We start from the raw sequence: 144,179 nt of genomic DNA, 5'->3' as shown, positions 1-144,179 counted from the left end.
GTGACAGCGATTGTAACGATTGTTTTAAGAGGTATCTACACACGGTGACAGCAGTGGTAACGATTCCTTAAAGAGGTATCTACACACGGTGACAGCGATGGTAACCGTTGTTTAAAGAGGTATCGTCACATGGTGACAGCGATGGTAACTATTCTTTAAAGAAGTATCGACACGGGGTGACAGCGATGGTAACGATTGTTTAAAGAGGTATCGACACATGGTGATGGTGATGGTAACGATTGTTTAAAGAGGTATCGACACACGGTGACAGCTGTGGTAACTATTGTTTAAAGAGGTATCGACACAAGGTGACAGCGATGGAAACGATTGTTTAAAGAGGTATCGACACACGGTGACAGCGATGGTAACAATTGTTTAAAGAGGTATCGACACACGGTGACAGCGGTGGTTGCGATTGCTTAAGGATTTATCGACACACAGTGACAGTGATGGTAAATATTCTTTAAAGCGGTATCGACACACAGTGACAGCGATAGTAACGGTTGTTTAAAGAGGTATCGACACACTGTGACAGCGGTGGTAACTATTCTTTGAAGAGGTATCGACACACGGTGACAGCGATGGTAATGATGATTTAAAGAGGTATCGACACACGGTGACAGCGATGGTAACGATTTTTTAAAGAGGTATCGACACACGGTGACAGCGGTGGTTGCGATTGCTTAAGGAGTTGTCGAAAAACGGTGACAGCTGTGGTAACGATTGTTTAAAGAGATATCGACACACGTTGACAGCGGTGGTAACTTCTTTAAAGAGGTATCGACACACAGTGACAGCGATGGTAAAGATTGTTTAATGAGGTATCGACACACGGTGACAGCGATGGTAACAATTGTTTAAAGTATCGACACATGGTGACAGCGATGGTAATGATTGTTTAAAGAGGTATCGACACACGGTGACAGCAGTGGTTGCGATTGCTTAAGGATTTATCAACACACAGTGACAGTGATTGTAAATATTCTTTAAAGTGGTATCGACACATGGTGACAGCGGTGGTAACGATTTTTTAAAGAGGTATCCACACGGTGACAGTGGTGGTAACTATTCTTTAAAGAATTATCGACACACTATGACAGCGATGGTAAATATTCTTTAAAGAAGTATCGACACACGGTGACAGCGATGGTAACGGTTGTTTTAAGAGGTATCGACACACGGTGACAGCAGTGGTAGCTATTCTTTAAAGAAGTATCGACACACTATGACAGCGATGGTAAATATTCTTTGAAGAGGTATCGACACACGGTGACAGGGATAGTAAAGATTGTTTAAACAGGTATCAACATGCAGTGACAGTAATGGTAGCGATTGTTTAAAGAAGTATCAACACATGGTGACAGCGATGGTAATGATTGCTAGAGGTATCGACACGCGTTGACAGCGGTGGTACCGATTGATTAAAGAGGTATCGACACACGGTGACAGCGGTAGTAATGGTTGTTTAAAGATGTATCAACAAACGGTGATAGTAATGGTAACGATTGTTTAAAGAGATATCAACACACGGTGACAGAGATGGTAACAATTGTTTAATGAGGTATCGGCACGCGGTGACAGCAATGGTAACAATTGATTAAATAGGTATCGACACACGTTGACAGCGATGGTTATGATTGTTTAAAGAGGTATCGACACACGGTGACAGCGATTGTAACGATTGTTTTACGAGGTATCTACACACGGTAATAGCGATGGTACCGATTGTTTAAAGAGGTAGCGAAACACGGTGACAAAGATGGTAATGATTGTTTAAAGAGGTATCGACACATGGTAACAGCGATGGTAATGATTGCTTAAGGAGCTATCGACACACGGTGACATCGACGGTAATGATTTTTTGAACAGTTATCAACACACGGTGACAGCGGTGGTAACGATTGCTGATAGAGGAATCCACACACGGTGACAGCAGTGATAACTATTCTTTAAAGCGGTATGGACAGACGGTGACAATGATGGTAAATATTCTTTAAAGAGGTATCGACACACGGTGACTGCGATGGTAATGGTTGTTTAAACATGTATCGACACACGGTGACAGCGATCATAACGATTGCTTAAAGAGCTATCGACACATGGTGACAGCGACGTTAACGATTGTTTAAAGAGCTATTGACACACGGTGACAGCGATGGTAACAATTGTTTAAAGAGGTATCGACACATGGGGACAGTGATTGTCGCGATTGCTTAAGGAGTTATCGACAAATGGTGACAGTAGTGGTTCCGATTGTTTAAAGAGGTATCGACACATATTGACAGCGATGGTAAATATTCTTTAAAGAAGTATCGACACACGGTGACAGCGATGGTAACATTTCTTTAAAGGTGTATCGACAGTCGGTGACAGCGCTGGTAACGATTGTTTAAAGAGGTATCAGCACACGGTCATGGTGATGCTACTGATTGCTTAAAGAGGTATCGACACACGGTGAAAGCGATGGTAATGATTGTTTAAAGAGGTATCGACACATGGTGACAGGTGTTAAGTCTGTGTGTTATAGTGAGAATTACTACACAGACCACAAGTGTAAATTCAACAGGTCTTTACTGGTTGGAGGTCGGACTATACTGAATACAATATTATTACACTGTGCTTATATACCGGTGTGGTCACCACCGGTATTATGTATACAGCAGCCAAAGAAAGTAGTACCTTTCTTAAGGTGGACCAGGCTTAAGTTCTCTTAAGGTGGAACAGGTTACATACACCACAATCCTCCCTTTTTAGCTTAACAGTCATATCCCCAAATAAACATAACATATATACATATATAACTTCAGGTATAACAGTTCAAAGGTTCAGTCTCTCAGGAGGCTTTCTGATTCGGCTTGGATAACGCCTTTCAGTGGTCTCTGATTCTTGTTGTTGAGGTGCCTCCTCTAGTTGGTTGCCAATGTATTGGGTGTCATCATCATCAAATACATTCTCGGCCGAGGTAGATGCTTCAGGTTCATGAATGTCTTCCACAGCTGTCTCTGTCACAACCATGGGTTCGACCCTTGCTCTCGACTCTACCAGTTGATCCGCATGACGCCTTATCACATTATGACCAATATCTACGGTGTACCTCAGAGGTCCTTGTCTGGCCCGGATTGTTCCGGACTGCCATTTGTCGTTTCCATAGCCCCTTGCCATCACTGGTTGTCCTACATCGAAAGTTCGAGTGGTCTTGCTGTTAATATGCCGAAACTGTTTGTTTTCCACTTCCCTCCGCACATTTGGTTTTAACAAGTCCAACTTGGACCGCAACCTCCTGTTATAAAACATCATAGCAGGACTTTGGTTAGTTACGGCATGATCGGCGTTTCTATATGACATCAGGAACTTATCGACCTTGTGTTGCAGCGGAATCTGATCATCATTCATGGCCTTAATAGCCTTTTTGAATGTCTGGACAAATCTTTCAGCCAACCCGTTTGTCGCCGGATGATATGGGGCAGAGGTATAATGTTTAACTCCATTCTTCTTTAAGAATTGTTGGAATTCTTCCGATACAAACTGTGGTTCGTTGTCCGAACAGATCTGTTCTGGCAATCCGTTCCTTGCGAATATTGTTCTTAACACCGCAATTGTCTTTTCTGAAGTAGTGGTATTCATCTTGATGACTTCTGGCCATTTGGAATGCGCGTCCACCGCGATTAGGAACATGGAGTCCATGAATGGACCAGCAAAGTCAATGTGTACGCATTGCCATGGGGCTGAAGGCCATTCCCATGGGTGTAGCGGTGCTATCGGAGGTGCATTTTGCACTTTTTGACACCCAGCGCAGCTTTTCGTTAACTCCTCAATCTGTTGGTCAATACCCGGCCACCATACGTAAGCCCTAGCAAGACTTTTCATTTTAACTCCCCCCAGATGACCTTCATGTAGTTCTTTTAAAACTCTTTCCCTTAACTTGGGAGGAATAATCACTCTTGTCCCGTACATCAAAGTACCATGGCAGACGGACAGCTGGTCACGCCTTGCCGAGAATGCCGGTAACAGAGGATCACCCCGGGTTGGCCATCCTTTCACTGTCGCCTCGTAGACTCTGGACAGTGTCGGGTCATTCCTGGTTTCTCTTTCAATACTTGCGTTGGTGACAGGTAAACACTCGATAATGGTCGAATGAAATAACTCAACAGGGTCAACTTCCGTCGTGTCTTCATCTTCAGGTAGTGGCAGGCGCGACAGGCCATCAGCATTGCCATGCTGTTTCGTACCTTTGAATTCTATCTGATATTGATGTGCCCCTAAGAAAAGAGACCATCTCTGGAGATGCTGTGCTGTCATCACCGAAACACCCTTCTTAGGGTTAAAAATGGACACCAACGGTTGATGGTCCGTCAGAAGTGTGAATTTTTGGCCCTGTAGGTAATGATTAAACTTCTTCACTCCCCATACAAGGCTAAGGGCCTCCCTATCGATCTGCGCATAGTTGCGCTCAGCGGAGGTCAATGATCTGGATGTAAACGCGACTGGCCTTTCCGTGCCATTTGGCAATTTATGTGAGAGTACTGCCCCAATACCATATGGAGAAGCATCACAAGCCAACCGAATAGGCAGTGTCGGGTTGAAGTGAGCCAACACTTCCTCTGAGGTGATGAATTCTTTGCTTTTGCGAAATGCCTTCTTACAGTTTTCGCCCCAATCCCATGGTACCCCTTTCTGTAAAAGAGCGTTCAACGGATGCAGCACCGTGGATAGATTTGGCAGAAATTTATGGTAGTAGTTAATTAATCCTAGAAACGACCTCAACTGAGAGACATTCTCCGGAGCGGGAGCCTTTACAACTGCCGCTATCTTGTCAGGAGACTTATGAAGCCCCTCCCGGTCAATGACATGACCACAGTATGAGATCCGCTTCTGGAAGAACTCACATTTCTGCCGATTTACCCTAAGTCCATACTCTTTCAGTCTGTTGAGCACCAGTTCCAAGTTAGCGAGATGCTGTTCATCACCATCACCTGTGATCAGAATGTCGTCCAGGTAACATTGTGTGCCTGGAATTCCCTGTAATACCTGCTCCATGGCCCTCTGCCAAATTGCTGGAGCCGATGCCACACCAAAAACCAGCCTATTGTACTGGTACAACCCTCGATGCGTGTTGATCATGAGGTATTGGCGTGACTCTTCTTCAACCTCCATCTGCAAGTACGCCTGTGCCAGGTCTATCTTGGTGAGTGTTTCCCGCCAGACAGTGAAGCGAAAATATCCTCAATCCGTGGAAGCGGATACTGCACCGTGTGAAGCATCGGATTAACGGTGATCTTGAAATCTCCACAGATGCGAACCTTCCCTGGATCTCCTGGCTTATTGTTCGCAGGACGTTTCATAACGGGAACAATGGGCGTAGCCCACTCACTCCAATCTACTTTAGACAGTACCCCTGAACGTTCTAGTGCTTCCAGCTCCGCTTCAACCGCAGGTCGTATTGCATAGGGTACCGGTCTGGCTTTAAAAAATTTTGGTTGTGCATGTTCATCAATCTTGATGTTTGCCGTAATTCCTCTCAGTGTTCCCAGTCCCGGCTGGAACACCTCTTTAGCCTCATCCAATATTCTGGACAATCGTTTAGGTTTGACAGCTGTTTCCCCGGAATCTACCGTTAGTGCTTTCAAGGAGTGCCAGTCCATATTCATTTTCCTAATCCACTCCCGTCCTAGTAGTGGTGGACTTCCTTCACGTAGCACATATAAGTCCATTACTTGGCTTCCTTCACCCTTGTGGACCACTTCTACCTCTATTTTTCCGATGGGGTACACTCTTTGCCCCGTGTACGTTTTCAATATAATCTCCGTATCCTGTAAGGGAATATGTTGGAATAACCTTCTGTAATCTTTCTTATTCATGACCGTCAATGCCGATCCAGTGTCCAATTCCATTTTTACTTGGACTCCTGCTATCTTAAGAGTGACCCAAATTGTCTGGAGGTCTGTATCCTTACCAACGTTGTGTATTCTTAAGCTATCCAGTTCATTACTGCTAGCATCTGAATCTGACTTCTGTTCAGTCAAACTGTTCTTTGTCACCTTGTGTACCTTTGCATATTTTCCTTGCGGTGACTTTTTATTGCTGGTCTTCTTTCCTGACTGGCATACTTTAGCTATGTGGCCAAACCTGCCACATGTTCTGCATTCTTGGTTTTTAAACCAACACTGGTTCTGATCGTGCGTTGTCTTTCCACAATGATAACATTTGACAGAACTCAAACCCAATTTGTTTGTACCGAGTTCCAGTGGCCGTAGCTGCATTACTGCCGTGCCTCTCGCTGCGGCCTTGTGTGCTGCTGCCATAGTGATCGCCTTCTCGAGAGACAGCTCATTCTCCTCGAGCAGTCGCTTTTGTGTATCCTGTTTAAATAAACCACACACAAATCTATCTCGAAGTGCCTCTGTCAGTCCTGTTCCAAACTGACAATATTTTGCTAGCTTACGTAATTCCATCAAATATTCAGCATTGCTTTCATTTTGCCGCTGTCTTCTATCGTAAAATTTAAATCGTTCCGCTAGTATCAGCGGCGTGGGGCTAAGATGATTTTTTAGGACAGTAACAATCTGTTCGAACGTCTTATCCACCGGTTCATCTGGTGATAACAGGTGTTTCAATTGCCCGTATGTCTTCGCACCCATTAAGTTTAGTAATGTTAGTGCTTTATCTGTCTCAGGAATTTTATTTGCCTTACAATAGTGTTGTATGCGTTCTACATACATAACCCAGTCTTCTATATCACTGTCGAAGGCATTAATGTTCCCATGTTTAGGCATCGTAGCAATTTATCGTATTTTTAATGTTATCTAAGATGGCGGCTTCCCGCTCTTGCCGTCGTCCTCCGCCCACAAAATGGCGGTTTTCCCGCGCTTGGCGGTCTTCACCCGTCCCCCGACGCTGTCTCCGCTTCACCGCGGCTCTCGCGCCTTCAGTTTCCCCAGACGCTGCGCCTTTAGCCAGAATGCGGCCCAGCCCTTATCTCTGGTCGCGATCGACCTCACCACCCTTATTCCTCCGTCTTCCCAGCCCCGTCTGTACAGCCAATGCGGTTGAATTTCTGTTGCGTCGCTGCCCGGCTTACCCACCACGAGGTAGTAGAAGAAGCTGACAGTCGCTGATGGAGGCTTCGAGGTCAGGATGTCTTCTGCACTCCCGTTGCTCGATGCCTGCCGCTCAACATGTCTTCCCTTAGGTGATGAGGGTGGAAACCTCTCTTCGACGTCCTGTCTGTGGACGAAGTCGCCGTGGAAATTACTGCAGCAGGGTAAGAATCGGACTCGTCGCCACTGTTAAGTATGTGTGTTATAGTGAGAATTACTACACAGACCACAAGAGTAAATTCAACAGGTCTTTACTGGTTGGAGGTTGGACTATACTGAATACAATATTATTACACTGTGCTTATATACCGGTGTGGTCACCACCGGTATTACGTATACAGCAGCCAAAGAAAGTAGTACCTTTCTTAAGGTGGACCAGGCTTAAGTTCTCTTAAGGTGGAACAGGTTACATACACCACAACAGGGATGGTAATGATTGTTTAAACAGGTATAAACACGCAGTGACAGTGATGGTAGCGATTTTTTAAAGAGTTGTCGACACATGGTGACAGCGATGGTAACGATCGTTTAAAGAGGTATCGACACACGGTGATAGTGGTGGGAACGTTTGTTTAAGGAGATATCGACACACGGTGACAGCGGTGGTAATGATTGTTAAAAAGGTATCGAAACACGGTGAAAGCGATGGTAATGATTGTTTAAAGTGGTATCGACACACGGTGACAGCGATGGCAATGATTGTTTAAAGAGGTAACGACAAACGGTGACAGCGATGGTAACGATTGCTAAAAGAGGTATCGACACACGGTGACAGCGGTGGTAACTATTGTTTAAAGAAGTATCGACACACGGTGACAGCGATGGTAAGTATTCTTTAAAGAGGTATCGACAAACGGTGACAGCGATGGAAACGATTGTTTAATGAGCTATCGACACACGGTGACAGTGATTGCAATGATTGTTTAAAGAGGTATTGACACACGGTGACAGCAATGGTGATGATTGTTTAAAGAGGTATCGACACAGGTTGACATCGCTGGTAACAATTGTTTAAAGAGGTATCGACACATGCCGACAGCGGAGGTAACTATTCCTTAAAGAGGTATCAACACACGGTGACAGCGATGGGAAATATTCTTTAAACAGGTATCGACACACGGTGACAGCGATGGGAACGTTTGTTTAAAGAGGTATCGACACACGGTGACAGCGATGGGAACGTTTGTTTAAAGAGGTATCAACACAGGGTGACAGCGATCGTAACGATTGCTTAAAGGGCTGTCAACACACGGTGACAGCGATGGTAACGATTGTTTAAAGAGGTTTCGACACACGGTGACAGCGATGGTAACGATTGTTTAAAGAGGTATCGACACACGTTGACAGCGGTGGTAAGGATTGTTTAAAGAGGTATCGACACACTGTGACAGCGATGGTAACGATTGTTTAAAGAGGTATCGACACGCCGACAGCGGAGGTAACTTTTCTTTAAAAGGTATCGACACACAGTGACAGCGGTAGTAACGATTCTTTAAAGAGGTATCAACACACGGTGACAGCGGTAGTAACGATTCTTTAAAGAGGTATCAACACACGGTGACAGAGAAGGAAACGATTGTTTAAAGAGGTATGGACACACGGTGACAGCGATGGTAACGATTGTTTAATGTGGTTTCGACACATAGTGACAGCGATGGTAGCGATTGTTTAAAGATATCGACACACGGTGACAGCGATTGTACCGATTGTTTAAAGGAGGTAGCGAAACACAGTGACAAAGATGGTAACGATTGTTTAAAGAGGTATCAACACACGGTGACAGCGGTGGTAACGATTGCTTATAGATGTATCGACACACGGTGACAACAGTGGTAACTATTCTTTAAAGAGGTATGGACACACTTTGACAACGATGGTAAATATTCTTTAAAGGGGTATCGACACACGGTGACAGCTATGGTAACGATTGTTTAAAGATGTATCGAAACACGGTGTGGGCGATGGTAGTGATTGTTTAAAGAGGTATCGACACACGGTGACAGCGATGGAAACGATTGTTTAAAGAGGTATCGACACACGGTGACAGCGATGGTAACGATTGTTTAAAGAGACATCGACAAATGGTGACAGTGATGGTAAATATTCTTTAAAGAGGTATCGACACACGGTGACAGCGATGGTAACAGTTGTTTAAAGAGGTATCGACACAGTGGCAGCGATGGTAACATTTCTTTAAAGGTGTATCGACAGTCGGTGACAGCGCTGGTAACGATTGTTTAAAGAAGTATCAGCACACGGTCATGGTGATGCTACTGATTGCTTAAAGAGGTATCGAAACACGGTGACAGCGATTGTAACTATTCATTAAAGAGGTATCGACACACGGTGACAGCGATGGAAACGATTGTTCAAAGAGGTATCGACACACGGTGACAGCGGTGGTAACGATTGTTTAAAGAGATATCGACAAACGGAGACAGCGGTGGTAACAATTCTTTAAAGAGGTATTGACACACATTGACAGCGATGGTAGCGATTGTTTAAAGAGGTATCGACAAGTTGAAAGCGATGGTAACGATTCTTTAAACAGGTATCGAAACACGGTAACAGCGATGGAAGTGATTGTTTACGGAGGCATTGACACGGTGACAGCGGTGGTAACGATTGTTTAAGGAGGTATCGACACACGGGGACAGTGGTGGTTACGATTGTTTAAAGAGGTATCGACACACATTGACAGTGATGGTAACAGTTGTTTAAAGAGGTATCGACACAGTGGCAGCGATGGTAACATTCCTTTAAAGGTGTATCGACATATGGTGACAGCGATGGTAACGATTGTTTAAAGAGGTATCGACACATGGTGACAGTGGTGGGAACGTTTGTTTAAGGAGATATCGACACACGGTGACAGCGGTGGTAATGATTGTTAAAAAGGTATCGAAACACGGTGAAAGCGATGGTAATGATTGTTTAAAGTGGTATCGGCACACGGTGACAGCGATGGTAACAATTGTTTAAAGAGGTATCGACACACGTTGCAGCGATGGCAACGATTGTTTAAAGAGATAACGACACACAGTGACAGCGATGGCAATGATTGTTTAAAGAGGTAACGACACACGGTGACAGCGATGGTAACGATTGTTTTAAAGAGGTATCGACACACGGTGACAGCAGTGGTAACTATTGTTTAAAGAAGTATCGACACACGGTGACAGCGATGGTAAGTATTCTTTAAAGAGGTATGAACAAACGGTGACAGCGATGGAAACGACTGTATAATGAGCTATCGACACACGGTGACAGCGATGGCAATGATTGTTTAAAGAGGTATTGACACACGGTGACAGCAATGGTGATGATTGTTTAAAGAGGTATCGACACAGGTTGACATCGGTGGTAACAATTGTTTAAAGAGGTATCGACACACGCCGACAGCGGAGGTAACTATTCTTTAAAGAGGTATCGACACATGGTGACAGCGATGGGAAATATTCTTTAAACAGGTATCGACACACGGTGACAGCGATGGGAACGATTGTTTAAAGAGGTATCGACACAGGGTGACATCGGTGGTAATTTTTTAAAGAGGTATCGACACACGCCGAAAGCGGAGGTAACTATTCTTTAAAAGGTATCGACACACGTTGACGCTGGTGGTAAGGATTGTTTAAAGAGGTATCGACACACTGTGACAGCGGTAGTAACGATTGTTTAAAGATGTATCACCACGCGGTGACAGAGAAGGAAACGATTGTTTAAAGAGGTATAGACACACGGTGACAGCGGTGGTCACTATTGTTTAAAATGTTATTGACACAGGGTGACAGCGATGGTAACGATTGTTTAAAGAGCTTTCGACACACGGTGACAGCGATGGTAATGATTGTTTAAAGATGTATCGACATACGGTGACAGCGATGGTAACGATTGTTTAAAGAGGTATAGACACACGGTGACAGCGGTGGTAACTATTGTTTAAAGAAGTATCGGCACACGGTGACAGCGATGGCAATGATTGTTTAAACAGGTATTGACACACGGTGACAGCAATGGTAACGATTGTTTAAAGAGGTATCGACACAGGGTGACATCGTGGTAACAATTTTTTAAAGAGGTATCGACACACGCCAACAGCGGAGGTAACTATTCTTTAAAAGGTATCGACACACGTTGACAGCGGTGGTAAGGATTGTTTAAAGAGGTATCGACACACTGTGACAGCGGTAGTAACGATTATTTAAAGATGTATCAACACACGGTGACAGAGAAGGAAACGATTGTTTAAAGAGACATCGTCACACGGTGACAGCGATGGTAAGTATTGTTTAAAGAGCTATCGACAGACGGTGACAGCGATGGTAAGTATTCTTTAAAGAGGTATCGACACACGGCGACAGGGATGGAATCGATTGTTTAAAGAGCTATCGACACACGGTGACAGCGATGGTAACTATTCTTTAAAGATGTATCGACACAGGGTGACAGCGATGGTAACGATTGTTTAAAGAGGCATCAACACACGGTGACAGCGATGGTAAAGATTGTTTAAAGAGGTATCGACACATGGTGGCAGCAATGGTAATGATTGTTTAAAGACGTATCGACACACAGTGACGGCGGTGGTAACTATTGTTTAAAGAAGTATTGACACAAGGTGACAGCGATGGTAAGTATTCTTTAAAGACGGATCGACACGCGATGACCGCGATGGAAGCGATTGTCTAAAGAGGTATCGACACACGGTGACAGCGATGGTAACAATTGTTTAAAGAGGTATCGACACACGGTGACAGCGATGGTAACGATTGTTTACAGAGGTATCGACACACGTTAGCAGTGGTGGTTGCGATTGCTTAAGGAGTTATCCGCAAACGGTGACAGCGGTGGTAACGATTGTTTAAAATGTTATTGACACAGGGTGACAGCGATGGTAACGATTGTTTAACGAGCTTTCGACACACGGTGACAGCGATGGTGATGATTGTTTAAAGATGTATCGACATACGGTGACAGCGATGGTAACGATTGTTTAAAGAGGCATCGACACACGTTGACAGCGGTGGTAAGGATTGTTTAAAAAGGTATCGACACACTGTGACAGCGGTAGTAACGATTGTTTAAAGATGTATCAACACACGGTGACAGAAGGAAACGATTGTTTAAAGAGGTATAGACACACGGTGACAGTCGTGGTAACAATTGTTTAAAGAAGTATCGACACACGGTGACAGCGATGGCAATGATTGTTTAAACAGGTATTGACACACGGTGACAGCAATGGTAACGATTGTTTAAAGAGGTATCGACACAGGGTGACATCGGTGGTAACAATTTTTTAAAGAGAGATATCGACACACGCCGACAGCGGAGGTAACTATTCTTTAAAAGGTATCGACACACGTTGACAGCGGTGGTAAGGATTGTTTAAAGAGCTATCGACACACGGTGACAGCGGTGATAATGATTGTTTAATGAGGTATCGACATACGGTGACAGCGATGGAAACTATTCTTTGAAGATGTATCGACACAGGGTGACAGCGATGGTAACGATTGTTTAAAGAGGCATCAACACACGGTGACAGCGATGGTAAAGATTGTTTAAACAGGAATCGAAACACGGTGACAGGGCCGGTAACGATTGTTTGAAGAGGTATCGACACGCAGTGACAGTGATGGTACAGATTGTTTAAAGATGTATCGACACACGGTGACAGCGATGGTAACGATTGTTTAAAGATGTATCGACACGGTGACAGCGGTGGTTCTGATTGCTTAAGGAGTTATCGACAAATGGTGACAGCGGTGGTAACGATTGTTTAAATAGGTATCGACACACGGTGACAGCGGTGGAAACTATTCTTTAAAGAGTTATCGACACACAGTGACAGCGATGGTAACTATTGTTTAAAGAAGTATCGACACACGGTGACAGCGATGGCAATGATTGTTTAAACAGGTATTGACACACGGTGACAGCAATGGTAACGATTGTTTAAAGAGGTATCGACACAGGGTGACATCGTGGTAACAATTTTTTAAAGAGGTATCGACACACGCCGACAGCGGAGGTAACTATTCTTTAAAAGGTATCGACACACTGTGACAGTGGTGGTAAGGATTGTTTAAAGAGGTATCGACACACTGTGACAGCGGTAGTAACGATTGTTTAAAGAGGTATCAACACACGGTGACAGCGATGGTAATGATTGTTTAATGTGGTATCGACACATGGTGACAGCGATGGTAAATATTGTTTAAAGAGGTATCGACACACGGTGACAGCGATGGTAATGATTGTTTAATGAGGTATCGACACAGGGTGACAGCGATGGTAACGATTGTTTAAAGAGGCATCAACACACGGTGACAGCGATGGTAAAGATTGTTTAAAGAGGTATCGACACATGGTGGCAGCAATGGTAATGATTGTTTAAAGACGTATCGACACACAGTGACGGCGGTGGTAACTATTGTTTAAAGAAGTATTGACACAAGGTGACAGCGATGGTAAGTATTCTTTAAAGAGGGATCGACACGCGATGACCGCGATGGAAGCGATTGTTTAAAGAGGTACCGACACACGCTGACAGCGACGGTAACGATTGTTTAAAGAGGTATCGACACACGGTGACAGCGATGGTAACGATTGTTTAAAGAGGTATCGACACACGTTAGCAGTGGTGGTTGCGATTGCTTAAGGAGTTATCCGCAAACGGTGACAGCGGTGGTAACGATTGTTTAAAGAGGTATTGACACACAGTGACAGCGATGGTAATGGTTGTTTAAAGATGTATGGACACACGGTGACAGCGGTGGTAACGATCCTTTAAAGCGGTATGGGACACACGGTGACAGCGGTGGTTCTGATTGCTTAAGGAGTTATCGACACACAGTGACAGCGATGGTAACGGTTGTTTAAAGAGGTATCGACACATGGTGACAGCGATGGTAACTTTTCTTTAAAGAGGTATCGACACACGGTGACAGGGATAGTAACGATTGTTTAAACAGGTATCAACATGCAGCGACAGTGATGGTAGCGATTGTTTAAAGACGTATCGACATGTGGTGACAGCGATGGAATCGATTGTTTAAAGAGCTATCGACACACGGTGACAGCGGTGGTAATGATTGTTTAAAGAGCTATCGACACACGGTGACAGCGATGGTAACAATTGTTTAAAGAGGTATTGACACACGGTAGCAGTGGTGGTTGCGATTGCTTAAGGAGTTATCCGCAAACGGTGACAGCGGTGGTAACGATTGTTTAAAGAGATATTGACACACGGTGACAGCGATGGTAACGGTTGTTTTAAAATGTATGGACACACGGTGACAGCGGTTGTAACGATTCTTTAAAGAGGTATCGACACACAGTGACAGCGATGGTAAAGATTCTTTAAAGAGGTATCGACACAGTGATAGCGATGGTAGCAATTGTTTAAAGAGGTATCGAGACACGGTGACAGCGGTGGCAACTATTGCTTAAAGAGGTATCGGCACATGGTGACAGCGATGGTAAGTATTCTTTAAAGAGGTATCGACGCACGGCGACAGCGATGGAAACGATTGTTTAAAGAGCTGTCGACACACGGTGACAGCGGTGGTAGCAGTTGTTTAAAGAGGTATTGACACGGTGACAGCGATGGTGACGATTCTTTAAACTGGTATTGAAACACGGTAACAGCGATGGAAGCGATTTTTTACAGAGGCATCGACACGGTGACAGCAGTGGTTTAAAGAGGTATCGACACATGGTGACAGCGATTGTAACTGTACATTAAAGAGGTATCGACACACGGTGACAGCGATGGAAGCAATTGTTCAAAGATGTATCGACACACGGTGACAGCGGTGGTATCTACTGTTTAAAGTGATATTGACACACGGTGACAGCGATGGTAACGATTCCTTAAAGAAGTATCGACACATGGTGACAGCGGTGGTAACGATTGTTTAAATAGATATCGACACACGGTGACAGCGGTGGTAATGATTGTTTAAAGAGGTATCGACACATGGAGATAGCGGTGATAAATTTTCTTTAAAGAGGTATCGACACACGGTGACAGTGATGGTAACGATTGTTTAAAGAGGTATCGATACAAGGCGACAGCGATGGTAAGTATTCTTTAAAGAGGTATCGACACACAGTGACAGCGATGGAAACGATTGTTTAAACAGGTATCAACATACGGTGACAGCGACAGTAATGATTGTTTAATGAGGTATCGACACATGGTGACAGCGATGCTAACGATTGTTTAAAGTTGTATCGACACACGGTGACAGCGGTGGTTGTGATTGCTTAAGGAGTTATCGACAAATGGTGACAGCGGTGGTAACGATTGTTTAAATAGGTATCGAGACATGGTGACAGCGATGGTAACTATTCTTTAAAGAGGTATCGACCCACGGTGACAGGGATAGTAACGATTGTTTAAACAGGTATCAACACACAGCGACAGTGATGGTAGCGATTGTTTAAAGAGGTATCGACACATGGTGACAGCAGTGGTAACGATTTCTTAAAGAGGTATCTACACACGGTGACAGCGATGGTAAATATTCTCTAAAGAGATATCGACAAACGTTGACAGCGATGGTAACTTGTTTAAACAGGTATCGACACATGGTGACAGCGATCGTAACAATTGCTTAAAGAGCTATAAACACACGGTGACAGCGATGGTAACTATTCTTTAAAGATGTATCGACACAGGGTGGCAGCGATGGGAATGATTGTTTAAAGAGGCATCAACACACGGTGACAGCGATGGTAAAGATTGTTTTAAGAGGAATCGACACACAGTGACAGGGACGGTAACGATTGTTTAAAGAGGTATCGACACACAGTGACAGCGGTGGTAACTATTGTTTAAAGAGGTATCGACACACGATGACAGCGATGGAAGCGATTGTTTAAAGGGGTATTGACACACGGTGACATCGGTGGTAATAATTTTTTAAAGAGTTGTCGACACACGCCGACAGCGGAGGTAACTTTTCCTTAAAAGGTATCGCCACACAGTAACAGCGGTGGTAAGGATTGTTTAAAGAGGTATCGACACATGCTGACAGCGATGGTAATGATTGTTTAAAGATATCGACACACGGTGACAGTGATTGTACCGATTGTTTAAAGGAGGTAGCGAAACACAGTGACAAAGATGGTAACGATTGTTTAAAGAGGTATCAACACACGGTGACAGCGGTGGTAACGATTGCTTATAGATGTATCGACACACGGTGACAACAGTGGTAACTATTCTTTAAAGAGGTATGGACACACTTTGACAACGATGGTAAATATTCTTTAAAGAGGTATCGACACACGTGACAGCGATGGTAATGATTGTATAAAGAGGTATCGACATACGGTGACAGCGATGGTAACGATTGTTTAAAGAGGCATCGACACACGTTGACAGCGGTGGTAAGGATTGTTTAAAGAGGTATCGACACACTGTGACAGTGGTGGTAAGGATTGTTTAAAGAGGTATCGACACACTGTGACAGCGGTAGTAACGATTGTTTAAAGATGTATCAACACGCGGTGACAGAGAAGGAAACGATTGTTTAAAGAGGTATAGACACACGGTGACAGCGGTGGTCACTATTGTTTCAAATGTTATTGACACAGGGTGACAGCGATGGTAATGATTGTTTAAAGATGTATCGACATACGGTGACAGCGATGGTAACGATTGTTTAAAGAGGTATAGACACACGGCGACAGCGGTGGTAACTATTGTTTAAAGATGTATCGACACACGGTGACAGCGATGGCAATGATTGTTTAAACAGGTATTGACACGGTGACAGCAATGGTAACGATTGTTTAAAGAGGTATCGACACAGGGTGACATCGTGGTAACAATTTTTTAAAGAGGTATCGACACACGCCGACAGCGGAGGTAACTATTCTTTAAAAGGTATCGACACACGTTGACAGCGGTGGTAAGGATTGTTTAAAGAGGTATCGACACACGGCGACAGCGGTAGTAACGATTATTTAAAGATGTATCAACACACGGTGACAGAGAAGGAAACGATTGTTTAATGTGGTATCGACACATGGTGACAGCGATGGTAGCGATTGTTTAAAGAGGTATCGACACACGGTGACAGCGATGGTAAGTATTCTTTAAAGAGGTATCGACACATGGTGACAGGGATGGAATCGATTGTTTAAAGAGCTATCGACACACGGTGACAGCGGTGGTAATGATTGTTTAATGAGGTATCGACATACGGTGACAGCGATGGTAACTATTCTTTAAAGATGTATCGACACAGGGTGACAGCGATGGTAACGATTGTTTAAAGAGGCATCAACACACGGTGACAGCGATGGTAAAGCTTGTTTAAAGAGGAATCGACACACGGTGACAGGGACGGTAACGATTGTTTAAAGAGGTATCGACACATGGTGACAGCAATGGTAACGATTGTTTAAAGACGTATCGACACACAGTGACGGCGGTGGTAACTATTGTTTAAAGAAGTATTGACACAAGGTGACAGCGATGGTAAGTATTCTTTAAAGAGGGATCGACACGCGATGACCGCGATGGAAGCGATTGTTTAAAGAGGTACCGACACACGCTGACAGCGACAGTAACGATTGTTTAAAGAGGTATCGACAACGGTGACAGCGATGGTAACAATTGTTTAAAGAGGTATCGACACACGGTGACAGCGATGGTAACGATTGTTTAAAGAGGTATCGACACACGTTAGCAGTGGTGGTTGCGATTGCTTAAGGAGTTATCCGCAAACGGTGACAGCGGTGGTAACGATTGTTTAAAGAGGTATTGACACACAGTGACAGCGATGGTAATGGTTGTTTAAAGATGTATGGACACACGGTGACAGCGATGGTAACGATTGTTTAACGAGCTTTTGACACACGGTGACAGCGATGGTGATGATTGTTTAAAGAGGCATCGACACACGGTGACAGCGGTGGTAAGTATTCTTTAAAGAGGTATCGACACACGGCGACAGCGATGGAATCGATTGTTTAAAGAGCTATCGACACACGGTGACAGCGGTGATAATGATTGTTTAATGAGGTATCGAAATACGGTGACAGCGATGGTAACTATTCTTTGAAGATGTATCGACACAGGGTGACAGCGATGGTAACGATTGTTTAAAGAGGCATCAACACACGGTGACAGCGATGGTAAAGATTGTTTAAACAGGAATCGAAACACGGTGACAGGGCCGGTAACGATTGTTTGAAGAGGTATCGACACGCAGTGACAGTGATGGTACAGATTGTTTAAAGATGTATCAACACACAGTGACAGCGGTGGTAACTATTGTTTAAAGAGGTATCGACACACGGTGACAGCGATGGTAACGATTGTTTAAAGATGTATCGACACATGGTGACAGCGGTGGTTCTGATTGCTTAAGGAGTTATCGATAAACGGTGACAGCGGTGGTAACGATTTTTTAAATAGGTATCAACACACGGTGATAGCGGTGGTAACTATTCTTTAAAGAGTTATCGACACACAGTGACAGCGATGGTAACGGTTGTTTAAAGAGGTATCGACACATGGTGACAGCGATGGTAACTATTCTTTAAAGAGGTATCGACACACGGTGACAGGGATAGTAACGATTGTTTAAACAGGTATCAACATGCAGCGACAGTGATGGTAGCGATTGTTTAAAGACGTATCGACATGTGGTGACAGCGATGGTAACGATTGTTTGAAGAGGTATCGATACACGGTGACAGCGATTGTAACGATTGTTTAAAGAGGTATCGACACACGGTGACAGCGATGTTCACGATTGTTTTAAGAGGTATCGACACACGGTGACAGGGGTGGTAACTGTTGTTTAAACAGGTATCGACACATGGTGACAGCGATCGTAACGATTGCTTAAAGAGCTATAAACACACGGTGACAGCGATGGTACTGATTGTTTAAACAGGTATCGACACACGGTGACAGCGATGGTAATGGTTGTTTAAACAGGTATCGACACACGGTGACAGCGGTGGTAACTATTGTTTAAAGAGGTATCGACACGGTGTCAGCGATGGTAACAATTGTTTAAAGAGCTATCGACACACGGTGACAGGAACGGTAACAATTGTTTAAAGAGGTATCGACACACGGTGACAGCGATGGTAACGATTGTTTAATGAGGTATCGACACACGGTGACAGCGGTTGTAACGATTGTTTAAAGAGGTATCGACACACGGTGACAGCGGTTGTAACGATTGTTTAAAGAGGTATCGACACACGTTAGCAGTGGTGGTTGCGATTGCTTAAGGAGTTATCCGCACACGGTGACAGCGATGGTAACGGTTGTTTAAAAATGTATGGACACACGGTGACAGCGGTTGTAACGATTCTTTAAAGAGGTATTGACACACGGTGACAGCGATGGTAAAGATTCTTTAAAGACGTATCGACACACAGTGACAGCGATGGTAACAATTGTTTAAAGAGGTATCGAGACACGATGACAGCGGTGGCAACTATTGCTTAAAGAGGTATCGGCACATGGTGACAGCGATGGTAAGTATTCTTTAAAGAGGTATCGACGCACGGCGACAGCGATGGAAGCGATTGTTTAAAGAGTTATAGACACACGGTGACAGCGATGGTGACAATTGCTTAATGAGGTATTGAAATACGGTGACAGCAATGGTAACGATTGTTTAAAGAGGTATCGACACACAGTGACAGCGATGGTAGCGGTTGTTTAAAGAGGTATTGACACGGTGACAGCGATGGTGACGATTCTTTAAACTGGTATTGAAATACGTTAACAGCGATGGAAGCGATTGTTTACAGAGGCATCGACACGGTGACAGCAGTGGTTTAAAGAGGTATCGACACACGGTGACAGCGATTGTAACTGTACATTAAAGAGGTATTGACACACGGTGACAGCGATGGAAGCAATTGTTCAAAGATGTATCGACACACGGTGATAGCGGTGGTAACTACTGTTTAAAGTGATATTGACACACGGTGACAGCGATGGTAACGATTCTTTAAAGAAGTATCGACACATGGTGACAGCGGTGGTAACGATTGTTTAAGGAGGCATCGACACATGGTGACAGCGTTGGTAACGATTGTTTAAAGAGGTATCGAAACACGGTGACAGCGATGGTAACGATTGTTTAAAGAGGTATCGACACACTGTGACAGAGCTGGTAATGATTGTTTAAAGAGGTATCGACACAGATTGTAGGGTTGGCAACGATTGTTTAAAGAGGTATCGACACATGGAGATAGCGGTGATAAATTTTCTTTAAAGAGGTATCGACACACGGTGACAGTGATGGTAACGATTGTTTAAAGGGTTATCGACACACGGTGACAGCGGTGGTAACTATTGTTTAAAGAGGTATCGATACAAGGCGACAGCGATGGTAAGTATTCTTTAAAGAGGTATCGACACACAGTGACAGTGATGGAAACGATTGTTTAAACAGGTATCAACATACGGTGACAGCGATGGTTGTGATTGCTTAAGGAGTTATCGACAAATGGTGACAGCGGTGGTAACGATTGTTTAAATAGGTATCGACACACAGTGACAGCGATGGTAACGGTTGTTTAAAGAGGTATCGAGACATGGTGACAGCGATGGTAACTATTCTTTAAAGAGGTATCGACACACGGTGACAGGGATAGTAACGATTGTTTAAACAGGTATCAACACGCAGCGACAGTGATGGTAGCGATTGTTTAAAGAGGTATCGACATGTGGTGACAGCGATGGTAACGATTGTTTAAAGAGGTGTCGACACACGGTGACAACGATTGTAATGATTGTTTAAAGATGTATCGACACACGGTGACAGCAGTGGTAACGATTCCTTAAAGAGGTATCTACACACAGTGACAGCGGTGGCAACTATTCTTTAGAGAGGTAGCGACACACGGTGACAGCGATGGTAAATATTCTCTAAAGAGATATCGACAAACAGTGACAGCAATGGTAACTGTTGTTTAAACAGGTATCGACACATGGTGACAGCGATCGTAACGATTGCTTAAAGAGCTATAAACACACGATGACAGCGATGGTACTGATTGTTTAAAGAGGTATCGACACACGGTGACAGCGATGGTAAGTATTCTTTAAAGAGGTATCGACACGGTGACAGCGATGGTAAAGATTGTTTTAAGAGGAATCGACACACGGTGACAGGGACGGTAACGATTGTTTAAAGAGGTATCGACACACAGTGACAGCGGTGGTAACTTGTTTAAAGAGGTATCGACACAAGGTGACAGCGATGGTAAGTATTCTTTAAAGAGGGATCGACACACGATGGAAGCGATTGTTTAAAGAGGTATTGACACATGGTGACATCGGTGGTAACAATTTTTTAAAGAGTTGTCGACACACGCCGACAGCGGAGGTAACTTTTCCTTAAAAGGTATCGCCACACAGTAACAGCGGTGGTAAGGATTGTTTAAAGAGGTATCGACACATGGTGACAGCGATGGTAACGATTGTGTAAAGATATCGACACACGGTGACAGCGATTGTACCGATTGTTTAAAGGAGGTAGCGAAACACAGTGACAAAGATGGTAACGATTGTTTAAAGAGGTATCAACACACGGTGACAGCGGTGGTAACGATTGCTTATAGATGTATCGACACACGGTGACAACGGTGGTAACTATTCTTTAAAGAGGTATGGACACACTTTGACAACGATGGTAAATATTCTTTAAAGATGTATCGACACACGGTGACAGCGATGGTAATGGTTGTTTAAACATGTAACGACACACGGTGACAGCGACGGTATCGATTGTTTAAAGAGCTATTGACACACGGTGACAGCGACGGTATCGATTGTTTAAAGAGCTATTGACACACGGTGACAGCGATGGCAATGATTGTTTACAGAGGTATCAACACACGGTGACAGCAGTGGTAAATATTCTTTAAAGAGGTATCAACACACGGTGACAGCTATGGTAGCGATTGTTTAAAGAAGTATCGAAACACGGTGACAGCGATTGTAACTATTCATTAAAGAGTTATCGACACACGGTGACAGCGATGGAAACGATTGTTCAAAGAGGTATCGACACACGGTGACAGCGATGGTAACTATTGTTTAAAGAGGTATCGACACACGGTGACAGCAATGCCAATGATTCCTTAAAGAGGTATCAACACACGGTGACAGCGATGGTAACGATTGTTTAAAGAGATATCGACAAACGGAGACAGCGGTGATAACGATTCTTTAAAGAGGTATTGACACACATTGACAGCGATGGTAGCGATTGTTTAAAGAGGTATTGACATGGTGAAAGCAATGGTAAGGATTCTTTAAACAGGTATCGAAACACGGTAACAGCGATGGAAGCGATTGTTTACGGAGGCATCGACACACGGGGACAGCGATTGTCGCGATTGCTTAAGGAATTATCGACAAACGGTGACAGTGGTGGTTACGATTGTTTAAAGAGGTATCGACACACATTGACAGCAATGGTAAATATTCTTTAAAGAGGTATCGACACAGTGACAGCGAATGTAACATTTCTTTAAAGGTGTATCGACAGTCGGTGACAGCGCTGGTAATGATTGTTTAAAGAGGTATCAGCACACGGTCATGGTGATGCTACTGATTGCTTAAAGAGGTATCGACACACTGTGAAAGTGATGGTAACGATTGTTTAAAGAGGTATCAAAACATGGTGACAGCGATGGTAACGATCATTTAAAGAGGTATTGACACAAGTTGACAGTGGTGGGAACGTTTGTTTAAGGAGATATCGACACACGGTGACAGCGGTGGTAATGATTGTTAAAAAGGTATCGAAACACGGTGAAAGCGATGGTAATAATTGTTTAAAGTGGTATCGGCACACGGTGACAGCGATGGTAACAATTGTTTAAAGAGGTATCGACACACGGTGACGGCGATGGAAAAGATTGTTTAATGAGCTATCGACACACGGTGACAGCGATGGCAATGATTGTTTAAAGAGGCATTGACACACGGTGACAGCAATGGTGATGATTGTTTAAAGAGGTATCGACACAGGTTGACATCGGTGGTAACAATTGTTTAAAGAGGTATCGACACACGCCGACAGCGGAGATAACTATTCTTTAAAGAGGTATCGACACACGGTGACAGCGATGGGAAATATTCTTTAAACAGGTATCGACACACGGTGACAGCGATGGGAACGTTTGTTTAAGCAGGTATCAACACGGTGAAAGCGATGGTAACGATTCTTTAAACAGGTATCTAAACACAGTAACAGCGATGGAAGCGATTGTTTACGGAGGCATCGACACGTTGACAGCGGTGGTAACGATTGTTTAAGGAGGTATCGACAAACGGTGACAGCGATTGTAACTACATTAAAGAGGTATTGACACATGGTGACAGCGATGGAAGCAATTGTTCAAAGATGTATCGACACACGGTGACAGCGGTGGTAACTATTGTTTAAAGTGATATCGACACACAGTGACAGCGATGGTAACGATTCTTTAAAGAGGTGTCGACACATGGTGACAGCAATGGTAGCGATTGTTTAATGAGGCATCGACACACGGTGACAGCGTTGGTAACAATTGTTTACATAGGTTTCGACACACGGTGACAGCGGTGGCAACGATTGTTTAAGGAGATATCGACACACGGTGACAGCGGTGGTAATGATTGTTAAAAGAGGTATCGACACATATTGTAGGGATGGCAATGATTGTTTAAAGAGGTATCGACACACGGTGTCAGCGATAGTAAATATTTGTAAGGGGTTTTCCTCGAGAGGTTTCCCTGAGCTTTCTCTCTCTCGAGGCCTCTCTCTCTTGCACAGTAAACCTTGAGTGGTTCGACCCACTCGCCCCTTAGATTCTATACTCTGGACTTAGGCGCAGGAACTACAATGTAGAGAAAACTCTTGTAGACCAAGTTTGATGAAACAAAATGAAATTTTATTGCATAAGTAAAAATATCAAATTAAATGCAAGCAGATAAGGGAGTACATGGGAGGGAAAAACACACAAACAAATCATAACGACACAGTACTAACTAAAGCAAATACAGGCATCTTATACTCTACAAAGATCATCATGAAATAAGGAAACACACGGAACATCGAGGGACAACAACTCATGTTAATTGTACCCTTAAATCCACCCCCTTATTAAACCTATCTAGATCTGATTGTGAAGGGCCAGAAACATGCTCACCAATCCCACTAGGAAGTGCAAGGTTTTGAAATCGAGTCTGTGTTTTGGTCCTCTCAGGCGTTTCGTCTCCACGTGGATCGTGGCGCCCCTGCGAGCTGCGCCACACCTCTCTCCTGAGGTGGGGGTCGGGGGTGGCTGGACACCGGCGGGCCTGGATGTCGGCAGGGTCGAGGATCGTCGGCTTGACCCTGGTTAGAGGACCCTTGGGCTGGCTCCCATCGCTTCTTCAGGTTCCTTTCCTCTCTTCTCCCGAGCCGGGGTGGCTGGAAGGTTTCTTCGCTTGGGACCTTTATTTTTTTGTTTCTTCTCCCAAGCTGGGTCGATGGCCTCTCGTTCTGGCAATGGCCCAGGGCTGGTCGATGATCTCCCGATGTGCTTCCCCGGGGCGGAATGCTGGTTTCGAGACGGCCTTCTCGATGTTGGCTTTCTTCTTCCTCCTGTGATTGACTGCTCCTTCTTCTGGATGTCCGGATTCAAGCTGCGTGTTTCCAGCTCTCCAACCCGGCGTGTCTGTGTTCAAGCTCAAGCCAGCTCGTCCTCCAGCTGCCAGCTTGCTGTACCTCTCCCAGCTCGCTTTAACTGCCGAAAAGTCTCTCCAGATATACCTTTCTTCCAGAGGCTTCACTTCCCACCCAAAATCAGGTTAGTCTTTGTTTTATTTTTGGTCGGCTGGGAGCACAGTGGGGTAGTTATTATATTTAAAATGTCTTAAACGGCTGGTAACAGGCCCATCTCTGGTCTAGAATTACCTCCATTGTTTTTAATGGCCTGCTGATCTCATTATCTAGTCCTGGGTACTGTTCTCATGAATATGAAATTGTCCCCTTTTGTCTGGGGCAACATTTAGATGGCCTCTGTCTCCAGGCCGATCTTGACTGGATCTGCATCTAATCCATATGTATACCTGTGGGTCTGGTTTCGTTCTCTCAGAAATGGCTTCCAGAACTTACTGTGGGTTGAATCCACAAAGCTGTCTGAGGTTGCGGAGGAACCATTTTAAAGTGTCCCAATAAGCTGGTCACATGGTATGGTGGTCATTTTGTATGCCACTATTTCTGGGCTTCTTTTAAAACAGTCTTTAAAATCATGGCCTCTTCTGCCATTTGACACTTTATAATACAAAGTCCTATTTTGCGGATCCTACAGATTGTGTAAAGAGGTATCGACACACGGTGACAGTGGTGGGAACTACTGTTTAAAGAGGTATCGACACAAGGTGACAGCGATGGTCAGTATTCTTTAAAGAGGTACTGACACATGGTGACAGCGATGGAAACGATTATTTAAAGAGGTATCGACACACAGTGACAGCGATGGTAAATATTCTTTAAAGAGGTAACAACACACGGTGACAGCGATGGTAACGGTTGTTTAAAGAGGTATCGAAACATGGTGACTGCGATGGTAACGATTGTATAAAGAGGTATCAACACACGGTGACAGTGATGTTTAAGATTGTTTAAAGAGGTATCGAGACACAGTGACAGCAATTGTAATGATTGTTTAAAGTGGCATCGACACACGGTGACAGCGGTGATAGCGATTGTTGTAAGAGGTATCTACACACGGTGACAGCGGTGGCAACTATTCATTAAAGAGGTATCGACACAGGGTGACAGCGATCGTAACGATTGTTTAATGAGGTATCGAAACACGGTGACAGCGATGGTAACGATTGTTTAAATAGGTATCGACACACGGTGACAGAGATGGTAATGATTGTTTAAAGATGTATCGACACAAAGTGACAGCGATGGTAAATATTCTTTAAATAGGTATCGACACACAGCGACATCGATGGTAACGGTTGTTTAAAGAGGTATCGAGACATGGTGACAGCGATGGTAACTATTCTTTAAAGAGGTATCGACACACGGTGACAGGGATAGTAACGATTGTTTAAACAGGTATCAACACACAGCGACAGTGATGGTAGCGATTGTTTAAAGAGGTATCGACACACGGTGACAGCGATTGTAACGATTGTTTTAAGAGGTATCTACACACGGTGACAGCAGTGGTAACGATTCCTTAAAGATGTATCTACACACAGTGACAGCGGTGGCAACTATTCTTTAGAGAGGTATCGACACACGGTGACAGCGATGGTACTGATTGTTTAAAGACGCATCGTCACACGGTGACAGCGATGGTAAATATTCTCTGAAGAGATATCGACACACGGCGACAGCGATGGAATCGATTGTTTAAAGAGCTATCGACACACGGCGACAGCGATGGAATCGATTGTTTAAAGAGCTATCGACACACGGCGACAGCGGTGGTAATGATTGTTTAATGAGGTATCGACATACGGTGAAAGCGATGGTAAGTATTCTTTAAACTGGTATTGAAACACGGTAACAGCGATGGAAGCGATCGTTTACAGAGGCATCAACACACGGTGACAGCGATGGTAAAGATTGTTTAAAGAGGAATCGAAACACGGTGACAGGGACGGTAACGATTGTTTAAAGATGTATCGACACACAGTGACAGCGATGGTAACTATTGTTTAAAGAGGTATCGACACAAGGTGACAGCGATGGTAAGTATTCTTTAAAGAGGGATCGACACGCGATGACAGCGATGGAAGCGATTGTTTAAAGAGGTACTGACACACGCCGACAGCGACAGTAATGATTGTTTAATGAGGTATCGACACACGGTGACAGCGATGGAAACGATTGTTTAAAGAGGTATCGACACACGGTAGCAGTGGTGGTTGCGATTGCTTAAGGAGTTATCCGCAAACGGTGACAGCGGTGGTAACGATTCTTTAAAGAGGTATCGACACACAGTGACAGCGATGGTAGCGATTGTTTAAAGAGGTATCGACACACGGTGACAGCGATGGTAAAGATTCTTTAAAGAGGTATCGACACACAGTGACAGCGATGGTAGCGATTGTTTAAAGAGGTATCGACACGGTGACAGCAGTGGTAACGATTGTTTAAGGAGGTATCGACACACGGTGACAGCGATTGTAACTGTACATTAAAGAGGTATCGACACACGGTGACAGCGATGGAAGCAATTGTTCAAAGATGTTTCGACACGGTGACAGCTGTGGTAACGATTCTTTAAAGAGGTATCGACACACGGTGACAGCGTTGGTAACAATTGTTTAAATAGGTTTCGACACACGGTGACAGCGGTGGCAACGATTGTTTAAGGAGATATCGACACACAGTGACAGCGGTGGTAATGATTGTTAAAAGAAGTATTGAAACACGGTGACAGCGATGGTAATGATTGTTTAAAGAGGTATCGACACATATTGTAGGGATGGCAACGATTGTTTAAAGCGGTATCGACACACGGTGTCAGCGATAGTAAATATTTGTAAGGTGTTTTCCTTGAGAGATTTCCCTGAGCTTTCTCTCTCTAGAGGCCTCTCTCTCTTGCACAGTAAACCTTGAGTGGTTCGACCCACTCGCCCCTTAGATTCTGTACTCTGGTCTTAGGTGCAGGAACTACAATGTAGAGAAAACTCTTGTAGACCAAGTTTGATGAAACAAAATGAAATTTTATTGCATAAGTAAAAATATCAAATCAAATGCAAGCAGATAAGGGAGTACATGGGAGGGAAAAACACACAAACAAATCATAACGACACAGTACTAACTAAAGCAAATACAGGCATCTTATACTCTACAAAGATCATCATGAAATAAGGAAACACACGGAACATCGAGGGACAACAACTCATGTTAATTGTACCCTTAAATTCACCCCCTTATTAAACCTATTTAGATCTGATTGTGAAGGGCCAGAAACATGCTCACCAATCCCACTAGGAAGTGCAAGGTTTTGAAATCGAGTCTGTGTTTGGTCCTTTCAGGCGTTTCGTCTCCACGTGGATCGTGGAGCCCCTGCGAGCTGCGCCACACCTCTCTCCTGAGGTGGGAGTCGGGGGTGGCTGGACACCGGCGGGCCTGGATGTCAGCGGGGTCGAGGATCGTCAGCTCGACCCTGGTTAGAGGAGCCGTGGGCTGGCTCCCATTGCTTCTTCAGGTTCCCGAGCCGGGGTGGCTGGAAGGTTTCTTCGCATGGGACCTTTATTTTTTTGTTTCTTCTCCCAAGTTGGGTCGCTGGCCTCTCGTTCTGGCAACGGCCCGGGGCTGGTCGATGATCTCCCGATGTGCTTCCCCGGGGCGGAATGACGGTTTCGAGACGGCCTTATCGATGTTGGCTTTCTTCTTCCTCCTGCGATTGACTGCTCCTTCTTCTGGATGTTCGGATTCAAGCTGCGTGTTTCCAGCTCTCCAACCCGGCGTGTCTGTGTTCAAGCTCAAGCCAGCTCGTCCTCCAGCTGCCAGCTTGCTGTACCTCTCCCAGCTCGCTTTAACTGCCGAAAAGTCTCTCCAGATATACCTTTCTTCCAGAGGCTTCACTTCCCACCCAAAATCAGGTTAGTCTTTGTTTTATTTTTGGTGGGCTGGGAGCACAGTGGGGTAGTTAATATATTTTAAATATCTTAAACGGCTGGTAACAGGCCCATCTCTGGTCTAGAATTACCTCCATTGTTTTTAATGGCCTGCTGATCTCGTTATCTAGTCCTGGGTGCTGTTCTCATGAATATGAAATTATCCCCTTTTGTCTGGGGCAACATTTAGATGGCCTCTGTCTCCAGGCCGATCTTGACTGGATCTGCATCTAATCCATATGTATACCTGTGGGTCTGGTTTCGTTCTCTCAGAAACGGCTTCCAGAACTTACTGTGGGTTGAATCCACAAAGCTGTCTGAGGTTGCGCAGGAACCATTTTAAAGTGTCCCAATAAGCTGGTCACGTGGTATGGTGGCCATTTTGTATGCCACTATTTCTGGGCTACTTTTAAAACAGTCTTTAAAATCATGGCCTCTTCTGCCATTTGACACTTTATAATACAAAGTCCTATTTTCCGGATCCTACAGATTGTGTAAAGAGGTATCGACACACGGTGACAGTGGTGGGAACTACTGTTTAAAGAGGTATCGACACAAGGTGACAGCGAAGGTCAGTATTCTTTAAAGAGGTATCGACACACGGTGACAGTGGTGGGAACTATTGTGTAAAGAGGTATCGACACACGGTGACAGTGGTGGGAACTATTGTTTAAAGAGGTATCGACACATGGTGACAGCGATGGAAACGATTGATTAAAGAGCTACCGACATACGGTGACAGCGGAGGTTACTATTGTTTAAAGAGTTATAGACACACGGTGACAGTGATGGTGACGATTGTTTAATGATGTATCGACACACGGTGACAGCGATGGTAACGATTGATTAAAGAGGTATCGACAAACGGTGACAGCAGTGGTAACGGTTGTTAAAAGAGGTATCGTCACACGGTGACAGCGATGGTAACTCTTCTTTCAAGATATATCGACACACGGTGACGGTGATGGTAACGATTGTTTAAAGAGGTATCGACACATGGTGACAGCGATGATAACGATTCCTTAAAGAGGTATCGACACACGGTGACAGGGATGGTAACGATTGTTTACCTTGCATTCAGAAGCAGGGGAAGTTATAATGAGGAACAAAGAAATGGCAAACCAATTAAATGCATATTTTGGATCTGTCTTCACAAAGGAGGACACAAATAACCTCCCAGTGATGTTGGAGAGCATAGGGTCTGATGAGAGGGAGGAACTGAAAGAAATCAGTATTTGTAGGGAAATGGTGTTGGGGAAATTGAAGGGATTGAAGGCTGATAAATCCCCAGGGCCTGATAATCTACATCCTAGGGTACTTAAGGAAGTGGCCCTAGAAATAGTAGATGCATTGCTGATCATCTTCCAAAATTTGCTGGAATCTGGAACTGTACCCATGGATTGGAGGGTAGCTAATGTTACCCCACTATTCAAAAAGGGTGGTAGAGAGAAAGCGGGGAATTACAGACCGGTAAGCCTGACATCGGTAGTGGGGAAAATGCTAGAGTCCATTATAAAGGATGTAATAGCTGAGCACTTGGAAAACAGTGACAGGATCGGACAAAGTCAACATAGATTTACAAAAGGTAAATCGTGCTTGACTAATCTACTGGAATTTTTTGAGGATGTAACTGGGAAAATAGATAAGGGAGAACCAGTAGATGTGGTGTATTTGGACTTTAAGAAGGCTTTCGATAAAGTCCCGCATAAGAGATTAGCGTGTAAAGTTAAGGCACATGGGATTGAGGGCAAGGTATTGACTTGGATAGAGAACTGGTTGGCGGACAGAAATCAGAGAGTAGGAATTAACGGGTCTTTTTCCGAGTGGCAGGCAGTGACTAGTGGGTTACCACAGGGATTGGTCCTTGGACCCCAGCTATTCACAATATACATTAATGATCTAGATAAGGGAACTAGATGTAATATCTCCAAGTTTGCAGACGACACAAAGCTGGGTGGGCGTGTGTGCTGTGAGGAGGATACCGAGAAACTCCAGGATGATTTGGACAGGTTGGGTGATTGGGCAGAAGCGTGGCAGATGCAATATAACGTGGATAAATGCGAGGTTATCCACTTTGGTGTCAAAAACAGAAAGGCAGACTATTATCTGAATGGCAATAGATTGGGAGAAGGGGAAGTGCAACGAGACCTGGGTGTCCTTGTGCACCAGTCGCTGAAGGTAAGCATGCAGGTGCAGCAGGCGGTTAAGAAGGCAAATGGTATGTTGGCCTTCGTAGCGAGAGGGTTTGAGTACAGGAGCAAGGATGTCCTGCTGCAGTTGTACAGGGCCTTGGTGAGACCACACATTGAGTACTGTGTGCAGTTTTGGTCACCTTATCTGAAGAAGGATGTTCTTGCCATGGAAGGAGTTCAGCAAAGATTCACAAGGCTGATCCCTGGGATGGCAGGAATGACGTATGAGGAGAGATTGTGTCGATTGGGCTTATACTTGCTGGAGTTTAGAAGAATGAGAGGGGATCTCATCGAAATGTATAAAATTCTGACAGGTCTGGACAAACTAGATGCAGGTAGAATGTTCCCGATGGTCGGAGAGTCCAGAACCAGGGGTCATAGTCTAACGATAAGGGGTAAGCCATTTAGGACAGAGATGAGGAAGAATTTCTTCACCCAGAGAGTGGTGAACCTGTGGAATTCTCTACCACAGAAGGCGGTTGAGGCCAAGCCTTTAAAATATTCAAGAAGGAGTTAGATATATTTCTTAGAGCTAAAGGTATCAAGGGATATGGGGAGAAGGCAGGTACGGGGTACTGAGTTTGGATGATCAGCCATGATCTCATCGAATGGCGGAGCAGGCTAGAGGGGCCGAATGGCCTACTCCTGCTCCTATATTCTATGTTTCTATGTAAAGAGGTATCGACACGCAGTGACACTGATGGTAACGATTGTTTAAAGAGGTATCGACACATGGTGACAGCGATGGTAGCGATTGTTTAAAGAGGTATCGACACATGGTGACAGTGATAGTAGCGATTATTTAAAGAGGCTTTGACACACGGTGACAGCGTTGGTAGTGATTGTTTAAAGAGGTATCGACACACGGTGACAGTGGTGGTAACGATTGTTTAAGGAGATATCGACACACGGTGACAGCAGTGGTAATGATTGTATAAGATGTATCGAAACACGCTGATAGCGATGGTAGCGATTGTTTAAAGAGGTATCGACACATGGTGACAGTGATAGTAGCGATTATTTAAAGAGGCTTTGACACACGGTGACAGCGTTGGTAGTGATTGTTTAAAGAGGTATCGACACACGGTGACAGTGGTGGTAACGATTGTTTAAGGAGATATCGACACACGGTGACAGCAGTGGTAATGATTGTATAAGATGTATCGAAACACGCTGATAGCGATGGTAATGATTGTTTAAAGAGGTATCGACACACGGTGTCAGCGTTGGTAACAATTGTTTAAAGCGGTATCGATATATATTGCAGGGATGGCAACGATTGTTTAAAGAGGTATCGAAACACGGTTTCAGCGATGGTAATGATTGTTTAAAGATGTATCGACACATGGTGGCAGTGGTGATAAATTTTCCTTAAAGAGGTATCGACACATGGTGACAGCGATGGTAACGATTGTTTAAAGTGTTATCGACACACAGTGACAGCAGTGGTAACTATTCTTTAAAGAGGTATCGATACACGGTGACAGCGATGGTAAGTATTCTTCAAAGAGGTATCGACACACGGTGACAACGATGGAAACGATTGATTAAAGATATATCGACCCACGGTGACAGCGGTGGTATCAATTGTTTAAAGAGGTATCGACACACGGTGACAGCGGTGGTTGCGATTATTTAAGGAGTTATCGACAAATGGTGACAGCGGTTGTAACAATTGTTTAAAGAGGTATCGACACACAGTGACAGAGATGGTAACGATTGTTTAAAGAGGTATCGACACAGGGTAACAGCGGTGGTAGCAATTGTGTAAAGAATTATCGACACATGGTGACAGCGATGGTAATGATTGTTAAAGAGGTATCGACACACGGTGACAGCGATGGTAAGGATTGATTAAAGAGGTAACGACACACGGTGACAGCGGTGCTAGCGCTTGTTTAAGGAGGTATCGACAAATGGTGACAGCGGTGGTAACGGTTGTTTAAACAGGTATCGTCACATGGTGACAGCAATGGTAAATATTCTTTAAAGATGTATCGACACGGTGACAGCGATGGTAACGATTGTTTAAAGAGGTATCGACAAACGGTGATGATGATGGTAACAATTGTTTAAAGAGGTATTGGAACACGGTGACAGCAATGGTAACGATTTTTTAAACAGGAATCGACACATGGTGACAGGGATGGTAACGATTGTTTAAAGAGGTATCGACACGCAGTGATAGTGATGGTAACGATTGTTTAAAGAGATATCGACACACGGTGACAGCGATGGTATCGATTGTTTAAAGAGCTATCGACACACAGTGAAAGTGATAGTAGTGATTATTAAAAAGGCTTCGACACACGGTGACAGCGTTGGTAGCGATTGTTTAAAGATGTATCGAACACGCTGATAGCGATGGTAACGATTGCTTAAAGAGGTATCGACACACGGTGAGAGCGATGGTAACAAATGTTTAAAGAGGTATCGACACATATTGCAGGGATGGCAATGATTGTTTAAAGAGGTATTGACACACGGTGTCAGCGATGGTAATGATTGTTTAAAGATGTATCGAAACATGGTGACAGTGGTGATAAATTTCTTTAATGAGGTATCGACACGGTGACAGTGATGGTAACGATTGTTTAAAGAGGTATCGACACATGGTGACAGTGGTCGTAACTATTGTTTAAAGAATTATCAACACGGTGACAGCGAATGTAAGTATTCTTTAAAGAGGTATCGACAAACGGTGACAGCGATGGAAACGATTGTTTAATGAGGTATCGAAACACGGTGACAGCGATGGCAATGATTGTTTAAAGAGGTATTGACACACGGTGACAGCAATGGTAACGATTGTTTAAAGAGGTATCGACACAGGGTAACAGCGGTGGTAACAATTGTTTAAAGAGGTATCGACACACGCTGACAGCGAAGGTAACTATTCTTTAAAGAGGATTCGACACACGGTGACAGTGATGGGAAATATTCTTTAAAGAGGTATTGACACACGATGACAGCGATGGTAACATTTGTTTAAACAGGTATCGACACAGGGTAACTGCGATCGTAACGATTGCTTAAAGAGCTGTCAACACATGGTGACAGCGATGGTAATGATTGTTTAAAGAGGTATCGACACACGTTGACAGCGATGGTAAGGATTGTTAAAAGAGGTATCGACACACTGTGACAGCGGTAGTAACGATTGTTTAAAGATGTATCAACACACGGTGACAGAGAAGGAAACGATTGTTTAAAGAGGTATAGACACACGGTGACAGCGTTGGTAACGATTGTTTCAGGAGGTATAGACACATGGTGACAGCATTGGTAACGATTGTTTAAAGAGTTATTGACACAGGGTGACAGCGATGGTAGCGATTGTTTAAAGATATCGACACACGGTGACAGCGATTGTACCGATTGTTTAAAGAGGTAGCGAAACACGGTGACAAAGATGGTAACGATTGCTTAAAGAGGTATCAACACACATGTAAGGATTTCGGGGGCTTCGTTTAAACGGGTTTAAAGCAATTTTCCTGGTCTTGCAGCCTTTGCCTGCACATCAGACCAATTCCAATAAAACCAATTTACAAACAGCGGTTTCTAATCGCTACCCCTCCTTTAGTTCTGAGTGGAGGAACTTATAATTAATGATATTAAAACGGAACACGTGGTTTGGATGAGAGAAAATTATCAAGCTTTATTAACTAAAAGAAACTACAATCACAATATCAAACTATCCCACACGAACACAGTAAAATTGTAAAACACTATATCAAGGGGGTACACACGGCAAAAACGAGGGGTACAATGGCTACAATGTTGTTTAAACAATCTTAGCAATTCCCTTAAATCACCATCCCCCCTCAACTCCTGCTGGGTTGCCTTGTTGAGAGTCAGAAAATCTCTGCTCACATGGTCCAGCGAAGAGAGAGAGAGAGCTCACCTTATCATCCCAGGAAGTCAAGAGCCAAGAGCCAAGAGAGCGAGCTGGCTGCTCAGCCCTTTTTTATACCTGGTGAGCCCCTCACATCCTGCCTTACAAGGGCTGTGTGCAAAATTAACCCCAAAGCTGTGATAGGCTAACTCAAAGTGGTTAGATTGAGTGAATGTGATTTTCAGAGCTCCCTGTGCTGAAACAAAAGGGAGATACATCTGCTCTATAGTCCAGTACTGGGTGATTGGAAACCCATTTAAAGTTAACGCTTCCCATTCAAGGTGCAAAAGTCTCTTCTGCAGTTTCAGGTGTATCTAAACAAATGCTAATAGCATTCAGTTGCTTTGTAAACAAAGCATTGTCCTTTGTCTTCATCGAACCTTACTTCCAGACACAGAAAGCTGCATTCCAAGCCTTTTTGTCTCGGCCATGTGGTGACTGCCATTTTATCCCTGGAAATTTAAAAAGCACATTGCCCAGGGATACTTTAATCAAAAACATGAATCTTCAGAACTGTAAATCATTGCGAATTCTTACAGTCCGCCCTTGGATACTTCCAGCTTGCTTGTAGTATCCTCTTGAAGAAATGAGCAATGATTTCTGACCCCCCACAAACAACCATCCCCTGTATTTACCTAATAGCTATCTGCCACTGATCCCCGTCCCGTCTATTCCCCTTAAATTCAAGAATAAAACCATGGTAGCATCTTACAGATACTTCAGTTTTCAATAAGGGGTCTCATACCCCTACACGCTTGTAAAATTATACAGTGTAAACCAAATTTACAATCACCTTTTTTTTTTGCATCATAAGTTATTACAAAATGTTGCAATCTTAGTTACACAATGTACTCAAAAATTATCGCAAGCACGGAGAGGGTCCTACGCCTCTGCTCAACTTGGAGTTGTCACAAACTGGTCCCAAGCACGGAGAGGACCTCACGCCTCTGCTCAACTTGGGGCTGCAACACAAAATACAAAAAATCATTAAACAACATGCTTATGAACCCCGATCATCACGTGCCGATGATGGGTCGCGAAATTCGAGTGGGTATTGCTCCTCCCACTCGGGCAGTAAAAGTACCTTCCACCCCCCTTTGATCGGCTTAAACTTTAAAACAGGCAGAATGGATTTAGCGACTAGCCTGCTCCGCCAGCCCCGAGCCGTTCCCTTGTCCTTTTGTGGAGGCGGGGTACCCCTCACGTTTAAAATTACCTTCCACAGACCGAGACCGGGGAGTATGGGATCTCATGACTCCCAGTCCCTCCCCCTCCCGTCTATAAAATCATTCCCGGGCCATCACCACCCACCCCCGGGGAATGCGTCCCTATGACCAGGCGCCCGCGCTTCCCCATCGTGACTCCTCAACCGCGAGGTCTCCCGCACGTGAACTTCGGTCAGGATAGTGCTGGGTTGGGGGCCATGCCCCACCCAGCTGGGGCCATCTCCTCCCCGTAGGAGGAGTAGGCAAGTTCCTCCGGACTTGGTCCGGTTTTTCCCCGAAGATCGCTGCGGGGGTCTCCTGGATTCGTCCAGTGGCGAGGTGATCCCCAACCTTCCGTATCTTCATTCGATGTCCAGCTCGGGCTGGGCGAACATGGCTGCTTCATTTTCCCATCTCCTGTAAAAACTTAAAAGGGACATGCTGCCAGGTTTCACTGACCTGCTGCCTTAGGTGGAGACATGGTCGGGTCCCTCGACCTCGGGCCAAAATACAAACATTTGGCACACATGTGAACTTAAACTCTTTGCTTAAACTTAAAACGAGTTAAATCAACAACACTTAAAATACCTTAAAAGCACGCTATATACACACACATAGTTATAATACAAATGCCGCCCGTCTCCAGACGGCCAGTCTAATTTCTGGCACTGTCGCAGATTGCTGCTGGCTGCAGCGAAGCTGGACTGCCTCCTGTCTCTGGTCCCTCGCAGCTTATGGCTGTTGAGTGGGGGCCTCTGTTCTCTGGCTTTTCCCTGGCTCGGGAGACCGCCCTACTCCACTGTAAAGTGGGTGACCATGCTTTCTTAGGCTGGGGCACCCGCTGAGACCTTCTGAGGGGTGTCTCTACGGGGGAAACTTTGGCTGGCGGACCCTGAGCTTGGGCCACAGCCCCAGCTGGCTGGGAACCTGCTCCCCCATGTCCAAATAGCCCGCACTGTATAATGTATCTGGAAGCCTGCTGGTACAAATCTCTCTCTCCTGATCCAAAACCTGGTGTCAGCTCCCTCCCTATGTCTCCTACCACCCCATTGTCCACCCCTCCTCGCTGCCAGAGCTCCTCAAGACCCGGAGCTGTGGGCTGCTGTCTTGGGATCTCTAATTCCCAATCCAGCACCGTTCTGGGTGTTGCCTGTGGGATGGTTCTACTTGGGCTGCCAGTAAAATCCAGCTGACCTGCCTTCGGGCTGATCAGACAAATCATCCCCTTTGATGCATTTAAAGCCATGTTAAGGCTTTCTATCTCTGCACTACAGGGGCCATGATCTGCTTCCTCATACCTTAGGGCACAGGCCAGCTTATCAGCTGCCTTTGCTTCCCTAAACCTTTCCTCCTGCTCTCTCTTCACACCCTTCCTAACCCAGCCACCTATACCCCGATAGGTCAGCCTACACGCTGCTGCTAACGTCCGCAGGGCTACCCACATACTGAAAACAACGAGAGAAACAAGAGCTGATGCTTTCACCAGATCCAGACCACTTATTAAATCAAAAACTGCCTTCACTCCTGCCTGGCTCGCCATTGTAAGGATTTCGGGGGCTTCGTTTAAACTGGTTTAAAGCAATTTTCCTGGTCTTGCAGCCTTTGCCTGCACATCAGACCAATTCCAATAAAACCAATTTACAAACAGCGGTTTCTAATCGCTACCCCTCCTTTAGTTCTGAGTGGAGGAACTTATAATTAATGATATTAAAACGGAACACGTGGTTTGGATGAGAGAAAATTATCAAGCTTTATTAACTAAAAGAAACTACAATCACAATATCAAACTATCCCACACGAACACAGTAAAATTGTAAAACACTATATCAAGGGGGTACACACGGCAAAAACGAGGGGTACAATGGCTACAATGTTGTTTAAACAATCTTAGCAATTCCCTTAAATCACCATCCCCCCTCAACTCCTGCTAGGTTGCCTTGTTGAGAGTCAGAGAATCTCTGCTCACATGGTCCAGCGAAGAGAGAGCGAGAGAGAGCTCACCTTATCGTCCCAGGAAGTCAAGAGCCAAGAGAGCGAGCTGGCTGCTCAGCCCTTTTTTATACCTGGTGAGCCCCTCACATCCTGCCTTACAAGGGCTGTGTGCAAAATTAACCCCAAAGCTGTGATAGGCTAACTCAAAGTGGTTAGATTGAGTGAATGTGATTTTCAGAGCTCCCTGTGCTGAAACAAAAGGGAGATACATCTGCTCTATAGTCCAGTACTGGGTGATTGGAAACCCATTTAAAGTTAACGCTTCCCATTCAAGGTGCAAACATCTCTTCTGCAGTTTCAGGTGTATCTAAGCAAATGCTAATAGCATTCAGTTGCTTTGTAAACAAAGCATTGTCCTTTGTCTTCATCGAACCTTACTTCCAGACACAGAAAGCTGCATTCCAAGCCTTTTTGTCTCGGCCATGTGGTGACTGCCATTTTATCCGGAAATTTAAAAAGCACATTGCCCAGGGATACTTTAATCAAAAACATGAATCTTCAGAACTGTAAATCATTGTGAATTCTTACACACAGTGACAGCAGTGGTAACAATTGCTTATAGAGGTATCGACACATGGTGACAGCAATGGTAAAGGTTGTTTAAAGAGCTATTGACACACGGTGACAGCGATCATAACGATTGCTTAAAAAGCTATCGACACACGGTGACAACGATGGTATCGATTGTTTAAAGAGCTATTGACACACGGTGACAGCAATGGTAATGATTGTTCACAGAGGTATGAACACACGGTGACAGCAGTGGTAACTATTCTTTAAAGAGGTATTGACACACGGTGACAGCGATGGTAACTATTCTTTAAAGAGTTAGCGACACACGGTGACAGTGATGGAAACGATTGTTCAAAGTTCAAAGAGGTATCGACACACGGCGACAGCGGTGGTAACTATTGTTTAAAGAAGTATCGACACACGGTGACAGCGATGGTAAGTATTCTTTAAAGAGGTATTGACAAACGGTGACAGCGATGGAAACGATTGTTTAATGAGCTATCGACACACGGTGACAGCGTTGGCAATGATTGAAGAGGTAGTGACACACGGATCGGTCATGGCCCTGTGGGTAGCGGAGCGGGCCCAGGGGCCGTGTAGCCTGATCCTGCTCCTATTTCATGTGTCTAATTCTGTTAGATTCAGGAGATAGTTCTGTGATAGTAGATTGGCGGTTAGGATCAGATCAGCCATGATCTTATTGAATGGCGGAGCAGGCTCGAGGGGCCGATTGGCCTACTCCTGCTCCTATTTCTTATGTTCTTATGTTCTTATATTCTTTAAAGAGGTATCGACACGGTGACAGCAATGGTAAATATTCTTTAAAGAGGTATCGACACACGGTGACAGCGATGATAACGATTGTTCAAAGAGGTATCGACACACGGTGACAGCGGTGGTAACTATTGTTTAAAGAGGTATCGACACACGGTGACGGTGATGGTAACTATTGTTGAAAGAGTTATCGACACACGGTGACAGCGATGGTAACGATTGTTTAAAGAGGTATCGATACAAGGTGACAGCGATGGAAATGATTGTTTAAAGAGGTATCAGCACACGGTGACAGCAACGGTAACAATTGTTTAAATAGGTATCGACTCACGGTGACAGCGATGGTAACGATTGTTTAAAGAGATATCGACACACGGTGACAGCGGTGGTTGCGATTGCTTCAGGATTTATCGAGAGACGGTGACAGCGATGGTAACGGTTGTTTAAAGAGGTATCGACACAAGGTGACAGCGATGGTAACTTCTTTAAAGAGGTATCGACGCACGGTGACAGGGATAGTAACAATTGTTTAAAGAGGTATCGACACAGGGTAACAGCGGTGGTAGCGATTGTTTAAAGAGTTATAGACACACGGTGACAGTGATGGTGACGATTTTTTAATGCGGTATCGACACACGGTGACAGCGATGGTAACGATTGTTTTAAGAGGTATCGACACACGGTGACAGCAATGGTAATGATTGATTAAAGAGGTATCGACACACGGTGACAGCGGTGGTTGCGCTTGTTTAAGGAGGTATTGACAAACGGTGACAGCGGTGGTAATGATTGTTTAAAGCGGTATCGACACACGGTGACAGCGGTGGTAACTATTCTTTAAAGAGGTGTCGACACACATGAGAGCGGTGGTAAATATTCTTTAAAGTGGTATCGACACACGGTGACAGCGATGGTAACGGTTGTTTAAAGATGTATCATCACATGGTGACAGCGATGGTAACTATTCTTTAAAGATATATCGACACACGGTGACAGTGATGGTAATGATTGTTTAAAGAGGTATCGACACACGGTGACAGCTGTGGTAACTATTGTTTAAAGAGGTATTGACACACGGTGCCAGCGATGGCAATGATTGTTTAAAGAGGTATCGGCACACGGTGACAGCGATGGTAACAATTGTTTAAAGAGGCACCGACACACGTTGCAGCGATGGCAACGATTGTTTAATGAGGTAACGACACACGGTGTCAGCGATGGTAACGTTTGTTTAAGAGGAATCAACACATGTTGACAGCGGTGGTAACAATTGTATAAAGAGGTATCGACACACGCTGACAGCGGCGGTAACTATTCTTTAAAGAGGATTCGACACACGGTGACAGTGATGGGAAAAATTCTTTAAAGAGGTATGGACATGATGACAGCGATGGTAACATTTGTTTAAACAGGTATCGACACAGGGTGACAGCGATCATAACGATTGTTTAAACAGGTATCGACACAGGGTGACAGCGGTGATAACTATTCTTTAAAGAGGTATGGACACACTTTGACAACGATGGTAAATATTCTTTAAAGAGGTATCGACACACGGTGACAGCGATGGTAAAGTTTTTTTAAACGTAACGACACACGGTGACAGCGATCATAACGATTGCTTAAAGAGCTATCGACACATGGTGACAGCGATGGTATCGATTGTTTAAAGAGCTATTGACACTCGGTGACAGCGATGGTAATGATTGTTCACAGAGGTATCGACACACGGTGACAGCAGTGGTAACTATTCTTTATAGAGGTATCAACACACGGTGACAGCAGTGGTAACTATTCTTGAAAGAGGTATCGACACGGTGACAGCGGTGGTAACTATTCTTTAAAGAGGGTTCGACACACGGTGACAGCGATGGTAACGATTGTTTAAAGAGGTATCGACACAGGGTGTGGGCAATGGTAGTGATTGTTTAAAGAGGTATCGAAACACGGTGACAGCGATTGTAACTATTCCTTAAAGAGGTATCGACACACGGTGACAGCAATGCCAACGATTCCTTAAAGAACTATCGACACACGGTGACAGCGGTGGTAACGATTCTTTACAGAGGTATCGACACACAGTGACAGCGATGGTAGTGATTGTTTAAAGTGGTATCGACACGGTGACAGCGATGGAAGCGATTGTTTACAGAGGCATCGACACAGTGACAGCGATGGTAGTGATTGTTTAAAGTGGTATCGACACGGTGACAGCGATGGAAGCGATTGTTTACAGAGGCATCGACACGGTGACAGCGGTGGTAACGATTGTTTAAAGAGGTATCGACACACGCTGACATCGATTGTAACTGTACATTAAAGAGTTATCGACACACGGTGACAGCGATGGAAGCAATTGTTCAAAGATATATCGACACACGCTGACAGCGGTGGTAACTATTGTTTAAAGTGATATTGACACATGGTGACAGCAATTGTAACAATTCTTTAAAGAGGTATCGACACATGGTGACAGCGATGGTAGCGATTGTTTAATGAGGCATCGACACACGGTGACAGCGATGGAAATGATTGTTTAAAGAGGTATCAGCACACGGTGACAGCGGTGGTAATGATTGTTTAAAGAGGTATCGAAACACGGTAACAGCTGTTGTGTCCGTGTGTTAATAGAGATACTGAAGGCAGGAGTTGATTTCACAGGTGTTTGCTGAACAAAGTCTGGAGGTGCACTAACTGGTACAACACAATATACAGGCTTATATAGCCCGAGTGGTCATTACCGGCATTACAGTACACAGTGGGCTCTTAAAGGCACATACACTACAATTCCTCCCCTTTTAGCCAACCAGTACATAATATTTCGAGTAATCATTAATTACATGTTACAAGAACAATAATCTACACATTGCTGCATTTAATCAATTATAAGTCAGTCTCTCTGGAGGCTTCCTGACTCGGTCCGGATAACGCCTCAGTGGTGTAGTAGTTTTCGGTGGTGTAGGTTCTTTTGGCAAGGTCGATTCGGCTTGAATGCCAGTGTCGGGTTCATCGGGTTCCAGTATCACCGGATCGGAGGTAGATACTATGGATATCTCTACTTCATCATTAGGCGTATAGAGTTGTGGTGTAGGTTGTCCCTTTTCGGATGACTCTATGATTTGGTCAGCATGGCGCCTTATTATGCTTTCTCCAATGTCCACGGTATACATCAGTGGTCCTAGTCATGTGCAGATAGTTCCAGGCTGCCATTTCTCGGTACGGTAGCCTCGGGCCAAAACTTGTTGACCTATCTGGAAGGTTCTAGTTGGCCTTTCATTCATGCCTTGAAATTGCCGGTTCTCCACGTCCTTTCTGATGTTTGGCTTGATCAAATCCAGCCGGCATCTTAGGCTTCTATTGAAGAACATCATGGCGGGAGTTTGGTTTGTAACCATATGTGTTGCATTCCTGTATGCAAACAAGAAGTTATCCACCTTATGCTGAAGTTTTATGTCTTCATTACCCATGGCCTTTATGGCCGCCTTGAAGGTCTGGACAAACCTTTCAGCCAATCCATTGGTGGCGGGATGGTATGGGGCGGACGTGTAGTGCTTAACCCCATTGTTTTTTAAGAACTTCCTGAATTCTTCGGACACAAGTTGTGGTCCATTATCAGAACAGATCTGTTCAGGCAGCCCATTACTGGCAAATATGGTCCTTAATACTGTGATGGTTTTTTCCATGGTGGTGGAGGACACCTTTATTACCTCCGGCCACTTGGAGTGTGCATCAACCGCGATTAAGAACATTGAGTCCATAAATGGACCAGCAAAGTCGATGTGCACCCTTTGCCACGGAGATGAGGGCCACTCCCATGGATGTAGAGGGGCTTGTGGTGGAGCGTTTTGGACCTTCTGGCATCCTAGGCAGCTCTTGGTCATTTCTTCGATGTCTCCATCGATACCTGGCCACCATACAAACGCCCTGGCTAGGTTCTTCATTTTCACTCCACCCAGATGCCCCTCGTGAAGCTCCTTTAGCACTTTACCCTGGAGTTTGGGTGGAATCACCACTCTGGATCCACACATCAAGGTTCCTCAGCACACTGACAGCTGTTCTCTTCTTTGCGAAAATGCTGGCAACAGTGATTTGCCATGTGCTGGCCATCCCTTCACTGTTAAATTGTAGACTCGTGAGAGAGTTGGGTCATTTCTAGTTTCCCTTTCAATGGCAGAATTTGTTACTGGTAGACATTCGACTATGGTAGAGTGGAAAATCTCCACTGGGTCTACGGTAGGTGCCTCTTCTACCGTTGGCAACGGTAGGCGCGATAAACCGTCAGCATTCCCATGCTGTTTTGATCCTTTGTATTCTATGTTATATTGGTGTGCCCCTAGAAAAAGGGACCACCTCTGTAGCCTTTGCGCTGTCATAATGGGAACACTCTTTTTAGGGTTGAATATGGAGATGAGGAGTTGATGGTCAGCCAACAAGGTAAATTTTTGTCCGTGTAGGTAATGGTTGAATTTCTTCACTCCCCATACCAGGCTGAGTGCTTCCCTGTCGATTTGGGCATAGTTACGCTCAGCTGAGTTCAATGAGCGTGACGCAAAAGCTATTGGCCGTTCCGAGCCATCAGGGAATCTATGCGATAATACCGCTCCTACGCCATAAGGGGATGCATGGCACGCCAATCTGATTGGCAGTGATGGGTTGTAATGAGCCAAAACTTCTTTGGACATGATTAAGTCTTTGCATTTATGGAAGGCACGTTTACAGTCTTCGCTCCATTTCCAAATTACTCCTGTTTGTAGCAGTTCATTAAGAGGGTGCAGAAGAGTTGATAAGTTCGGTAAAAATTTATGATAGTAATTTATTAATCCCAGGAACGACTTTAATTGTGAAACATTTTCAGGTGCTGGGGCTTTTATGACCGCTTCAATTTTTTCAGGTGAGTTATGTAACCCTTCCTTATTAATTATGTGGCCACAATATGATACTTGATTCTGGAAAAATTCGCACTTGGGGCGATTTGCTCGTAGGCCCCTTTCTCTCAGCCTAGTGAGCACCTGCTCCAAATTGGTAAGGTGCTTGTTGTCGTTTTCTCCTGTTACAATGATGTCGTCTAGGTAGCATTGAGTCCCCGGAATCCCTTGGAGGACTTGCTCCATAGCTCTTTGCCAGATAGCTGGAGCGGATGCTATTCTGAAAACCAGTCAATTGTACTGGTACAGGCCTTTGTGTGTATTTATCGTGAGATACTTTTTAGAGGCCTCTTCAACCTCCATCTGTAGATATGCCTGTGCCAAGTCAATTTTGGTGAAACGTTTCCCTCCGGATAGTGAGGCGAAAATATCTTCTATCCTCGGAAGAGGATACTGTACCATGTGAAGGACCGGGTTTACAGTCACCTTGAAGTCTCCACAGATGCGAATTTTTCTCTGTTCTTCAGATTTATCATTATTCAACGTTTTCTTCATGACCGGGACGATGGGTGTTGCCCACTCGCTCCAATCTATTTTGGATAATATGCCTGCCTTTTCCAAATTCTCCAGCTCTGCCTCGACTGCTGGACGAATTGCGTATGGCACCAGTCTTGCCTTAAAAAACTTGAAAATTGCCGCATCTTCCACTTTTATTGAGGCAGTGATGCCTTTCAAGGTTCCTTGGCCAAGATGTCTTTTAATCGTTCAGGTATGACGTCATCATCATTTTTTTCCTTACTGGTCACCGTCAGTGCCTGAATGGAGTGCCAGTCTAAATGTATTTTCCTGATCCATTCACGTCCCAACAGCGGTGGACCACCATCTTGTAGAACGTATAAATACAACTTCTGTATTTCCTTGCCGTTGTATACAACAGGCACCCTTATTTTTCCTTTGGGGTATACTTTCTGCCCCGTATATGTTTTTAAGATAATGGATGTGTCTTTTAAAGGTATATGCGGAAATAGCCGCTCGTAATCCCGTCGATTTATGACGGTCAGAGCTGATCCTGTATCTAGCTCCATTTTAACTGGGGACCCTGCTATTGTGAGGGTAACCCAAATGGTCTGGTAATCTTCATTGGCAATTACATTATGTAATTTGAGACAGCTTAGTCTCTTGTTTTCGGAGTCGCTATCGCTCTTCTGGTCTTCGGAGCTACTCTCCGTCATCATTTGTACCTTTCTGTACTTTTCTTTATGGATTTTTTTTGTCCAGATCGGCATACCCGTGCAATGTGTCCAATCTTTCCGCATTGCCTGCATGCTTTGTCCTTGAACCAGCAGTCCCTCTGGTCATGGGTGGATCTGCCGCAGCGATAACATCTCTTGAAACCCTGTGTCATTTCATGGGTGCCAAAGTCCTGTGTCTTTTGTTGTATCTCTGCAGCTCCTCTTGCGGCTGCTTCGTATGATACAGCCATACTGAAAGCCTTGTCCAGTGTCAAATCTTTCTCAGAAAGCAGCCTTTTCTGTGTTCCTTCACTTAGGAGACCGCAGACGAATTTGTCTCGAAGATAATCTGCTAGTCCTGCCCCGAATTGGCAGTGCTTTGATAGCTTTCTTAATTCAGTGAGGTAATCAGCATTACTTTCATTCTTGTGTTGATTCCTCTTGAAGAATTTGAATCGTTCTGCTATCAGCAGCGCTGTTGGGTTTAAGTGCTCCTGTAGGGTATCAACAATTTCCTTAAAATTCTTGTCCTTTGGTTTGGCTGGAGTGATTAAGTTTCATAACAGCCCGCATGTCTTTGCGCCCATTAGATTTAGATGTACTGATGCTTTTTTTATCATCTTCTATTCCATTATGCGGTGCAATATACCTCCACTCTTTCCACATATGTGGTCCAATCCTCTATATTGTTATCAAAAGCATCAATATTGCCAGCCTTAGGCATCCTGGAAAAAAAATGGCGCTTCCCGCGCTTCCCCGCCACTGCTGCCGATGACAACGCTGTTTTTCCGCGTTTTTTTTTTTTCTTTATTATTTACAGGTGGAGACTCGTTCCCGCCGGACTCTTTCTGCTAGGTCTGAATGCCGACCTGCTTGCAGCGCCGGCCGTCTCCCGAGTGCTCCCTCCCCGTCTGTTACTGCTTGCCTCAACCTTCGCTGCTTGGCCTCGCTGCAGAGCCAGCCGATGGAGCCCCAGCCCGACGCCCAGGAAGGATTATTGCAGTACCTGCCACCAGCTCGGCTAGCTGGTGAAACCACAGCTTTTTCTTTTTCTTCCTTTTCTTCGACTTTGGACGTCTGAGGAATCGATGTCCTTGAGGTGCTGCCGAATTGCAGGTAAGTCCGTTTGCAATTCGTCGCCAACGTTGTGTCCGTGTGTTAATAGAGACACTGAAGGCAGGAGTTGATTTCACAGGTGTTTACTGAACAAAGTCTGGAGGTGCACTAACTGATACAACACAATATACAGGCTTATATAGCCCGAGTGGTCATTACCGGCATTACAGTATACAGGGGGCTCTTAAAGGCACATACACTACAACAGCGATGGTAACGATTGTTTAAAGAGGTATCGACACACGGTGACAGCGATGGTAATGATTGTTTAAAGAGGTATCGACACATATTGTAGGGTTGGCAATGATTGTTTAAAGAGGTATCGACACACGGTGTCAGCGATAGTAAAGATTGTTTAAAGAGGTATCAACACATGGAGATAGCAGTGATAAATTTTCTTTAAAGAGGTATCGACGCACGGTGACAGTGATGGTAACGATTGTTTAAAGGGTTATCGACACACGGTGACAGCGGTGGTAACTATTGTTTAAAGAGATATTGACACAAGGTGACAGCGATGGTAAGTATTCTTTAAAGAGATGTCAACACACGGTGCCAGCGATGGTAACAATTGTTTAAAGAGGTATCGGCACACGGTGACAGCAATGTTAGAGATTGTTTAAAGAGGTATCGACACACGGTGACAGCAGTGGTTGCGATTGCTTAAGGAGTTATCGACAAACGGTGACAGCGATGGTAACGTTTGTTTAAACATGTATCGTCACACGGTGACAGCGAGTGTAACGATTGCTTAAAGTGCTATCAACACACGGTGACATCGTTGGTAACAGTTGTTAAAGAGGTATCGACAAACGGTGACAGCGGTGGTAACTATTGTTTAAAGAGGTATCGACACACGGTGACAGCAATGGTAACGATTGTTTAAAGAGGTATCAACACAGGGTGACAGCAGTGGTAACAATTGTTTAAAGATGTATTGACACACGCTAGCGATGGCAATGATTGTTTAAAGAGGTATCGGTACACGGTGACAGCGATGGTAACAATTGTTTAAAGAGGTATCGACACACGTTGCAGCGATGGCAACGATTGTTTAAAGAGGTAACGACACATGGCGACAGTTATGGTAACGATTGTTTAAAGAGGATTCGACACACGGTGACAGTGATGGGAAATATTCTTTAAAGAGCTATCGACACACGATGACAGCGATGGTAACATTTGTTTAAACAGGTATCGACACAGGGTGACAGCGATCGTGACGATTGCTTAAAGAGCTGTCAACACATGGTGACAGCGATGGTAATGATTGTTTAAAGAGGTATCGACACACTGTGACAGCGGTGGTAACTATTGTTTAACGAGTTATAGACACACGGTGACAGTGATGGTGACAATTGCTTAAAGAGGTATCGACACACGGTGAGAGCGATGGTAAATATTCTTTAAAGAGGTATGGACACACTTTGACAACGATGGTAAATATTCTTTAAAGAGGTATCGACACACGGTGACAGCGATGGTAAAGGTTTTTTAAACATGTAACGACACACGGTGACAGCGATCATAACGATTGCTTAAAGAGCTATCGACACACGGTGACAGCGATGGTATCGATTGTTTAAAGAGCTATTGACACACGGTGACAGCGATGGTATCGATTGTTTAAAGAGCTATCGACACACGGTGACAGCGATGGTATCGATTGTTTAAAGAGCTATTGACACACGGTGACAGCGATGGTAATGATTGTTCACAGAGGTATCAACACACGGTGACAGCAGTGGTAACTCTTCTTTATAGAGGTATCGACACATGGTGACAGCGGTGGTAACTATTCTTTAAAGAGGTATCGACACAAGGTGACAGCGATGGTAAGTATTCTTTAAAGCGGTATCGACACACGGTGACAGCGACGGTAATGATTGTTTAATGAGGTATCGACACACGGTGACAGCGATGGTAACAATTGTTTAAAGAGGTATAGACTCACGGTGACAGCGATGGTATTTGTAAGGGAGGGCTTCTTTTAACTGGTTTATAGTAATTTACCTGGCCAACAGCCTTTTGCTGCTGCACTCTAAACCAATTTACAAACAGCGGTTTCGAATCACTACCCCTCCTTCAGTTGTGAGTGGAGGAACTTTTTATTAATTACATTAAAATGGACAAGTGGTTTGGATGATAGAAAAATCAAGTTTTATTACCTAAATAAACTACAATCAAAAGAATAAACTATACCACACGAACACAGTAATTACAGTAAAACTATATAACAGGGGGTTGCAGACGGCGAAAACAAGGAATACAATGGCTACAATGTTATTTAAACAATCTTAGCAATCCCCTTAAATCACCACCCCAAACTCCTGCTAGGTTGCCTTGTTGAGGAGTCAGAACACCCTGCTCACCTGTGGTCCAGCGAAGTAAGAGAGAGAGTGATAGCTTCTCAGCAGCTATCTTTTATACCTGGTGAAGTCCTGCCATTCTGCCCTGCAAGGGCTGTGTGCAAAATTCCCTGCCCAAAGGGTCCAATACACAAGAGAAAGCTGTGATTGGCTAACTCAGAGTGGTTGGACTGGGTTAATGTGTCTTCTGGAGCTCCCTGGGCTGAAACAAAAGGGACATTTTTCTGTGATAGTAGATTGACGGTTAGGATCAGATCAGCCATGATCTTATTGAATGGCGAAGCAGGCTCGAGGGGCCGATTGGCCTACTCCTGCTCCTATTTCTTATGTTCTTATGTAAATACAACTGCTCTATTATCCAGAATGCTAGGTGATTTACACCCATTCAATTCTTAAATGGATCCCATTCAAGATACAAAAGTCTCTTCTGCAGTTTAGATGTATCCACTTGATAGACAAACAAATGCTAAAAGCATTCAATTGCTTTGTAAACAAAGCATTGTCCTGTGGTAACGTTATGTAAACAGGCATCGATTGTCCTGCTGCAGGGGGGGTGGGGACACCCCTTTTATTGGCAGCTCCATTGAACCTTACTTCCAGACACAGAAAGCTGCTTTCCAAGCCCCTTTGTCTTCGGCCATGTGCTGCGACTGCCATTTTTATCCCTGGAAATTTAAAAGCACAACGCCCAGGGATTCTTTAAACAAAAAAATTAATCTTCAGAACTGTAAATTATTGCAAATTCTTACATGGTAATGATTGTTTAAAGAGGAATCGACACACGGTGACAGTGATGGTAGCGATTGTTTAAAGAGGTATCGACACATGGTGACAGAGATGGTAGCTATTCTTTAAAGAGGTATCGACACACGGTGACAGGGGTAGTAACGATTGTTTAAACAGGTATCAACACGCAGTGACAGTGATGGTAGCGATTGTTTAAAGAGGTATCGACACAGGGTAACAGCGGTGGTAGCGATTGTTTAAAGAGTTATAGACACACGGTGACAGCGATGGAAACAATTGTTTAAAGAGTTATCGCCAAACGGTGACAGCGGTGGTAACGATTGTTTAAAGAGGTATCGACACGGTGACAGCGATGGTAAATATTCTTTAAAGATATATGGACACACGGTGATGGTGATGGTAACGATTGTTTAAAGATGTATCGACACATGATGACAGCGATGTTAACGATTGTTTAAAGAGGTATCGACTCAAGGTGACAGCGATGGTAAAGATTGTTTAAAGAGGTATCAACACATGGTGACAGCGGTGGTTGCGATTGCTTCAGGATTTATCGAAAGACGGTGACAGCGATGGTAACGGTTGTTTAAAGAGGTATCGACACATGGTGACAGAGATGGTAGCTATTCTTTAAAGAGGTATCGACACACGGTGACAAGGATAGTAACGATTGTTTAAACAGGTATCAACACGCGGTGACAGCAATGGTAACAATTGTGTAAAGATGAATCGACACACGGTGACCGCGATGGAAACGATTGTTTAAAGAATTATCGACATACAGTGACAGCGGTGGTAACTATTGTTTAAAGAGTTATAGACACACGGTGACAGTGATGGTGACAATTCTTTAATGAGGTATCGACACACGGTGACAGCGATGGTAACGATTGCTTAAAGAGGTATCGACACACGGTGAAAGCGATGGTAAATATTCTTTAAAGAGGTATCGACACACGGTGACAGCGGTGGTAATGATTGTTTAAAGAGGTATCGACACACAGTGACAGTGATGGTAAATATTCTTTAAAGATCTATCGACACACGGTGACAGCGATGGCAATGATTGTGTAAAGCGGTATCGACACACGGTGACAGCGATGGTAACGATTGTTTAAAGAGGTATCGACACAGGGTAACAGCGGTGGTAGCGATTGTTTAAAGAGTTATTGACACACGGTGACAGCGATGGTGACGATTGTTTAATGAGGTATCGATACACGGTGACAGCGATGGTAACAATTGTTTAAAGAGGTATCGAGACACGGTGACAGCGATGGAAACGATTGTTTAAAGAGGTATCGAAACACGGTGACCGATTGTAACAGTTATTTAAAGAGGTATCAACACAGGGTAACAGCGGTGGTAGCGATTGTTTAAAGAGTTATAGACACATGGTGACAGCGATGGTGACGATTGTTTAATGAAGTATCGACACATGGTGACAGCGATGTTAACAATTGTTTAAAGAGGTATCGACACACGGTGACAGCGATGGTAACGATTGATTAAAGAGGTTTCGACACACGGTGACAGCAGTGGTTGCGCTTGTTTAAGGAGGTATCGACACATGGTGACAGCAATGGTAGCGATTGTTTAATGAGGCATCGACACACGGTGACAGCGGTGGTAACGATTCTTTAAGGAGATATTGACACACGGTGACAGCGGTGGTAACGATTCTTTAAGGAGATATTGACACACGGTGACAGTGGTGGTAATGATTGTTTAAAGATGTATCGAAACACGGTGACAGCGATGGTAACGATTGTTTAAAGAGGTATCGGCACACGGTGACAGCGATGGTAATGATTGTTTAAAGAGGTATCGACACATATTGTAGGGATGGCAATGATTGTTTAAAGAGGTATCGACGCACGGTGCCAGCGATAGTTAAGATTGTTTAAAGAGGTATCGACACATGGAGATAGCGGTGATAAATTTTCTTTAAAGAGGTATGGACACACGGTGACAGTGATGGTAACGATTGTTTAAAGGGTTATCGACACACGGTGACAGCAGTGGAAACTGTTGTGTATGTAATATGTATGTTGCTTTAGACCTATGGCCAGGGCAGCACTACTTTTTAGGGCGTAGTGATACCGTAGTACCACCCCTGGCCATAGGGGTATAAATAGTACTGTGGGCACTGATTTCCCCTCAGTTCCCGCCTGTTGGTATGAAGTAAAGACCTACGTTGAATCTTCCAAGCTGTCTCTTCATTATTGAATTAAGTATAGACACATACTTTACACTGGCGACGAGTAACGTTCGAACTCACCAGTACACGGTGCAACAAAGCAACGGCAGCAGTACGGAGAGAGAAGAGAGGCTTCTTACCAGCCAGCCTGCGCGGTCCAGCGGCGACCAAGTGAAATCGACCAACACTTGAGAGGTGCAGAGCCACCGGCGACCAAGAGAAATCGACCAGCACTACAGGTACTAAAAAGAGCAGCAGCAACAGAGAGGGGCGCTCCAGCCACGGGGCAAAAGTCCAGGTAACTGAAATCCTTCCCGGGGAACGGCTGCTGCAAGGAACGGGCAGCTCGGGAATAAACTGAGCCACGAAAAAAAGAAATAGCGCCATCTAGTGGACAAAAGGGAAAAAGTTTTTTTTCTCTTCAAAGTTTTTTTCTCGAGGACTAGCACTCCATCTAGTGGACAAAAGGGGAAAAGTTTTTTTTTCTCTTCAAAGTTTTTTTTCTCTTCACCAGTTAAAAATGTCTAAAGACGGGTGGTTGGCACCATTTGTGGAGGACACAGAAGAATGGGAGGCCTATATCGAAAGGCATGAACTTTATTGCATAGTGAACAAGGTGGAAGATGATCAAAAGGTAGCAACCTTATTAAATTTCATGGGGCCAAAAACATACGGGCTGCTGAGAAATCTTCTTACTCCAGAAAAGCCAGCGGACAAAACGTACACCCAAATTGTTGATACGTTAAGGGAACATTTAAACCCTAAGCCACCATTTATAGCGAAAAGGTACCGCTTCTACAGATGCGACCAAAGGAATGATGAGTCACAGGCAGCATATTTAGCTGAGCTCAGAAGGTTGTCCAAACATTGCCAGTTTGGAGCCATATTGACGGACGCGATCAGAGACAGATTTGTCTGTGGCATGTTAAATGAGAATACACGTAAACGGTTGCTAGCCAAGAAACAGCTCAGCCTAGATCAGGCGATTGAAATAGCATTGGCCCATGAAGCAGCAGCACAGGGTGCTGCTCAAATACGACAAAACACAACTGGCTATGACACCCATGAGGTGACACTTCACAAAGGTAAATGCTACCGTTGTGGCAAAACCACCCACGACCAAAGTAATTGTTGGTTTCGTGATAAAATATGCCGGCAGTGTGGGAAAAAGGGGCATATAGTGAAAGTTTGTCAGTCTGGTACGAAACCCAGTCGTGGGGGCAATCCGAGCAGTACCAAGGCAAGGACAACAATACATAAGCTGGCTGACAGTAGCTCAGACGAGTCACAGGAAGGCACAAAAGCAGAGCCTAAAGGTCTGGGATGTCTCAAGTTATATGGTGTAGACAAAACGGAGGACCACAGCACAATGTGGGTTAAAATGACGGTAGCAGGCGTCGAAGTTAATATGGAGCTAGACACGGGTTCAGCCCTATCAGTAATTAATGAACAAGATTATAACAGGCTGTTCAAAAGCATTCCCTTAAAGGATACGGAAATTAAATTAAAAACATATATTGGACAAAAAGTTTACCCGAAGGGAAAAATGCAAGTAACAGTTAAATACAACGGCAGAAAAGTGCCAGGACTTTATTTATATGTCCTACCAAACGGTGGACCACCACTTTTGGGTAGGGAATGGATAAGAAAAATCCACTTCGACTGGAAGTCGATACACGAGTTAAAAGTAGAGACCACCACGGATGATACAACCATTACAAGCAGGCTGTTGAAACTATTGGCAAAAATGCCAGAGGTGTTCCAACAAGGGCTGGGGACCTTAAAGGACATTAGAGCAAAAATAACTATTGCTCAAGACGCAAACCCCAAGTTTTGTAAGGCCAGACTTATGCCTTATGCCATTCGGCCAGCTGTGGAAGCAGAACTGGATGCCTTAGAGAGTGCAGGTGTCCTTACAAAGATTGAGTGGAGTGAGTGGGCCACGCCCATCGTCCCAGTTATAAAGAAATCTGCAAATAACACACCGGGGGAACCAAAGAAGGTTCACATTTGCGGGGATTTTAAGATAACTATTAACCCAGTCCTGCACACGGTACAGTATCCACTGCCGCGGATAGAAGACATATTTGCATCATTAGCTGGGGGTAGACACTTTACGAAGATTGACCTTTGTCAAGCTTATTTAAAGATGGAGGTGGAACAGGACTCGAAAAAGCTCCTAACGATTAACACACACAAGGGATTGTACCAGTACAATCGCCTGGTATTTGGTGTGGCGTCCGCCCTGGCAATATGGCAGAGGACCATGGAACAGGTCCTACAGGGCATTCCAGGAACGCAATGCTACCTGGATGACACCCTGGTGACAGGACAAACGGATAACGACCACCTCGCTAACCTGGAGCGAGTACTTCTGCGGTTACAACAATACGGACTCAGGGCGAACAAGCAGAAATGTGAGTTTTTCCAGGAACGTATCTCATACTGTGGTCACATTATAGATAAGGAAGGCCTGCATAAGTCCCCGGAAAAGATCGAGGCAGTAGTGAAGGCCCCGCCCCCTGAGAATGTATCTCAGTTACGATCATTCTTAGGCCTTATAAACTATTACCATAAGTTCCTCCCGAACTTATCGTCCATTTTACATCCACTAAATTCATTGCTACAAAAGGGAGTCTCCTGGAATTGGGACGAAACGTGTGAGGCTGCTTTTAAAAAGGGTAAACAACTCATCACATCAAAGGAAGTGCTCGCACACTTTGACCCAAAAATGCCAATGAGGTTGGCATGTGACGCCTCCCCGTACGGTATAGAGGCAGTGTTGTCACACAAATTTCCCAATGGGACGGAGAGGCCAATAGCATTTGCCTCAAGGTCGTTAACTACAGCCGAAAGGAACTATGTGCAAATCGACAGGGAGGCCCTCAGTCTGGTGTGGGGTGTAAAAAAATTCCACCACTACCTGCATGGGCAACGTTTCACACTACTGACGGATCATCAACCGTTGGTGTCGATATTTAATCCAACAAAAGGGGTGCCCCTGATGACGGCCCAAAGGCTACAGAGATGGTCACTGTTTTTAGGAGCACACCAGTACCTTAACAGCATGGCAATGCGGATGGCCTGTCGTGGCTACCCTTGCCTACCGAGATCGAAGAGATAGTACAGGACCCCGTTGAAATATATCATACGGCTGTTATGGAACACTTCACAGAAATCACAGAAACCCCACAGTGCAGATAGAGGCCATTTCAGCCCATCGAGCCTGCACCGACACTTATCCCACCCGATCCCCGTAACCCCTACACCAACACATATCCCACCCTATCCCCGTAACCCCACGTATTTAATCCCCCTAACACTAAGGGTCAATTTTTATCATAGCCAATCAACTTAACCCGCACATCTTTGGACTGTGGGAGGAAACCGGAGCACCCGGAGGAAACCCACTTGCCCATCACCAGCCAATGTATCGAGCGGGAAACACGGAATGACCCGACATTGGCAAGGGTTTACGAACTAACCATGAAAGGCTGGCCGGCGCAGGGTGACGCATCATTGCCGGCGTTTTCGGCAAGGAAGGACCAGTTGTCCGTCTGCCGGGGCACATTGATGTGCGGAGCCAGGGTAGTGGTCCCTCAAAAATTACAACATAAAGTGTTGCAGGACTTACACGAAGGTCATCTGGGGGGTGTCAAAATGAAAAGCCTCGCCAGAGCCTACGTCTGGTGGCCCGGCATTGACAGGGACATTGAGGAAGTAGCAAAAGCATGCCAAGGATGCCAGATGGTACAGAGCGTACCACCACAAGCCCCACTACATCCGTGGGAGTGGCCCTCAACGCCATGGCAAAGGATCCACGTGGACTTCGCTGGCCCCTTCCTGGATGCGATGTTCCTCATTGTAGTGGACGCCCATTCAAAATGGCCGGAAGTCATAAAGATGTCATCAACGACAGCCGAAAAGACGGTCGCAGTCTTAAGGACCATTTTTGCCCGAAACGGGGTGCCCGAGCAAGTCTGTTCAGACAATGGGCCACAATTTGTGGCAGAAGAATTTCAAGCATTCCTAAAAAGGAATGGAGTGCGACATTATACGTCCGCACCATATCATCCGGCTACAAATGGGCTGGCAGAGCAATTTGTACAGACTTTTAAAAAGGCCATCAAGGCGATGGGAGAGGAAAGGTTGTCACTACAACACAAGGTGGACAACTTCCTATTCGCATACCGTAATGCTGCACATACAGTGACCAACCAGGCCCCCGCCGTCATGTTCTTTAATAGAAGGTTAAGGTCTCGCCTTGAATTGCTCAAACCAAACATTCGGAGAGATGTGGAAAACTGAGTATTTCGTAGGGCCCCTGACAGACAGACACGGAGCTTCGAGGTGGGGCAGCAAGTGTTGGCCCGTGATTATAGGAAGGAAAAGTGGCGGTCTGGTACGATCAAGGCCCGCCAGGGTCCCTTGATGTACACAGTTGAGACAGGGGAAGGCATAATCAGACGACATGCTGATCAACTTGTGGAGTCCAGAAACCCAACTGATCCACTACCTCAAACGTCTCAGCACATTATTACAGCGGAATCACAGCCCAGCTCATCGTTACAGAGGTCTCAGGATTGCGAGGAGTTCAGCACTCCAGTGATCTCCACGGCACAGGATGTGCCATCAGACACCGACGAGTCCAGCGATGAAGGGGTGATGGAAGTACCGCCGCCTACACCGAGACCGACTAGAGAAAGACGTTATCCTAGTCGAGACAGGAGGCCTCCTCAGAGACTGAATCTATAACCTGTTTCTGCTTATTATATGTATATAAGTAGACAACTCTTGATGTAAATATGTTATGCAGATTGTGTTACCAAATGTTATTAGCCCTAATTATGGGGCATCCATTGACTTAATTGCACGGGTACATTTTAATTAAAAGGGGAGGAATGTTGTGTATGTAATATGAATGTTGCTTTAGACCTATGGCCAGGGCAGCACTACTTTGTAGGGCGTAGTGATACCGTAGTACCACCCCTGGCCATAGGGGTATAAATAGTACTGTGGGCACTGATTTCCCCTCAGTTCCCGCCTGTTGGTATGAAGTAAAGACCTACGTTAAACCCTTCCAAGCTGTCTCTTCATTATTGAATTAAGTATAGACACATACTTTACAGAAACTATTGTTTAAAGAAGTATCGACATAAGGTGACAGCGATGGTAAGTATTCTTTAAAGAGGTTTCGACACACGGTGACAGCGATGGAAACGATTGTTTAAAGAGGTATCAGCACACGGTGACAACGATGGTAATGATTGTTTAAAGAGGTATCGACACACAGTGACAGCGGTGGTTGCGATTTCTTCAGGATTTATCTACAGATGGTGACAGCGATGGTAACGGTTGTTTAAAGAGGTATCGACACATGGTGACAGCGATGGTAAATATTCTTTAAAGAGATATCGACACACGGTGACAGGGATAGTAACGATTGTTTTAACAGGCATCAACATGCCGTGACAGTGATGGTAGAGATTGTTTAAACAGGTATCGACACATGGTGACAGCGATGGTAACAATTGTTTAAAGAGGTATCGACACAGGGTAACAGCAGTGGTAGCGATTGTTTAAAGATTTATAGACACACGGTGACAGCGATGGTGACGATTGTTTAATGAGGTATCGACACACGGTGACAGCGATGGTAACAATTGTGTAAAGAGGAATCGATACACGGTGACCGCGATGGAAACGATTGTTTAAAGAGTTATCGACATATGGTGACAGCGGCGGTGACTATTGTTTAAAGAGTTATAGACACACGGTGACAGTGATGGTGACGATTTTTTAAAGAGGTATCGACACACGGTGAGAGCGATGGTAAATATTCTTTAAAGACGTATCGACACACTGTGACTGCGATCGTAACGGCTGTTTAAAGAGGTATCATCACATGGTGACAGCGATGATAACGATTGTTTAAAGAGGAATCGACACATGGTGACAGCGGTGGTAGCGATTGTTTTAAGAGGTTTCTACACACGGTGACAGCAGTGGTAACGATTCCTTAAAGTGGTATCTAGACACGGTGACAGCGGTGGTAACGATTGTTTAAAGAGGTATCGACACATGGTGACAACGATGGTAATTATTATTTAAAGAGGTATCGACACACGGTGACAGCGATCGTAACGGTTGTTTAAAGAGGTATCGACACAAGGTGACAGCGATGGTAATGATTGATTATAGAGGCATCGACAAACGGTGACAGCGGTAGTAACGATTGTTTAAAGAGGTATCGACACACGGTGACAGCGGTGGTAACTATTCTTTAAAGAGGTATCGACACACGGTGACAGCGGTGGTAACTATTCTTTAAAGAGGTATCGACACACTGTGACAGCGATCGTAACGGCTGTTTAAAGAGGTATCATCACATGGTGACAGCGGTGGTAGCGATTGTTTTAAGAGGTTTCTACACACGGTGACAGGGATGGTAACGATTGTTTGAAGAGGTATCGACACAAGGTGACAGCGATGGTAAGTATTCTTTAAAGAGGTATCGACACACGATGACAGCGATGGAAACGATTGTTTAAAGAGGTACCGACACACGGTGACAGCGATGGTGATGATTGTTTAATGAGGTATCGACACACGGTGACAGCGATGGTAACAATTGTTTAAAAAGGTATCGACACACGGTGACAGCGATGGTATCGATTGTTTAAAGAGGTATTGACACACGGTGACAGCGGTGGTTGCGATTGTTTAAAGAGATAGCGACACACGGTGACAGCGGTGGTGACTATTCTTTATAGAGGTTTCGACACACATTGACAGCGATGGTAAATATTCTTTAAAGAGGTATCGGCACATGGTGACAGCAATGGTAAAAGTTGTTTAAAGAGGTATCGACACACAGTGACAGCGATGGTAACATTTCTTTAAAGATGTATCGACACTCGGTGACAGCGCTAGTAACGATTGTTTAAAGATGCATCAGCACATGGTCAGGGTGATGGTAATGATTGTTTAAAGAGGTATCGACACACGGTGAAAGCGATGGTAACGATTGTTTAAAGAGGTATCGATGCATGGTGACAGGGATGGTAACGATTGCTTAAACAGGTATAAACACGCAGTGACAGTGATGGTAGCGATTGTTTAAAGAGGTATCCACACATGGTGACAGCAATGGTAATGATTGTTTAAAGAGGTATCGACACACGGTGAGATTGGTGGGAACGATTGTTTAAGGAGATATCGACACACGGTGACAGCGGTGCTAATGATTGTTAAGATGGTATCGAAACATGGTGAAAGCGAAGGTAATGATTGTTTAAAGAGGTAACGACACACGGTGACAGTGATGGTAACAATTGTTTAAGAGGTATCGACACATCGTGACAGCGGTGATGAAATTTCTTTAAAGAAGTATCAACACACTGTGAGAGCGATCGTAAGTATTCTTGAAAGAGGTATCGACAAACGGTGACAGCGATGGAAACGATTGTTTAAAGAGGATTTGACACACAGTGACAGTGATGGGAAATATTCTTTAAAAAGGTATCGACACACGGTGACAGTGATGGTAACGATTGCTTAAAGAGGTATCGACACACGGTGACAGCGATGGTAATGATTGTTCAAAGAGGAATCGACACACGGTGACAGAGAAGGAAACGATTGTTTAAAGAGGTATAGACACACGGTGACAGCGGTGGTAACTATTGTTTAAAGATTTATTGACACAGGGTGACAGCGATGGTAACGATTGTTTAAAGATATCGACACACGGTGACAGCGATTGTACCAATTGCTTAAAGAGGTAGCGAAACACGTGACAAAGAAGGTAACGATTGCTTAAAGAGGTATCAACACACGATGACAGCGGTGGTAATGATTGCTTATAGAGGTATCGACACACGGTGACAGCAGTGGTAACTATTCTTTAAAGAGGTATCGACACACGGTGACAGCGGTGGTAAACATTCTTTAACGAGGTATCGACACAGTCGCAGCAATGGTAAATATTCTTTAACGAGGTATCAACACACGGTGACAGCGATGGTAATGATTGTTTAAAGAGGTATCGACACACGGTGTGGGCAATGGTAGTGATTGTTTAAAGAGGTATCGACACACGGTGACAGCGATGGAAACGATTGTTCAAAGAGGTATCGACACATGGTGACAGCAGTGGTAACTATTGTTTAAAGAGGTATTGACACACGGTGACAGCAATGCCAACGATTCCTTAAAGATCTATCGACACAGAGTGACAGCAATGGTAGCGATTGTTTAAAGATGTATCGACACGGTGACAGCGATGCTAACGATTCTTTAAACAGGTATCGAAACACGGTAACAGCGATGGAAGCGATTGTTTACAGAGGCATCGACACGGTGACAGCGGTGGTAACGATTGTTTAAAGAGGTATCGACATGGTGACATCGATTGTAACTGTACATTAAAGAGGTATCGACACACGGTGACAGCGATGGAAGCAATTGTTCAAAGATGTATCGACACACGGTGACAGCGGTGGTAACTATTGTTTAAAGTGATATTGACACACGGTGACAGCGATGGTAATGATTGTTTAAAGAGGTATCGAAACATGGTGACAGCGTTGGTAACGATTGTTTAAATAGGTATCGACACACGGTGAAAGCGGTGGTAACGATTGTTTAAGGACATATCGACACACGGTGACAGCGGTGGTAACGATTGTTTAAAGAGGTATCGACACACGGTGACAGCGATGGTAATGATTGTTTAAAGAGGTATCGAAACACGGTGACAGCGATGGTAACGATTGTTTAAAGAGGTATCGACACACGGTGACAGCGATGGTAACGATTGTTTAAAGAGGTATCGACACACGGTGACAGCGATGGTAATGATTGTTTAAAGAGGTATCGACACATATTGTAGGGATGGTAACGATTGTTTAAAGAGGTATCGACTCACAGTGTCAGCGATAGTAAAGATTGTTTAAAGAGGTATCGACACATGGAGATAGCGGTGATAAATTTTCTTTAAAGAGGTATCGACACGGTGACAGTGATGGTAACGATTGTTTAAAGGGTTATCGACACACGGTGACAGCGGTGGTAACTATTCTTTAAAGAGATATCGACACAAGGTGACAGCGATGGTATGTATTCTTTAAAGAGGTATCGACACACGGTGACAGCGATGGAAGCAATTGTTCAAAGATGTATCAAAACACGGTGACAGCGGTGGTAACTATTGTTTAAACTAATATCGACACACGGTGACAGTGGTGGTAATGATCGTTTAAAGAGGTATCGAAACATGGTGACAGCGATGGTAGCGATTGTTTAATGAGGCATCGACACACGGTCACAGCGTTGGTAACTATCGTTTAAATAGGTATCGACACATGGTGACAGTGGTGGTAATGATTGTTTAAAGAATTATCGACATATTGTAGGGATGGCAACGATTGTTTAAAGAGGTATCGACACACGGTGTCAGCGATAGTAACGATTGTTTAAAGAGGTATCGACAGATGGAGATAGCGGTGATAAATTTTCTTTAAAGAGGTATCGACACACGGTGACAGTGATGGTAGCGATTTTTTAAAGGGTTATCGACACATGGTGACAGCGGTGGTAACTATTGTTTAAAGAGATATCGACACAAGTTGACAGCGATGGTATGTATTCTTTAAAGAGGTATCGACACGGTGGCAGCGATGGAAACGATTGTTTAAGGAGGTATCGACACACGGTGACAGCAATGGTAGCGATTGTTTAACGAGGTATCGACACACGGTGACAGCGGTGGTTGCGATTGCTTAACGAGTTATCGACAAACAGTGACAGCGGTGGTAACGATTGTTCAAAGAGGTATCGACACACAGTGAGAGCGATGGTAAATATTCTTTAAAGAGGTATCGACAAACGGTGACAGCGATGGAAACGATTGTTTAATGAGGTATCGACACACGGTGACAGCGATGGCAATGATTGTTTAAAGAGGTATTGACACACGGTGACAGCAATGGTAACGATTGTTTAAAGAGGTATCGACACAGGGTGACAGCGATGGTAACAATTGTTTAAAGAGGTATCGACACATGCTGACAGTGGAGGTAACTATTCTTTAAAGAGGATTCGACACACGGTGACACTGATGGGAAATATCCTTTAAAGAGGTATCGACACACGATGACAGCGATGGTAACATTTGTTTAAACAGGTATCGACACAGGGTGACAGCGATCGTAACAATTGCTTAAAGAGGTATCGACACACGGTGACAGCGATGGTAACGATTGTTTAAAGAGGTATCGACACACGTTGACAGCGGTGGTAAGGATTGTTTAAAGAGTTATCGACACTCTGTGACAGTGGTAGTAATGATTGTTTAAATATGTATCAACACACGGTGACAGAGAAGGAAACGATTATTTAAAGAGGTATAGACACACGGTGACAGCGATGGTAACGATTGTTTAAAGAGTTATTGACACAGGGTGACAGCGATGGTAATGTTTGTTTAAAGTGGTATCGACACATTGTGACAGCGATGGTAGCGATTGTTTAAAGATATCGACACACGGTGACAGCGATTGTACCGATTGTTTAAAGAGGTAGCGAAACACGGTGACTAAGATGGTAATGATTGCTTAAAAAGGTATCAACACACGGTGGCAGCGGTGGTAACGATTGCTTAAAGAGGTATCGACACACGGTGAGAGCAGTGGTAACTATTCTTTAAAGAGGTATGGACACACTATGACAACGATGGTAAATATTCTTTAAAGAGGTATCGACACACGGTGACAGCGATGGTAAAGGTTGTTTAAACATGTAACGACACACGGTGACAGCGATCATAATGATTGCTTAAAGAGCTATTGACACACGGTGACAGCGATGGTAATGTTTGTTCACAGAGGTATCAACACACGGTGACAGCAGTGGTAACTATTCTTTAAAGAGGTATCGACACACGGTGACAGCGATGGTAATGATTGTTTAAAGAGGTATCGACACATATTGTAGGGATGGCAACGATTGTTTAAAGAGGTATCGACACACGGTGTCAGCGATTGTAAAGATTGTTTAAAGAGGTTTCGACACATGGAGATAGCGGTGATAAATTTTCTTTAAAGAGGTATCGACACACGGTGACAGTGATGGTAACGATTGTTTAAAGATATATCGACACAAGGTGACAGCGATGGTAAGTATTCTTTAAAGAGGTATCGACACACGGTGACAGCAATGGTAACGTTTGTTTAAACATATATCGACACACGGTGACAGCGATCGTAACGATTTTTGAAAGAGCTATCAACACACGGTGACAGCATTGGTAATGATTGTTTAAAGAGGTATCGACACACGATGACAGCGATGGTAAGTATTCTTTAAAGAGGTATCGACACACGGCGACTGCGATGGAAACGATTGTTTAAAGCGCTATCGACACGGTGACAGCGGTGGTAACTGTTGTTGAAAGAGTTATAGACACACGGTGACAGCGATGGTGACGATTGTTTAATGAGGTATCGACATACGGTGATAGCGATGGGAACGATTGTATAAAGAGGTATCGACGCACAGTGCAAGCGATGGTAACGATTGTTTAAAGCGCTATCGACACACGGTGACAGCGGTGGTGACGATTGTTTAATGAGGTATCGACACACAGTGACAGCGATTGTAACTGTACATTAAAGAGGTATCGACACACGGTGACAGCGATGGAAGCAATTGTTCAAAGATGTATCGACACACGGTGACAGCGGTGGTAACTATTGTTTAAAGTGATATCGACACATGGTGACAGCGATGGTAGCGATTGTTTAAATAGGTATCGACACACGGTGACAGCGGTGGTAACGATTGTTTAAGGACATATCGACACACGGTGACAGCGGTGGTAATGATTGTTTATAGAGGTATCGAAACACGGTGACTGCGATGGTAACGATTGTTTAAAGAGGTATCGACACACGTGACAGCGATGGCAATGATTGTTTAAAGAGGTATCGACACCTATTGTAGGGATGGCAACGATTGTTCAAAGAGGTATCGACACATGGTGTCATCGATAGTAAAGATTGTTTAAAGAGGTATCGGCACATGGAGATAGCGGTGATAAATTTTCTTTAAAGAGGTATCGACACACGGTGACAGTGATGGTAACAATTGTTTAAAGGGTTATCGAAACACGGTGACAGCGGTGCTAACTATTGTTTAAAGAGGTATCGATACAAGGTGACAGCGATGGTAAGTATTCTTTAAAGAGGTATCGACACACGGTGACAGCGATGGTAATGATTGTTTAAAGAGGTATTGACACACGGTGACAGCGGTGGTTGCGATTGCTTCAGGATTTATCGACAGACGGTGGCAGCGATGGTAACGGTTGTTTAAACAGGTATCAACACGCAGTGACAGTGATGGAAGCGATTGTTTATAGAGGTATCGACACATGGTGACAGCGATGGTAACGATTGTTTAAAGTGGTATCGACACACGGTGACAGCGATGATAACGATTGTTTAAAGAGGTATCGACACATAGTGACGGCGGTCGTAGCGACTATTTTAAGAGGTAATTACACACGGTGACAGCGGTGGTATCGATTCCTTAATGAGGTATCTACACACAGTGACAGCGGTGGCGACTAATCTTTAAAGAGGTATCGACACACAGTGACAGCGATGGTAAATATTCTTCAAAGAGGTATCGACACACGGTGACAGCAATGGTAACGGTTGTTTAAACAGGTATCAACACACGGTGACAGCGATGGTAACGACACACGGTGACAGCGGTGGTTGCGATTGCTTAAGTAATTATACGCAAACGGTGACAGCGGTGGTAACGATTGTTTAAAGATGTATCGACACTCGGTGACAGCGATGGTAACGATTAACGATTGTTTAAAGAGGTATCGACACACGGTGACAGCGATGGAAACGATTGTTTAAAGAGCTATCAACACACGGTGACAACGGTGGTAACCATTGTTTGAAGAGCTATCGACACACGGTGACAGCGGTGATAACTATTCTTTAAAGAGGTATCGACACACGGTGAGAGCGATGATAAATATTCTCTAAGAGGTATCCACACACGGTGACAGCGATGGTAACTATTCTTTAAAGATATTTTGACACACGTTGACAGCGATGGTAACAATTGTTTGAAGAGGTATCGACACACGGTGACAGTGATGGTAACGATTGTTTAAAGAGGTATCGACACATGGTGACAGCGATGGTAACGATTGTTTAAAAGAGGAATCGACACACGGTGATGGTGACGATAATGATTGTTTAAAGAGGTATCGAAACATGGTGACAGCGATGGTAACGATTGTTTAAAGAGTAATCGACACACGGTGACAGGGATGGTAACGATTGTTTAAAGAGGTATCGACACACAGTGACAGGGATGGTAACGATTGTTTAAAGAGGTATCGACACACAGTGAGAGTGATGGTAACGATTGTTTAAAGAGGTATCGACACACGGTGACAGCGATGGTATAGATTGTTTAAAGAGGTATTGACACGGTGACAGCGGTGGTTGCGATTGCTTAAGGAGTTACGACAAACGGTGACAGCGGTTGTAATGATTGTTTAAAGAGCTATTGACACACGGTGACAGAGGTGGTGACTATTCTTTAAAGAGGTATCGACACACATTGACAGCGATGGTAAATATTCTTTATAGAGGTATCGGCACACGGTGACAGCGATGGTAAAAGTTGTTTAAAGAGGTATCGACACACAGTGACAGCGATGGTAACATTTCTTTAAAGATGTATCGACACTCGGTGACAGCGATAGTAACGATTGTTTAAAGATGTATCAGCACATGGTCACGGTGATGGTAATGATTGTTTAAAGAGGTATCGACACACGGTGAAAGCGATGGTAACGATTGTTTAAAGAGGTATCGACACATGGTGACAGGAATGGTAACGATTGTTTAAAGAGGTATCGACACACGGTGAGGTTGGTGGGAACGATTGTTTAAGGAGATATCGACACACGGTGACAGCGGTGCTAATGATTGTTAAGATGGTATCGAAACATGGTGAAAGCGATGGTAATGATTGTTTAAAGAGGTATCGGCACACGATGACAGCGATGGTAACAATTGTTTAAAGATGTAACGACACATCGTGACAGCGATCATAACGATTGCTTAAAAAGCTATCGACACACGGTGACAGCGATGGTATCGATTGTTTAAAGAGCTATTGACACACGGTGACAGCAATGGTAATGATTGTTCACAGAGGTATCAACACACGGTGACAGCAGTGGTAACTATTCTTTATAGAGGTATCGACACACGGCGACAGCGATGGTAACTATTCTTTAAAGAGGTATCGACACGGTGACAGCGGTGGTAACTATTCTTTAAAGAGGTATCGACACGGTGACAGCGGTGGTAACTATTCTTTAAAGAGGGTTCGACACACGGTGACAGCGGTGGTAAACATTCTTTAAAGAGGTATCAACACACTGTGACAGCGATGGTAACGATTGTTTATAGAGGTATCGACACACGGTGTGGGCAATGGTAGTGATTGTTTAAAGAGGTATCGACACACGGTGACAGCGATTGTAACTATTCATTAAAGAGGTATCGACACATGGTGACAGCAATGCCAACGATTCCTTAAAGATCTATCGACACAGAGTGACAGCAATGGTAGCGATTGTTTAAAGAGGTATCGACACATGGTGACAGCAATGCCAACGATTCCTTAAAGATCTATCGACACAGAGTGACAGCAATGGTAGCGATTGTTTAAAGAGGTATCGACACGGTGACAGCGATGCTAACGATTCTTTAAACAGGTATCGAAACACGGTAACAGCGATGGAAGCGATTGTTTACAGAGGCATCGACACGGTGACTGGTGGTAACGATTGTTTAAAGTGATATTGACACATGGCGATAGCGATGGTAGCGATTGTTTAATGAGGCATCGACACACGGTGACAGCGTTGGTAACTATTGTTTAAATAGGTATCGACACACGGTGAAAGCGGTGGTAACGATTGTTTAAGGACATATCGACACACGGTGACAGCGGTGGTAATGATTGTTTAAAGAGGTATCGAAACATGGTGACAGCGATGGTAACGATTTTTTAAAGAGGTATCGACACACGGTGACAGCGATGGTAATGATTGTTTAAAGAGGTAACGACACATATTGTAGGGATGGCAACGATTGTTTAAAGAGGTATTGACTCACGGTGTCAGCGATAGTAAAGATTGTTTAAAGAGGTATCGACAAATGGAGATAGTGGTGATAAATTTTCTTTAAAGAGGTATCGACACACGGTGACAGTGACGGTACCGATTGTTTAACGTGGTATCGACACACGGTGACAGCGATGGTAACAATTGTTTAAAGAGGTATCGACACACAGTGACAGCAATGGTAGCGATTGTTTAAAGAGGTATCGACACACGGTGACAGCGGTGGTTGCGATTGCTTAAGGAGTTATCGACAAACGGTGACAGTGGTGGTAGCGATTGTTTAAAGAGGTATCGACACACAGTGAGAGCGATGGTAAATACTCTTTAAAGAGGCATCGACAAACGGTGACAGCGATGGAAACCTTTGTTTAATGAGGTATTGACACACGGTGACAGCAATGGTAACAATTGTTTAAAGAGGTATCGACACACGGTGACAGCGATGGTAACGATTGTTTAAAGCGGTATCGACACACGTTTGACAGCGGTGGTAAGGATTGTTTAAAGTGTTATCGACACTCTGTGACAGCGGTAGCAATGATTGTTTAAATATGTATCAACACACGGTGACAGAGAAGGAAACGATTATTTAAAGAGGTATAGACACACGGTGACAGCGATGGTAACGATTGTTTAAAGTGGTATCGACACATGGTGACAGCGATGGTAGCGATTGTTTAAAGATATCGACACACGGTGACAGCGATTGTACCGATTGTTTAAAGAGGTCGCGAAACACTGTGACAAAGATGGTAACGATTGCTTAAAGAAGTATCAACACACGGTGACAGCAGTGGTAACTATTCTTTAAAGAGGTATGGACACACTTTGACAACGATGGTAAATATTCTTTAAAGAGGTATCGACAAACAGTGACAGCGATGGTAAAGGTTGTTTAAACATGTAACGACACACGGTGACAGCAATCATAATGATTGCTTAAAGAGCTATCGACACACGGTGACAGCAATCATAATGATTGCTTAAAGAGCTATCGACACACGGTGACAGCGATGGTAATGATTGTTCACAGAGGTATCAACACACGGTGACAGCAATGGTTAATATTCTTTAAAAAGGTATCGACACACGGTGACAGCGATGGTAACGATTGTTTAAAGAGGTATCGACACATGGTGTGGGCAATGGTAGTGATTGTTTAAAGAGGTATCGACACACGGTGACAGCGATGGAAACTATTGCTTAAAGAGGTATCGACACACGGTGACAGCAATGCCAACGATTCCTTAAAGAGCTATCGACACACAGTGACAGCGATGGTAGCGATTGTTTAAAGAGATATCGATACACGGTGACAGCGATGGTAATGATTGTTCACAGAGGTATCAACACACGCTGACAGCAGTGGTAACCATTCTTTAAAGAGGTATCAACACACGGTGACACCGGTGGTAACTCTTGTTTAAAGAGGTATCGACACACAGTGACAGCGGTGGTAACGATTCTTTACAGAGGTATCGACACGGCGACAGCGATGGTAACGATTCTTTACACAGGTATCGAAACACGGTAACAGCGATGGAAGCGATTGTTTACAGAGGCATCGACATGGTGACAGCGGTGGTAATGATTGTTTAAAGAGGTATCGACACACGGTGACAGCGATTGTAACTGTACATTAAAGATGTATCGACACACGGTGACAGTGATGGAAGCAATTGTTCAAATATGTATCGACACATGGTGACAGTAGTGGTAACTATTGTTTAAAGTGATATTGACACACGGTGACAGCGATGGTAACGATTCTTTAAAGAGGTATCGACACATGGTGACAGCGATGGTAGCGATTGTTTAATGAGGCATCGACACATGGTGACAGCATTGGTAACTATTGTTTAAATAGGTATCGACACACGGTGACAGTGGTGGTAACGATTGTTTAAGGAGATATCGACAAACGGTGCAGCGGTGTTAATGATTGTTTAAAAGAGGTCTCGAAACATGGTGACGGCGATGGTAACGATTGTTTAAAGAGGTATCGACACATGGAGATAGCGGTGATAAATTTTCTTTAAAGAGGTATCGACACACGGTGACAGTGATGGTAACGATTGTTTAAAGGGTTTTCGACACGGTGACAGCGGTGGTAACTATTGTTTAAAGAGATATCGACACAAGGTGACAGCGATGGTAAGTATTCTTTAAAGAGGTATCGACACACGGTGACAGCAAGGGTAACGTTTGTTTAAACATGTATCGACACACGGTGACAGCGATCGTAACGATTGTTAAAAGAGCTATCAACACACGTTGACAGCGTTGGTAATGATTGTTTAAAGAGGTATCGACACACGGTGACAGCGATGGTAATGATTGTTTAAAGAGGTATCGACACACGATGACAGCGATGGTAAGTATTCTTTAAAGAGGTATCGACACACGGCGACTGCGATGGAAACGATTGTTTAAAGCGCTATCGACACACGGTGACAGCGGTGGTAACTGTTGTTTAAAGAGTTATAGACACACGGTGACAGCGATGGTGACGATTGTTTAAAGAGGTATCGACACACGGTGACAGCGATGGAAGCAATTGTTCAAAGATGTATCGACACACGGTGACAGCGGTGGTAACTATTGTTTAAAGAGTTATAGACACATGGTGACAGCGATGGTGACGATTGTTTAATGAGGTATCGACATACGGTGAAAGCGATGGGAACGATTGTTTAATGAGGTATCAACACACAATGACAGCGATGGAAGCAATTGTTCAAAGATGTATCGACACATGGTGACAGCGGTGGTAAATATTGTTTAAAGTGATATCGACACACGGTGACAGCGATGGTAGCGATTGTTTAAAGAGGTATCGACACACGGTGTCAGCGATAGTAAAGATTGTTTAAAGAGGTATCGACACATGGAGATAGCGGTGATAAATTTTCTTTAAAGAGGTATCGACACACGGTGACAGTGATGGTAACGATTGTTTAAAGGGTTATCAACACACGGTGACAGCGGTGGTAACTATCGTTTAAAGAGGTATCGATACATGGTGACAGCGATGGTAAGTATTCTTTAAAGAGGTATCGACACACGGTGACAGCGGTGGTTGCGATTGCTTCAGGATTTATTGACAGACGGTGGCAGCGATGGTAACGGTTGTTTAAAGAGGTATCGACACACGGTGACAGGGATAGTAACGATTGTTTAAACCGGTATCGACACATGGTGACAGCGATGGTAACGATTGTTTAAAGAGGAATCGACACATGGTGACGGCGGTGGTAGCGACTATTTTAAGAGGTAATTACACACGGTGACAGCAGTGGTAATGATTCCTTAATGAGGTATCTACACACAATGACAGCGGTGGCGACTAATCTTTAAAGAGGTATCGACACACGGTGACAGCGATGGTAAATATGCTTCAAAGAGGTATTGACACACGGTGACAGCAATGGTAACGGTTGTTTAAACAGGTATCGACACACGGTGACAGCGATCGTAATGATTTCTTAAAGAGGCATCAACACACGGTGACAGCGATGGTAACGACACACGGTGACAGCGGTGGTTGCGATTGCTTAAGTAATTATACGCAAACGGTGACAGCGATGGTAACGGTTGTTTAAACAGGTATCGACACATGGTGACAGCGATCGTAATGATTGCTTAAAGAGGTATCAACACATGGTGACAGCGATGGTAACGACACATGGTGACAGCGGTGGTTGCGATTGCTTAAGTAGTTATCCGCAAACGGTGACAGCGGTGGTAACGATTGTTTAAAGATGTATCGACACTCGGTGACAGCGATGGTAATGATTGCTTAAAGAGCTATCGACACACGGTGACAGCGGTGGTAACCATTTTTTAAAGAGTTATAGACACACGGTGACAGCGATGGTGACGATTGTTTAATGAGGTATCGACAGACGGTGACAGCGATGGTAACGATTGTTTAAAGAGGTATCGACACACTGTGACAGTGATGGTAACGATTGATTAAAGATGTTTCGACACACGGTGACAGCGGTGATAACGGTTGTTTAAAGAGGTATCGTCACATGGTGACAGCGATGGTAACTATTCTTTAAGAGATATCCACACATGGTGACAGCGATGGTAACGGTTGTTTAAAGAGGTATCGACACATGGTGAGAGTGATGATAAATATTCTCTAAGAGATATCCACACATGGTGACAGCGATGGTAACGGTTGTTTAAAGAGGTATCGTCACATGGTGACAGCGATGGTAACTATTCTTTAAAGATATTTTGACACATGGTGACAGCGATGGTAACGATTGTTTAAAGAGGTATCGACACACGGTGACAGTGATGGTAACGATTGTTTAAAGAGATATCGACACACGGTGACAGCGATGGTAGTGATTGTTTAAAGAGGTATCGACACGGTGACAGCGATGGTAACTAATGTTTAAAGAGGTATCAACACATATTGCAGGGATGGCAACGATTGTTTAAAGAGGTATTGACACACGGTGTCAGCGATGGTAACGATTGTTTAAAGATGTATCGAAAAATGATGACAGCGGTGATAAATTTTCTTTAAAGAGGTATCACCACACGGTGACTGCGATGTTAACGATTGTTTAAAGTGTTATCGACACACGGTGGCAGCGGTGGTAACTATTGTTTAAAGAGGTATCGATACACGGTGACAGCGATGGAAACGATTGTTTAAAGATGAATCGACCCACGGTGACAGTGGTGGTAACTATTGTTTAAAGAATTATCGACACATTGTGACAGCGATGGTAACGAATGATTAAAGAGGTATCGACACACGGTGACAGCGGTGGTTGCGCTTGTTTAACGCGGTATCGACACACGGTGAGAGCGATGGTAAATATTCTTTAAAGAGGTATCAACACACGGTGACAGCGATGGTAACGGTTGTTTAAAGATGTATCGTCACAAGGTGACAGCGATGGCAACGATTATTTAAAGCGGTATCGACACACAGTGACGGTGATGGTAATGATTGTTTAAAGAGGTATCAACACACGGTGACAGCGATGGTAACGATTGTTTAAAGAGGAATTGACACACGGTGATAGGGATGGTAACGATTGTTTAAAGAGGTATCGACACATGGTGACAGTGATGGTCATGATTGTTTAAAGAGATATCGCCACATGGTGACAGCGATGGTAGCGATTGTTTAAAGAGGTATCGACACACAGTGACAGTGACAGTAGCGATTATTTAAAGAGGCTTCGACACACGGTGACAGCGGTGGTAACGATTGTTTAAGGAGATATCAACACACGGTGACAGCGGTGGTAATGATTGTTTAAAGATGTATCGAAACACACTGATAGCGATGGTAATGAAAGAGGTATCGACACACGGTGACAGCGATGGTAACAATTGTTTAAAGAGGTATCGACACATTGCAGGGATGGCAACGATTGTTTAAAGAGGTATCGACACACGGTGTCAGCGATGGTAATGATTGTTTAAAGATGTATCGGCACATGTTGACAGCGGTGATAAATTTTCTTTAAAGAGGTAGTGACACACGGTGACAGCAATGGTAATGATTCTTTAAAGTGTTATCGACACACGGTGACAGTGGTGGTAACTATTGTTTAAAGAGGTATCGACTCACGGTGACAGCGGTGGTTGTGATTATTTAAGGAGTTATCGACAAATGGTGACAGCGGTTGCAACGATTGTTTAAACAGGTATCGACACGGTGACAGCGGTGGTAACTATTCTTTAAAGAGGTATCGACACACGGTGGCTGCGATGGTAACGACTGTTTAAAGAGGAATTGACACACGATGACAGGGATGGTAACGATTGTGTAAAGAGGTATCGACACGCAGTGACAGTGATGGTAACGATTGTTTAAAGAGGTATCGACACATGGTGACAGCGATGGTAACAATTGCTTAAAGAGGTATCGACAAACAGTGACAGCGGTGGTAACTATTGTTTAAAGAGGTATCGACACAAGGTGACAGCGATGGTAAGTATTCTTTAACAATGTATCGACACACGATGACAGCGATGGAAGCGATTGTTTAAAGAGGTACCGACACACAGCGACAGCGATGGTAATGATTGTTCAATGAGCTATCGACACACGGTAACAGTGATGGTAACAATTGTGTAAAGAGGTATCGACACACGGTGACAGCGATGGTAACGATTGTTTAAAGTGGTATCGACACACGGTGACAGCGGTGGTTGCGATTGCTTAAGGAGTAATCTGCAAACAGTGACGGTGGTGGTAACAATTGTTTAAAGATGTATTGACACATGGTGACAGCGGTGGTAACTATTCTTTAAAGAGGTATCAACATGCAGTGACAGTGAAGGTAACGATTGTTTAAAGAGGTATCGACACATGGTGACTGCGATGGTAATGATTGCTTAAACAGGTATCAACACGCAGTGACAGTGAAGGTAATGACTGTTTAAAGAGGTATCGACACATGGTGACAGCGATGGTAACGATTGTTTAAAGAGGTATCGACACACAGTGACAGTGATAGTTGCGATTATTTAAAGAGGCTTAGACACATGGTGACAGCGTTGGTAGCGATTGTTTAAAGACGTATCGACACACGGTGACAGCGGTGCTAATGATTGTTTAAGGAGATATCGACAGACGGTGACAGCGGTGGTAATGATTGTTTAAAGATGTATCGAAACACGCTGATAGCGATGGTAACGATTGTTTAAAGAGGTATCGACACACGGTGACAGCGATGGTAACAATTGTTTAAAGAGGTATCGACATATATTGCAGGGATGGCAACGATTGTTTGAAGAGGTATCGACACGGTGTCAGCGATGGTACTGATTGTTTAAAGATGTATCGACACATGGTGACAGTGGTGATAAATTTTCTTTAAAGAGGTAGTGACACACGGTGACAGCAATGGTAACGATTCTTTAAAGTGTATTCGACACATGGTGACAATGGTGGTAACTATTGTTTAAAGAGTTATCGATACACGGTGACAGCGATGGAAACGATTGTTTAAAGAGGTATCGAAACATGGTGACAGCGATGGTAACGATTGTTTAAAGAGGTATCGACACACGGTGTCAGCGATGGTAATGATTGTTTAAAGAGATTTTGACTAACGGTGACCGCGGGCATACCGATTGTTTAAGGAGGTATCGACACATGGTGACAGCGATGGTAACGATTGTTTAACGAGGTATCGACACATGGTGACAGAGATGGTAAGGTTTGTTTAAAGAGGCATCAACACACGGTGACAGCGATGGTAACGATTGTTTAAAGACATATCGACACACGGTGACAGCGATGGTAAAGTTTGTTTAAAGAGGTATCGACACACGATGACAGAGATGGTAATGTTTGTTTAAAGAGTTATCGACACACGGTGACAGGGATGGTAGCGATTGTTTAAAGAGGTATCGACACACGGTGACCGTGATGGTACTGATTGTTTAAGGAGGTTGCGACACACGGTGACAGCAGTGGTAACAATTGTTTGAAGAGATATCGACACGCTGACAGCGATGGTAATGACTGTTTAAAGAGGTATCGACACATGGCGACAGCGATGCTAAATATCCTTTAAAGATGTATTGACACAAGGTGATAGCGGTGGTAACTATTGTTTAAAGAGGTATCGGTACACGATGACAGCGATGGTAACGATTCTTTAAAGAGGTATCGACACAAGGTGACAGCCGTGGTAACGATTGTTTAAAGAGTTATTGACGCACGGTGACAGCAATGGTAAATATTGTTTAAAGAGGTATCGACACACTGTGAAAGCGATGGTAATGACTGTTTAAAGTGGTATCGACACACGGCAACAGCGATGGTAACGATTGTTTAAAGAGGCATCGACACACGGTAACAGCGATGGTAATGATTGTTGAAAGAGTTATCGACACACGGTGACAGCTTTGGAAACGATTGTTTAATGAGGTATCGACTCACGGTGTCAGCCGTGGTAATGTTACTTTAGAGAGGTATCGACACATGGTGACAGCAATGGTAACGATTGTTTAAAGAGGTATCAACACAAGTTCACAGCGGTTGTAGGGTTCGCAAAATCCAGGAAAATACAGCCTACATTTTAAAACCCCTGAAATGGCCACATTTTTAAGAGCACAAGATGGAGTCGGCTGATCACATGACTCATTTCAGAAGGACATACCACTGCAATACCTTAAAAAACCTGAGTCACCACCGATTGGAAAATTCCAGACTGACTGCAATTGATATGGTAATAAAGGTAGCAGCAGTAACTAAGTCAAAAACAAAGGACTTGCACTTGAAAAGGTCATGTTAATCGCCAGATAAACGTAAACCCATCACTGAAATCACAGAGCACAGACAAGACCCATTATCTGCATCAAACTCAGCGGGACACGGGACATAACCCATCAGTCTGGTTTCGGCCACGATTAAAGTCGTTAAACTAAAGTACCAGCTTTTGTCAAAGTAGCCGGCCCAAAACTTTGACAAAAGAAAACCCCTGATTTGGCGCCAAAGATAAGGGCAAGGAAACGGTATAACTGTTGGGGGAAAATCGACGGGCAGAAGGTACGATCGGAGGCAGAGAACAACGAGAGGTTAAGGTTAAGTTGAACGGTTCGAGTGGAGAGGTCCGATTAGGAGGTTCGATTACGGTTCGGGGAGCACGGAGGTTCTACAAGTTCGAGCAGGAGAGCAGGTTCAGGAGCCCGTCCCAGAAGGAAGATCAATCGGGAATCCCAGAAGCTACAGGAGCACCAAGGTCGAGGACAGTTTTAAAACCCTGGTGAGCATAGAGGCCCAACTCCACCTAGCTGACCTAGTAGAGGGATACTTTAGAGACGGGAGGGTTTTAATATTAAGGGCTTTGTAATCAGGAGTGTTATTTATCCTTCGTTGTACCGCGCGCTTTCCCCACCCCCATTTTATTATACCGCAGCTAATGAATTGATGTATTTTAAGATAGTCAAAGTAATTCTTGTGTGCTTAATTTTAGTTCCCATTGGGAGGCGTGTTAATGATTTTGTCTGTGTTGCTTCTTTGTTCCCTGTGTTTTTATTCTCCTTATAAATAAGGAAACCATTAATTTTAAAACTTACCTTGTCTCACCTGATCCATTTGTCTTCTGAGTCACAAGTTGGGCCAACACATCAAGGTAGTGTGGTGATTATTTCCTATGTTTAATAAGAAGTATTGTGATTGGTGAATGGGGTGGTTGTTCTCTGTGTTAGTAAGAAGTATTGTAATTGGTTGTTTGTTTCGACCTTGAGATATATGCTGTAAACTCATTGGTAGTGGATGTCAGGTGATTTGTGGTGGCCATCTTAAATTCAGTTCCCTCCAGTCATGGTTGGAGACTGGTGTTGAAAGATGTGCTACTGGATTTTTAAAGTTAATAAAGCCTAGATTAGAAAGGCAAATCTATTCTTTATTTCAGGTAGTCTGGCAATAAGTCCAGTGTCTAGAATCAGTGAGGGGGGAGTGCTTCGAAACCGCTCATGAACAGTGTGAAATCAAGAATCGATCTCGCACACCACAAGCTTGTTAAAAAGACCCCTTACAGAATGGCGACCATGGCAGGACACTGGCTACAGACCCCTTGTGTGGTGGACAAAGACTCGGGTGAGACAGATGTGATGGAGGACAGGTTATCCTCCTACGTGTGTGGTAAAGTAAACGTTGCAAAAAAATGGGTATGCGACCTGTTAGGGGCCGAGTGTCCCCTAGAGGCAGCCGCCCAGTGGACGGCTAGTAAAGAGCACCGCAAGGGCATTGAAAAAGCGGTATGGCTTATGTGTTTTAAAAAGCAGGTTCTGATACTGGACCAAGCAGTGGCCAGTAAGGAAACTAAAATAAGGCATTTGTCCTGGGAGCTGCAGGTAAAAGTTGCAGCGGAAGGGAAGGTGCTAGTGGCCCTGGAGGCTGTAAGCCAGGAGAGGGCAGCGATGGTCCAGGACCATCGGGGGAAGGTAGAGCACATGGAAAGCCAGACTGCTGAAGTGCAGCGTGAGCACCAGGCCAGGGTAGAAAGGCTGGAGGGGAGCGCTAGGTTCAGGGCAGAACACGTAGAATATCAGGCAAGAGAATCCAGGAAGAAAGAGGAGATTAAAGACGGAGATTAGCCGCCTCATGGGGGAACTGAAGGCACAGGAGGAAAAGGTAGGTGAAGTAAAAGCAGCCTATAAGCTGGCCTGCGCTCGGGGGTTTGAGGAGGCAGACCACGGCCCCTGTAGGCAGGAAATAGAAAGCCTGAATATGGCGTTGGCCAGGGCCAAGGGGATGATATGCCTCATTAGCCCCAAGGTCGGCCAGGCTGAGTTCAACGGCAACCCAAGCAGGGAAGTCCCGCAGGCAGCCCCCAGAGCAACACGGGTTAGGGAACCAGAGGTTTCACAGCTACCACCCATAGCCCCTAGTTTTCCAGAGGTCTGGGATAAGGAGGGGGTGGAGGATGAAGACTTCAAGGTAGACCAGGATAGCCCGAGAGAGAATCAGGGACCGGGACTGGTGTACCCCATGACACAACGAAGGTACGGACCACCCGGTGAGGACGGGGAACCTGGGGACCTCCAGAACCAATTCCTGGTGCCACACAGTGCGCAACAGTTGCGCTCCATGGTGAGCTACATCCCCAAGCTCACCATGAAGGGGGACCCTTCTCTTCACTTTAGGGAGATAGAACAGGCAGCCTTTGTTAACGACTGCGACGAGGCAGAGCAGACCAAGATGCTGTTGTTCTCCCTGAGTAGCGATCTCCTCCAGACGCTACCCGATGGGTGTAAGAGGGGTCAGGAAAATTATGAGGGGCTGAGGGATGAGTTCCTGGAGGCCATGGGGATGAACGAGGGGAGTCCGTTCACCCGGGTGGAGAAAACAGTCCAGCTCCCCGGGGAATCCCCGCAGGCATTCGCGGACAGGCTGTGGCCAGTCTACCGGGGTGCGTGCCCGGGAATGCTGGCGCGAGCGAACCTGAACAGGGACCAGTTAGTCCACTGGCTCAGGTGCCTGATGAATAACTCCCTGCCCCGCGTTTGAATGCAGGCAATGGCCTGGTTCGACCCCCGAAACACTCTGACCACGGAGGCGACGGTGATCCGCCAACTCACCGTCACCTTTAGAAACGTGGGGGATAGTGAGACACCCCAGCAAAAAGGGAAGGTTTGTGAGGTCAGGCCTGGTGACCAGCCCCGTAAAGAGTGGCGTCAGGAAGGGAGTCGTCCCAACCAAGGCAGACAAACGTGCTACGGTTGCGGGAAGGAGGGGCATTGGCGCAGGGACTGTAAGAATCCCTGGAAGGACACAAGGGGAAAGGTCCCCACAGCCCCAGCCCAAGCCCAGGCCACACCCCCGACCCCTGCCCCAGAGAGAGAGACGGAGTCAACTGTGCCTCCAGAGCTGCTGGAGGCGCTGCTGGCTTCGGTGAGATCGTTTGTCCTCACCAAGGGAAAAGTAGCAGCTACCACCGGTCCGGCGGTTCCCCCAACCCCTTCCCAAAGTGGCCAGCAATGACTGGAGCCTGCGCAGCCCGTCTACCTATGTGCGCTTCGGTACGACGGATGGAAGAGAAAAACTGCAGGGGGGCTGCAGCCTCAGGTCACACAGGCAGGACGAGCAGCCTGCGTGAGGGGAGGAGTTGTCCCATCCACACGGGAGACTCCCCCATTGTTCTGGGACCAAAGAGGGGAGGAGCCGGAGGTCCTAGGTCCTGTCCCTGGTCACAGGAGAGGGGAGGAGCCGGAGGTCCTAGGTCCTGTCCCTGGTCACAGGAGAGGGGAGGAGCCGAAGGTCCTAGGTCCTGTCCCTGGTCACAGGAGAGGGGGGGAGCCGGAGGTCATAGGTCCTGTCCCTGGCCACAGGAGAGGGGAGGAGCCGGAGGTCCTAGGTCCTGTCCCTGGTCACAGGAGAGGGGGGGAGCCAGCAAGGTTAGGTCCCACCCTGGTTTTTAGGAAGGAAGCCGAGTCGGAGGACGAAGGTCCCGCCCCCGACTGCGGTGAAGGGGAGGAGCCGGAGGTCTTAGGTCTTGCCCCTGAGTACAGCATCAGAGAGGTGGCGTCTGGGGGCAGAGACTCTCAACCTGGAGTCCCAGGTAGCGGAGAGGTGCCTGCCGCTGACCCAGAGCCTAGGGAGGCGGAGCCTGCGGGAGGAAGCCCACAGCCGGCAGTCGTGGGGAAGCCACGGGCTGCAGCCAGGGCCAAAGCTCCAGCCAAGGGTCCGACCCACAACGAAGCCTCACATGTGGTGACCCTCAGATGGTCAAATAGGAAACTGCAACCGAGGAAGGTTTGGTCGCCGGCTTCCACAAAAGGGACCCCCCGGAAGAAAGCTGCGGGAAGTTTAAACGGTCCACAGCCAGCAGCCACGGGCGGCCAGGGACCAGCAGCTGAGACCGATGTGGGAACGCAGCAGGGGGAGGCCTGCGACGGTCCCCACAGGTTATAAGCTGGCCGTCCGGAGACGGGCGGCAGATGTATATATATATATATATAGTTTGGGGGTAATAAGGTTAGTTTTATTGTAATTTTGGTAAATAAGTAAGTGGTCTTCTGGAAGTATGGTAGCACTTTGGAGCGATAGAATGTGGCAAGTTTTAGGCGAGCTAGGGTCGCGGGACCCACTCACCCTGCACCCAAGCCAAGGAGCCCAGGGAGCCCGGCTCGAAACCTTTTTTTATCTCTCCGCCAGATAGTAACAAGATGATGCCAGTAGGAGGCATCATCCTCGCGGCCCTGGTGGGCCTCAACGTCGCCTGGAGGGGAGAGACGGAGGATCACCGTATCTTTGGCTGCTCCGGGGAAACTGCGCCTCTGGCCCACGACGGGCAGGGCCTGCGTGAAGCAGAGGAAGTCGCTGGGTACACCCACGAGGGCAACTGGCCCGGATGGCTGGGGTCGAACTCCACGAAATATTCGAGCGAGACTGGCTTCGCCTATGGAGAGGTCTCTCTGTCGTGTCCTCGGATCAAGATCCAGGCCACGCAGATTAGTGTGACCATGGGGAAGCATATTTGCCTAACCTGCAGGGGGAATGTCCCCCTGGATAGGTGGTGGTGGCTCAGTAAACTGAGCAGGGACATGGGGAACCCCAGAGTAAAGTGGGACAGGTTAGGGAACGACACCGGACTATCACAGCGACCCAGGGAGGGTTGACAGTGTGCTGGGATAAATGGTGGGAACCCGATCAGGGGATTTACGTGTGTATGTGGGGTTCAGAGAAAGTCTGCCCCACAGGTGTTTCCATCATTTTCCACAGCCAGTGGCAAGATAACGGGAGGGGGATAGACTGGGAATCGCGCTTGGACGCATGCGCATCCCCTACTCCCCAATCGCGGTTAATGCCACTGAGCTAGTGACCCGCCCCCGACAGCCCCTGCCCACAACCCAGACACCACGGATGGTAGCAGAGGGATGCCCCACCACCACCAAGGGACCAGGGAACGGGTTAGTATTAGTTCCCACTGACCAAATGGCCTATCAGGGGGTCCATTATGCGGTGGCCTCGGTCATCCTCAACCTGACCGAGGTGCACCTGCCGGAATGGTGCCCTGTAGAAACGGCAAGGCTGTATCAGGCCCTGCTGAAAGAGACCCTGCAGAAGTTTTACGAGTTTGACTTCGCGGGGGTCAATAGAACCGAACTCTACACCGAGGGCCACAAGGAATGGGAGCAAGTGGGGAGACAAAGAAGGGGCGCCGTGAATGACTGGTTCACAGGGTTCAACACTGGGTCATCCATCATAAATAGTATGGACGACATCGAATTACAACGGCAGGTTAATGGGTTAAAGACGCAGTTGAAGGGGATCCTCACGGACGAAAACCGGATGGTAGGTTCGGAGCTCCATGAGGATCTGGCTATGGCTCTCCATTTAAAGGAGATCATAGCAGAGCTGGAGAAGCAGGCTCGGACGGTCAACGCTCTCATTAGGGAGGACAGGAACGCCTCAGATCAGGCTGCCCAGAATGAGGTGTGCGTACTGTACGGGGCATGGTTGCTGGGCGAGGGCCGCAGCAATCTGGAGGACTTAAAACAGGGTTTGGTCCCCTCCTGGATCAGCAACAAGCACCTCGCAGCCCTCCACCCCTTTGAGAACGCGTTGAGTCCGTGCCAGCTCCGGTTCACTTCTGAGGCCTACCCAGTCCCTGTGGACTGTGGTCGCTCCAACCACACCATCATGGGGGTCATCGTGTGGATCCCAGTAATGAGTAGGGCGGCCCGACCTGCGCCGGTGTATAGGGTGGTGAACATTGGAGTCATTCGGGGGGGAGCACACGTCCGTTTCACAGCGGTCCCACCCTACGTCATTAAGTGGGAGCATGCTATGACGGGTACTGACCTCTCGGGGTGCTGTAGCCGGGGAGCACACATAATCCTGTGTCCCCTGCACTTGAATGCCTATTCAACACCACAGTGCGGGTTCAGTTCTGCTGACGCTAACCCTATCAATTGCATCATGGAAGCCATGGCACAGGGCCATGTTCCCCCACAGGTGGCATACATAGGAGGTGGGACATACTGTGTCACCACCGCAGCGTCCCACTACCGGCACGGCTGGTGCGCGGTCAGTGAAAGCAGCTTCTGTTTCAAACCCAAGGCAGTAGTTCAAGTGGCACAGCTGTGGATTATCCCGATCCCTGAGCCATCCACTGTTCACCTCACTGTCAAGGAGAACTTCATCGATCTCCAGAAGTACGTGGCCCACTTTGGTTTCATAATTCCCCCTCTCCCAGAATATCTAACCGAACTGCTGAAAGCAGTTACTGTCTCCCAAAAGCACTTCTATACTTTAGAGCAGAAGACCATCGACATAGGGGCAAACATCCTAGACATAGTGGTTCCACCATGGTGGGACCTCTTTGATAATATAGAGATCTCATCATGGGTCAGACTGGCTTCCCACGTTTTAGTGGTGTGCCAGATAGGGATCGTTCTGTACCTGGTCTGTGTCCAGTGCAGGAGGAAGGGACACGACAGGGAGTTCCCTAGTCAGCAGACTTGGCGGGACCACTATGTCAGCATAAACGGGGACTCGCCCGTGTAACTACCTTATTTTCCCATCTGTTTTTTTGTGTATTATAATAAAGATTGTGTTGCGTCGGGTTATGGCTCTAATGCGAGTCTGCACGTAGTATAAATGTTTCTCCGGTGGGGGATATCTACTCAACTCCATTTTTGGGATGAGGAAAGTGCATGTGCAAGGTACATTCCATAGTCAGGTAAACTACGGGGAAGGTCAGCTGGGGAGGGAACGGATGTATGCTCACCCTAAAACATTCATGATACAAAAAGACGATTCAAGGTGTCCATTGTATCACAGGGGGGGCTGTAGGATTCGCAAAATCCAGGAAAATACAGCCTACATTTTAAAACCCCTGAAATGGCCACATTTTTAAGAGCACAAGATGGAGTCGGCTGATCACATGACTCATTTCAGAAGGACATACCACTGCAATACCTTAAAGAAACCTGAGTCACCACCGATTGGAAAATTCCAGACTGACTGCAATTGATATGGTAATAAAGGTAGCAGCAGTAACGAAGTCAAAAACAAAGGACTTGCACTTGAAAAGGTCATGTTAATCGCCAGATAAACGTAAACCCATCACTGAAATCACAGAGCACAGACAAGACCCATTATCTGCATCAAACTCAGCGGGACACGGGACATAACCCATCAGTTTGCTTTCGGCCACGATTAAAGTCGTTAAACTAAAGTACCAGCTTTTGTCAAAGTAGCCGGCCCAAAACTTTGACAAAAGAAAACTCCTGATTTGGCACCAAAGATAAGGGCAAGGAAACGGTATAACTGTTGGGGGAAAATCAACGGGCAGAAGGTACGATCGGAGGCAGAGAACAACGAGAGGTTAAGGTTAAGTTGAACGGTTCGAGTGGAGAGGTCCGATTAGGAGGTTCGATTACGGTTCGAGGAGCACGGAGGTTCTACAAGTTCGAGCAGGAGAGCAGGTTCAGGAGCCCGTCCCAGGAGGAAGATCAATCGGGAATCCCAGAAGCTACAGGAGCACCAAGGTCGAGGACAGTTTTAAAACCCTGGTGAGCATAGAGGCCCAACTCCACCTAGCTGACCTAGTAGAGGGATACTTTAGAGATGGGAGGGTTTTAATATTAAGGGCTTTGTAATCGGGAGTGTTATTTATCCTTCATTGTACCGCGCGCTTTCCCCACCCCCGTTTTATTATACCGCAGCTAATGAATTGATGTATTTTAAGATAGTCAAAGTAATTCTTGTGTGTTAAATTTTAGTTCCCATTGGGAGGCGTGTTAATGATTTTGTCTGTGTTGCTTCTTTGTTCCCTGTGTTTTTATTCTCCTTATAAATAAAGAAACCATTAATTTTAAAACTTGCCTTGTCTCACCTGATCCATTTGTCTTCCGAGTCACAAGTTGGGCCAACACATCAAGGTAGTCTGGCAATAAGTCCAGTGTCTAGAATCAGTGAGGGGCGAGTGCTTCGAAACCGCTCACGAGCAGTGTGAAATCAAGAATCGATCTCGCACACCACAAGCTCGTTAAAACGACCCCTTACACGGTGGTAACTATTGTTTAATGAGGTATTAGCACATGGTGACAGCGATGGTAACTATTCTTTAAAGAGGTATCGACACACGGTGACAGTGGTGGTAACTATTGTTTAATGAGGTATCGACACACGGTGACAGCGATGGTATCTATTTGTTGTGTCTGTGTGTTGATAGAGACACTGAAGACAGGAGTTGGTTTCATAGGTGTTTACTGAACAAAGTCTGGAGGGTAACTAACGGAGACAACACAATATACAGGCTTATATATCCCGAGTTGCCATTACTGGCATTACAGTACACATGGGGCTCTTAAAGGCACATACACTACAATTCCTCCCCTTTTAGCCAACCAGTACATAATATTTTAAGTAATTATTAATTACATGTTACAAGAAAAATAATCTATACATTGCTGCAGTTAATTAATTATAAGTCAGTCTCTCTGGAGGCTTCCTGACTTGGTCCGGATAATGCCTCGGTGGTGTAGTAGTTTCTGGTGGTGTAGAAGGTTCTTTTGGCAAGGCTGATTCGGCTTGAATGCTAGTGTCGGGTTCATCGGGTTCCAGTATCACCGGATCGGAGGTAGATATGGGTATCTCTACTTCATCGTTAGGCGTATAGAGTTGTGGTGTAGGTTGTCCCTTTTCAGATGACTCTATGATTTGGTCAGCATGGCGCCTTATTATGCTTTCTCCAATGTCCACGGTATACATCAGCGATCCTAGTCGTGTGCAGAAAGTTCCAGGCTGCCATTTCTCGGTACAGTAGTCCCGGGCCAAAACTTGTTGACCTATCTGGAAGGTTCTAGTTGGCCTTTCATTCATGCCTTGAAATTGCCGGTTCTCCACGTCCCTTCTGATGTTGGGCTTGATCAAATCCAGCCGGCATCTTAGGCTTCTATTGAAGAACATCATGGCGGGAGTTTGGTTTGTAACCATATGTGTTGCATTCCTGTATGCAAACAAGAAGTTATCCACCTTGTGCTGAAGTTTTATGTCTTCATTACCCATGGCCTTTATGGCCTTCTTGAAGGTCTGGACAAACCTTTCAGCCAATCCATTGGTGGCGGGATGGTATGGGGCGGACGTGTAGTGCTTAACTCCATTGTTTTTTAAGAACTTCCTGAATTCTTCGGACACAAATTGCGGTCCATTATCAGAACAGATCTGTTCCGGCAGCCCATTCCTGGCAAATATGGTCCTTAATACTGTGATGGTTTTTTCCGTGGTGGTGGAGGACATCTTTATTACCTCCGGCCACTTGGAGTGTGCATCAACCGCGATTAAGAACATTGAGTCCATAAATGGACCAGCAAAGTCGATGTGTACCCTTTGCCAGGGAGATGAGGGCCACTCCCATGGATGTAGAGGGGCTTGGGGTGGAGCGTTTTGGGCCTTCTGGCATCCTAGGCAGCTCTTGGTCATTTCTTCGATGTCTCCATCGATACCTGGCCACCATGCAAACGCTCTGGCTAGGTTCTTCATTTTCGCTCCACCCAGATGCCCCTCGTGAAGCTCCTTTACTACTTTATCCTGGACTTTGGGTGGAATCACCACTCTGGATCCACACATCAAGGTTCCTCGGCACACTGACAGCTGTTCTATTCTTTGCGAGAATGCTGGCAACAGTGGTTCACCATGTGCTGGCCATCCCTTCACCGTTAAGTCGTAGACTCATGAGAGAGTCGGGTCATTTCTCGATTCCTTTTCAATGGCATGATTTGTTACTGGTAGACATTCCACTATGGCTGAGTGGAACATATCCACTGGGTCTACTGTAGGTGCCTCTTCTACCATTGGCAACGGTAGGCGCGATTAACCATCAGCATTCCCATGGTGTTTTGATCCTTTGTATTCTATGTTGTATTGGTGTGCCCCTAGAAAAAGGCTCCACCTCTGTAGCCTTTGCGCTGTAATAATGGGAACACCCTTTTTAGGGTTGAATATGGAGATGAGGGGTTGATGGTCAGTCAACAAGGTAAATTTTTGTCCGTGTAGGTAATGGTTGAATTTCTTCACTCCCCATACCAGGCTGAGTGCTTCCCTGTCGATTTGGGCATAGTTACGCTCAGCTGAGTTCAATGAGTGTGACGCAAAAGCTATCGGCCGTTCTGAGCCATCAGGGAATTTATGCGATAATACTGCTCCTATGGCGTAAGGGGATGCATCGCACGCCAGTCTGATTGGCAGTGATGGGTTGTAATGAGCCAAAACTTCTTTGGATGTGATTAAGTCTTTGCATTTATGGAAGGCACGTTTACAGTCTTCGCTCCATTTCCAAATTACTCCTGTTTGTAGCAGTTCATTAAGAGGGTGTAGAAGAGTTGATAAGTTCGGTAAAAATTTATGATAGTTATTTATTAATCCTAGGAACGACCTTAATTGTGAAACATTTTCAGGTGCTGGGGCTTTTATGACCGCTTCAATTTTTTCAGGTGACTTATGCAACCCTTATTAATTATGTGGCCACAATATGATATTTGATTTTGGAAAAATTCGCACTTGGGGCGATTTGCTCGTAGGCCCTGTTCTCTCAGCCTAGTGAGCACCTGCTCCAAATTGGCAAGGTGCTCGTTGTTGTTTTCTCCTGTTACAAGGATGTCGTCTAGGTAGCATTGAGTCCCCGGAATCCCTTGGAGGACTTGCTCCATAGCACTTTGCCAGATAGCTGGAGCGGATGCTACGCCGAAAACCAGTCGATTGTACTGGTACAGACCTTTGTGTGTATTTATCGTGAGATATTTTTTAGAGGCCTCTTCAACCTCCATCTGTAGATATGCCTGTGACAAGTCAATTTTGGTGAAACGTTTCCCTCCGGATAATGAGGCGAAAATATCTTCTATCCTCGGAAGAGGATACTGTACCGTGTGAAGGATCGGGTTTACGGTCACCTTGAAGTCTCCACAGATGCGAATTTTTCTCTGTTCATCAAATTTATCATTATTCAATGCTTTCTTCATGACTGGGACGATGGGTGTTGCCCACTCACTCCAATCTATTTTAGATAATACGCCTGCCTTTTCCAAATTCTCCAGCTCTGCCTCGACTGCTGGACGAATTGCGTATGGCACCGGTCTTGCCTTAAAAAACTTGAGAATTGCTGCATCTTCCACTTTTATTGAGGCGGTGATGCCTTTCAAGGTTCCTAGTTTCTCTTGAAACACTTCCTTGGCGTTGGCCAAGATGTCTTTTAATCATTCAGGTATGACGTCATCGTCATTTTTTTCCTTACTGGTCACTGTCAGTGCCTGAATGGAATGCCAGTCTAAACGTATTTTCCTGATCCATTCACGTCCCAACAGTGGTGGACCACCATCTTGTAGAACGTATAAATACAACTTCTGTATTTCCTTGCCGTTGTATACAACAGGCACCCTTATTTTTCCTTTGGGGCATACTTTCTGCCCCGTATATGTTTTCAAGATAATGGATGTGTCTTTTAAAGGTATATGCGGAAATAGCCATTCATAATCCCATCGATTTATGACGGTCAGAGCTGATCCTGTATCTAGCTCCATTTTAACTGGGGACCCTGCTATTGTGAGGATAACCCAAATGGTCTGGTAATCTTCTTTGGCAATTACATTATGTAATTTGAGACAGCTTAGTCTCTTGTTTCCGGAGTCGCTATCGCTCTTCTGGTCTTCGGAGCTGCTGTCCGTCATCATTTGTACCTTTCTGTGCTTGTCCTTATTGATTTCTTTTATTTTAGTGAATTTTTTTTTCCAGATCGGCATACACGTGTAATGTGTCCCATCTTTCCGCATTGCCTGCATGCTTTGTCCTTGAACCAGCAGTCCCTCTGGTCATGGGTGGATCTGCCACAGCGATAACATCTCTCGAAACCCCGTGTCATTTCATGGGTGCCGAAGTCCTGTGGCTTTTGCTGTATCTCTGCAGCTCCTCTTGCACTGAAAGCCTTGTCCAGTGTTAAATCTTTCTCAGAAAGTAGCCTTTTTTGTGTTCCTACACTTAGGAGACCGCAGCCGAATTTGTCTCGTAGAGAATCTGTCAGTCCTGCCCCGAATTGGCAGTGTAGGGTATCAACAATCTCATTAAAATTCTTGTTCATCGGTTCGGCTGGAGTGATTAAGTTTCGTAACAGTTTGTATGTCTTTGCGCCCATTAGATTTAAAAGTACTGAAGCTTTTTTTTCATCTTCTACTCCATTTACGGTGCAATATACCTCCACTCTTTCCACATATGTGGTCCAATCCTCTATCTCGTTATCAAAAGCATCAATATTGCCAGAATTAGGCATCCTAGAATAAAAATGGCGCTTCCCGCGCTTTTCTTTCTTTTCTGCAGAAAAGATATGGCGCTTCCCGCGCTTCCCCACCGCTGCTGCCGATGACAACACCGTTTCCCGCGGTTTCCATTCTTTTTATTTATTTATTTACAGTTGGAGACTCGTTCCCGCCGGTCTCTCTTTCTAGGTCCGAACGCCGACCTGCTTGCAGCGCCGGCTGTCTCCCGAGTGCTCCCTCCCCGTCTGTTACTGCCTGCCTTCGCCTTAGCTGCAGAGCCAGCCGCTGGAGCCCCAGCCTGATGCCCAGGAAGGATTACCGCAGTACCTGCCACCAGCTTGGCCAGCTGGTGAAACCACAGCTTCTTTCACTTTCTTGATTCTTCCTCAACTCTGGATGCCAGAGGAATCGATGTCCTTGAGGTGCTGCCGAATTGCAGGTAAGTCCGTTTCCACTTCGTCGCCACTGCTGTGTCTGTGTGTTGATAGAGACACTGAAGACAGGAGTTGGTTTCATAGGTGTTTACTAAAAAAAGTATGGAGGGTAACTAACGGATACAACACAATATACAGGCTTATATAGCCCGAGTGGCCATTACCGGCATTACAGTACACATGGGGCTCTTAAAGGCACATACAATACTTAAAAGAAGTATTGACACACAGTGACAGCGATGGAAACAATTGTTCAAAGAGGTATCGACATACGGTGACACCGGTGGTAACTATTGTTTAAAGAGGTATCGACACACGGTGACAGCGATGGTAACGACTGTTTAAAGAGGTATCAACACACGGTGACAGCAATGCTAAATATCCTTTAAAGATGTATTGACACAAGGTGACAGCGGTGGTAACTATTGTTTAAAGAGATATCGGTACACGGTGAGAGCGATGGTAACGATTCTTTAAAGAGGTATCGACACACGGTGACAGCGATGGTAACGATTGTTTAAAGAGGTATCGACACACGGTGACAGCGATGGTAATGATTTTTTAAAGAGGTTTCGATGAACGGTGACCGCGGGTGTACCGATTGTTTAAGGAGGTATCGACACACGGTGACAGCGATGGTAACGATTGTTTAAAGAGGTATTGACACACGATGACAGAGATGGTCCTGTTTGTTTAAAGAGTTATCGACACATGGTGACAGGGATGGTAGCGATTGTTTAAGGAGGTAGCGACACACGGTGACAGCGATGGTAACGATTGTTTAAAGAGGTATCGACACAGGGTGACAGAGATGGTAAGGTTTGTTTAAAGAGGTATCGACACACGGTGACAGCGATGGTAACGATTGTTTAAAGACATATCGACACACGGTGACAGCAATGGTAAAGATTGTTTAAAGAGGTATTGACACACGATGACAGAGATGGTCCTGTTTGTTTAAAGAGTTATCGACACACGGTGACAGGGATGGTAGCGATTGTTTAAGGAGGTAGCGACACACGGTGACAGCAGCGGTAACAATTGTTTGAAGAGATATCGACACGCTGACAGCGATGGTAATGACTGTTTAAAGAGGTATCGACACATGGTGACAGCGATGGTAACGACTGTTTAAAGAGGTATCGACACATGGTGACAGCGATGCTAAATATCCTTTAAAGATTTATTGACAAGGTGATAGCGGTGGTAACTATTGTTTAAAGAGGTATCGGTACATGATGACAGCTATGGTAACGATTCTTTAAAGAGTTATCGACACACAGTAACAGCAATGGTAAATATTGTTTATAGAGGTATCGACGCACTGTGACAGCGATGGTAACGATTGTTTAAAGAGGCATTGACACACGGTGACAGAGATGGTAATGATTCTTTAAAGAGGTATCGACATGGTGACAGCGGTGGAAACAATTTTGTAAAGAGGTATCGACACACGATGATAGAGGTGGTAACAATTCTTTAAAGAGGTATTGACACACAGTGACAGCAATGGTAATGACTGTTTAAAGTGGTATCGACACACGTCGACAGCGATGGTAACGATTGTTTAAAGAGGTATGGACACACGGTAACAGCGATGGTAATGATTGTTTAAGGAGGTATCGACTCACGGTGACAGCCGTGGTAATGGTTCTTTAGAGAGGTATCGACACATGGTGACAGCAATGGTAACAATTGTTTAAAGAGGTATCGACACATGGTGACAGCGATGCTAAATATCCTTTAAAAAGATGTATTGACACAAGGTGATAGCAGTGGTAACTATTGTTTAAAGAGGTATCGGTACACGATGAGAGCGATGGTAGCAATTCTTTAAAGAGGTATCGACACACGGTGACAGCGGTGGTAACGATTATTTAAAGAGTTATCGACACACGGTCACAGCAATCGTAAATATTGTTTAAAGAGGTTTCAACACACTGTGACAGCGATAGTAACGATTGTTTAAAGAGGTATTGACACACGGTGACAGAGATGGTAATGATTCTTTAAAGAGGTATCGACATGGTGACAGCGGTGGAAACAATTCTGTAAAGAGGTATCGACACACGGTGATAGAGGTGGTAACAATTGTTTAACGAGGTATCGACACACCGTGATAGCGATGGTAACAATTCTTTAGAGGTATCGACACACGGTGACAGCGATGTTAATGATTGTTTAAAGAGGTATCGACACACGGTGACAGCGATGGTAGCGATTGTTTAAAGAGGTCTCGATACACGGTCGCAGCAATGGCAGCGGATGTTTAAATAGGTCTCGACACACTGTGACTCCGATGGAAGCGATTGTTTAAAAAGGTACTGACACACGGTGCCAGCGATGGTAGCGATTGTTAAAGGAAGTATCGGCACATGGTGACAGTGGTGGAAATGGCTGTTTAAAGAGATATCGACACACTGTGACAGCGATGGTAATGATTGTTTAAAGAGGTATCGACACACGGTGACAGCGGTGGTAACGATTGTTTAAAGAGGTATTGACACATGGTGACAGCGTTGGTAAATATTCTTTAAAGAGGTATCGACACAAGTTGACAGCGATGATAATTATTCTTTAAAGACGTATCGACACTCAGTGACAGTGATGGTAACGGTTGTTTAAAGAGGTATCGACACACGGTGACAGCGATGGTAGCGATTGTTTAAAGAGCTCTCGACACACAGTGACAGCGATGGTAGCGATAGTTTAAATAGGTCTCAACACACTGTGACTGCGATGGAAACGATTGTTTAAAGAGGTATCAACAAAAGATGACAGAGACGGTAACGATTGTTTAAAGAGGTATCGACACAGTTTGACAATGATGGTAATGATTGTGTAAAGAGTTACCGACACATGGTGACAACCATGGTAACAATTGGTTAAAGAGGTATCGACACATGGTTACTCCGATGGAAGCGATTGTTTAAAGAGGTATTGACACACTGTGACAGCGATGGAAACGATTGTTTAAGGAAGTATCGACACATGGTGACAGCGGTGGAAATGACTGTTTAAAGAGATATCGACACACAGTGACAGCGGTGGTAACGATTGTTTAAAATGGTATTGTCACACAGTGACAGGGATGGTTACTATTCTTTAAAGCGTTATCGACACACGGTGACAGCGATGGTAAATATTCTTGAAAGAGGTATCGAAACACGGTGACAGCGATGGTACCTATTCTTTAAAAGGTATCGACACACAGTGACACCGATGGTAAATATTCTTTAAAGAGATATCGACACACGGTGACAGTGTTGGTAACTATTTTTAAAGAGGTATCGACACACGGTGTCAGTGATGGTAACGATTGTTTAAAGATGTATCGACACACGGTAACAATGGTAGTAAAGATTGTTTAAAGAGTTATTGATATGCGGTGACAGCGGTGGTAACAATTGTTTAAAGAGGTATCGACACATGGTGACAGCGATGGTAACGATTGTTTAAAGAGGTATCGTCACACAGTGACAACGATGGCAGCGATTTTTCAAAGAGGTATCGACACATAGTGACAGCAATGGTAACAATTTTTTAAAGACGTACCCACACACGGTGACAGCGATGTTAACGATTCTTTGAAGAGGTATCAACACAGTGACAGCTGTGGTGTATGTGCCTTTAAGAGCAATTATGGTGTATGTGCCTTTAAGAGCCCCAGGTGTGCGTAATGCCGGTAATTGCCATTTGGCTATATAAGCCTGTGTATTGTGTATATCCTTTAGAAACCCCCCCCCCAGACTTGCTTAGTAACTACCTATGAACCAACTCCTGTCTTCAGTGTCTTTATCTACACACGGACACTACAGTGGCGACGAAGTGGAAACGGACTTACCTGCAATTCGGCAGCACCTCAAGGACATCGATTCCTCCAGCGTCCAGAAGACTCAAGGAAGTAAGAGAAACTGTGGTTTCACCAGCTGGCCAAGCTGGTGACAGGTACTGCGCTAATCCTTCCTGGGTGTCAGGCTGGAGCTCCAGCGGCGGGCTCTACAGCTGAGACAGGCAGCGAAATCGGAGGCAAGCAATAATGGACTGGGAGGGTGCACTCGAGAGACGGCCGGCGCGGCAAGCAGGTCAGCGTTTAGACCTCCGTCGGGAACGAGTCTCCAACAGTGAATAAACGGAAACGACAGTAAAACAAGCATTGTTATCGGTAGCAGCGGTGGGAAAAGCGCGGGAAGCACCATATCTTTTCTGAAATGCCTAAATCTGGTAATATTGAGGCTTTTGATGGTGAAATAGAAGATTGGACCACATACGTGGAAAGAGTAGAGGTTTATTGCACTGCAAATTGAATAACAGATGAAAAAAAAGCTTCAGTACTTCTGAACTTAATGGGCGCGAAGACATACAGGCTGTTACGAAATTTAATCACTCCAGCCAAACCAAAGGACAAGAATTTTAAAGAAATTGTTGATACCCTGCAGGAGCATTTAAACCCAACACCGCTGCTGATAGCGGAATGATTCAAGTTCTTCAAGAGAAATCAACACAAGAATGAAAGTAACGCTGATTACCTAACCGAATTAAGAAAGCTATCAAAGTACTGCCAATTCGGAGCAGGACTATCGGATTATCTTCGAGACAAATTTGTTTGCGGTCTCTTAAGTGAAGGAACACAAAAAAGACTGCTTTCTGAAAAAGATTTAACATTGGATAAAGCTTTCAGTATGGCTGTATCATACGAAGCAGCAGCAAAAGGAGCTGCAGAAATACAACAAGAGACACAGGACTTCGGCACCCATAAAATGACACAGGAGTTCGGAAGATGTTATCGCTGCGGCAGATCCACCCATAACCAGAGGGACTGCTGGTTCAAGGGCAAAGCATGCAGGCAATGTGGTAAGATTGGACACATTGCACGGGTATGCCAATCTGGACAAAATAAATCCACTGACGGAAAACAAAAAATCAATAAAGAAAAGTACAGGAAGGTACAAATGATGACGGACAATAGCTCCGAAGACCAGAATAGCGATAGCGACTCCGGAAACAAGAGACTAAGCTGTCTCAAATTACATAATGTACTTGCCAAAGAGGATTACCAAACCATTTGGGTTACCCTCACAATAGCAGGGTCCCCAGTTAAAATGGAGCTAGATACAGGATCAGCTCTAACCGTAATAAATCGACGCGATTACGAGAGGCTATTTTCGCATATACCTCTAAAAGATACATCCATTATCTTAAAAACATATACGGGGCAGAAAGTCTACCCCAAAGGAAAAATAAGGGTGCCTGTGGTATACAACGGCAAAGAAATACAGAAGTTGTATTTATACATTCTACAAGATGGTGGTCCACCGTTGTTGGGACGTGAATGGATAAGGAAGATACGTTTAGACTGGCACTCCATTCAGGCACTGACGGTGACCAGTAAGGAAAAAAACAATGATGACATCATACCTGAATGATTAAAAGACATCTTGGCCAATGCCAAAGAAGTGTTTCAAGAGAAACTAGGAACCTTGAAAGGCATCACCGCCTCAATAAAAGTGGAAGATACAGCAATTCCAAAATTTTTTAAGGCAAGACCGGTGCCATACGCAATACGTCCGGCAGTCGAGGCAGAGCTGAAGAATTTGGAAAAGGCAGGCGTATTATCCAAAATAGATTGGAGCGAATGGGCAACACCCATCGTTCCAGTCATGAAAAAAACATTGAAAAATAACTCTGAGGAACAGAAAAAAATTCGCATCTGTGGGGACTTTAAGGTGACTGAAAACCCGGTCCTTCACACGGTACAGTATCCTCTTCCGAGGATAGAAGATATTTTCGCCTCACTATCCGGAGGGAAACGTTTCACAAAAATTGACTTGGCACAGGCATATCTACCGATGGAGGTTGAGGAGACCTCTAAAAAGTATCTCACAATAAACACACACAAAGGCCTGTACCAGTACAATCGACTGGTTTTTGGAATAGCATCAGCTCCAGCTATCTGGCAAAGTGCTATGGAGCAAGTCTTGCAAGGGATTCCGGGGACTCAATGCTACCTAGATGACATCCTTATAACAGGAGAAAACGACAATGAGCACCTTGCCAGTTTGGAGCAGGTGCTCACTAGGCTGAAAGAACGGGGCCTACGAGCAAATCGCCCCAAGTGCGAATTTTTCCAAAATCAGATATCATATTGTGGCCACATAATTAATAAGGAAGGGTTGCATAAGTCACCTGAAAAAATTGAAGCAGTTATAAAAGCCCCAGCACCTGAAAATGTTTCACAATTAAGGTCATTCCTGGGATTAATAAATTACTATCATAAATTTTTACCGAACTTATCAACTATTCTACACCCTCTTAATGATCTTCTACAGACAGGAGTGATTTGGAAATGGAACAAAGACTGTAAACGTGCCTTCCATAAATGTAAAGACTTAATCACATCCGAGAAAATTTTGGCTCATTACAACCTATCACTACCAATCAGACTGGCGTGCGATGCATCCCCTTACGGCATAGGAGCGGTATTGTCCCATAGATTCCCTGATGGCTCAGAACGGCCGATAGCTTTTGCATCACGCTCATTGAACTCAGCTGAGCGTAACTATGCCCAGATAGACAGGGAAGCACTCAGCCTGGTATGGGGAGTGAAGAAATTCAACCATTACCTACACGGACAAAAATTTACCTTGCTGACTGACCATCAACCCCTCATCTCCATATTCAACCCTAAAAAAGGTGTCCCCATTATGACGGCACAAAGACTACAGAGGTGGTCCCTTTTTCTAGGGGCACACCAATACAACATTGAATACAAAGGGTCAAAACAGCATGGGGAATGCTGACGGTTTATCACGCCTACCGTTGCCAACGATAGAAGAGGCACCTACAGTAGACCCAGTAGAGATATTCCACTCTACCATAGTGGAATGTCTACCGGTGACAAATTCTGCCATTGAAAGGGAGACAAGAAATGACCCTACTCTCTCACGGGTCTACGATTTAACAGTGAAGGGATGGCCAGCACATGGCGAACCACTGTTGCCAGCATTCTCGCAAAGAAGAGAACAGCTGTCAGTGTGCCGAGGAACCTTGATGTGTGGATCCAGAGTGGTGATTCCACCCAAACTCCAGGATAAAGTGCTAAAGGAGCTTCACGAGGGGCATCTGGGTGGAGTGAAAATGAAGAACCTAGCTAGGGCGTTTGTATGGTGGCCAGGTATCGATGGAGACATCGAAGACATGACCAAGAGCTGCCTAGGATGCCAGAAGGTCCAAAATGCTCCGCCACAGGCCCCTCTACATCCATGGGAGTGGCCCTCATCTCCCTGGCAAAGGGTGCACATCGACTTTGCTGGTCCAATTATGGACTCAATGTTCTTAATCGCGGTTGATGCACACTCCAAGTGGCCGGAGGTAATAAAGATGTCCTCCACCACCACGGAAAAAACCATCACAGTATTAAGGACCATATTTGCCAGGAATGGGCTGCTGGAGCAGATATGTTCTGATAATGGACCGCAATTTGTGTCCGAAGAATTCAGAAAGTTCTTAAAGAACAATGGGGTAAAGCATTACACGTCCGCCCCATACCATCCCGCCACCAATGGATTGGCTGAAAGGTTTGTCCAGACCTTCAAGAAGGCCATCAAGGCCATGGGTAATGAAGACATAAAACTTCAGCACAAGGTGGATAACTTCTTATTTGCATATAGGAATGCAACGCATATGGTTACTAACCATACTCCCGCCATGATGTTCTACAATAGAAACCTAAGATGCCGGCTGGATTTGGTCAAGCCCAACATCCGAAGGGACGTGGAGAACCGGCAGTTTCAGGGCATAAATGAAAGGCCAACTAGGGCCTTCCAGATAGGCCAACCGGTTTTGGCCCGGGACTACCGTACCGAGAAATGGCAGCCTGGAACTATCTGCACACGATTAGGACCACTGATGTATACCGTGGACATCGGAGACAGCATAATAAGGCGCCATGCTGACCAAATCATCAAGTCTTCCGAAAAGGGACAACCTACACCACCACTCTATACATCTAACGATGAAGTAGAGATACCCATATCTACCTCCGATCCGGTGATACTGGAGCCCGATGAACCCGACACTGGCCTTCAAGCCGAATCAGCCTTGCCAGCAGAACCTACTACACCACCAGAAACTACTACACCCCCGAGGCGTTATCCGGACCGCTTCAGGAAGCCTCCTGAGAGACTAACTTATAATTAATTAATACAGCAATGTATATTATTTTGCATATAACATGTAATTAATAATTACTTAAAATATGATGTTCTAGTTAGCTAGAAGGGGAGGAATTGTGGTGTATGTGCCTTTAAGAGCAATTATGGTGTATGTGCCTTTAAGAGCCCCAGGTGTGCGTAATGTCGGTAATTGCCACTTGGGCTATATAAGCCTGTGTATTGTGTATATCCTTTAGAAACCCCCCCCCAGACTTGCTTAGTAAATACCTATGAACCAATTCCTGTCTTCAGTGTCTTTATCTACACACGGACACTACAACAGCGGTGGAAACAATTATGTAAAAATGTATCAACACACGGTGACAGCGGTGGTAACTATTGTTCAAAGAGGTATCGAGACACAGTGACAGCGATGGTAACAATTGTTTAAAGAGGTGTTGATACGCAGTGACAGTGATGGGAACGATTCTTTAATGAGGTATCCACACACAGTGACAGCGATGGTAACGATTGTTTAAAGAAGTATCAACACAAGGTCACAGTGGTGGTAACTATTGTTTAATTTATCAACACATGCTGACAGCGATGTTAACTATTCTGTAAAGAGGTATCGACACACGGTGACAGCAATGGTTTCTATTCCTTAAAGAAGTATTGACACACGGTGACAGCGATGGAAACAATTGTTCAAAGACGTATCGACACAGGGTGAGAGAGATGGTAACGATTGTTTAAAGAAGTATCGACACACGGTGACAGCGATGGTAGTGATTGTTTAAAGAGGTATTGACACACGGTGACAGCGATGGTAACGATTGTTAAAGGATGTATCGGCACATTTTGACAGTGGTGGAAATGGCTGTTTAAAGAGATATCGACACACTGTGACAGCGATGGTAATGATTGTTTAAAGAGGTATCGAGACACGGTGACAGCGATGGTAGCGATAGTTTAAATAGGTCTCAACACACTGTGACTGCCATGGAAACGATTGTTTACAGCGGTGATGCGCTATCAATTACTCATAAAAGACTGAGAGTTAAGAGAGTAACTAAAGGCTTTTATTAGCAAAGAACAGAGCATGCCTCTCGTGGTTGACTGGGTTCCAAGAAGGCAGGGGGCTGCAGGTCAATCACCTTTATACCTGGGCCTGTGTGGGTGGAGCCAGCCGAGACATGTTGAGGCATGCATAGGTACAACAGTGTGTAACAACAACAACAACAACAACAACGGTGGTTTACCACATTCACCCCTTGTTTAAAATTGAGTCCGGCGGGGTGAAGTGTACTAAAGGTTCGTGTAAGTAAGTCTATCAGGTGGCCTTGTATGCCGTCCTGATTGTCGTGGTGGTGGCGGTGATGGTGCAGCATCCAACGTTGAGTCTGGCGTCTCATTGAGTGGTTGGGTGGTCAATGACGGGTCCTGGGGCTGCGGCATGCTGTCTAGCGGGGTTGGGTTGTGGGTAGTGGTGGATGGCAATGGTAGTGTTTCAGGGGCACCCAAAGGTGTGAGATCTCGTGTGGGGGCTGTGTCCTCCCGCCCGACCGGGTACGCTATGTAAGCGTACTGGGGGTAGGCGTGGGTAGTGGTGGATGGCGAGGGGGGTGTTTTGGGAGCACCCGAAGGTGCGAGGCCTCATATGGAGACTGTGTCCTCCCACCCATCCGGGTACGCCACGTAAGCATACTGAGGGTTGGCATGGAGGAGGCTCACCCTCTCGACCAGGGGGTCCGTCTTATGGGACCTCACGTGCTTCCGCAGTAGGACGGGTCCTGGAGAAGTCAGCCATGTCGGTAACAAGGTCCCCGATGTGGACTTCCTGGGGAAGGAGAACATTCTCTCGTGAGGGGTAGCATTGGTGGCTGTACAGAGCAGTGACCGAATAGAATGGAGCACCGCAGGGAGGACTTCCTGCCAGCGAGAGGTCGGGAGGCCCTTCGATTTCAAGTTTAAAAGGACTGCCTTCCAGACCGTCGCATTCTCCCTTTCCACCTGGCCATTCCCCCGGGGGTTGTAGCTGGTGGTCCTGCTTGTAGCGATACCTCTCGAGAGCAGGTACTGCCGGAGTTCGTCGCTCATAAAGGATGAGCCCCTGTCACTATGAATATAGCTAGGGAAACCGAACAAGGCGAAGAGGTCATTCAGACATTTAATGACCGTGGTACTGGTCATGTCTGAGCAAGGGATGGCAAACGGGAAACGGGAGTACTCATCAATTATGTTGAGGAAGTACACATTGCGGTCGGAGGAAGGGAGGGGCCCTTTAAAATCGACGCTCAGCCGTTCAAAGGGGCGCGTGGCTTTGATCAGGCTTGCTCTGTCTGGCCTATAAAAATGCGGTTTGCACTCGGCACAGATTTGGCAGTTCCTGGTCATGGTCCTGACCTCCTCGATGGAGTAGGGCAGGTTACGGGATTTGATGAAGTGAAAAAACCTGGTGACCCCCGGGTGGCAGAGGTCATTGTGGAGGGTCTTCAGTCTATCGACCTGCGCGTTGGCACATGTACCACGTGATAGGGCATCTGGGGGCTCATTGAGTTTCCCGGGCCGGTATAAGATATCGTAGTTGTAGGTGGAGAGTTCGATTCTCCACCTCAAGATCTTGTCGTTCTTGATTTTGCCCCTCTGCTTATTATTAAACATAAAAGCTACTGAACGCTGGTCAGTGAGCAGGGTAAATCGTTTTCCGGCCAGGTAATGCCTCCAATGTCGCACAGCTTCCACAATGGACTGGGCCTCCTTTTTGACAGAGGAGTGTCGAATCTCGGGGCCCTGGAGGGTCCTTGAGAAAAAGGCCATGGGTCTCCCCGCCTGGTTAAGGGTTGCAGCTAGGGCAAAGTCGGAAGCGTCGCTCTCCACTTGGAAAGGGATGGACTCATCCACTGCGTGCATTGTGGCCTTCGCAATATCTCCTTTTATGAGAGTGAAGGCTGCACAGGCCTCTGCTGTCAGGGGGAAGGAGGTGGACTTGATGAGGGGTCTGGCTTTGTCCGCATAGTTCGGCACCCACTGAGCATAGTACGAGAAAAACCCTAGGCATTTCTTCAGTGCTCTTTGGCAGTGGGGGAGGGGGAGCTCCATAAGGGGGCGCATCCTGTCGGGGTCGGGGCCGATGACTCCGTTCTCCACTACACAGCCAAGAATGGCAAGGCGCTTGGTACGAAACATACATTTGTCCTTGTTGTATGTTAGGTTCAGCCGCTGGGCCGTACGGAGGAATTTCTCTAGATTAACATCATGGTCCTGCTGGTCGCGGCCGCAGATGGTGACGTTGTCTAGATAGGGGAAAGTGGCCTGGAGCGCGTTCTGGTCGACCATCCGGTCCATCTCCTGTTGGAAGACTGAAACCCCGTTGGTGACGCCGAAGGGAACTCTGAGGAAGTGGTAGAGACGACCGTCAGCTTCAAAAGCTGTGTACTGGCGGTCCTCAGCCCTGATGGGGAGCTGGTGGTATGCCGACTTCAGATCAATCGTCGAGAACACCCGGTATTGTGCTATCTGATTGACCATGTCAGATATGCGGGGGAGTGGGTATGCATCTAGCTGGGTGTAGCGATTGATCGTCTGGCTGTAGTCAATAACTAGGCGCTGTTTTTCGCCAGTCTTCACTACCACCACTTGTGCTCACCATGGGCTGGTGCTACTTTCAATAATCCCTTCCTTCAGGAGTCTTGCTACCTCGGATTTAATGAAGCTCCTATCCCCGGCACTGTAACGCCTGCTTTTGGTAGCGATGGGCTTACAGTCGCGGGTGAGGTTAGCGAACAAGGAGGGGGGGGGACTTTAAGGGTGGAGAGGCTGCAAATGGTGCGCGGCGGGCGATTTAAAAGCTGCTGGCTGCAGACTGTGAGTGGGGGGAGGGGTCCGTCGTATGCTAATGTGACACTCTTAAGGTTGCACTGAAAATCCAACCCCAGTAGAACGGCAGCGCAAAGATGGGGCAGGACCAGGAGTTTAAAATTTTTGTATTCTGTGCCCCTTACTGAAAGGGTCACTACACAGTAGCCACCGACGTCCGCTGACTGGGCTTTGGAAGCCAAAGAGATCCGATGTCGCGTCGGCAGGACCGGGAGAGAGTAACTCCGCACCGTGTCGGGGTGGATAAAGCTTTCCGTGCTCCCGCTGTCAAAAAGGCAGCTAGTGGCGCGGCCGTTTACCTTAATGTCCATCATGGACCTGGACAGTTGATGAGGGAGAGATTGGTCCAGCGTCACGGAGGCCAGCGTATGGTCGAGCGAGTCGATGTGGTCGTCAGATGAGGCGGTGGTTGAGTCCGGGTCCCCCGTGGTTGAAGTTGGAGACGTCCGAGATGGCGGACAAAATGGCGGCGCCCATGGTCCCGATCCCCACATGGCTGGGGGAGCCCAAGATGGTGGACAAGATGGCTGCCCCCACGGTTCACACGCGGCGCTGCTGGCGTTAGCGGTTTCACCTTTGCAGGCGCTGACATAGTGTCCTTTTTCCCGCAGCCGGAGCAGGTAGCGTTTCTCGCCGGGCAGCGTGCTCTGGGGTGTTTTGCCTGGCCACAAAAATAACATTTCTGTGCCTTGGACATCGCAGCAGCAGTTGAAGGTGGCGGTCCCATGACCCAAGGTTGTGGCATCCACGTTGCGGAGCGGTTAGGGGAGAAGGCGTCCATATTCCTGTGGGCCGCATCGAGCGAGAGCGCGAGGGACACTGCCTTTCTCAGGTCCATTTCTCCCTTTTCCAACAGTCTCTGCCGGGAGTAGTCGGACCTTAGACCCGCAACGAAAGCATCTCGGATCAGTCTCTCCGTGTGTGCTGCGGCTGATGCTTCTTTGCAGTCGCAGTCTCGGCCGAGTATCCGTAGTGCCCGTAGGAAGGCCTCCACCAATTCCCCGGGCTGCTGTCTGCGGGATCTTAAGAGGTGCCGGGCATAGACTGTATTTACCGGGCGTGCGTATTGCCCTTTTAGCAGACCGATAGCCGCCGCGTAGGTCGTCGCGTCCTGGATTATTGTATAAACTTGGTGGCTCACCTTTGAGGCCAGGATTTCCAACTTGCTTTCGTCCAGGGTCACAGTTGAGGCTTGCAGGTAGGCCTCGAAGCAATGCAGCCAATGCGCGAATTTGGTAGCCGAACCCGCCTCTTGGGGGTCTAGGTCCAGGCATGTTGGTCTGAGGGCAGCTCCTGTTGCTCAGCGTTTGGTGCAGCAGTCTGCTGTTCAGCGTTTTGTGCAGCAGCCTGCTGTTCAGCAAATGTCGACATTTTGTTTTTGCTAATAAAATTGATGCGCTATCAATTACTCATAAAAGACTGAGAGTTAAGAGAGTAACTAAAGGCTTTTATTAGCAAAGAACAGAGCATGCCTCTCGTGGTTGACTGGGTTCCAAGAAGGCAGGGGGCTGCAGGTCAATCACCTTTATACCTGGGCCTGTGTGGGTGGAGCCAGCCGAGACATGTTGAGGCATGCATAGGTACAACAGTGTGTAACAACAACAACAACAACAACAACAGTGGTTTACCACAAGAGGTATCAACAAAAGGTGACAGAGACGGTAACGATTGTGTAAAGAGTTATCGACACATGGTGACAGCCATGGTAACGATTGGTTAAAGAGGTATCGACACATGGTTACTCCGATCGAAGCGATTGTTTAAAGAGGTATTGACACACTGTGACAGCGATGGAAACGATTGTTTAAGGAAGTATCGACACATGGTGACAGCGGTGGAAATGACTGTTTAAAGAGATATCGACACACAGTGACAGCGGTGGTAACGATTGTTTAAAATGGTATTGTCACACAGTGACAGGGACGGTTACTATTCTTTAAAGAGTTATCGACACACGGTGACACCGATGGTAAATATTCTTTAAAGAGATATCGACACACGGTGACAGAGATGGTAACGATTGCTTAAAGATGTATCGACACACGGTGACAACGATGGCAGTGATTTTTCAAAGAGGTATCGACACACGGTGACAGCAATGGTAACAATTTTTTAAAGACGTACCCACACACAGTGACAGCAATGTTAACGATTCTTTGAAGAGGTATCAACACAGTGAAAGCGGTGGAAACAATTATGTAAAAAGGTATCGACACACGGTGACAGCGTTGGTAATGATTGTTTAAAGAGATATTGACACAAGGTGACAGTCGTGGAAATGATTGTTTAAGGAGGTATCGACTCACGGTGACAGCTATGTTAATGATTCTATAGAGAGGTATCGATACACCGTGACAGCGATGGTAATAATTGTTTAAAGAGGTATCGATACACCGTGACAGCGATGGTAATAATTGTTTAAAGAGGTATCGACACACGGTGACAGCGATGGTAACGATTGAACATAAGAACATAAGAACATAAGAAATAGGAGCAGGAGTAGGCCAATCGGCCCCTCGAGCCTGCTCCGCCATTCAATAAGATCATGGCTGATCTGATCCTAACCGCCAATCCACTATCATAGAACCATCTCCTGAATCTAACAGAATTAGACACACGAAATAGGAGCAGGATCAGGCTACACGGCCCCTGGGCCCGCTCCGCAACCCACAGGGCCATGACCGATCCGAACCTAGTCTCATGTCCAAATTCCTGCCCACTCCCCGTAACCCTTAATTCCCTTTACTTCTAGGAAACTGTCTATTTCTGTTTTAAATTTATGTAATGATGTAGCTTCTACAGCTTTTTGGGGCAGCATATTCCATGGACCTACAACCCTCTGAGTGAAGTAGTTCCTCCTCATCTCAGTTTTGAAAGAGCAGCCCCTTATTCTAAGACTATGCCCCCTAGTTCTAGTTTCACCCATCATCGGGAACATCCTTCCCGCATACACCCGATCCAACCCCTTCACAATCTTATATGTTTCAATAAGGTCGCCTCTCATTCTTTAGAGGTATCGACACACGCTGACAGTGATGGTAATGATTGTTTAAAGAGGTATCGACACATAGTTACATAGTTACATAGAGATAGGAACAGGAGTAGGCCATTCGGCCCTTCGAGCCTGCTCCGCCATTCAATGAGATCATGGCTGATCTTCGTCTGAGATCTTAGCTGATCTTACCAGTTCAGTACCCCGTCCCCGCCTTTTCTCCGTAACCCTTAATCCCCTTAGCCTTCAGAAATATATCCAATTCTCTCTTGAAAATATTTATTGAATTAGCCTTCACAGCCCTCTGTGGCAGGGAATTCCACAGGCTCACCACTCTTTGAGTGAAGAAATTCTTCCTCATCTCTGTTTTAAATGATTTGCCCGCTATTTTTAGACTGTGGCCCCTGGTTCTGTGCTCCCCTGCCATTGGAAACATTCTCTCTGAATTCAGCCTGTCCAGGCCTGCCATAATTTTATATGTTTCGATGAGACCCCCTCTCAATCTTCTAAACTCCAGTGAGTACAAGCCCAAACTATTCAATCTCTCCTCGTAGGTCATTCCCGCCATTCCAGGTATCAGCCTGGTGAATCGCTGCTGCACTCTTTCCATGGCAAGAACATCCTTCCGCAGATGGGGCGACCAAAACTGTACACAATACTCCAGATGCGGTCTCACCAGCACCTTGTACAGCTGTAGTAAGGTATCCCTATTCCTATACTCGAACCCCCTTGATATGAAGGCCAACATACCATTTGCCTTCTTAATCGCCTGTTGCACCTGCATGCTCTCCTTCAGTGACTGGTGCACAAGAACACCCAGGTCCCTCTGCACTTCCCCATCTCCCAATCTATTGCCATTTAGATAATAATCTACCCTCCTGTTTTTACCCCCAAAGTGGATAACCTCGCATTTATCCACATTATAGTGCATCTGCCACGTATCCGCCCATTCCCCCAACCTGTCCAAATCGCACTGTAGCCTCCTGACATCCTCATCAGAGCCCACCCCTCCTCCTAGTTTAGTGTCGTCAGCGAATTTGGAAATATTGCATCCAATTCCCTGATCCAGATCATTTATATATATTGTGAACAGCTGGGGTCCCAGGACAGATCCTTGCGGCACCCCGCTGGTCACTGCCTGCCACTCCGAAAACGAGCCGTTTATTCCAACTCTCTGTTTTCTATCCGCCAGCCAGTTCTCTATCCACGTTAATACTTTGCCCCCAATCCCATGAGCCTTAATTTTGCATGGTGACAGCGATGGTATTGATTGTTTAAAGAGGTATCGACACACGGTGACAGTGATGGTAGCGATAGTTTAAATAGGTCTCGACACGCTGTTACTGTGATGGAAACAATTGTTTAAATAGGTATCAACACACGGTGACAGAGACGGTAACGATTGTTTAAAGAGGTATCGACACAGTTTGACCGCGATGGTAACGATTGGTTAAAGAGGTATCGAAACACGGTTACTCCGATGGAAGCGATTGTTTAAAGAGGTATTGACACACGGTGACAGCGATGGAAACGATTGTTTAAGGAAATATCAACACACGGTGACAGCGGTGGAAATGACTGTTTAAAGAGATATCGACACACTGTGACAGCGATGGTAACGATTGTTTAAAGAGGTATCGACACACGGTGAGAGCGGTGGTAACGATTGTTTAAAGAGGTATTGACACACAGTGACAGGGATGGTTACTATTCTTTAAAGATTTATCGACACACGGTGATAGCGATGGTAAATATTCTTTAAAGAAGTATCGACACATGGTGACAGCGATGGTAACGATTGTTCAAAGAGGTATCGACACACGGTGACAGCAATGGTAACAATTTTTTAAAGAGGTATCGACACACGGTGACAGCGATGTTAACGATTCTTAAAGAGGTATCAACACAGTGACAGCGGTGGAAACAATTATGTAAAAAGGTATCGACACACAGTGACAGTGGTGGTAACAATTGTTTACAGTGGTATCGACACACGGTGACAGCTATGGTAATGATTGTTTAAAGAGATATTGACACATGGTGACAGTCATGGAAATGATCGTTTAAAGAGGTATCGAGTCACGGTGACAGCCATGGTAACGATTCTTTAGTGAGGTATCGACACACGGTGTTAGCGATGGTAACAATTGTTTAAAGAGGTATCGACACAAGGTGACAGCAGTGGTAACTATTGTTTAATGAGGTATTGACACACGGTGACAGCGATGGTAACTATTTTTTAAAGATGTATCGAAACACCGTGACAGCGATGGAAATGATTGTTCAAAGAGGTATCGACTGATGGTGTCAGCGATGGTAGTGATTGTTTAAAGAGGTATCGACACACGGTGACTGCGATGGTAATGATTGTTTAAAGAGGTATCGACACAAAGTGACAGCGGTGGTAACTATTGTTTAATGAGGTATCGAAACACGGTGACAGCGAAGGTAACTCTTCTGTAAAGAAGTATCGACACACAGTGACAGCGATGGAAACGATTGTTCAAAGAGGTATCAACACATGGTGACAGCGGTGGTAACTATTGTTCAAAGAGGTATCGAGACACAGTGACAGCGATGGTAATTATTGTTTAAAGAGGTATTGATACGCAGTGACAGTGATGGGAACGATTCTTTAATGAGGTATCCACACACAGTGACAGCGATGGTAACGATTGTTTAAAGAGGTATTGACACACGGTGACAGTGGTGGTAACTATTGTTTAATGAGGTATCGACACACGGTGACAGCAATGGTTTCTATTCTTTAAAGAAGTATTGACACACGGTGACAGCGATGGAAATAATTGTTCAAAGAAGTATCGACACAGGGTGACAGCGGTGGTAATTATTGTTTAAAGAGGTATCGTCACACGGTGACAGCGATGGTAACGATTGTTTAAAGAGGTAGGGATACACGGTGACAGCGATGGTAACGATTGTTTAAAGATCTAGCTACACACGGTGACAGCGATGGTAACAATTGTTTAAAGAGGTATCGACACAAGGTGATATGGGTAGTAACGATTGTTTAAAGAGGTATCGACACACGGTGACAGCGATGGTAACGATTGTTAAAGGAAGTATCGGCACATGGTGACAGTGGTGGAAATGGCTGTTTAAAGAGATATCGGCACAAGTTGACAGCGATGATAATTATTCTTTAAAGACGTATCGACACACGGTGACAGTGATGGTAACGATTGTTTAAAGAGGTATCAACATGGTGACAGCAGTGGAAACATTTATGTAAAAAGGTATCGACACACAGTGACAGCTATGGTAATGATTGTTTAAAGAGATATTGACACACGGTGACAGTCATGGAAATGATTGTTTAAAGAGGTATCAACTCACGGTGACAGCCATGGTAACGATTCTTTAGAGAGGTATCGACACACGGTGTTAGCGATGGTAACAATTGTTTAAAGAGGTATCGACACAAGATGACAGCGGTGGTAACTCTTGTTTAAAGAGGTATCAACGCGGTGACGGCGGTGGAAACATTTATGTAAAAAGGTATTGAAACATGGTGACAGTGGTGGTAACAATTGTTTAACAACGTATCGGCACATGGTGACAGCTATGGTAACGATTGTTAATAGAGGTATTGAAACACGGTGACAGCAATGGTAATGATTGTTTAAAGAGATATTGACACACGGTGACAGTCGTCGAAACGATTGTTTAGAGTGGTATCGAAAAACGGTGACAACGATGGTAACGATTATTTAAAGATGTATCGACACAAGGTGACAGCGGTGGTACCTATTGTTTAATGAGGTATCGACACACGGTGACAGCGATGGTAACTATTCTTTAAAGATGTATCAATACACGGTGACAGCGATGGAAACGATTGTTCAAAGAGATATTGACTCATGGTGTCAGCGATGGTAGAGATTGTTTAAAGAGGTATCGACACACTGTAATGTCCATGTGTAATTGAGACACGGACTGCAGGAGTTGGTTATAACAGGTGTTTACTGAATGGAGACAAAACTGGAACTACTATACAAAGTTACTTCACTGGCTTATATACCAGGGTGGTCACTACTGGTACTGCAGTATACAGGGGCTGCAGAATATAGTTCCTTCTTCAAAGTACTTACACTACAATTCCTCCCCTTTTAGCTAAACAGTACATAACATTCGATTAATAATTAAATAACATATTTACAATTACAGTTGCTATATACATTAGCTGAAGTTAAGCAATTATAAATTCAGTCTTTGAGGAGGCTTCCTGATTCTGTCCGGATAACGCCTCTTTGGGGTATCAGGTTCTTCTGGCAAAGTTGATTTGGGATCAACGTCGTTGTTTGGTTCGTCTGCTTCCAATATCACCGATTCTGAGGTAGATGCAATTGGTACTTCGGTTTCATCACCAGGTGTTTCGGATCGTGGTGTGGATTTGACGTTTTCCAGTGACTCTAGAATTTGGTCAGCATGGCATCTTACAATGCTCTCTCCAGCGTCCACGGTATACATTAGAGGTCCTTGCCGTGTGCAGATTGTTCCTGGCTGCCATTTCTCTGTGTGGTAGTCCCGGACAAAACTGGTTGACCTATCTTAAAACTCCTGGTTGGCCTTTCATTCATATTCTGAAACTGCCTGTTCTCCACATCTCTTCTGATGTTTGGCTTAACCAAATCCAAGCGGCATCTTAGCCTTCGATTGAAGAACATCATGGCTGGAGTTTGGTTGGTAACTGCATGTGTCGCATTCCGGTAGGCAAACAAGAAGTTGTCCACCTTGTGTTGTAGGGGTATCTCTTCATTACACATTGCCTTGATAGCCTTCTTGAATGTTTGAACGAACCTCTCAGCCAATCCATTGGTGGCTGGATGGTATGGGGCGGATGTGTAATGCTTAACACCATTGTTCTTTAAGAACTTCCGGAACTCTTCAGACACAAACTGTGGTCCATTGTCAGAGCAAATCTGTTCAGGCAGCCCATTTCTGGCGAATATGGTTCGTAAGACTGTGCTGGTTTTTTCTGTGGTGGTTGAGGACATTTTTATTACCTCTGGCCACTTTGAATGTGCATCCACCGCAATTAAAAACATCGAGTCCATAAATGGACCAGCAAAATCAAAGTGTACCCTTTGCCATGGAGATGAGGGCCACTCCCATGGATGTAGAGGGGCTTGTGGTGGGGCGTTTTGGACCTTCTGGCATCCTATACAGCTCTTGGTCATCTCTTTGATTTCTCTATCAATTCCCGGCCACCACACAAATGCTCTGACTAAGTTCTTCATTTTTACCCCTCCCAGATGACCCTCATGAAGCTCATTGAGCACTCTATCCTTCAATTTGGGTGGAATTACTACTCTGGATCCACACATCAAGGTTCCTCGGCACACTGACAGCTGTTCTCTTCTCGGCGAGAATGCTGGCAACAGTGGTTCGCCATGTGCTGGCCATCCCTTCACCGTTAAATCATAGACCCTGGAGAGTGTCAGGTCATTTCGTGTTTCCTTTTCTATGTTTGCATTCGTCACAGGTAGACATTCGACGATGGTCGAGTGGAATATCTCCACAGGATCCACTGCAGGTGCTTCTTCCACCATCGGCAACGGTAGGCGCGACAATCCATCCACATTCCCATGCTGTTTAGTTCCTTTGTACTCGATGTCATATTGGTGTGCCCCTAGGAAAAGGGACCACCTCTGTAGCCGTTGTGCTGTCATTATCGGGACGCCCTTCTTAGGGTTGAAAATGGAGACAAGAGGTTGATGATCAGTTAGTAGAGTAAATTTCTGTCTGTGCAGGTAGTGATTGAACTTCTTCACCCCCCACACCAGGCTGAGGGCCTCTCTGTCAATCTGGGCGTAGTTACGCTCGGCTGCAGTTAACGAGCGTGACGCAAAAGCTATCGGCCTCTCTGAACCATCAAGGGATTTATGTGACAGTACCGCTCCAATGCCGTAGGGAGACGCATCACATGCCAGTCTTATCGGTAGTGATGGGTTGTAGTGAGCCAATACTTCTCTTGAAGTGATCATGCCTTTACACTTCTGAAAGGCCCGCTTACATTCATCGCTCCATTTCCATGCTACTCCAGTTTGTAGCAGGGCATTCAGTGGGTGCAGAATTGTGGACAAATTCGGCAAAAACTTATGGTAGTAATTCACCAATCCGAGGAGTGACCTCAGTTGCGACACATTTTCAGGTGCTGGAGCCTTAACTACCGCTTCAATTTTGTCAGGGGACTTATGTAACTCAATCACGTGGCCACAATACGATATTTGTTTCTTAAAAAACTCGCACTTGGAGCAATTGGCTCGTAGCCCATGTTCTCTTAGTCTAGTGAGCACCTGCTCTAGGTTGGCAAGGTGTTCACTGTCATTTTCACCTGTCACTAGGACGTTGTCCAAGTAACACTGAGTCCCCGGAATCCCTTGCAGGACTTGTTCCATCACTCTTTGCCATATAGCCGGAGCTGATGCAACTCTGAATACCAGTCGATTATGCTGGTAATGACCTTTGTGAGTGTTTATCGTGAGATATTTCCGAGAGGATTCTTCAACCTCCATCTGCAAATATGCTTGCGCTAGGTCAATTTTTGTAAAACGTTTCCCTCCAGATAGTAAGGCAAAAATATCTTCTATCCTCGGAAGAGGATACTGTACTGTGTGAAGGACTGGGTTCACAGTCACCTTGAAGTCCCCACAGATGCGAACCTTCCTTGGCTCCTCAGACTTATTGTTTAACGTTTTCTTCATGACAGGAACGATGGGTGTCGCCCACTCGCTCCAGTCTAACTTAGTTAGCATGCCTGCATTCTCCAGATTCTCCAGTTCTGCCTCGACGGCTGGACGAATTGCATACGGTACCGGTCTTGCTTTGAAAAACTTGGGAATTGCATTCTCTTCTATTTTTATCGAGGCGGTTATGCCTTTAAGAGTTCCCAGTTCTATTTGAAATACCTCTTTAGCGTTAGCCAAGATTTTTGACAATCGTCCAGGTGTGACGTCGTCATCCTCTTTACCAGCCACCGTCAGTGCCTGAATGGAGTGCCAGTCTAAACTTATCTTTCTGATCCATTCACATCCCAATAACGGTGGTCCACCATCTTGCAGTATGTACAGATACAATTTCTGTATTTCCTTGCTGTTGTATTCAACAGGCACCCTTATTTTCCCTCTGGAGTATACTTTCTGCCCCGTATATGTCTTCAAGACAATGGATGTGTCTTTCAAGGGTATGTGTGAGAATAGCCGCTCGTAGTCTCGTCGATTCATGATGTCAGAGCTGATCCTGTATCCAATTCCATTTTGACTTGGGACCCTGCTATCGTGAGGGTGACCCAAATGGTTTGGTGATCCTCTTTTGTGATTACGTTGTGTAGTTTGAGACAGCTTAGTCTCTTGTTCCCGGATTCACTATCGCTCTTCTGGTCTTCGGAACTACTGTCCGTCATCTTTTGTACTTTCCTGTACTTTTCCTTAGTAGTCTTTTTGTTGTCGTTAGTCTTCTTCCCGGACCTGCAAACTCGTGCAATGTGTCCCATCTTTCCGCATTGCCTGCATGTTTTGTCCTTGGACCAGCAGTCCTTCTGGTCATGGGTTGTTCTGCCGCAGCGATAACATTTTTCAAATCCCCGTGTCATTTCATGGGTGCCGTATTCCTGTGGCTTTTGCTGTATGTCCGCAGCTCCCCTTGCTGCTGCTTCGTACGATACTGTCACGCTGAAAGCCTTATCTAGCATCAGCTCTTTCTCTGAGAGTAACCTCTTCTGGGTTCCTTCACTCAGGAGTCCACAGATAAATTTGTCCTGTAGGGTATCTGCCAGTCCTGCTCCGAACTGGCAGCTCTTTGATAGCTTGCATTGTTCCGTAAGGTAATCAGCATTGCTCTCATCTTTATGCTGATTTCTCTTGTGGAATTTAAATCTTTCTGCAATCAGCAGCGGTGTAGGATTTATGTGTTCCTGTAGGATATCAACAATTTTGTTAAAACTCTTCACCATCGGTTTGACTGGAGTGATCAGGTTCCGCAATAGGCCGTACGTTCTTGCGCCCATTAAGTTTAGTAGTACCGATGCCTTTTTCTCATCGGCTACTTCATTTGCCTTGCAATATATTTCGACTCTTTCCACATACGTGGTCCGGTCTTCTATTGCATTATCGAAGGCAGTGATAGTGCCAGTCTTCGGCATCTTGGAGATCTAAGATGGTGCCTCCCGTGCTTTGCCTTCTTCCCCGATTGAACAAAATGGCGCCTCCTGCGCTTTGCCTTCTTCCCCGCTGGATTAAGATGGCGCCTCCCGCGCTTTCTGTCTTTTCCGCTGCTGCTAGCGCTGTTGCTGGCGTTTTTATGCCTTGATGGTGATGCCCTATGGTCTTCGCGCACTTCCCCCCCCGCGCTGCTGCCAACGCTGCTCTCCGCGGTCCCCGTGGCAAACTGCAGCTCCTCGCGGCTTTCTGCGCTTCTAATTTCTTTTATTTTAATTACTGTTCCCGTTGTCAGAGCAGACCCTATGGGACACTTTCCTCCCTCTTCTCGGGTCTGTATGCTGCCCGGCTTCATAGCACCGGCCGCGCCCTGTGTGCTCCACCCTCTCTCTCTCTCTCCTCTTCCCGACAACGCTTCTCGGCCCCGTTGAAAAGCCACCCAATCGAGCTCTAGCCCGCCGCAGCCCAGGAAGGATCAGTGTACTACCTGCCACTAGCCTGATTAGCTGGAACACCATAGATTGGATAACCAAGCCCAGCTCTCGACAGCCTCTCCTGCAAATCTTCGAATTCAATGAATCAGAGGGCGGTTGCCCACGGTCGACGCCCATTTCTTCTGTTTGGTTTTTTTTTCTTTTTGGATTTCTTCCTTCTGGCCTCGACCTCTAACAACTTCGCTTCAGGGATGGATTCCCGTGAGGTGGTGCAGAACTGTAGGTAAATTCAGATCTGTTCGTCGCCAGTGTAACGTCCGTGTGTAATTGAGACACGGACTGCAGGAGTTGGTTATAACAGGTGTTTACTGAATGGAGACAAAACTGGAACTACTATACAAAGTTACTTCACTGGCTTATATACCAGGGTGGTCACTACTGGTACTGCAGTATACAGGGGCTGCAGAATATAGTTCCTTCTTCAAAGTACTTACACTACAATTCCTCCCCTTTTAGCTAAACAGTACATAACATTCGATTAATAATTAAATAACATATTTACAATTACAGTTGCTATATACATTAGCTGAAGTTAAGCAATTATAAATTCAGTCTTTGAGGAGGCTTCCTGATTCTGTCCGGATAACGCCTCTTTGGGGTATCAGGTTCTTCTGGCAAAGTTGATTTGGGATCAACGTCGTTGTTTGGTTCGTCTGCTTCCAATATCACCGATTCTGAGGTAGATGCAATTGGTACTTCGGTTTCATCACCAGGTGTTTCGGATCGTGGTGTGGATTTGACGTTTTCCAGTGACTCTAGAATTTGGTCAGCATGGCATCTTACAATGCTCTCTCCAGCGTCCACGGTATACATTAGAGGTCCTTGCCGTGTGCAGATTGTTCCTGGCTGCCATTTCTCTGTGTGGTAGTCCCGGACAAAACTGGTTGACCTATCTTAAAACTCCTGGTTGGCCTTTCATTCATATTCTGAAACTGCCTGTTCTCCACATCTCTTCTGATGTTTGGCTTAACCAAATCCAAGCGGCATCTTAGCCTTCGATTGAAGAACATCATGGCTGGAGTTTGGTTGGTAACTGCATGTGTCGCATTCCGGTAGGCAAACAAGAAGTTGTCCACCTTGTGTTGTAGGGGTATCTCTTCATTACACATTGCCTTGATAGCCTTCTTGAATGTTTGAACGAACCTCTCAGCCAATCCATTGGTGGCTGGATGGTATGGGCGGATGTGTAATGCTTAACACCATTGTTCTTTAAGAACTTCCGGAACTCTTCAGACACAAACTGTGGTCCATTGTCAGAGCAAATCTGTTCAGGCAGCCCATTTCTGGCGAATATGGTTCGTAAGACTGTGCTGGTTTTTTCTGTGGTGGTTGAGGACATTTTTATTACCTCTGGCCACTTTGAATGTGCATCCACCGCAATTAAAAACATCGAGTCCATAAATGGACCAGCAAAATCAAAGTGTACCCTTTGCCATGGAGATGAGGGCCACTCCCATGGATGTAGAGGGGCTTGTGGTGGGGCGTTTTGGACCTTCTGGCATCCTATACAGCTCTTGGTCATCTCTTTGATTTCTCTATCAATTCCCGGCCACCACACAAATGCTCTGACTAAGTTCTTCATTTTTACCCCTCCCAGATGACCCTCATGAAGCTCATTGAGCACTCTATCCTTCAATTTGGGTGGAATTACTACTCTGGATCCACACATCAAGGTTCCTCGGCACACTGACAGCTGTTCTCTTCTCGGCGAGAATGCTGGCAACAGTGGTTCGCCATGTGCTGGCCATCCCTTCACCGTTAAATCATAGACCCTGGAGAGTGTCAGGTCATTTCGTGTTTCCTTTTCTATGTTTGCATTCGTCACAGGTAGACATTCGACGATGGTCGAGTGGAATATCTCCACAGGATCCACTGCAGGTGCTTCTTCCACCATCGGCAACGGTAGGCGCGACAATCCATCCACATTCCCATGCTGTTTAGTTCCTTTGTACTCGATGTCATATTGGTGTGCCCCTAGGAAAAGGGACCACCTCTGTAGCCGTTGTGCTGTCATTATCGGGACGCCCTTCTTAGGGTTGAAAATGGAGACAAGAGGTTGATGATCAGTTAGTAGAGTAAATTTCTGTCTGTGCAGGTAGTGATTGAACTTCTTCACCCCCCACACCAGGCTGAGGGCCTCTCTGTCAATCTGGGCGTAGTTACGCTCGGCTGCAGTTAACGAGCGTGACGCAAAAGCTATCGGCCTCTCTGAACCATCAAGGGATTTATGTGACAGTACCGCTCCAATGCCGTAGGGAGACGCATCACATGCCAGTCTTATCGGTAGTGATGGGTTGTAGTGAGCCAATACTTCTCTTGAAGTGATCATGCCTTTACACTTCTGAAAGGCCCGCTTACATTCATCGCTCCATTTCCATGCTACTCCAGTTTGTAGCAGGGCATTCAGTGGGTGCAGAATTGTGGACAAATTCGGCAAAAACTTATGGTAGTAATTCACCAATCCGAGGAGTGACCTCAGTTGCGACACATTTTCAGGTGCTGGAGCCTTAACTACCGCTTCAATTTTGTCAGGGGACTTATGTAACTCAATCACGTGGCCACAATACGATATTTGTTTCTTAAAAAACTCGCACTTGGAGCAATTGGCTCGTAGCCCATGTTCTCTTAGTCTAGTGAGCACCTGCTCTAGGTTGGCAAGGTGTTCACTGTCATTTTCACCTGTCACTAGGACGTTGTCCAAGTAACACTGAGTCCCCGGAATCCCTTGCAGGACTTGTTCCATCACTCTTTGCCATATAGCCGGAGCTGATGCAACTCTGAATACCAGTCGATTATGCTGGTAATGACCTTTGTGAGTGTTTATCGTGAGATATTTCCGAGAGGATTCTTCAACCTCCATCTGCAAATATGCTTGCGCTAGGTCAATTTTTGTAAAACGTTTCCCTCCAGATAGTAAGGCAAAAATATCTTCTATCCTCGGAAGAGGATACTGTACTGTGTGAAGGACTGGGTTCACAGTCACCTTGAAGTCCCCACAGATGCGAACCTTCCTTGGCTCCTCAGACTTATTGTTTAACGTTTTCTTCATGACAGGAACGATGGGTGTCGCCCACTCGCTCCAGTCTAACTTAGTTAGCATGCCTGCATTCTCCAGATTCTCCAGTTCTGCCTCGACGGCTGGACGAATTGCATACGGTACCGGTCTTGCTTTGAAAAACTTGGGAATTGCATTCTCTTCTATTTTTATCGAGGCGGTTATGCCTTTAAGAGTTCCCAGTTCTATTTGAAATACCTCTTTAGCGTTAGCCAAGATTTTTGACAATCGTCCAGGTGTGACGTCGTCATCCTCTTTACCAGCCACCGTCAGTGCCTGAATGGAGTGCCAGTCTAAACTTATCTTTCTGATCCATTCACATCCCAATAACGGTGGTCCACCATCTTGCAGTATGTACAGATACAATTTCTGTATTTCCTTGCTGTTGTATTCAACAGGCACCCTTATTTTCCCTCTGGAGTATACTTTCTGCCCCGTATATGTCTTCAAGACAATGGATGTGTCTTTCAAGGGTATGTGTGAGAATAGCCGCTCGTAGTCTCGTCGATTCATGATGTCAGAGCTGATCCTGTATCCAATTCCATTTTGACTTGGGACCCTGCTATCGTGAGGGTGACCCAAATGGTTTGGTGATCCTCTTTTGTGATTACGTTGTGTAGTTTGAGACAGCTTAGTCTCTTGTTCCCGGATTCACTATCGCTCTTCTGGTCTTCGGAACTACTGTCCGTCATCTTTTGTACTTTCCTGTACTTTTCCTTAGTAGTCTTTTTGTTGTCGTTAGTCTTCTTCCCGGACCTGCAAACTCGTGCAATGTGTCCCATCTTTCCGCATTGCCTGCATGTTTTGTCCTTGGACCAGCAGTCCTTCTGGTCATGGGTTGTTCTGCCGCAGCGATAACATTTTTCAAATCCCCGTGTCATTTCATGGGTGCCGTATTCCTGTGGCTTTTGCTGTATGTCCGCAGCTCCCCTTGCTGCTGCTTCGTACGATACTGTCACGCTGAAAGCCTTATCTAGCATCAGCTCTTTCTCTGAGAGTAACCTCTTCTGGGTTCCTTCACTCAGGAGTCCACAGATAAATTTGTCCTGTAGGGTATCTGCCAGTCCTGCTCCGAACTGGCAGCTCTTTGATAGCTTGCATTGTTCCGTAAGGTAATCAGCATTGCTCTCATCTTTATGCTGATTTCTCTTGTGGAATTTAAATCTTTCTGCAATCAGCAGCGGTGTAGGATTTATGTGTTCCTGTAGGATATCAACAATTTTGTTAAAACTCTTCACCATCGGTTTGACTGGAGTGATCAGGTTCCGCAATAGGCCGTACGTTCTTGCGCCCATTAAGTTTAGTAGTACCGATGCCTTTTTCTCATCGGCTACTTCATTTGCCTTGCAATATATTTCGACTCTTTCCACATACGTGGTCCGGTCTTCTATTGCATTATCGAAGGCAGTGATAGTGCCAGTCTTCGGCATCTTGGAGATCTAAGATGGTGCCTCCCGTGCTTTGCCTTCTTCCCCGATTGAACAAAATGGCGCCTCCTGCGCTTTGCCTTCTTCCCCGCTGGATTAAGATGGCGCCTCCCGCGCTTTCTGTCTTTTCCGCTGCTGCTAGCGCTGTTGCTGGCGTTTTTATGCCTTGATGGTGATGCCCTATGGTCTTCGCGCACTTCCCCCCCCGCGCTGCTGCCAACGCTGCTCTCCGCGGTCCCCGTGGCAAACTGCAGCTCCTCGCGGCTTTCTGCGCTTCTAATTTCTTTTATTTTAATTACTGTTCCCGTTGTCAGAGCAGACCCTATGGGACACTTTCCTCCCTCTTCTCGGGTCTGTATGCTGCCCGGCTTCATAGCACCGGCCGCGCCCTGTGTGCTCCACCCTCTCTCTCTCTCTCCTCTTCCCGACAACGCTTCTCGGCCCCGTTGAAAAGCCACCCAATCGAGCTCTAGCCCGCCGCAGCCCAGGAAGGATCAGTGTACTACCTGCCACTAGCCTGATTAGCTGGAACACCATAGATTGGATAACCAAGCCCAGCTCTCGACAGCCTCTCCTGCAAATCTTCGAATTCAATGAATCAGAGGGCGGTTGCCCACGGTCGACGCCCATTTCTTCTGTTTGGTTTTTTTTTCTTTTTGGATTTCTTCCTTCTGGCCTCGACCTCTAACAACTTCGCTTCAGGGATGGATTCCCGTGAGGTGGTGCAGAACTGTAGGTAAATTCAGATCTGTTCGTCGCCAGTGTAACGTCCGTGTGTAATTGAGACACGGACTGCAGGAGTTGGTTATAACAGGTGTTTACTGAATGGAGACAAAACTGGAACTACTATACAAAGTTACTACACAGGCTTATATACCGGGGTGGTCACTACTGGTACTGCAGTATACAGGGGCTGCAGAATATCGTTCCTTCTTCAAAGTACATACACTACACACACGGTGACAGCGATGGTAATGATTGTTTAAAGAGGTATCGACACACAGTGACAGTGGTGGTAACTATTGTTTAATGAGGTATCGACACACGGTGACAGCGAAGGTAACTATTCTTTAAAGAAGTATCGACACACAGTGACAGCGATGGAAATGATTGTTCAAAGATGTGTCAACACATGGTGACAGCGGTGGTAACTATTGTTTATGAGGTATCGAGACATGGTGACAGCGATGGTAACGATTGTTTAAACAGGTATCGATATGCAGTGTCAGAGATGGTAGCGATTGTTTAAAGAGGTATTGACACACGGTGACAGCGATGGTAGCGATTGTTTAAAGAGGTATCGACACACTGTGACAGCAGTGGAAATGATTGCTTAGCGAGGTATTGACAGACGGTGACAGCAGTGGTAACGATTGTAGGGATTTCACAATAATTTTGAGATTTCCTACAGTTCTGAAGATTAATTTTGATTATAGAATACGTGGGTGATATACCTTTAAAATCCAGGGACCAAAATGTCCGTCTTCCGCATGGCAGAAGATAAAGGACTTGAAAAGGCAGCTTGGATGTGTCTGTGAAAAGGTTCAATGGGGCAGTCAATCTACAAATCATAGGGGAGCTCCCCTCCCTGCAGCAGACAATCGATGTGTTTACAGAAACTGCTACTTTGTGTACACAAAGGATTTACTGCTGTTTCAGTCTGACCACAAGGACAATGACTCTGTTTACTCAAGCAATCAAGGAGATAGTTCAAACCACGGAGCTTTATTCAAAGGACACATTTAAACTGCAACTTTATTCAAATCCATCACAGACAATGAGGACACAATTAAACTGCAGCTTTATTCAAAAGCCCATCGCAGACAATGAGGACACATTTAAACTGGAAACAGTTTAAACAAATGGGTAATTCATCCAAACCCATTATAGACAATGGGGACAGTTTTGGATCCCTTTTGTTTAGCCCAGATACATCCGGATCTGGGCAGGAAGATTTCGGCCCCAAATGGGGTATAAAAGATAGCTTCTCAGAAGCCATTTCTCTCTCTCTCTCTCTCTCTGTGGCCTCGCCTCCATGCCTCTACAACGTGGGAGCCTGCCTAAAGGAGTGGAACACCAGCAGTTTATTTTTAAAATATTGGGGTATTTTTACTTCGGGGCAGTGAAGATCAAAGATCGCAGGACACGGAGCAGGTGTTCTTCATTGGTGAGCATATGTTTTTCTGGCCCATTACAAGGCAACTTAGAATAGGTATAGGGGTGGGAATTAAGTGGGAATTTTGTTAGAACTGTGATTTTAGTCGATTTTCCCTCGTTGTGTCCATTTCTCCTCCCCTATTTTAAGTAAGACAGTGTTGCACTTAGCAGAGAAGTGCTATAGTGAACACAGTTCTGTATTGAAACTGTATTTAAAAAGGGTGTTGCACTAGCAGAGAAGTGCTATAGTGAACACTGACTTCTAAATTGAAACTGTATTTAAAAAAGGTGTTGCACTAAGCAGAGAAGTGCTTCAGTGGACACTAAGGGCTAGATTTTCAGTCGCTTGCACCAGCAGTTAGCGCCTTAAGAGAAGTGATTTCCGGGCGCTATGCGTGTAGCGCCCGGGCGCAGCGCAGTTTGCGCCCCGCCCCAAATTAAGTTGCCCGTTAGCGCCGGCGCAAAGTTTAGCGCCCGCCCGGATGCGCGCGCAGAAAATGACGTCACATCCTCGTGCAACGCCCTTTGGCCACCCCGATTCCAAACTTCAGTCGGACCGCCCCATTGTGCGGCGGGCGGCCGGAGCGTTTGGAAAAAGGAATGCAACACAACCAGCGCGGGCCCCGGGGGGTGCTAATTAAAGGGAACGTTCTCTCCAGTATAAAGGCCAGCCTTTTTTCAGAAAACAGCCTTGTGCAACGCATTTCTGGAGACACAACAAGGAGGATAGCTAACTCGTTTCAAGCAGCAAGAGCCAGGTATTTTTGGACTCAGGCCATAGCGCTGCAAGTGGCCATTTGGAAATTAGACTGTTTGCCAGGATTTGATGGGGCCTGCATGGGGTGCCAACGCGGAGCTGCAGCGCCATGTCCGTAGGGCTCGCAGACGCATTGTGAGAGGGGCAGCCCTGGCTAGAGGCAGAGGGGGCTACAGGCGTCGGCCACGTAGGCCTTACCCAGTCAGGCTATACCGCCAGCAGCGCTCCTACCTAAACATGAGTGCCGCGCGATGTGTTAAAAGGCTCCGATTCCGAAAGGAGGTGATTGCAGAGATCTGCCACCTGCTTCGCTGAGATCTGCGGCCAAAGCTCAGGTGCAGGACGTCTCTGTCGGTGGAAGTGAAGGTGACGGTGGCATTGAACTTCTATGCCACCGGCTCCTTCCAATACGCTGCTGGGGACATAGCAAACATCTCCCAGTATGGCGCGCATCGCTGCATCCGCCAGGTGACCGAAGCACTGTTCAGAAGGAGAAGCCAATTCATCTCCTTCCCCATGGACCTCGAGAGCCAGCATCAGCGTGCATTGGGATTTGCCAGACTCGGGGAATTCCCCTTGGTGCAGGGCGCCATTGACTGTACGCATGTGGCTTTGCGGGCCCCTCTGGAGCATGGCGAGCAGTATCGCAACAGGAAGGGCTACCATTCTCTGAATGTGCAGCTTGTATGTGACCACAAGCAGCGCATCATGGCAGTCAATGCCAGCTTCCCAGGCAGCAGCCACGATGCCTTTATCCTGCGGCAGAGTACTGTGCATGACATGTTCCAGGCACAGCCTCCCCCAAGAGGATGGCTCATCGGGGACAAAGGCTATCCTTTGTGCACCTGGCTCATGACCCCGCTCCGCGCGCCCAGGACCGCTGCTGAAGAGGCCTACAACGAGAGCCATCAAACCACCCGCAACATCATCGAGCTAACTATTGGGGTCCTCAAGCAGCGGTTCCACTGCCTTGATCACTCCGGAGGAGCTCTCCAGTATTCGCCGGACCGGGTCTCCCAATTTGTGGTGGTTTGCTGCATGCTACACAACCTGGCTATCCGCAGGACTCGGGCACTGCCACCTGACGTTGGACCAGCACCTCAGGAGGAGGAGCAGGAGGAGCATGAGGAGGAGGAGGAGGAGGAGGAGCAGGAGTACGTTCCCAGGAGGGAGCGACCAGGGCCAAGGGCCGCACGACGCCACCTTATTACACGGTACTTCTAAGCCCCCTGTCAGGGAATGGCCAGGGGCCATGAGGGAAGATGAATGCAGCCGCTCCGCAAGCCCTCAGCCGGCGAAGCCAACAAACACTAAGAAGAACAACCATGGAGACTGCATGAATAAAGATAATTTTTTATTGCACAAAAATGAAAAGCCCTTCCCACATGAATCCCCAAAAACAATAAACAGGCCCCACAAAAAGCCCAACAAACGACTCACTCCCACAAACTGGGGAGGAGTCACTCCACCTTTCTTCAAACCGGGCCTCAACGTCGGCCTAACACAAAAAATAAGCCCTCCAACAACACAACCATGGGCAAAATAAAGATGGCCACCGCCATATTAAAGGAAAGCTGCCCACACCCTCTACTGAGTGGCCCGCGAGGGCGAGACCTTGGCCAGCCTTTTGCCTCCCCTGCCCGGCCTGCTGCTCCTTCGCAAGCTCTGCCCAGTGGCTGCTGCGAGGCTGGGGGAAGGCGCCTGAGGCTCAGATGCCCTTCTGCCAGATGCCGCTGGGGGGCGGCCTACACGGCATTTGGACCTCGAGGGGCTGTCTGCTGAGTGGCGCACCTGAGCCTGGCCACCATCAGCTGCAGCCGCTTGCCCTTGACGCCCCAGTGGGGGAATGGTGGCGACGGATGGCGCAATGTGGGCCAGCTGGCATCTGGGATGCGCTGGCTGGTGCTGTGGCGCGGTGGCACTCGGCCGGGCCCGCACTGCAGGATCCGCAGCAATCAGCCGAGGGGCGGCTTGCTGGGATAGTCCGGCGCGGCGGCTGCCCTGGCGATGCCTGCCTGAGACAGCGCGTGTGGCAGCAGTGAGTGCCCCTGTGGTCCTGGTGTGCGTGCGCATCACAGCCGCCAGGGTCTTGACGGCATCAGTCAGCATGCGGCCACTCGCGGCAGTTGCTGCCCCGAACTCGCGCACACTGGTCGCCAGTGACTCGATGGCCTCAGGCATGCGCCCCACCACGCTCATGAGCTCCGTGTGGCGCCGGTCCGAGTCCTCGGCCATCTTATCCAGCTTCCGCACCTCCTCCGAAGTGAAGGTGTCCGGACTGGAGTCGCGACTCTCCCGCTGGGGAGGAGGGGGCCGAACTAAGGGACCCTTGCCGCGTTGGTGGCGGCGAGTGTGCCGAGCAGCAGCACTCCCCTCTGATCCTTCCCCCCTTTGGGGGGAAGGCCACGGGCCACGCGCACGGCTGCTGGGTGGCTGGACGCCACTGGTCCCAGAAGCTGCATTGCCCTGCGACAGTTCCTCCAGGCACTCGTCCAGTGAGGAGGTGTCAAGCATTTCCTCCTCTCCTGCGGGACGTGACTGTTCCCCCGAAGGTCCGGCTTGCTCCTCCTCCTCCTCCTGGTCAGAGGTGCTGTCACTGGCAACTTCAGGGTCCTGGTCGTCACCAGCTGAAAGCAGGAATGCACAAGAGTAGCTTCAGAGTGAGGAGACGGCGTCAGCGAGGGAGTTAGGACTGGTGGCATTCAGCGCATTGGTGGGACAGTGGCAAAGGAGGTAGCTCGGATGGGCCAGTGCGACGCGAGAGGGCCAAAAGGTGAGGTCCTTACCATTGCCGGGCAGTGGAGGGTCGGATACACCGCACGCTGTGGGGACAATCACACGGGCTCCCATGAGCACACACACGCGCTCCTCCAGCCGAGTGAGCTTCTGCAGCTTGGCATGGCCACCCCTGGCATGGGCCTGGTGATTAAACGCTACTTTAGCCTGCAAGAGAAAGGACGGGCTGTAAGTGCGCAGTGAAGCCCTGATGTAGTGTGCACTGCCTCCCATGGTGGAATAGCTTGGACAGAGTGAAGCCCTGATGTAGAGTGCACTGCCTCCCATGGTGGAATAGCTTGGACAGAGTGAAGCCCTGATGTAGAGTGCACTGCCTCCCATGGTGGAATAGCTTGGACAGAGTGAAGCCCTGATGTAGAGTGCACTGCCTCCCATGGTGGAATAGCTTGGACAGAGTGAAGCCCTGATGTAGTGTGCACTGCCTCCCATGGTGGAATAGCTTGGCCAAAGTGTAGAGTGCCGAATGGCCATTTGATGCTCATGACTGTCCCAATACTGCTGGCTGAGGGCTGGCCAATAGAACTTTCAGCTCCCTTTGCCCATCATGTCAGGTGTACATGCAAGAATGAGGAGGAGACTGGAAAGGCTACTCACCTTCACAATCCTGGTCAGATCGTTGTATTTTTTACGACATTGTTTGTGGGTCCTGGGGGCATCGCCGGTGAACGTCACCCTCTGGGCGATCTGCTTCCAGGCTTTGGTGTAGTCATGGTGGGTTGGATTCCTCCCACTCTCTGGAAACAAGATCTTGCGCCTCACCTCCAGAGCTGTGACCATTATGTCCAGATCACCCTCTGAGAAGCGCAGGGCACGCTGACGGGCCTTCTCTGGCGTTGCCATGACTCCCTGGGGCTGAGCAGCAGTGTTGAGGCCTCTTTGCAAGGCTGCAGTGTGCAGGGCGTGGCAGCAGACCAATTCGTCCCTTCCCCCTTTAACAGCTGGTCGGCACCATGGGGTCTGCTGTCAGTGCAAAAATGACCGCACCCGCGCTGCGCCCCGCCTGGGCGCTATCCCTCTGGACCGCCGGCTTAGCACCTAAAGGTAGGAGTGGAACGCCTCTTTTAGCGCTCCACCACTCTCTTAGGGCGAAGCCACTGAATTTCCGGCAACGGGGCGCTACTTTGGGGCGGGCGCTAACTTCGGGCGGGCGCTAAGGTTAGCGCCCCAAAACTGTCTATACTGAAAATCTAGCCCTAAGTGTACTGCATTGAGTAAAGGTGCTGTATTGAGCATAGGAGTGTTGTATTGTTTATTTTTAAGTTGTTTCTTTCTTTTTGTTTCATTAAATACTGGTCTGTTTTGCACCCAAACCACGAATCACGTTTTCTGTCCACATCGCTACCGAATAAGTCCGGCGGTCAGAACCAGGAATAGGGGAGCACTTCAAAACTGCACGGGGGTCCCTGGAGCAGCTCAGAGGCTTCTGACTGACCACAGACAAATAACCCCAGCCCCGTTGTTTAATTCCTACAAAATGGCCACTGCGGCAGGAACATCGGCCACGGTGTGCGATGTGGCAGACAGTGGTTTGAGTCTGGAGAGAGCAGCATTTATTGGGTTTCTTTTTATCCCACTGGTTTGTTTGTGGTTAGGTTCCCGCAGACTTGTGGACGTTACCCGCAGGCTTACGGAAGCCAGGGCAGAGAGTTGGGATAGGGAAAGGGAGGTTGAGGAATACCAGGCCAAGGTAGAGCGCCTGGTAGTTCAGTTTAGTGAGGGCAAAAGCCACACGAGGCACGAGTCAGAGTACCTGAAGTGCCTAGTTGCAGAGGCCACGAGCAATGAGATGAGGGTGCAGGAGGAGAACGCTCACCTCATACAAGGATTAAAAGAGCAGGAGGAAAAGGTTAGGGAAGTAAAGGCAACATATAAGCTGGCCTGCGAGCAAGGGTTTGAGGAAGCAGATCATGGCCCCTGTAGGGCAGAGATAGAAAGCCTGAGTATGGCTTTAAAATGAGCAAAGGGGATGATATGTCTGATCAGCCCGAAGGCAGGTCAGCCAGGTTTTACTGGCAACCTAAGTAAAACAGCCCCACAGGCAACACCCAGGGAAAGGTTGGTCAGGGAATCAGAGGTCCCACGACCGCCACCCATGGCTCTGAGCTTTCAGGAGCTCTGGCAGCAAATGGGGGTGGAGGATGAGGTGGTAGAGGAAGCACAGCCGGCCCCGCTAGATAGGCCGGGACCAGGACCAGTGTGCCCCCTCCAACAACAGAGGTGTAGTGTATGTACCTTTAAGGGGAGAACTACTTTTTACAGCTCCTGTATACTGTAGTACCGGCAGTGACCTCACCTGTATATAAACCCTGAGTAGGGATCTGTACTGTTAGTTTTAGAGTAACCCTCATCCAGTAAACACCTGTTGATTGTTCCTCTGCAGTCTCTGTCTATTTATTGAAGGACACCATACAGCAAGATTCACGGATTTAACATTGGCGACGAGTCAATTCAAACCTACCTGCAACTCTGCAGAAGAAGGCCGACTCCACCAGCACGGGCGTCGACCATCCAGCGGAAACTCCAGCGAGACGGGCTGGCAACAGGTACGGCACAGACCCTTCCCGCACAGTGGTGGCTAGAGCCGACCGACGGCACAGGAAAAGGCCGAGCAGCGTCGACGGGAGCAGAGAGAGGGTAAAGCACACAGGGCGCAGCTGGGGTTGAAGACCGAGTGGCGTCAACGGAAAAAAAAAAAGAGAGAGAGGGTAAAGCGCACAGGGCACAGCCGGGGTTCCGGACCGAGCGGCGTCAACGAGAGAGGCGCGCAGGAAAATGCGCAGAGCGCAGCCGGTGTTCAAGGGCTGAGCAGTGTCCGTGGGGGGGGTTGAAAGGAAAGTACGGGAGATGCCATTTGAGCCGCAGCGGAGAAGAAGGGAGAGCGCGGGAGATGCCATTTTTGAGCCGCAGCGGAGAAGAAGGGAGAGCGCGGGAGACGCCATTTTGAGCCACAGTGGAGAAGAAGGGAGAGTGCAGGAGACACCATTTTTAGCCAGTCTAACCACACCCAGGGATGCCGAAGAGTGGCAGTGTCACAGCGTTTGACAATGAAGTCGAAGATTGGGCGACATATGTAGAATGCATAGAAGTGTACTGCAAGGCGAATGAAGTGCCAGATGCCAGGAAAGCACTGGGATTGTTGAATTCCATGGGTGCAAAAACGTACGGCTTACTGCGAAACCTAGTAACCCCAGAGAAGCCAGTGGAAAAGGATTTTGAAAGCATAGTGGCAATCCTAAAGGACCACTTAAACCTCACACCGCTGTTGATAGCAGAAAGATTTAAGTTTCACAAAAGGAACCAGCATAAAGACAAAAGTAATGCTGAGTATTTAACGGAACTGTACAAGCTATCGAAACACTGCCAGTTTGGAACGGGACTAGCAGATACTTTAAGGGATAAGTTTGTGTGTGGGCTTCAAAGTGAAGGAACCCAGAAACGGCTTCTATCAGAAAAGGATCTTACACTGGACAAGGCTTTCAGCATGGCAGTATCACACGAAGCAGCCGCACGGGGCGCTGCAGAGATACAACGGAGACTGCAAGAATATGGCACAAATGAAATGTCATATGGAGCAGTGAAGTGTTATCGCTGCGGCAGAACAACACATGACCGTAAGGATTATTGGTTCAAGGAGCAAGTGTGCAGACAGTGTGGAAAAGTAGGACACATAGCAAGAGTCTGCAGGTCGGGAAAGAAAACCAGCAGCAAGAAATCTGCACAGGAGAAGTACAAAAAGGTACATAAGGTGACGGAGAGTAGTTCAGACGAACAAAAAAGTGATACAGACTCCGGAAGCAAGGAGCTGGGTTGTCTGAAACTACATAATGTAATCAAAATAGAGGAAAATGCAAGCCCAAAGTTTTTTAAGGCCAGACCGGTGCCTTATGCGATCCGCCCAGCCGTCGAAGCAGAGCTGGAAGGGTTGGAACGTTCTGGAGTACTGTCCAAAGTGGACTGGAGTGAGTGGGCTACACCCATCGTTCCTGTAATGAAGAGGTCATTGAGTAATATGCCCGGGGAATCAAAGAAGGTTCGCATCTGTGGGGACTTTAAGGTGACAGTGAACCCAGTCCTTCACACGGTACAATATCCGCTTCCGCGGATTGAAGATATTTTTGCCTCGCTATCTGGAGGAAAACGCTTCACTAAGATTGATCTGGCCCAGGCGTACCTGCAAATGGATGTAGAAGAAGCCTCAAAACAGTACCTCACGATCAACACTCACAAAGGTCTCTACCAATACAACCGGCTGGTGTTCGGGGTAGCATCAGCTCCGGCTATTTGGCAAAGGGCAATGGATCAAGTCCTGCAAGGGATTCCAGGGACCCAGTGTTATTTGGACGACATCCTGGTCACGGGCGAAAATGGCAGTTGTGGTGTATGTGCCTTTAAGAGCCCCAGGTGTGCGTAATGCCGGTAATTGCCACTTGGGCTATATAAGCCTGTGTATTGTGTATATCCTTTAGAACCCCCCCCCAGACTTGCTTAGTAAATACCTATGAACCAACTCCTGTCTTCAGTGTCTTTATCTACACACGGACACTACAGTGGCGACGAAGTGGAAACGGACTGACCTGCAATTCGGCAGCACCTCAAGGACATCGATTCCTCCAGCGTCCAGAAGACTCAAGGAAGTAAAAGAAACTGTGGTTTCACCAGCTGGCCAAGCTGGTGGCAGGTACTGCGCTAATCCTTCCTGGGCGTCGGGCTGGAGCTCCAGCGGCGGGCTCTACAGCTGAGACAGGCAGCGAAATCGGAGGCAAGCAATAACGGACTGGGAGGGTGCACTCGGGAGACGGCCGGTGCGGCAAGCAGGTCAGCGTTTAGACCTCCATCGGGAACGAGTCTCCAACAGTGAATAAACGGAAACCACAATAAAACAGCGTTGTTATCGGTAGCAGCGGCGGGAAAGCGCGGGAAGCGCCATATCGTTGCTACAGAAAGAAAAAGCGCGGGAAGCGCCATATCTTTTTTTGAAATGCCTAAATCTGGTAATATTGAGGCTTTTGATGGCGGAATAGAAGATTGGACCACATACATGGAAAGAGTAGAGGTTCATTGCACTGCAAATGGAATAGCAGATGAAAAAAAAGCTTCAGTACTTCTGAACTTAATGGGCGCGAAGACATACGGGCTGTTACGAAACTTAATCACTCCAGCCAAACCAAAGGACAAGAATTTTAAAGAAATTGTTGATACCCTGCAGGAGCATTTAAACCCAACACCGCTGCTGATAGCGGAACGATTCAAGTTCTTCAAGAGAAATCAACACAAGAATGAAAGTAACGCTGATTACCTAACCGAATTAAGAAAGCTATCAAAGTACTGCCAATTCGGAGCAGGACTATCGGATTATCTTCGAGACAAATTTGTTTGCGGTCTCTTAAGTGAAGGAACACAAAAAAGACTGCTTTCTGAAAAAGATTTAACATTGGACAAAGCTTTCAGTATGGCTGTATCATACGAAGCAGCAGCAAAAGGAGCTGCAGAGATACAACGAGAGACACAGGACTTCGGCACCCATGAAATGACACAGGAGTTCGGAAGACGTTATCGCTGCGGCAGGTCCACCCATAACCAGAGGGACTGCTGGTTCAAGGGCAAAGCATGCAGGCAATGCGGTAAGATTGGACACATTGCACGGGTATGCCAATCTGGACAAAATAAATCCACTGACAGAAAACAAAAAATCAATAAAGAAAAGTACAGGAAGGTACAAATGATGACGGACAATAGCTCCGAAGACCAGAATAGCGATAGCGACTCTGGAAACAAGAGACTAAGCTGTCTCAAATTACATAATGTACTTGCCAAAGAGGATTACCAAACCATTTGGGTTACCCTCACAATAGCAGGGTCCCCAGTTAAAATGGAGCTAGATACAGGATCAGCTCTAACCGTAATAAATCGACGAGATTACGAGAGGCTATTTTCGCATATACCTCTAAAAGACACATCCATTATCTTAAAAACATATACGGGGCAGAAAGTCTACCCCAAAGGAAAAATAAGGGTGCCTGTGGTATACAACGGCAAAGAAATACAGAAGTTGTATTTATACATTCTACAAGATGGTGGTCCACCGTTGTTGGGACGTGAATGGATAAGGAAGATACGTTTAGACTGGCACTCCATTGAGGCACTGACGGTGACCAGTAAGGAAAAAAACAACGATGACATCATACCTGAACGATTAAAAGACATCTTGGCCAACGCCAAAGAAGTGTTTCAAGAGAAACTAGAAACCTTGAAAGGCATCACCGCCTCAATAAAAGTGGACGATGCAGCAATTCCCAAATTTTTTAAGGCAAGACCGGTGCCATACGCAATACGTCCGGCAGTCGAGGCAGAGCTGGAGAATTTGGAAAAGGCAGGCATATTATCCAAAATAGATTGGAGCGAATGGGCAACACCCATCGTTCCAGTCATGAAAAAAGCATTGAAAAATAACTGAGGAACAGAGAAAAATTCGCATCTGTGGGGACTTTAAGGTGACTGTAAACCCGGTCCTTCACACGGTACAGTATCCTCTTCCGAGGATAGAAGATATTTTCGCCTCACTATCCGGAGGGAAACGTTTCACAAAAATTGACTTGGCACAGGCATATCTACAGATGGAGGTTGAGGAGACCTCTAAAAAGTATCTCACAATAAACACACACAAAGGCCTGTACCAGTACAATCGACTGGTTTTTGGAGTAGCATCAGCTCCAGCTATCTGGCAATGAGCTATGGAGCAAGTCCTGCAAGGGATTCCAGGGACTCAATGCTACCTAGACGACATCCTTATAACAGGAGAAAACGACAACGAGCACCTTGCCAATTTGGAGCAGGTGCTCACTAGGCTGAAAGAACGGGGCCTACGAGCAAATTGCCCCAAGTGCGAATTTTTCCAAAATCAGATATCATATTGTGGTCACATAATTAATAAGGAAGGGTTGCATAAGTCACCTGAAAAAATTGAAGCAGTTATAAAAGCCCCAGCACCTGAAAATGTTTCACAATTAAGGTCATTCCTGGGATTAATAAATTACTATCATAAATTTTTACTGAACTTATCAACTATTCTACACCCTCTTAATGATCTTCTACAGACAGGAGTGATTTGGAAATGGAACGAAGACTGTAAACGTGCCTTCCATAAATGTAAAGACTTAATCACATCCGAGAAAGTTTTGGCTCATTACAACCCATCACTACCAATCAGACTGGCGTGCGATGCATCCCCTTACGGCATAGGAGCAGTATTATCCCATAAATTCCCTGATGGCTCAGAACGGCCGATAGCTTTTGCGTCACGCTCATTAAACTCAGCTGAGCGTAACTATGCCGAAATAGACAGGGAAGCACTCAGCCTGGTATGGGGAGTGAAGAAATTCAACCATTACCTACACGGACAAAAATTTACCTTGCTGACTGACCATCAACCCCTCATCTCCATATTCAACCCTAAAAAAGGTGTCCCCATTATGACGGCACAAAGACGACAGAGGTGGTCCCTTTTTCTAGGGGCACACCAATACAACATTGAATACAAAGGGTCAAAACAGCATGGGAATGCTAACGGTTTATCACGCCTACCGTTGCCAACGATAGAAGAGGCACCTACAGTGGACCCAGTAGAGATATTCCACTCTACCATAGTGGAATGTCTACCGGTGACAAATTCTGCCATTGAAAGGGAGACAAGAAATGACCCTACTCTCTCACGGGTCTACGATTTAACAGTGAAGGGATGGCCAGCACATGGCGAACCACTGTTGCCAGCATTCTCGCAAAGAAGGGAACAGCTGTCAGTGTGCCGAGGAACCTTGATGTGTGGATCCAGAGTGGTGATTCCACCCAAACTCCAGGATAAAGTGCTAAAGGAGCTTCACGAGGGGCATCTGGGTGGAGTGAAAATGAAGAACCTAGCTAGGGCATTTGTATGTTGGCCAGGTATCGATGGAGACATCGAAGACATGACCAAGAGCTGCCTAGGATGCCAGAAGGTCCAAAATGCTCCGCCACAGGCCCCTCTACATCCATGGGAGTGGCCCTCATCTCCCTGGCAAAGGGTGCACATCGACTTTGCTGGTCCATTTATGCACTCAATGTTCTTAATCGCAGTTGATGCACACTCCAAGTGGCCGGAGGTAATAAAGATGTCCTCCACCACCACGGAAATAACCATCACAGTATTAAGGACCATATTTGCCAGGAATGGGCTGCCGGAACAGATATGTTCTGATAATGGACCGCAATTTGTGTCCGAAGAATTCAGAAAGTTCTTAAAGAACAATGGGGTAAAGCACTACACGTCCGCCCCCTACCATCCCGCCACCAATGGATTGGCTGAAAGGTTTGTCCAGACCTTCAAGAAGGCCATAAAGGCCATGGGTAATGAAGACATAAAACTTCAGCACAAGGTGGATAACTTCTTATTTGCATATAGGAATGCAACACATATGGTTACTAACCAAACTCCTGCCATGATGTTCTACAATAGAAACCTAAGATGCCGGCTGGATTTGGTCAAGCCCAACATCCGAAGGGACGTGGAGAACCGGCAGTTTCATGGTATGAATGAAAGGCCAACTAGGGCCTTCCAGATAGGCCAACCGGTTTTGGCCCGGGACTACCGTACCGAGAAATGGCAGCCTGGAACTATCTGCACACGACTAGGACCACTGATGTATACCGTGGACATCGGAGAAAGCATAATAAGGCGCCATGCTGACCAAATCATCAAGTCATCCGAAAAGGGACAACCTACACCACCACTCTATACATCTAACGATAAAGTAGAGATACCCATATCTACCTCCGATCCGGTGAGACTGGAACCCGATGAACCCGACACTGGCATTCAAGCCGAATCAGCCTTGCCAGAAGAACCTACTACACCACCAGAAACTACTACACCCCCGAGGCGTTATCCGGACCGAGTCAGGAAGCCTCCTGAGAGACTAACTTATAATTAATTAATACAGCAATGTATATTATTTTGCATATAACATGTAATTAATAATTACTTAAAATATGATGAACTAGTTAGCTAGAAGGGGAGGAATTGTGGTGTATGTGCCTTTAAGAGCCCCAGGTGTGCGTAATGCCGGTAATTGCCACTTGGGCTATATAAGCCTGTGTATTGTGTATATCCTTTAGAACCCCCCCCAGACTTGCTTAGTAAATACCTATGAACCAACTCCTGTCTTCAGTGTCTTTATCTACACACGGACACTACAGCAGTGATCACCTCGCCAACCTGGAGCAGGTGCTCACTAGATTGAAGGAATATGGGCTCCGAGCTAATCGCCACAAATGTGAGTTTTTCCAGAAGCAGATCTCGTATTGTGGCCACGTTATTGCTGAAGAGGGGTTACATAAGTCCCCTGAAAAGATTGAGGCAGTAGTCAAGGCTCCAGCACCGGAAAATGTGTCACAACTGAGGTCGTTCCTCGGGCTGGTGAACTACTACCATAAGTTCTTGCTGAATTTGTCTACAGTACTACACCCACTGAACACCCTACTGCAAACGGGGGTACCATGGAAGTGGAATGACAAATGTAAACGAGCTTTCCAGAAGTGCAAAGAATTGATCACATCAAAAGAGGTGTTGGCTCATTTCAACCCAGCACTACCAATTCGGTTGGTGTGTGATGCATCACCCTATGGTATTGGAGCAGTGCTGTCGCACAAATTCCTGGACGGCTTGGAGAGGCCAGTAGCCTTTGCGTCTCGGTCACTAACCTCAGCTGAGCGTAACTACGCCCAGATTGACAGGGAGGCCCTCAGCCTAGTGTGGGGAGTGAAAAAGTTCAACCACTATCTGCACGGGCAGAAGTTCACCTTGCTGACTGACCACCAATCACTTGCCTCCATCTTTAATCCAAAGAAGGGCGTTCCGGTGATGACTGCGCAACGGCTACAAAGATGGTCCCTTTTTCTAGGGGCGAACCAATATGAAATAGAATATAAGGGCATGAAACAGCATGGGAACGCTGATGGGCTATCACGCCTGCCACTGCCTACTGCGGAGGAAGCACCAGCAGTGGACCCTGTTGAAATATTTTATTCGACTATAATTGAACGCTTGCCAGTAACTAACGCGGATATAGAGAAGGAGACCCGAAATGACCCGACACTGTCTCGGGTATATGATTTGACGGTGAAGGGATGGCCAACACATGGCGACTCACTCTTGCCAGCATTCTCATCCAGAAGAGAACAGCTGTCAGTATGCCAGGGGACCTTGATGTGTGGATCCCGAGTGGTAATTCCACCCAAGTTAAGGGAGAGAGTGCTCAATGAGCTTCACGAAGGCCATCTGGGAGGGGTGAAAATGAAAAGCCTTGCTAGGGCTTATGTGTGGTGGCCGGGGATCGATCAGCAAATCGAGGACCTGACAAAGAGCTGCTCAGGATGCCAGAAGGTCCAAAATGCATCACCACACGCCCCTCTGCACCCATGGGAGTGGCCCTCCTCTCCATGGCAACGGGTGCATATTGATTTTGCTGGTCCATTCATGGACTCAATGTTCTTAATAGCTGTGGATGCGCACTCGAAATGGCCTGAGGTGATCAAAATGTCCTCCACCACCACGGAGAAAACGATTGCAGTCCTATGGACCATATTTGCCAGGAACGGCTTGCCAGAGCAGATTTGCTCTGATAACGGACCACAGTTTGTGTCCAAGAGTTTCGGAAATTTATGAGAAGGAATGGGGTAAGGCATTACACATCCGCCCCGTATCATCCAGCCACAAATGGATTGGCTGAGAGGTTCGTACAAACCTTTAAAAAGGCAGTAATGGCCATGTGCGATGACGCCATTCCACTGCAGCATGGCTGCCATTTCTCAGTGCGGTAGTCCCGGGCCAAAACTGGTTGACCTATCTTAAAACTCCTGGTCGGCCTTTCATTCATATTCTGAAACTGCCTGTTCTCCACATCTCTTCAGACGTTTGGCTTAACCAAATCCAAGCGGCATCGTAGTCTTCGATCGAAGAACATCATGGCTGGAGTTTGGTTGGTAACCGCATGTGTTGCATTCCGGTAGGCAAACAAGAAGTTGTCCACCTTGTGTTGTAGGGGTATATCTTCCATACACATTGCCTTGATAGCCTTCTTGAATGTTTGAACAAACCTCTCGGCCAATCCATTAGTGGCTGGATGATATGGGGCAGATGTGTAATGCTTAACACCATTGTTCTTTAAGAACCTCCAGAACTCTTCAGACACAAACTGTGGTCCATTGTCAGAGCAAATCTGTTCAGGCAGCCCATTCCTGGCGAATATGGTTCGTAAAACTGGGATAGTTTTTTCCATTGTGGTTGAGGACATTTTTATTACATCTGGCCACTTTGAATGTGCATCCACCGCAATTAAAAACATCGAGTCCATGAAGGGACCAACAAAATCAATGTGCACCCTTTGCCATGGAGATGAGGGCCACTCCCATGGATGTAGAAGAGCTTGTGATGGGGCGTTTTGGACCTTCTGGCATCCTGCACAGCTCTTGGTCATCTCTTCGATTTCTCTATCGATTCCCGGCCACCACACAAACGCTCTGGCTAAGTTCTTCATTTTTACCCTACCCAGATGACCCTCATGAAGCTCATTGAGCACTCTATCCATCAACTTAGGTGGAATTACTACTCTGGATCCACACATCAAGGTTCCTCTGCACACTGACAGCTGTTCTCTTCTCGGCGAGAATGCTGGCAGCAGTGGTTCGCCATGTGCTGGCCATCCCTTCACCGTTAAATCATAGACCCGTGATAGTGTCGGGTCATTCCGTGTTTCCTTTTCTATGTTTGCATTCATCACAGGGAGACATTCGACTATGGTCGAATGGAATAACTCCATTGGATCCACTGCAAGTTCTTCTTCTTCCACCGTCAGCAACGGTAGGTGTGACAATCCATCAGCATTCCCATGCTGTTTCGTTCCTTTGTACTCGATGACATATTGGTGCGCCCCTAGGAAAAGGGACCACCTCTGCAGCCGTTGCGCTGTCATTATCGGTACGCCCTTCAGAGGGTTGAAAATGGAGACAAGAGGTTGATGATCGGTTAGTAGAGTAAATTTTTGACCGTGCAGGTAGTGAATGAACTTCTTCACCCCCCACACTAGGCTGAGGGCCTCTCTGTCAATCTGGTTGTAGTTACGCTCGGCAGAAGTTAACGAGCGTGACGCAAAAGCTATCGGCCTCTCTAAACCATCAAGGAATTTATGTGACAGTACCGCCCCAATGCCGTAGGGAGACGCATCACACACCAGTCTGATCGGCAGCGCTGGGTTGTAGTGAGCCAATACTTCTCTTGAAGTGATTAAGTCCTTACTCTTCTGAAAGGCTCGCTTACAGTCATTGCTCCATTTCCATGCTACTCACGTTCGTAGCAGGGCGTTCAGTGGATGCAGAATTGTCGACAAATTCGGCAAAAACTTATGGTAGTAATTCACCAATCCGAGGAATGACCTCAGTTGCGACACATTTTTAGGCGCTGGGGCCTTAACAACCGCTTCAATTTTGTCAGGGGACTTATGTAACCCCTCTTCATCAATCACGTGGCCACAATACGATATCTGTTTCTTAAAAAACTTGCACTTGGGGCGGTTGGCTCATAGCCCATGTTCCCGTAGTGTAGTGAGCACCTGTTCTAGGTTAAGGTGTTCACTGTCATCTTCACCTGTCACAAGGATGTTGTCCAAGTAGCACTGAGTCCCCGGAATCCCTTGCAGGACTTCTTCCATCGCTCTTTGCCATATCGCCGGAGCCGATGCTACTCCGAATACCAATCGATGATACTGGTAAAGAGCTTTGTGAGTGTTGATCGTGAGATACTTCCTAGAGGATTCTTCAACCTCCATCTGTAAATATGCTTGTGCTAGGTCAATTTTTGTAAAACGCTTCCCTCCAGACAGTGAGGCAAAGATGTCTTCTATCCTTGGCAGAGGATATTGTACTGTGTGAAGGACTGGGTTCACCGTCACCTTGAAATCCCCACAGATGCGAACCTTCCTTGGCTCCTCAGACTTATTGCTTAATGTTTTCTTCATGACAGGAATGATGGGTGTCGCCCACTCACTCCAGTCGACCTTAGACAACACACCTGCCTTCTCCAGATTCTCCAGCTCTGCCTCGACGGCTGGGCGAATTGCATATGGTACCGGTCTTGTTTTGAAAAACTTGGGAATTGCATGCTCTTCTATTTTTACCGAGGCGGTTACGCCTTTAAGAGTGCCCAGTTCTTATTGAAATACCTCTTTGGCATTAGCCAAGATTGTTGACAATCGTCCAGGAGTGACGTCTTCATCTTTTTTGATGTCCACCGTCATTGCATGAATGGAGTGCCAATCTAAGCTTATCTTCCTGATCCATTCACGTCCCAATAACGGTGGTCCACCAATTTGCAGTATGTAGAGATACAATTTCCGTATTTTCTTGCCGTTGTATTCGACAGGCACCCTTATTTTTCCTCTGGGGTATACTTTTTGCCCCGTATACGTCGTCAAGACGATGGATGTCTCTCTCAAGGGTATGTGTGAGAATAGCCGCTCGTAGTCTCGTTGATTCATGATGGTTAGCGCTGATACTGTATCCAATTCCATTTCAACTTGGGACCCTGCTATCGTGAGGGTGACCCAAATGGTTCGGTGATCCTCTTTTGCAATTACATTGTGAAGGTTGAGACAGCTTACTCTCCTGTTCCCGGATTCACTATCGCTCATCTGGTCTTCGGAACTACTGTCCGTCATCTCTTGTACTTTCTTGTACGGTTCCTTAGTAGCCTTTTTGTTGTCGCTGGTCTTCTTCCCAGACCTGCAGACTCGTGCAATGTGTCCCATCTTTCCGCATTGCCTGCATATTTTGTCCTTGGACCAGCAGTCCTTCTGGTCATGGTTAGTTCTGCTGCAGCGATAACGTTTTGCAAATCCCCGTGTCATTTCATGGGTGCCGTATTCCTGTGGCTTTTGTTGAATTTCCGCAGCTCCCCTGGCTGCTGCTTCATATGACACTGCCACGCTGAAAGCCTTATCTAGCATCAGCTTCTAGAGTAACTTCTTCTGTGTTCCTTCACTCGGGAGTCCACAGACAAATTTGTCCCGTAGGGTATCTGCCAGTCCTGCTCCGAACTGGCAGTGCATTGATAGCTTGCGTAGTTCCGTAAGGTACTCAGCATTGCTCTCATCTTTATGCTGAGTTCTCCTGTGGAATTTAAATCTTTCTGCTATCAACAGCGGTGCAGGGTTTAGGTGTTCCTGTAGGACAGCAACAATTTCGTTAAAACTCTTCACCTTCGGTTTGGCTGGAGTAATCAGGTCCCACAATAGGCCGTACGTTCTAGCGCCCATTAAGTTTAGCAATACCGATGTCTTTTTCTCATCGGCTATTTCATTTGCCTCGCAATATACCTCGACTCTTTCCACATACGTGGTCCAGTCCTCTACTGCATTATCAAAGGCAGTGATACAGCCAGTCTTCGGCATCTTGAAAATCTAAAATGGCGCCTCCCGTGCTTTGCCTTCTTCCCCGATTTAACAAAATGGTGCCTCCCGCACTTTGCCTTCTTCCCCGCTGATTAAGATGGCGCCTCCCACGCTTTGCCTTCTTCCCCGCTGTTGCTAGCGCTGCTTTCCGTGGTTTCCATTGCAACCTGCAGCCCCTCGCAGTTTCCTGCGCGTTTAATATTTCTTTTTTTAAATTATTTTCCCGTCGTGGAACAACCCTGTGGAACTCTTGCCTTCCTCTTCTCGGGTCTATACGCAGCTCGGCTTCGTAGCACCGGCCGCGCCCTGTGTGCTCCACCCTCTCTCTCTCCTCTTCCCGACAGCGCTGCTCGGCCCCGTTGCAAGCCACCCGCTCGAGTTCTAGAGCGCCGCAGCCCAGGAAGGATCAGTGTACTACCTGCCACCAGCCCGATCAGCTGAAGCACCATCGACAGGAACCAGGCCCCGCTTTCGACAGCTTCTCCAGCAATCTTCAACTCCGCTAACACAGGGGCGGATGCCCACGGTCGACGCCCGTTTCTACTGCTTCTTTCTTCCTTCTGGCCTCGACCTCTTCTCACTTCACTGCAGGAATTGATCCCAGGAGGTGGTGCAGACTGTAGGTAAGTTCGTATCTGCTCATCGCCAGTATTATGTCCGTGTATGATTGAGACACGGACAGCAGGAGTTGAACAAAACAAGTCTTTACTGATTGAAGTCAATCGGGAAACTGAAACTACATAGGCTCGCTAGCGCCTTTTATACAGGGGTGGTCACTGCCGGTACTGCAGTCTGAGACCAGTTATTCTCTTAAAGGTACATACACAACAGACCTGTATACCGTTTCTCCTGTAGTTTCCCTGCTAACTTCGTTGTTCATTAAAACCTGTTGATTTGATTCATCGAGTCGAATACTTTATTCAGCTAGCAACCTCCGTTCCTACATTGGTGACCCCAATCTCGTCGGACAACTTTCATCGAGGATGAACACGAACGCCATCGCCCTTAAACTGCTGCAGTTCTGGGAACAGCAGCCAGCAGCATGGTTTTTCCAGGCAGATGCACAGTTCGCTCTCCGGGAGGTCACAACGGATGCGACCCATTATTATTACGTGGTTGCCACTCTCGACAGTGCCATGGCCTCATGTGTCATCAGCATCCTTGGAAGCCCACCGGAGGAGGGCAAGTACGAAGCGCTTAAAGCTCGTTTGCTACAGGTATTTGATCTTAATAAGTCGGAGCGGGCACGCAAGCTCATTTCCATGCCCGGCCTCGGGGACTCAAAACCATCAGAGCTGATGAGTCAAATGCTCACGCTGTTGGGTGTGGAACCCCAATGCTTTTTATTCGGTGAGCTTTTCCTCTGCCAGCTACCCGAACCGGTTCAGGCGGCATTGGCCAACTCAGCCATCACAGACGGTGCTGAACTCGCTGCAGAGGCAGACAAGATATTTACTGTTACTCAGCAATGTTGTGCAGCCGCGAGGTGTTTTTCCCCCACGTGAAAGAAAACCAGCTCACCCCCAGCAGGATGGTGCGTGTACCACGCCCGTTTTGGCGCCAAAGCTCAATGCTGCCGGCCTCCTTGCAGTTTCCCTCAAGAAACACCAAAAAAAAACTCCAACAAGCCCGCGTCCTCCCAGACGGATGACAAGGTCTAAGAAGCACAGCAAGTTAGCCATGGCGGCGGGCTCGGCGGGCAAACTCATTTATGTTACGGATTCCGTTATGGGCCGCCGGTTCCTGTGCGACTCTGGCTCGCAGTACAGCACCCTCCCAGCTTCAAAGCTGGACCTACTATCCGGCAGCCAAGGTCCTTCCCTCGTGGCAGTAAATGGCGTGGCCATGCGTATGTTCGGGAAACGGATGGTAAACTTAACCTTCACTGGTCAATGTTTTGTCTGTGACTTTATTACAGCCAAGGTCTCACAGGCCATCCTGGGGGCCGATTTTTTCTACGCCAACGGTCCGCTGGTCGACGACAAACACTGCCGACACATTAATGCATCCACATTCCAAGCAGTGCCCTGCCACCGCAGCACCGCCATGTCATGGTCGGTGGCCTGCGCGGTTCCGTCGCAAGACGGCTTTACACGCCTGCTCAGCGAATTCCCAGAGCTCACCAGGCCCACTTTTTCAGCTTTAAGCACACGGCACGGGGTGGAGCACCATATCTCCATGACTGGAGCACCAGTTTACGCTCGGGCGCGGCGATTAGAAGCCAGCAAGCTGGCAGCCACAAAGGCTGAGTTCCAGACCATGGAGCGCCTCGGGATCATCCGGCGTTCGGACAGCCCTTGGTCTTCCCCACTGCAGATAGTCCCTAAACCTGGTGGCGGATGGCGTCCTTGCGGGGATTACAGACGCTTAAACGATGCCACGACACCGGACAGGTACCCGATTCCCCACATCCAAGATTTTTCGGCTCATCTGGCTAGAAACGCTATATTTTCTAAAGTGGATTGCGTTCGTGGATATCACCAAGTTCCGGTGCACCCTCCAGATGTCCCCAAAACGGCAGTCATCACTCCGTTCGGCCTTTTTGAGTTCCTCCGCATGCCATTCAGTCTGAAAAATGCAGCTCAAGCATTCCAGCATTTGATGGACTCTGTATTACGGGACCTGCCCTTCATTTTTGTCTACTTGGATGACATCCTCATAGCCAGTAAGGATTCAACAGCTCACATGGCCCACTTATGTACTCTTTTCGCCCGACTCAGCCAACACAGCCTTATTGTCAATCCGGCCAAATGCACGTTCGGAGTATCCTGCATTGATTTCCTGGGACAAAGGATTAGCCCAGAAGGCGCCGTCCCACTAGCCACCAAGGTAGAGGCAGTCACCGCATTCCCGCAGCCTCGCACGGTCAAATCCCTGCAAGAGTTCTTGGGGATGGTAAAGTTTTATCATCGTTTCATCCCCAAAGCGGCCCGGTTGATGCAACCGCTGTATGAATCACTAAAGGGAAAGTTGGGCAAGGATGTTCTCACTTGGACACTGCAAATGGACCAGGTGTTCCGTGATGCCAAGGTGGCGTTGGTAGATGCAACTATGCTGGTGCACCCACGTCCAGGCGCGACTGTGGCCCTCACCACGGATGCCTCCGACTATGCCATCGGAGCAGTTCAAGAGCAATGGGTCAACGGGGGTTGGTAGCCGTTAGCCTTTTTCAGCCGCCAACTGCGCAAGAACGAGCGAAAGTATAGCACTTTTGACAGAGAGCTGCTAGCCCTGTTTTTTGCCATCAGGCATTTCCGTTTCCTCCTAGAAGGCCGCCCGTTCATCGCCTTCATGGACCACAAGCCGCTCACCTTCGCTATGGCCAAAGCGGCGGAACCTTGGTCAGCTCGGCAGCAGCGCCACCTCACGTTTACATCAGAATTCACGACGGATTTGCGGCACGTGTTGGGCAAGGATAATCTCATGGCAGATTGCCTTTCCCGAGTTCCAGTCCAGGCAGTCCACCTGGGCATCGATTTCGTCGGACTGGCAGGAGATCAACCGGCAGACCCAGAAGTACAAACGTTCAGGACCACGCCTTCCAGTTGGCAGGTTGCAGATGTGCCGTTTCAAGAGGCAGGAACCGCACTCCTGTGCGACACATCCGTGGGAGTGCTCCGGCCCATTGTGCCGGTCGAATGGCGCAAGAAGGTATTCCAGGCAATCCACGGGTTATCTCACCCGGGAATGCGGGCTTCTCAGCGGCTAATGTCCCGCAAATTCGTTTGGAAAGGCATGCATCTGGACGTCCGGGACTGGACAAACTATTGCGTCGATTGCCAAAAGTCCAAAGTTCACCGTCACGTCAAGGCCCCGCTGGCAAACTCCCCGGTGCCTGAGCGCCATTTCGACCACGTTCACTTGGATTTAGTAGGCCCCCTTCCTGGGTCACGTGGATTCACACACCTCCTGACAGTTGTAGACCGGACCACCAGGTGGCCAGAGGCGATTCCATTGGCCACCACCACCACAGCAGACGTAGCCAGAGCATTTCTTTCATCATGGGTAGCTCGTTTTGGAGTGCCATCGGACATCTCCTCGGACCGCGGTCCGCAATTCACCTCAGAGCTGTGGAACGCAGTGGCACAAGGCCTGGGTACCAAGCTGCACCGCACCACCACGTACCATCCACAGGCGAATGGCCTGTGTGAAAGGTTTCATCGGTCCCTCAAAGTGTCCCTCTGTGCCAGCCTGCGAGAACCCAACTGGGTGGATAGGCTCCCATGGGTGATGCTCGGCCTCCGGACTGCACCAAAGGAGGATCTTCAGTCTTCATTGGCTGAGCTGGTTTATGGCCAGACACTCAGAGTGCCAGGTGACTTCCTACCTCCTCACACCGAACCATGGTCTGCAACTCAACAGCTCCTACTGCATCAGGAGGCGGCTAGGAATTTCCGGCCCATCCCAACCTCGCAGCACGACCTGCAGAGGCCTCACGTTCTGACTGAGCTCATGAGTTCGGACTATGTCTTTATTTGGCAAGACGGTCACAGAGACTCACTCAAGCCACCGTATACCGGACCCTTTCATGTCATCTCAGCAGGGGAAGAGTTCTTCACAGTCGAAGTCGGTGGAAAGTCTGATACTGTTTCGGTCGACCGGCTCAAACCAGCCCACCTGGATTGGACTGAGCCTGTCGTGGCTGCCCAACCGCCTCGCCGTGGCGGACCGCCGTTAGCCACCAGACCAGCTGTGCATCAACCCACCGTCGAACAGCCTGATTCGTCCTCTGACGCGCCTGCAGCTCTGACCACCATTTCTGCCTCGCCCAAGATGCCGCTTCTGTCACAATCCAGCTCTGGTTCTTCGAATAACGCCCCGTTTCCGCTGCCTGAGTTTCGCCGCCGTTCCACCAGGATCATTAAGCCTCCTACTTGGTTGACAATGTCTGTTAAAGTGGATTCTGGGGAGGCGCCTGTGGCAGAGCCACCAAGGGTCTCAGAACAATTATTAATAATCCCTATAACTACAGTATAGTGCAACCGCAGACTGCACCTTTAAACTGACCCTCATTTGTGTGATTTCCTGGAGACCCACTACTTGGATTAACTGTACTGTATAGTGTTTTCCTGCACTCCACGCGATGACGTCATGGTGCTGCTCATGTGACCACCAGTGGCGTGAAGAACGTGATGACGTCACGACGTCAGCTTCCAGAATCTTCCAGTAGTCGTCGAATGCCCAGCAAGCTTTATAGACCTGTATACCGTTTCTCCTGTAGTTTCCCTGCTAACTTCGTTGTTCATTAAAACCTGTTGATTTGATTCATCGAGTCGAATACTTTATTCAGCTAGGAACCTCCGTTCCTACACTATCATCTAAAAGAAGGCTAGGATCCACACAGCCAAACTGTGACACGTTCCTGCCCCTAAATCTCGGTAACAGAGAGTGTGGACCGCCTGGTTCAGAGTACAAACATTCAGACTGATACAGTCTCTCTGTCTGTCTCTCTCTTTCTCACTGGTTGCTGTCTCTGGGTGTTGAGATGGAATGCACAGGACACCAGTTGCTCCGTTCTGTTCCTCAGTTTCTGAGGAGAGAGAGACAGAGAGAGGCTAGAGGGGCAGTGAGATCATTATTTCTAATCTCCTATAAATCAAACATATTTCTGCCGGCGAACAATATAATACCTTCAATCCAGATATGGGTGAACACAGCCAGAGCTGTGATTGGCTCCTGCTCCTGAATCTGGGGAACAGACACTGTGAGGAGCGCCGGCCTAAGAGTTTTTAACACTGACTGAGCTGTGAAACTCCAACTAACCCCGAGAATCGGCAGCACAGGCCGAGCGGAGAGGAAAACCTGTCCCAGGAACTGTAAATCAGGGAACAGATTGTGCTGTGAATGAGCAGAGTGAACATTGTGTCAGCGAGAGTGTGTTAAATGGGCTGGCGGGTTAGAATAATGTCACTGTGTTTGTGTGTCCGCTCTCATCGCCGGATTTCAGAGACCCTCTGGTGTAAATTTCAAAGATTTCCCTGTCATAGGATCGCCCTGCCCCCCTGCTCAGCCCCGAAGTGGGAATTAAACCTGAAGTTTTAGTTGATTTCAAATTTCAGTCAAAAAACAGCGAACATTCCCGCGATGGGGTGAGAGAGCACGATCTGTGCAGCAATGAAACGGCTTTAAATCGAAATTGCTGCCTTGAATTCTGATGAAACTTTCTCGGCAGCAAACATCCCGGTCTTCGAGACAGAGAGAGACCAATCTGGGAATGTGGAGTGCCCGAGGTTATTTGGAATCAGAGTTAATGAGAAGAGAGAAACACAGAGAGGCTGGAGGGGCCGGGAGCTGACAGCAGGATGTCTCCGCCCCGTCAGCTCGCTGCCTTTAAGTTGCTCTGAGCTGCTGCCTTTCTTTTCATTTCTGACCCAGCTCTGACTGTCAGAGAGATTTTCTACAGAGTCGCGGACGTGACAGAGACCGCAGCCGCCGAAACGGCTCCTCCTGCCGCCGCCGCTCAAACCAAGTCTCCCAGCAAGAAGAATAAGGCGGCTCCCCGCTCCAAGCCAGCCGGTCCCACGTTGGGTGAGCAGATCCTCAAGGTTGTGGCGAGTGGAAGAGATCGCAAGGGGATGTCGCTAGCGGCAATAAAGAAGGCTCTGGCTGCCAACGGCGTCGATGTGCTGAAGCTCCGGTCCCAGATCAGGTTAAGTATCAAGAGGAAAGTGGAAAACGGCTCCTTGGAGCAGACCAAGGGCACGGGCGCCGCGGGCTCCTTCAGGCTCGCTAAGAAGGAATCCCAGCGGAAAGAGGGAAAGAAGGTGAAGAAACCAGCAGCCAAGAAATCTGCAGCCAAGAAACCAGCAGCCAAGATATCTGCAGTAAAGAAACCAGCAGCCAAGAAATCTGCAGTAAAGAAACCAGCAGCCAAGAAACCAGCAGCCAAGAAATCTCCAGCCAAGAAACCAGCAGCCAAGAAACCAGCAGCCAAGAAAACGAGCACCAAGAAGGCAGCAACGTCTAAAAAGACAGTGAAAGCGGCGGCTGGGAAGAAGGCGGTGGTGAAGAATCCCAGGAGCCCCAAGAAGGCCACAGGCGGAAAGGTGAAGGCAGCCAAGAAGGTGGCAAAACCCAAGGCCAAGCCCAAATCAGCAAAGTCTCAGAAAGCAGTGCCCAAAAGAAAATAAAAAGGACAACTTGTAAACATCTGAATCCAAAGGCTCTTCTCAGAGCCACCCACGTCTTTCCAAAAAGAGCTGATCACGGAATCAGATGATCCATGTCCCGGGGCCGCCCTCAGATTCCAGGTTGAAATCATTTCAAATGAACCCCGGCTCCCTGGTGACTCGCTGACATTCGCTGCACCCATCCCTCCCCCAGTGTCTGCAATAAAACACAGAGAGAATGGGATGTCCGGGCCGGGCCTCACTCTAACTGGAGGGGGTGTTCGGCTCCAGTCTCAGTTCAGGGTCATTTTCAGTTCACAGGTTCAGGGTGAGAGTCTCTGTGAGACACTGACACTGGCGGAGATACCCCGCATCACAACTCAAACCCCAACACATGAGATTCTCCAAATCAGCTGGATTAAGGTGTTGGTAAACTGCTGAACCCATCTGTGAGGGGA

General features: G+C 46.4%; 1 protein-coding gene across 1 annotated transcript; it reads left to right on the top strand.

The window, feature by feature from the left end:
* Positions 1 to 68,381: 68,381 nt before the first annotated feature.
* On the top strand, positions 68,382 to 143,742 carry LOC147102547 (uncharacterized). Its single transcript, XM_085964076.1, has 7 exons — positions 68,382 to 68,403; positions 68,490 to 68,644; positions 70,510 to 70,578; positions 70,667 to 70,804; positions 72,698 to 72,767; positions 139,881 to 140,021; positions 142,988 to 143,742. Exons 1-7 carry the CDS (start codon positions 68,382 to 68,384, stop codon positions 143,740 to 143,742), a joined length of 1,350 nt encoding a protein of 449 aa, XP_085820202.1.
* The last annotated feature ends 437 nt before the right edge of the window (positions 143,743 to 144,179 follow it).

This window comes from Somniosus microcephalus, chromosome 21, assembly GCF_052327205.1.
Source record: "Somniosus microcephalus isolate GS21.2 chromosome 21, FLI_Smic_1.0, whole genome shotgun sequence".
NCBI classification, from domain to species: Eukaryota; Metazoa; Chordata; class Chondrichthyes; order Squaliformes; family Somniosidae; genus Somniosus; species Somniosus microcephalus.
The sequence above is the reverse complement of the archived record's forward strand: the minus strand, read 5'-3'. Positions and strand labels throughout refer to the sequence as shown.

Coding starts and splice junctions, on each gene's coding strand:
- LOC147102547 (XM_085964076.1), top strand. CDS start 68,382: ATGGTAATGATTGTTCACAGAG. Junction 68,404..68,489: donor GGTAATGATTGTTCACAGAG/GTATCAACACAC, acceptor TCTTGTTTAAAG/AGGTATCGACACACAGTGAC. Junction 140,022..142,987: donor GGATTTGCGGCACGTGTTGG/GCAAGGATAATC, acceptor TTTCTGACCCAG/CTCTGACTGTCAGAGAGATT.